General features: G+C 45.8%; 2 protein-coding genes and 1 pseudogene across 2 annotated transcripts in view; all 3 read right to left on the minus strand.

Annotated features, from left to right (window-relative positions):
* Positions 1–19,994: 19,994 nt before the first annotated feature.
* LOC135538570 (CD82 antigen-like) lies at positions 19,995–93,587 on the minus strand. Its single transcript, XM_064964461.1, has 9 exons — positions 93,494–93,587; positions 64,377–64,449; positions 60,898–60,970; positions 41,562–41,686; positions 38,101–38,175; positions 26,240–26,338; positions 24,664–24,837; positions 24,293–24,376; positions 19,995–21,962 (listed from the first exon to the last, which is right to left on the minus strand). Exons 2-9 carry the CDS (start codon positions 64,437–64,439, stop codon positions 21,885–21,887), a joined length of 771 nt encoding a protein of 256 aa, XP_064820533.1. The 5' UTR covers positions 64,440–64,449; positions 93,494–93,587; the 3' UTR covers positions 19,995–21,884.
* An 18,512-nt stretch (positions 93,588–112,099) lies between these two features.
* On the minus strand, positions 112,100–113,244 carry LOC135538569 (keratin-associated protein 10-8-like; annotated as a pseudogene).
* Positions 113,245–125,081: 11,837 nt separating this feature from the next.
* LOC135538571 (tumor protein p53-inducible protein 11-like) overlaps positions 125,082–127,500 on the minus strand; it is a 40,356-nt gene continuing 37,937 nt past the window's right edge. The window contains exon 6 of the mRNA XM_064964462.1: positions 125,082–125,239. Coding sequence (XP_064820534.1) covers positions 125,082–125,239 — 158 coding nt within the window. The remainder of the gene's footprint in view (positions 125,240–127,500) is intronic.

A 127,500-nucleotide genomic window follows, 5' to 3' on the forward strand; every position in this document is an offset into this window, starting at 1 on the left:
AGATAGGTACGTGTTCCGTGTTCAACTACATGTTCCGTGTTCCACTACGTGTTCCGTGTTCAACTACGTGTTCCGTGCTCCACTATGTGTTCAACTATGTGTTCCACTACGTGTTCCACTACGTGTTCCGTGTTCTACAACGTGTTCCCCGGTGGGCCCGGGAGAAATGTATTCAGACCATTTGACTTTTTTTTAAACATTATGTTACGTTACAGCTTAATTCTAAAATTGATAAATACATTTTAAAAATCCTCAGCAATCTGCACACAATACATAATGACAAAGCAAAAACAGTTGGTTTTTAAAACATTTTTGCAAATGTATTACACAGTTTGCTATGAAACTCGAAATTGAGCTCAGGTGCATCCTGTTTCCATTGATCATCCTTGAGAAGTTTCTACAACTTGATAGGAGTCCACCTGTGGTAAATTTAATTGATTGGACATGATTTGGAAAGGCACACACCTGTCTATCTAAGGTCCCACAGTTGACAGTACATGTCAGAGCAAAAACCAAGCCATGAGGTCGAAGGAATTGTCCGTAGAGCACAGAGACAGGATTGTGTCGAGGCACAGATCTGGGGAAGAGTACCAAAACATTTCTGTAGCATTTAAGGTCCCCAAGAACACAGTGGCCTCCATCATTCTTAAATGGAAGAAGTTTAGAACCACCAAAACTCTTTCTAGAGCTGGCCGCCCTGACAAACTGAGCAATCGGGGAGAAGGGCCTTGGTCAGGGAGGTGATCAAGAAACCGATGGTCACTATGACAGAGCTCCAGAGTTCCTCTGTGGAGATAGGAGAAACTTCCAGAAGGACAACTATCTCTGCAGCGCTCCACCAATCAGGCCTTTATGGTAGAGTGGTCAGACAGAAGCCACTCCTCAGTAAAAGGCACATGACAGCCCGCTTGGAGTTTGCCAAAAGGCACCTAAAGACTCTGACCATGAGAAACAAGATTCTTTGGTCTGATGAAACCAAGATTGAACTTGCTGTCATGTCTGGAGGAAGCCTGGCACCATCCCTACGGTGAAGCATGGTGGTGGCAGCCTCAGGCTGTGGGGATGTTTTTCAGTGGCAGCGACTGGGAGACTAGTTAGGTTCGAGAGAAAGATGAACGGAGCAAAGTACAGAGAGATCCTTGATGAAAACCTGCTCCAGAGCGCTCAGGACCACACACTGGGATGAAGGTTCACCTTCCAACAGGACAACAACCCTAAGCACACAGCCTACACAATGCAGGAGTGGCTTCGGGACAAGTCTCTGAATGTCCTTGACTGACCCAGCCAGAGCCCGGACTTGAACCCGATCGAGCATCTCTGGAGAGACCTGAAAATAGCTGTGCAGCGATGCTACACATCCAACCTGACAGAGCTTGAGAAGATCTACAGAGAGGAATGGGAGAAACTCCCCAAATACAGGTGTGCCAAGCTTGTAGCATCATACCGCAGAAAACTCAAGGCTAAAAATCGCTGCTAAAAACCTGTTTTGTCACTGTGGGGTATTTTGTGTAGATTGATGAGGGGAATAAACTATTGAAACCATTTCAGAATAAGGCTGTAACGTGACAGAAATCACTTTTAATGTGGAAAAAGTCAAGGGGTCTGAATACTTTCCAAATGCACTGTATAGGGAAACGCCCGAGACGAGGGGTGCGTGCCCATATAGTGGATAGGCTGTCTCTGTCAATTAACTCACATACTGCTCCCCTGTCAGTAGTGACAGCCCTGCCATTTCTCCCTCCACACACACACCAATACATACCACATACCCAACCCGCAGCTGTGTGATGGATCAGCCCTGACAGCCCGGCCCACCGGAGGAGGAAGTGGGGGCAAGAAGAAGTCTGTGAGAGGGAAGGAAGGTGGACACCGGAGGAGGAAGTGGGGGCAAGAAGAAGTCTGTGAGAGGGAAGGAAGGTGGCCCACCGGAGGAGGAAGTGGAGGCAAGAAGAAGTCTGTGAGAGGGAAGGAAGGTGGCCCACCGGAGGAGGAAGTAGAGGCAAGAAGAAGTCTGTGAGAGGGAAGGAAGGTGGCCCACCGGAGGAGGAAGTGGAGGCAAGAAGAAGTCTGTGAGAGGGAAGGAAGGTGGCCCACCGGAGGAGGAAGTGGAGGCAAGAAGAAGTCTGTGAGAGGGAAGGAAGGTGGCCCACCGGAGGAGGAAGTGGATGCAAGAAGAAGTCTGTGAGAGGGAAGGAAGGTGGCCCACCGGAGGAGGAAGTGGAGGCAAGAAGAAGTCTGTGAGAGGGAAGGAAGGTGGCCCACCGGAGGAGGAAGTGGAGGCAAGAAGAAGTCTGTGAGAGGGAAGGAAGGTGGCCCACCGGAGGAGGAAGTGGAGGCAAGAAGAAGTCTGTGAGAGGGAAGGAAGGTGGCCCACCGGAGGAGGAAGTAGAGGCAAGAAGAAGTCTGTGAGAGGGAAGGAAGGTGGCCCACCAGAGGAGGAAGTGGGGGCAAGAAGAAGTCTGTGAGAGGGAAGGAAGGTGGCCCACCGGAGGAGGAAGTGGAGGCAAGAAGAAGTCTGTGAGAGGGAAGGAAGGTGGCCCACCGGAGGAGGAAGTGGATGCAAGAAGAAGTCTGTGAGAGGGAAGGAAGGTGGTCCACCGGAGGAGGAAGTGGAGGCAAGAAGAAGTCTGTGAGAGGGAAGGAAGGTGGCCCACCGGAGGAGGAAGTGGAGGCAAGAAGAAGTCTGTGAGAGGGAAGGAAGGTGGTCCACCGGAGGAGGAAGTGGAGGCAAGAAGAAGTCTGTGAGAGGGAAGGAAGGTGGCCCACCGGAGGAGGAAGTGGAGGCAAGAAGAAGTCTGTGAGAGGGAAGGAAGGTGGCCCACCGGAGGAGGAAGTGGAGGCAAGAAGAAGTCTGTGAGAGGGAAGGAAGGTGGCCCACCGGAGGAGGAAGTGGAGGCAAGAAGAAGTCTGTGAGAGGGAGGAAGGTGGCCCACCGAGGGTTGGACAAGAACAGGGAGGAGAGGATGTGAGGAGATTCACTTACACTGATGCAGGTGGTGGTGGTGGTACAGGGTTACTAGATGGTGGTGGTACAGGGTTACTAGATGGTGGTGGTACAGGGTTACTAGATGGTGGTGGTGGTACAGGGTTACTAGATGGTGGTGGTACAGGGTTACTAGATGGTGGTGGTACAGGGTTACTAGATGATGGTGGTGGTACAGGGTTACTAGATGGTGGTGGTGGTGGTACAGGGTTACTAGATGGTGGTGGTACAGGGTTACTAGATGGTGGTGGTGGTGGTACAGGGTTACTAGATGATGGTGGTGGTACAGGGTTACTAGATGGTGGTGGTGGTACAGGGTTACTAGATGGTGGTGGTACAGGGTTACTAGATGGTGGTGGTACAGGGTTACTAGATGGTGGTGGTGGTACAGGGTTACTAGATGGTGGTGGTGGTACAGGGTTACTAGATGGTGGTGGTGGTGGTACAGGGTTACTAGATGGTGGTGGTACAGGGTTACTAGATGGTGGTGGTGGTGGTACAGGGTTACTAGATGGTGGTGGTGGTGGTACAGGGTTACTAGATGGTGGTGGTGGTGGTACAGGGTTACTAGGTGGTAGTGGTACAGGGTTACTAGATGATGGTGGTGGTACAGGGTTACTAGATGGTGGTGGTGGTACAGGGTTACTAGATGGTGGTGGTACAGGGTTACTAGATGATGGTGGTGGTACAGGGTTACTAGATGGTGGTGGTGGTGGTACAGGGTTACTAGATGGTGGTGGTACAGGGTTAATAGATGGTGGTGATGGTGGTACAGGGTTACTAGATGGTGGTGGTACAGGGTTACTAGATGGTGGTGGTACAGGGTTACTAGATGGTGGTGGTGGTACAGGGTTACTAGATGGTGGTGGTGGTGGTACAGGGTTACTAGATGGTGGTGGTGGTGGTACAGGGTTACTAGATGGTGGTGGTGGTACAGGGTTACTAGATGGTGGTGGTGGTGGTACAGGGTTACTAGATGATGGTGGTACAGGGTTACTAGATGGTGGTGGTGGTACAGGGTTACTAGATGATGGTGGTACAGGGTTACTAGATGGTGGTGGTGGTACAGGGTTACTAGATGGTGGTGGTGGTACAGGGTTACTAGATGGTGGTGGTGGTGGTACAGGGTTACTAGATGGTGGTGGTGGTGGTACAGGGTTACTAGATGGTAGTGGTTACTAGATGATGGTGGTGGTACAGGGTTACTAGATGGTGGTGGTGGTACAGGGTTACTAGATGGTGGTGGTACAGGGTTACTAGATGATGGTGGTGGTACAGGGTTACTAGATGGTGGTGGTGGTGGTACAGGGTTACTAGATGGTGGTGGTACAGGGTTACTAGATGGTGGTGGTACAGGGTTACTAGATGGTGTTGGTGGTGGTACAGGGTTACTAGATGGTGGTGGTCAGGGTTACTAGATGGTGGTGGTGGTACAGGGTTACTAGATGGTGGTGGTGGTACAGGGTTACTAGATGGTGGTGGTACAGGGTTACTAGATGGTGGTGGTGGTGGTACAGGGTTACTAGATGGTGGTGGTGGTACAGGGTTACTAGATGGTGGTGGTGGTACAGGGTTACTAGATGGTGGTGGTACAGGGTTACTAGATGGTGGTGGTGGTGGTACAGGGTTACTAGATGGTGGTGGTGGTACAGGGTTACTAGATGGTGGTGGTGGTGGTACAGGGTTACTAGATGGTGCTTGTACAGGGTTACTAGATGGTGCTGGTACAGGGTTACTAGATGGTGGTGGTGGTACAGGGTTACTAGATGGTGGTGGTGGTGGTACAGGGTTACTAGATGGTGGTGGTGGTACAGGGTTACTAGATGGTGGTGGTGGTACAGGGTTACTAGATGGTGGTGGTGGTGGTGGTACAGGGTTACTAGATGGTGGTGGTACAGGGTTACTAGATGGTGGTGGTACAGGGTTACTAGATGGTGGTGGTGGTACAGGGTTACTAGATGGTGGTGGTGGTGGTACAGGGTTACTAGATGGTGCTTGTACAGGGTTACTAGATGGTGCTGGTACAGGGTTACTAGATGGTGGTGGTGGTACAGGGTTACTAGATGGTGGTGGTGGTACAGGGTTACTATATATTTTATTTGTTCAGTGTTGTATTAAATTCTGTGCAGACATCCACCAACCACCTCTCTCTCTTCTCTGCACGCGCACACACCACTACTATAGACCACAACTTTAGACCACTACCCTAGACCACAACTATAGACCACTACCCTAGACCACAACTATAGACCACTACCATAGACCACAACTATAGACCACTACCATAGACCACTACCATAGACCACTACCATAGACCACTACTATAGACCACAACTCTAGACCACTACTATAGACCACTACCCTGGACCGCTACCCTAGACCACTACTATAGACCACTACTATAGACCACTACTATAGACCACTACTATAGACATTTACATTTACATTTAAGTCATTTAGCAGACGAAGACCACTCCTTTAGACCACTCCTTTGGACCACTACTATAGACCACTACTATAGACCACTACTCTAGACCACAACTCTAGACCACTACTATAGACCACTACTATAGACCACAACTCTAGACCACTACTATAGACCACTACTATAGACCACTACTATAGACCACTACCATAGACCACTACCATAGACCACTACTATAGACCACTACTATAGACCACTACTATAGACCACTACCCTGGACCACTACCGTAGACCACTACCTTAGACCACTACTATAGACCACTACTATAGACCACTACTATAGACCACTCCTTTGGACCACTACTTTGGACCACTAATATAGACCACTACTATAGACCACTACCATAGACCACTACCATAGACCACTACCCTAGACCACTACTTTAGACCACTACTATAGACCACTACTATAGACCACTACTATAGACCACTCCCCTAGACCATTACCTTAGACCACTACTATAGACCACTACTATAGACCACTACTATAGACCACTACCCTAGACCACTACCCTAGACCACTAGCCTAGACCACTAGCCTAGACCACTACCCTAGACCACTACCCTAGACCACTACCCTAGACCACTACTATAGACCACTACCCTAGACCACTACCCTAGACCACTACCCTAGACCACTAGCCTAGACCACTACCATAGACCACTACTATAGACCACTACCCTAGACCACTACTTTGGACCACTACTATAGACCACTACTATAGACCCCTACTATAGACCCCTACTATAGACCCCTACTATAGAACACTACTATAGACCACTACTATAGACCACTACCCTAGACCACTACTTTAGACCACTACTTTGGACCACTAATATAGACCACTAATATAGACCACTACTTTAGACCACTACTATAGACCACTACTATAGACCACTACTATAGACCACTACTATAGACCGCTACCATAGACCGCTACTATAGACCACTACTTTAGACCACTACTATAGACCACTACTTTAGACCACTACCATAGACCACTACTATAGACCACTACTATAGACCACTACCCTAGGCCACTACCATAGCCCACTACTATAGACCACTACTATAGACCACTACTATAGACCACTACTTTAGACCACTACCCTAGGCCACTACCATAGACCACTACTATAGACCACTACTTTAGACCACTACTTTAGACCACTACTTTAGACCACTACTTTAGACCACTACTTTAGACCACTACTATAGGCCACTACCATAGACCACTACTATAGACCACTACTATAGACCACTACTATAGACCACTACCCTAGGCCACTACCCTAGGCCACTACTATAGACCACTACTATAGACCACTACTTTAGACCACTACCCTAGGCCACTACTATAGACCACTACTATAGACCACTACTATAGACCACTACTTTAGACCACTACTTTAGACCACTACTATAGACCACTACTATAGACCACTACTATAGACCACTACTATAGACCACTACTATAGACCACTACTATAGACCACTACTATAGACCACTACCCTAGACCACTACTTTGGACCACTACTATAGACCACTACTATAGACCCCTACTATAGACCCCTACTATAGACCCCTACTATAGAACACTACTATAGACCACTACTATAGACCACTACCCTAGACCACTACTTTAGACCACTACTTTGGACCACTAATATAGACCACTAATATAGACCACTACTTTAGACCACTACTATAGACCACTACTATAGACCACTACTATAGACCACTACTATAGACCGCTACCATAGACCGCTACTATAGACCACTACTTTAGACCACTACTATAGACCACTACTTTAGACCACTACCATAGACCACTACTATAGACCACTACTATAGACCACTACCCTAGGCCACTACCATAGCCCACTACTATAGACCACTACTATAGACCACTACTATAGACCACTACTTTAGACCACTACCCTAGGCCACTACCATAGACCACTACTATAGACCACTACTTTAGACCACTACTTTAGACCACTACTTTAGACCACTACTATAGGCCACTACCATAGACCACTACTATAGACCACTACTATAGGCCACTACCCTAGGCCACTACCCTAGGCCACTACTATAGACCACTACTATAGACCACTACTATAGACCACTACTTTAGACCACTACCCTAGGCCACTACTATAGACCACTACTATAGACCACTACTATAGACCACTACTTTAGACCACTACTTTAGACCACTACTATAGACCACTACTATAGACCACTACTATAGACCACTACTATAGACCACTACTATAGACCACTACTTTAGACCACTACTATAGACCACTACTTTAGACCACTACTTTAGACCACTACTATGGACCACTACTATAGACCACTACTATAGACCACTACTATAGACCACTATTATAGGCCACTACTATAGACCACTCCTTTAGACCACTCCTTTGGACCACTCCTTTGGACCACTACTATAGACCACTACTATAGACCACTATTATAGGCCACTACTATAGATCACTACTTTAGACCACTACTTTAGACCACTACTATAGATCACTACTTTAGACCACTACTTTAGACCACTACTATAGACCACTACTATAGATCACTACTTTAGACCACTACTTTAGACCACTACTATAGACCACTACTATAGACCACTCCTTTGGACCACTACTATAGACCACTACTATAGACCACTACTATAGACCACTACTATAGACCACTACTATAGACCACTACTTTAGACCACTCCTTTGGACCACTACTTTGGACCACTACTATAGACCACTACTATAGACCACTATTATAGGCCACTACTATAGACCACTACTTTAGACCACTCCTTTGGACCACTCCTTTGGACCACTACTATAGACCACTATTATAGGCCACTACTATAGACCACTACTATAGACCACTATTATAGACCACTACTATAGACCACTATTATAGACCACTACTATAGATCACTACTTTAGACCACTACTATAGACCACTACTATAGACCACTCCTTTGGACCACTACTTTGGACCACTACTATAGACCACTACTATAGACCACTATTATAGGCCACTACTATAGACCACTACTTTAGACCACTCCTTTGGACCACTCCTTTGGACCACTACTATAGACCACTACTATAGACCACTATTATAGGCCACTACTATAGACCACTACTATAGACCACTACTATAGACCACTACTATAGACCACTATTATAGACCACTACTATAGATCACTACTTTAGACCACTACTTTAGACCACTACTATAGACCACTACTATAGACCACTCCTTTGGACCACTACTATAGACCACTACTATAGACCACTACTATAGACCACTACTATAGACCACTACTATAGACCACTACTATAGACCACTACTTTAGACCACTCCTTTGGACCACTACTATAGACCACTACTATAGACCACTACTATAGACCACTATTATAGACCACTACTATAGACCACTACTATAGACCACTACTTTAGACCACTACTTTAGACCACTACTATAGACCACTACTTTAGACCACTACTATAGACCACTACTATAGACCACTACTTTGGACCACTACTATAGACCACTACTATAGACCACTACTATAGACCACTATTATAGACCACTACTATAGACCACTACTTTAGACCACTACTATAGACCACTACTTTAGACCACTCCTTTGGACCACTCCTTTGGACCACTACTTTGGACCTCCTAGATTCAGCCCTTGGGGAGGAAGTGAATAATTGACCTTGACTCGGGATGGAGTTGTGAGTTCTCTCCAGACTGAAGACAGTGAGCGAAGGGGCAGATGTTGAGCTTTGAGACTCAACACTAAAGGGTTAGAAGGAGGAAAATTAGACAGGGAACAAGATTTATGTTGAGTTGGAGATATGTATGTAGGATAGGATTCAGCTGGAGAGGGTGAGGAGAGGAAGTGGACATGCCTTAGAACCAGGGTGGATGTATGAGTCAGGGTCTTCAAGACTCTTCTCTCAAAAGTAGTCTACGTCAGTGTCATTGAGTTGGCTGACTTGGTGCTGGAGTCTCCTATAGACATGCAGCAACAGTACAGGGTCTAGATCCCCCCTCCATAAGACAACAGACTGTTGATTTCCAATCAGGATGTGATTAATGGAGATGTTGACTAGGATTTGACCCCAGCTCCCTCCTCCACCCCACTGTCCTCTTTGTGAATGAATACACCCCCATCAGGCCCTGTCCTGTTAATAGTACTACAGGACTTCCTGTCTGTGTCCTCATTACCCCTCATAGTGAGGTGAAATTACATTACTCTGAGTGTGCGTGCGTGCGTGCGTGCGTGCGTGTGTGCGCGTGTATATATGTGTGTGTGTCTGAACATGCAAGATACAGAGCTCATCTTTCATAGAGATACTATCCCCCCTCTACACACACACACACACACACACACACACACACACCTGTTTCCTGTCTGCTGTTGTTCCTCACACAGAGAACTGCCATGATCCCATGTATGACAAACATGTCTCAGTCACACACCAGTACTCAACCAATCTACTCTGTTGTCTCAGACACACACCACTACTCAACCAATCTACTCTGTTGTCTCAGTCACACACCAGTACTCAAACAATCTACTCTGTTGTCTCAGTCACACACCACTACTCAACCAATCTACTCTGTTGTCTCAGACACACACCAGTACTCAACCAATCTACTCTGTTGCCTCAGTCACACACCACTACTGTGTTCTCTGTGTGTATGTAGCTGTAACATGTGTTCTCTGTGTGTGTATGTAGCTGTAGCATGTGTTCTCTGTGTGTGTGTAACATGTGTTCTGTGTGTGTGTGTGTGTAACATGTGTTCTCTGTGTGTGTGTGTAACATGTGTTCTCTGTGTGTGTGTATGATTCTACGTCTTGCATCAGTTACCTGATGTGGAATAGAGTTCCATGTGGTCATGGCTCTATGTAGTACTGTGGAATAGAGTTCCATGTAGTCATGGCTCTATGTAGTACTGTGGAATAGAGTTCCATGTAGTCATGGCTCTATGTAGTACTGTGGAATAGAGTTCCATGTAGTCATGGCTCTATGTAGGACTGTGGAATAGAGTTCCATGTAGTCATGGCTCTATGTAGTACTGTGGAATAGAGTTCCATGTAGTCATGGCTCTATGTAGTACTGTGGAATAGAGTTCCATGTAGTCATGGCTCTATGTAGTACTGTGGAATAGAGTTCCATGTAGTCATGGCTCTATGTAGTACTGTGGAATAGAGTTCCATGTAGTCATGGCTCTATGTAGTACTGTGGAATAGAGTTCCATGTAGTCATGGCTCTATGTAGTACTGTGGAATAGAGTTCCATGTAGTCATGGCTCTATGTAGTACTGTGGAATAGAGTTCCATGTAGTCATGGCTCTATGTAGTACTGTGGAATAGAGTTCCATGTAGTCATGGCTCTATGTAGGACTGTGGAATAGAGTTCCATGTAGTCATGGCTCTATGTAGTACTGTGGAATAGAGTTCCATGTAGTCATGGCTCTATGTCGTACTGTGGAATAGAGTTCCATGTAGTCATGGCTCTATGTGGTACTGTGGAATAGAGTTCCATGTAGTCATGGCTCTATGTAGTACTGTGGAATAGAGTTCCATGTAGTCATGGCTCTATGTAGTACTGTGGAATAGAGTTCCATGTAGTCATGGCTCTATGTAGTACTGTGGAATAGAGTTCCATGTAGTCATGGCTCTATGTAGTACTGTGGAATAGAGTTCCATGTAGTCATGGCTCTATGTAGTACTGTGGAATAGAGTTCCATGTAGTCATGGCTCTATGTAGTACTGTGGAATAGAGTTCCATGTAGTCATGGCTCTATGTAGTACTGTGGAATAGAGTTCCATGTAGTCATGGCTCTATGTAGGACTGTGGAATAGAGTTCCATGTAGTCATGGCTCTATGTAGTACTGTGGAATAGAGTTCCATGTAGTCATGGCTCTATGTCGTACTGTGGAATAGAGTTCCATGTAGTCATGGCTCTATGTGGTACTGTGGAATAGAGTTCCATGTATTCATGGCTCTATGTAGTACTGTGGAATAGAGTTCCATGTGGTCATGGCTCTATGTAGTACTGTGGAATAGAGTTCCATGTAGTCATGGCTCTATGTAGTACTGTGGAATAGAGTTCCATGTAGTCATGGCTCTATGTAGTACTGTGGAATAGAGTTCCATGTGGTCATGGCTCTATGTAGTACTGTGGAATAGAGTTCCATGTAGTCATGGCTCTATGTAGTACTGTGGAATAGAGTTCCATGTAGTCATGGCTCTATGTAGTACTGTGGAATAGAGTTCCATGTAGTCATGGCTCTATGTAGTACTGTGGAATAGAGTTCCATGTAGTCATGGCTCTATGTAGTACTGTGGAATAGAGTTCCATGTGGTCATGGCTCTATGTAGTACTGTGGAATAGAGTTCCATGTGGTCATGGCTCTATGTAGTACTGTGGAATAGAGTTCCATGTGGTCATGGCTCTATGTAGTACTGTGGAATAGAGTTCCATGTAGTCATGGCTCTATGTAGTACTGTGGAATAGAGTTCCATGTGGTCATGGCTCTATGTAGTACTGTGAAATAGAGTTCCATGTGGTCATGGCTCTATGTAGTACTGTGGAATAGAGTTCCATGTGGTCATGGCTCTATGTAGGACTGTGGAATAGAGTTCCATGTGGTCATGGCTCTATGTAGTACTGTGCACCTCCCAGAGTCTGTTCTGGATCTGGGGACTGAAGAAGAGACACCCCCATTTGGGATGTCTCATGGGGTATGCAATGGGTGGCCCAGCTTTGTGTTCAGCTGTTTGAATGGACAGACTCACGTCGATGCCTCTCACAAAGACAAGTAGTCAATGCAGTGAATCTCTCAGCTACTTTGAGCCAGGAGAGATTGACATGCATGTTATTGATGTGAGCTCTCTGAGTACATCTAAGGGCCCAGCTGTGCTGCTCTTTTCTGGGCCAACTGGAATTCGCCCTTGTTCTATTTTGCAACACTCGACCATCTGACTGGACAGGAGTCCAGGTGGGATGAAACTAGAGAACTGTAGGACTTGTTTAGTTGATAGTGATGTCAAGAAAGTCGAGCAGCACTTTATTACAGACAGACCTCTTCCCCATCTTAGCTTGGGCCTCCCGAGTGGCGCAGCGGTCTAAGGCACTGCATCTCAGTGCTTAGTGGCTTCACTACAGACCCTGGTTTGATTCCAGGCTGTATCACAACCGGACGTGATTGAGAGTCCCATAGGGAGGCGCACAATTGGCCCAGCGTCGTCCAGTTTAGGGTTTGGCCCGGGGGTAGGCTGTCATTGTAAATAAGAATGTGTTCTTAACTGACTCGCCTAGTTAAATAAAGGTTAAATAATAACATTTTTTAATTATAATAATCTATGAGCCAGAATTACCTCAATTAGCCACGAAATCCCTAGTTTGAAAGTGATTGTTTTTCTAGAAGCTGTGCTGCACCATTTTCCTACATTTTTCTCCCACGTTGGCCAGCCGCCAAGCAATTAGAGTTCAACCAATGAGCTTCATCCCCTCGCCGTATGAGTGACAGCGAGTAATAAGCATACGATGCACCCCGCAGCAGAGCGAGAGACAGAGCAATGACGCGGGGCACAAATCTGAACACATTTTGCGACCTAGTACGCCATTTTCGGGGACCACCTTTTGGCTCGTGAGCCACTACTTTCACCATCTTTAAAAAAAAAAATTACAAGTATACAAATGTACCAGAGAATCTCTTCTATAACCTCAATGTCAACTTGTTGTACCATCGCGTTGCTGTTTTCATCTGTATAGATCATGTATTTAGGATGTTTTCAGTGTTTTTTGATTGAGAAAAAAACATTACAAAAAAGTGAACTGAATCACTCTGACAGCACCAACACATACAGTATACCATACACAAGACACATACTGGTATATACTACTAGTGGAATGAACTGATTGACAGCACCAACACATACAGTATACCATACACAAGACACATACTGGTATATACTACTAGTGGAATGAACTGATTGACAGCACCAACACATACAGTATACCATACACAAGACACATACTGGTATATACTACTAGTGGAATGAACTGATTGACAGCACCAACACATACAGTATACCATACAAGACACATACTGGTATATACTACTAGTGGAATGAACTGATGGACAGCCCCAACACATACAGTATACCATACAAGACATATACTGGTATATACTACTAGTGGAATGAACTGATGGACAGCCCCAACACATACAGTATACCATACAAGACATATACTGGTATATACTACTAGTGGAATGAACTGATGGACAGCCCCAAAACATACAGTATACCATACAAGACACATACTGGTATATACTACTAGTGGAATGAACTGATGGACAGCCCCAACACATACAGTATACCATGCAATACATATACTGGTATATACTACTAGTGGAATGAACTGATGGACAGCACCAACACATACAGTATACCATACAAGACACATACTGTTATATACTACTAGTGGAATGAACTGATGGACAGCCCCAAAACATACAGTATACCATACAAGACACATACTGGTATATACTACTAGTGGAATGAACTGATGGACAGCCCCAAAACATACAGTATACCATACAAGACACATACTGGTATATACTACTAGTGGAATGAACTGATGGACAGCCCCAACACATACAGTATACCATACAAGACATATACTGGTATATACTACTAGTGGAATGAACTGATGGACAGCCCCAACACATACAGTATACCATGCAATACATATACTGTTATATACTACTAGTGGAATGAACTGATGGACAGCCCCAACACATACAGTATACCATACAAGACACATACTGGTATATACTACTAGTGGAATGAACTGATTGACAGCACCAACACATACAGTATACCATACAAGACACATACTGGTATATACTACTAGTGGAATGAACTGATGGACAGCCCCAAAACATACAGTATACCATACAAGACACATACTGTTATATACTACTAGTGGAATGAACTGATGGACAGCCCCAACACATACAGTATACCATACAAGACATATACTGCTATATACTACTAGTGGAATGAACTGACTCAAGGGGCAACGTCCTCCAACTGATCATCATCAAGGGGCAACGTCCTCCAACTGACCATCATCAAGGGGCAACGTCCTCCAACTGACCATCATCAAGGGGCAACGTCCTCCAACTGACCATCGTCAAGGGGCAACGTCCTCCAACTGACCATCATCAAGGGGCAACGTTCTCCAACTTACCATCATCAAGGGACAATGTCCTCCAACTGACTATCGTCAAGGGACAACGTCCTCCAAAGACCATAGATCATCGTCAAGGGACAACGTCCTCCAACAGACCATCATCAAGGGGTAATGTGCTCCAACAGATCATCAAGGGACAACGTCCTCCAAAGACCATAGATCATCGTCAAGGGACAACGTCCTCCAACAGACCATAGATCATCGTCAAGGGGCAACGTCCTCAAACTGACCATCATCAAGGGGCAACGTGCTCCAACAGACCATCATCAAGGGACAACGTCCTCCAAAGACCATAGATCATCGTCAAGGGACAACGTCCTCCAACAGACCATCATCAAGGGGTAATGTGCTCCAACAGATCATCAAGGGACAACGTCCTCCAAAGACCATAGATCATCGTCAAGGGACAACGTCCTCCAACAGACCATAGATCATCGTCAAGGGGCAACGTCCTCCAACTGACCATCATCAAGGGGCAACGTCCTCCAACAGACCATAGATCATGGAGGAATGCTGGAATGAAGACTCTCAGCCAGTTTGTGATCAGAGTCCTATAGCTCCCCCTACTGGATGAACGCTTTAACAGCTGGGAAAGAGACCATCACCATGAGCTGGCACAACGTCTACACAATGTCTACAGGGGTTTTGGGCCAGTAACTGAGAGGTTGCTGGTTTGTTCTGAGCAATGCAGTAAGCCAACTGTTCCCCCCGGGCTCTGATGACGTAGACATTGATTAAGGCAGCCCCCCCCCCCCCCCCCACACACACACCTCTCTGATTCAGACGGGTTGGGTTAAATGAGGAAGACACATTTAAGTTGAAGGCATTGAACTGAAATGAAGTCTTCCACTTTTAACCCGACCCCCTTCTGTTGGCCAGCAAATGGGAGGGTTTTCAGAGGTTAAATGAAATGTATTCGGTATGCACAAGCGAACCCACACACCTGCAAAGCCCATGACACCTGCCTAAAGTTACTGTAAGTCTGAATGGGGAAAGGGGAATACCTAACCTGGGGGGGTTGGAGACCCCCAGTCTGCCTGTGAAGTGTCTCCAGGAGGGCATGTTGAGACAACCTGTAGAAACTCCTGTCCTCCTCATCTGGACCCTTTCCAACATGGACACTCCTTCTGGACTCTCTCTGATTGGTGTTCAGCATCTTTCCAACATGGACACTCCTTCTGGACTCTCTCTGACTGGTGTTCAGCAGCTTTCCAACATGGACACTCCTTCTGGACTCTCTCTGACTGGTGTTCAGCAGCTTTCCAACATGGACACTCCTTCTGGACTCTCTCTGACTGGTGTTCAGCATCTTTCCAACATGGACACTCCTTCTGGACTCTCTCTGACTGGTGTTCAGCATCTTTCCAACATGGACACTCCTTCTGGACTCTCTCTGATTGGTGTTCAGCATCTTTCCAACATGGACACTCCTTCTGGACTCTCTCTGACTGGTGTTCAGCATCTTTCCAACATGGACACTCCTTCTGGACTCTCTCTGACTGGTGTTCAGCATCTTTCCAACATGGACACTCCTTCTGGACTCTCTCTGACTGGTGTTCAGCATCTTTCCAACATGGACACTCCTTCTTCTGGACTCTGACTGGTGTTCAGCATCTTTCCAACATGGACACTTCTTCTGGACTCTGACTGGTGTTCAGCATCTTTCCAACATGGACACTTCTTCTGGACTCTGACTGGTGTTCAGCATCTTTCCAACATGGACACTTCTTCTGGACTCTGACTGGTGTTCAGCATCTTTCCAACATGGACACTTCTTCTGGACTCTGACTGGTGTTCAGCATCTTTCCAACATGGACACTTCTTCTGGACTCTCTCTGACTGGTGTTCAGCATCTTTCCAACATGGACACTTCTTCTGGACTCTCTCTGACTGGTGTTCAGCATCTTTCCAACATGGACACTTCTTCTGGACTCTCTCTGACTGGTGTTCAGCATCTTTCCAACATGGACACTTCTTCTGGACTCTCTCTGACTGGTGTTCAGCATCTTTCCAACATGGACACTCCTTCTGGACTCTCTAACTGGTGTTCAGCATCTTTCCAACATGGACACTCCTTCTGGACTCTCTCTGACTGGTGTTCAGCATCTTTCCAACATGGACACTTCTTCTGGTCTCTCCTTGACTGGTGTTCAGCATCTTTCCAACATGGACACTCCTTCTGGACTCTCTCTGATTGGTGTTCAGCATCTTTCCAACATGGACACTTCTTCTGGACTCACTCTGCCTGGTGTTCAGCATCTTTCCAACATGGACACTCCTTCTTCTGGACTCTGACTGGTGTTCAGCATCTTTCCAACATGGACACTTCTTCTGGACTCTGACTGGTGTTCAGCATCTTTCCAACATGGACACTTCTTCTGGACTCTGACTGGTGTTCAGCATCTTTCCAACATGGACACTTCTTCTGGACTCTGACTGGTGTTCAGCATCTTTCCAACATGGACACTTCTTCTGGACTCTGACTGGTGTTCAGCATCTTTCCAACATGGACACTTCTTCTGGACTCTGACTGGTGTTCAGCATCTTTCCAACATGGACACTTTTTCTGGACTCTCTCTGACTGGTGTTCAGCATCTTTCCAACATGGACACTTCTTCTGGACTCTCTCTGACTGGTGTTCAGCATCTTTCCAACATGGACACTTCTTCTGGACTCTGACTGGTGTTCAGCATCTTTCCAACATGGACACTTCTTCTGGACTCTCTCTGACTGGTGTTCAGCATCTTTCCAACATGGACACTTCTTCTGGACTCTCTCTGACTGGTGTTCAGCATCTTTCCAACGTGGACACTTCTTCTGGACTCTCTCTGACTGGTGTTCAGCATCTTTCCAACATGGACACTCCTTCTGGACTCTCTCTGACTGGTGTTCAGCATCTTTCCAACATGGACACTCCTTCTGGACTCTCTCTGACTGGTGTTCAGCATCTTTCCAACATAGACACTCCTTCTTCTGGACTCTGACTGGTGTTCAGCATCTTTCCAACATGGACACTTCTTCTGGACTCTCTCTGACTGGTGTTCAGCATCTTTCCAACATGGACACTCCTTCTTCTGGACTCTCTGACTGGTGTTCAGCATCTTTCCAACATGGACACTCCTTCTTCTGGACTCTCTGACTGGTGTTCAGCATCTTTCCAACATGGACACTCCTTCTTCTGGACTCTCTAACTGGTGTTCAGCATCTTTCCAACATGGACACTTCTTCTGGACTCTCTCTGACTGGTGTTCAGCATCTTTCCAACATGGACACTCCTTCTTCTGGACTCTCTGACTGGTGTTCAGCATCTTTCCAACATGGACACTCCTTCTGGACTCTCTCTGACTGGTGTTCAGCATCTTTCCAACATGGACACTCCTTCTGGACTCTCTCTGACTGGTGTTCAGCATCTTTCCAACATGGACACTCCTTCTGGACTCTCTCTGACTGGTGTTCAGCATCTTTCCAACATGGACACTTCTTCTGGACTCTCTCTGACTGGTGTTCAGCATCTTTCCAACATGGACACTCCTTCTTCTGGACTCTCTGACTGGTGTTCAGCATCTTTCCAACATGGACACTCCTTCTGGACTCTCTCTGACTGGTGTTCAGCATCTTTCCAACATGGACACTCCTTCTGGACTCTCTCTGACTGGTGTTCAGCATCTTTCCAACATGGACACTCCTTCTGGACTCTCTCTGACTGGTGTTCAGCATCTTTCCAACATGGACACTCCTTCTGGACTCTCTCTGACTGGTGTTCAGCATCTTTCCAACATGGACACTTCTTCTGGACTCTGACTGGTGTTCAGCATCTTTCCAACATGGACACTTCTTCTGGACTCTCTCTGACTGGTGTTCAGCATCTTTCCAACATGGACACTCCTTCTGGACTCTAACTGGTGTTCAGCATCTTTCCAACATGGACACTCCTTCTGGACTCTCTCTGACTGGTGTTCAGCATCTTTCCAACATGGACACTTCTTCTGGTCTCTCCTTGACTGGTGTTCAGCATCTTTCCAACATGGACACTCCTTCTGGACTCTCTCTGATTGGTGTTCAGCATCTTTCCAACATGGACACTTCTTCTGGACTCACTCTGCCTGGTGTTCAGCATCTTTCCAACATGGACACTCCTTCTTCTGGACTCTGACTGGTGTTCAGCATCTTTCCAACATGGACACTTCTTCTGGACTCTGACTGGTGTTCAGCATCTTTCCAACATGGACACTTCTTCTGGACTCTGACTGGTGTTCAGCATCTTTCCAACATGGACACTTCTTCTGGACTCTGACTGGTGTTCAGCATCTTTCCAACATGGACACTTCTTCTGGACTCTGACTGGTGTTCAGCATCTTTCCAACATGGACACTTCTTCTGGACTCTCTCTGACTGGTGTTCAGCATCTTTCCAACATGGACACTTCTTCTGGACTCTCTCTGACTGGTGTTCAGCATCTTTCCAACATGGACACTTCTTCTGGACTCTCTCTGACTGGTGTTCAGCATCTTTCCAACATGGACACTCCTTCTGGACTCTCTCTGACTGGTGTTCAGCATCTTTCCAACATGGACACTCCTTCTGGACTCTCTCTGACTGGTGTTCAGCATCTTTCCAACATGGACACTTCTTCTGGACTCTCTCTGACTGGTGTTCAGCATCTTTCCAACATGGACACTTCTTCTGGACTCTCTCTGACTGGTGTTCAGCATCTTTCCAACGTGGACACTTCTTCTGGACTCTCTCTGACTGGTGTTCTGCATCTTTCCAACATGGACACTCCTTCTGGACTCTGACTGGTGTTCAGCATCTTTCCAACATGGACACTCCTTCTGGACTCTCTCTGACTGGTGTTCAGCATCTTTCCAACATGGACACTCCTTCTGGACTCTCTGACTGGTGTTCAGCATCTTTCCAACATGGACACTCCTTCTGGACTCTCTGACTGGTGTTCAGCGCATCTTTAACCATTAAAACACTGGGGACTTGTCTCCTCTTCATGTTTGCTGTGTGTGTGTGGTGATAACATGTGAATTGTATCCCTGTCTCTTACTGGTTCTCTCTAACTGGATAGTTGTACCTATATCTGAACCGCCACTTCTTTTGTCGACCACCACATGGTATATGCTCTTTTTTCAGGGGGAATAGCGTGCTACATGTTTCTCAGATTTGATTCTCTGGAGAAAATCGACAGACACACATAAGTCAGTCTTATTCAATGTTTATTGAGCAAATCAAAACAGAGTCAATGGGGTGAGTATATGTCGACTGATCAAGCTAGTAGACAGAAGTTCATCAAGTTGTAAATTAATAGTCCTACCGGGAAAAAAAATGACTCCAAGGTCAAAGGTTATCAAATCAGACAACAAAACAAAAGAAAAGCCTAAATATAAAACCAAAACCGTAATTCAATGTTAAAAAATATACATGAATTTAATTCGGAATGATTTACTGTACATAAAGATTTCTGGTCCAAAATGGGTCTTTTCTCAAGAACAAAAACGGACGTTTTTTCCCTCTTAAAAAAAACAAAACAAAAAAACAGAACCCAGCTTCTGTTATTTAAATTTGCTCTTCACACACAGTAAAAAGTCACCTAACATTTTTTTTGTTGTTGATCAGGGTTTAAAACAAAATGGTTCATTTCTTAACGAAACACGTATGTTTGTCTTCTGAAGGAAAATGTAATATTTACGTGAAAGCCGTCGTCAAAAAATAAAGATGAAATAAAGATGAAAAGCTTCAGAGAAACTCACAACCACAATCAACATAACATTCATAACAAAGTATTCTGTTTGTCATCAAAAGACAATTGTAAACTGAGACTTTCTTTGCCACTATGGGAGGGGGATAATTAAGAGCCCCTTTAAAAGCAATCATTCACTAGATTCAGCAGAGGGATGATTTGTTTCTTGAGCGGATGGTCAAGGAGCCGGAACACAAATCATTTGTAGACTGAATATTGACCTCAAGAAGACCAAATAGATATAATATTTAACTTAAACTTAATCATTTCAAGGCTTGCTTAGATTTGTATACAGTCACATATATATCCCTCTGTTACGTGTGGGAATACTATAGAACAGATTTACATATATATATCTAGCTCAGAAAACGTAGGGCAGCAAATAATATCCCCTGTGGTCCACCAGTTGGGGAAGCCCCACCCTATGGGCCAAGCCCCCCCCCTACTTTAAAGTAGCAGAATCTTGGTCCTCTTTAGTATCTCATTATTCCTATTACTTTAAACAAAATTATCAAGAAAAATATCAAAACTGCACAAAAAAATGAAATACATGAAAAAGAAAACATGCAATGAAAAGAAGAAACATCTTCACAAAAAAAATGCAGATTCAGAGGCTCACGAAATACCAAACTAAATTATATACAAGGTACTATAACAAACAAAAATGCATAACTCCTCAAAACACTGAAGAACAGAAAATAAAAACAAACATTGTTTATTTTCCAGGAGTCCAATAACCCGAACTCTTCATCTTCTAGTCAGGTCAACTCAGTAACAACCGTTAACCGAACTTGAGATCTGTGAACGCAACTCACATTTTTCACAAATCTCCTAATTTAAATTCTCCAATTGAAAATCTCAAATTTTTACATTTTCAATTCATGAAAGTTACCCATGCATATCTGAAGTTAGGATTGGACCCTATGAGAGCTGACAAACAAAGCCGATCATGATTGATTCCTGATGATAAAATGGATCTTTCCCCAGAAGTCAAGGATGTGGTAGACTCCATCTGCCGAGGGAAGGAGACGACCCTCCATCTCTTTCTACATCCTCGTCTTCTCTGTCCTCTCTTCACGCTTCCTGTCCTCACTTTCCCCACAGCTCTCTTTCCTGTTGTCTCTGTGGCCCGGTCTGCTCTAGTCTTCCTCTCTAATCCACAACTACAGTCTCTAAAGTGCTCCGATGGAAACTGGACTGGGAGAAAAGTGCCCCCCCCCCCAGAAAACCCCCCCAAAAAACAAAAAATGAAATCAAATAAACATCTGCACCGAACGCGTTTCTCCAAATAAAGGGAGGGAGAGACAACGTGTGTGTGTGTGTGTCATAGCGTCCCCCCGTCATCATCTTCAGTACTTTGGCACTTTGGTGTAATCCTCAGTGTGTACACTCTTACACAGCCCTATGGATAGGATCATACCCAGGAGCTGTGGAAAGCAGAGGTCAGAGGTTAGAGGTCAGGTTAACAGTATCACTACATCTAAAGCCTCTCAGGAGGGTTCTCTCAATAGCTGTGATCAATGTACGCTCCTGTAGCAGGAAGTGTCTACATACATTGAAAAACAAGAGCTGCTGTCTTGGAAGTCACGTGGATTAGGTCAGAGGTCAGAAGCTGTTTCTGACAGGCATTTATTCCTCTTAATGATAAACATCTGTCTGGCTGAGAGACCTGCCTGAAAGATTCTATAGAATGTATATGTTGTCCTGGTCCTATAGAATGTATATATTGTTCTGGTCCTATAGAATGTATATGTTGTTCTGGTCCTATAGAATGTATATATTGTCCTGGTCCTATAGAATGTATATATTGTCCTGGTCCTATAGAATGTATATATTGTCCTGGTCCTATAGAATGTATATGTTGTCCTGGTCCAGTAGAATGTACATGTTGTCCTGGTCCAGTAGAATGTACATGTTGTCCTGGTCCAGTAGAATGTACATGTTGTCCTGGTCCAGTAGAATGTACATGTTGTCCTGGTCCAGTAGAATGTACATGTTGTTCTGGTCCTGTAGAATGTTGTTCTGGTCCTGTAGAATGTTGTTCTGGTCCTGTAGAATGTTGTTCTGGTCCTGTAGAATGTTGTTCTGGTCCTGTAGAATGTTGTTCTGGTCCTGTAGAATGTTGTTCTGGTCCTGCTGTCTCTGCCTGGCCGGTTCCCCTCTTTCCACTGAGATTCTCTGCCTCTAACCCTATTACAGGGGCTGAGTCACTGGCTTACTGGGGCTCTCTCATGCCGTCCCTGGAGGGGGTGCGTCACCTGAGTGGGTTGATTCACTGATGTGGTCATCCTGTCTGGGTTGGCACCCCCCCTTGGGTTGTGCCATGGCGGAGATCTTTGCGGGCTATACTCAGCCCTAGGACCATGTCCCAGGACGACCTGACATGATGACTCCTTGCTGTCCCCCTGGCCGTGCTGCTGCTCCAGTTTCAACTGTTCTGCCTTATTATTATTCGACCATGCTGGTCATTTATGAACATTTGAACATCTTGGCCATGTTCTGTTATAATCTCTACCCGGCACAGCCAGAAGAGGACTGGCCACCCCACATAACCTAGGAAGAAACCTAGAGAGGAACCAGGCTTTGGCCTTTCTAGGGAGTTTTTCCTAACCAAAGTGCTTCTACACCTGCATTGCTTGCTGTTTGGGGTTTTAGGCTGGGTTTCTGTACAGCACTGAGATATCAGCTGATGTACGAAGGGCTATATAAATAAATTTGATTTGATTTGATCTGTAGAATGTTGCTCTGGTCCTGAAGAATGTTGTTCCGGTCCTGTAGAATGTATATGTTGTTCCGGTCCTGTAGAATGTACATGTTGTTCCGGTCCTGTAGAATGTACATGTTGTTCTGGTCCTGTAGAATGTTGTTCTGGTCCTGTAGAATGTACATGTTGTTCTGGTCCAGTAGAATGTACATGTTGTTCTGGTCCAGTAGAATGTACATGTTGTTCTGGTCCAGTAGAATGTACATGTTGTTCTGGTCCTGTAGAATGTTGTTCTGGTCCTGTAGAATGTACATGTTGTTCTGGTCCAGTAGAATGTACATGTTGTTCTGGTCCAGTAGAATGTACATGTTGTTCTGGTCCAGTAGAATGTACATGTTGTTCTGGTCCAGTAGAATGTACATGTTGTTCTGGTCCAGTAGAATGTACATGTTGTTCTGGTCCTATAGAATGTTGTTCTGGTCCTATAGAATGTTGTTCTGGTCCTATAGAATGTTGTTCTGGTCCTATAGAATGTTGTTCTGGTCCAGAAGAATGTATATGTTGTTCTGGTCCAGTAGAATGTATATGTTGTTCTGGTCCAGTAGAATGTATATGTTGTTCTGGTCCAGTAGAATGTATATGTTGTTCTGGTCCTATAGAATGTTGTTCTGGTCCTATAGAATGTTGTTCTGGTCCTATAGAATGTATATGTTGTTCTGGTCCTGTAGAATGTATATGTTGTTCTGGTCCTATAGAATTTATATGTTATTCTGGTCCTATAGAATGTTGTTCTGGTCCTATAGAATGTATATGTTGTTCTGGTCCTATAGAATGTATATGTTGTTCTGGTCCTATAGAATTTATGTTATTCTGGTCCTATAGAATGTATATGTTATTCTGGTCCTATAGAATGTTGTTCTGGTCCTATAGAATGTTGTTCTGGTCCTATAGAATGTATTAGTTGTTCTGGTTCTATAGAATGTATATGTTGTTCTGGTCCTATAGAATGTATTAGTTGTTCTGGTCCTATAGAATGTATATGTTGTTCTTTACCTCGATGACAGCCACTCCCAGGCAGACCCCCAGGATCACTCCAACGTTGGCAAACAGCCAGCTCTCTACACTGGAGTTACAGCCCTGAGGGAGGGAGGGAGGGAGGGAGGGAGGGAGGGAGGGAGGGAGGGAGGGAGGGAGGGAGGGAGGGAGGGAGGCAGAGATGTATATGAAACACAGTCCAATATATTAACAGATGAGGGTGGTGTTGAGTGATGTTCATGTTGTAAGTAATTCAGTGACGGAGTCCAACACTGTGGCCATATATCAAAGGAACAGACTGATACACGTATAGCACAATGACAAGCCTCTAATGTGGGAGTGTTCTCTCAATCAAACAACCAATCAACTAATATATGAAGAGTTCTTACCCTGTCGTAGACGGGCCAATCAAGTGACTGTGCCTCACAGAAACCACTGTCGGAGGAGTTACCCTCAACCAGAGACACGTTCTGACAGGAACACGGGAACAACAGCTGGGAACTGTTCACTAGGACAGCATTACCATGCCAGTCCATACGACCACTCCATCCACAACACTCCATCTGGAGAGAGAGGGGGGGTGGAGGGAAGGAGAGAGGGGGGGATGGACAGAGGGAAGGAAAGAGAGGGGGATGGACGGAGGGAAGGAAAGAGAGGGGGATGGACGGAGGGAAGGAGAGAGGGGGATGGACAGAGGGAAGGAGAGAGAGGGGGATGGACGGAGGGAAGGAGAGAGGGGGATGGACAGAGGGAAGGAGAGAGAGGGGGGATGGACAGAGGGAAGGAGAGAGAGAGGGGGATGGACAGAGGGAAGGAAAGAGAGGGGGATGGACGGAGGGAAGGAGAGAGGGGGATGGACAGAGGGAAGGAGAGAGAGGGGGGGATGGACAGAGGGAAGGAGAGAGAGGGGGGGATGGACAGAGGGAAGGAGAGAGAGGGGGGATGGACAGAGGGAAGGAGAGAGAGGGGATGGACGGAGCGAAGGAGAGAGAAGGGGGATGAGAGAGAGAGGGGGAGGGAGAGGTAGAGAGAGAGAGGGGGAGGGAGAGGTAGAGAGAAAGTGGGGGAGGGAGAGGTAGAGAGAAAGTGGGGGAGAGGAGAGTCATTAAAGGTAGACAATAATAGAGAGGAAACATGTCCAGAGAGAGAATGAGAGGGGAAACCCAAGAAGTCCAGTCATTTTCAGATAGATCAACGCTGACTAGCAACCCTATACTGTAAGTATTGTTTTACAATGAACTTAGGACAATGTTGAAGCTTCTGAAGGCGTTTACAAGGAGCTGAGAGGTGGAGTTCTCTCCACTTCCTTTGTTTGAAATCACTTTTCCAGACGGACGGAGCTTTAAGAGAGTAAAGGCAAGTCTAATGTCTGTACAGAGAGCCTCACACCAGCCTCACACCAGCCTCACACCCTAGACTCCTTACATCAGAAGGTTTGTTTCACTTCACTAACTGACAATTCTTTGCAATTGAATGGTTAAGATTCATTGTATTTTAATACATTTTACACCACTTGCCACATTACCGTAAAAACTACAGGTCCTGTTAAACCTCTTTTGGTCGACTGGTGTGGTGACTTTACCGTAAAAACTACAGGTCCTGCTAAACCTCTTTTGGTCGACTGGTGTGGTGACTTTACCGTAAAAACTACAGGTCCTGCTAAACCTCTTTTGGTCGACTGGTGTGGTGACTTTACCGTAAAAACTACAGGTCCTGCTAAACCTCTTCTGGTCGACTGGTGTGGTGACTTTACCGTAAAAACTACAGGTCCTGCTAAACCTCTTTTGGTCGACTGGTGTGGTGACTTTACCGTAAAAACTACAGGTCCTTTTAAACCTCATTTGGTCGACTGGTGACTTCTGAACTGGTCGGATTTGACCTCCGTTGCAAGTCAAAATAACACCCCCCTCCTCGTAGTTCAAAATGGTTAGAGGTAAGGGAAGATGATCTGTGCTCTACTCTCACCGTCCTCTGTATATAATCCCAGGCCTGCTCGGTGGTGCTGTTCTTGCCAGGGTAGTTGCTCAGGATCTGGGTCACGATGTTGGACATCTCCTTATTTAGCTGAGACAGAGATACAGAGACGGACACAGAGACATAAAGACAGAGACAGAGACAGACAGAGAGAGAGACAGAGTGAGAGAGACACAGACAGACGAGAGAGAGAAGGGGGGGAAACCAGTCAGTAAACCAGTCATTCAATGAGTCAAATCAGACAGCCAGTGTTGGTTTCTAAACTACTCTAAAAGTTTCTAGACACAACCACAAAACCTGGAGAGAAAATACAATGCCCAGAACTAGAGATACAAATCAGTTGAATAAATCTGAGTAAATTCCTGTAGACCAACATCCCTGATCATTGAAAACTAGCATTGTTTTGTAATGTGTTTATCTTACGGCTCCCACTCATCTCTGACCCCTCCCACTCATCTCTGACCCCTCCCACTCATCTCTGACCCCTCCCACTCATCTCCGACCCCTCCCACTCATCTCCGACCCCTCCCACTCATCTCCGACCCCTCCCACTCATCTCCGACCCCTCCCACTCATCTCCGACCCCTCCCACTCATCTCCGACCCCTCCCACTCATCTCCGACCCCTCCCCGTTCCTTCTCTGTTGAATTAGGGCAAATAGAGTTTCTCTCCCAAATGGCACCCTATTCCCTTTATAGTGCACTACTTTTAACAAGGGTGTAAAGGGCTCCAGTCAAAAGTAGTGCACTATATAGGGAATAGGGCTCTGGTCTAAAGTAGTACCACTATATAGGGAATAGGGCTCTGGTCTATAGTAGTACCACTATATAGGGAATAGGGCTCTGGTCTAAAGTAGTACCACTATATAGGGAATAGGGCTCTGGTCTATAGTAGTACCACTATATAGGGAATAGGGCTCTGGTCTACAGTAGTACCACTATATAGGGAATAGGGCTCTGGTCTATAGTAGTATCATTATATAGGGAATAGGGCTCTGGTCTATAGTAGTACCACTATATAGGGAATAGGGCTCTGGTCTATAGTAGTACCACTATATAGGGAATAGGGCTCTGGTCTATAGTAGTAGCATTATACAGGGAATAGGGCTCTGGTCAATAGTAGTACCACTATATAGGGAATAGGGCTCTGGTCTATAGTAGTAGCATTATACAGGGAATAGGGCTCTGGTCAATAGTAGTACCACTATATAGGGAATAGGGCTCTGGTCTATAGTAGTACCACTATATAGGGAATAGGGCTCTGGTCTAAAGTAGTACCACTATATAGGGAATAGGGCTCTGGTCTATAGTAGTACCACTATATAGGGAATAGGGCTCTGGTCTATAGTAGTACACTATATAGGGAATAGGGCTCTGGTCTATAGTAGTACCACTATACAGGGAACAGGGCTCTGGTCTATAGTAGTACCACTATATAGGGAATAGGGCTCTGGTCAATAGTAGTACCACTATATAGGGAATAGGGCTCTGGTCAATAGTAGTACCACTATATAGGGAATAGGGCTCTGGTCAATAGTAGTACCACTATATAGGGAATAGGGCTCTGGTCTATAGTAGTACACTATATAGGGAATAGGGCTCTGGTCTATAGTAGTACCACTATACAGGGAACAGGGCTCTGGTCTATAGTAGTACCACTATATAGGGAATAGGGCTCTGGTCAATAGTAGTACCACTATATAGGGAATAGGGCTCTGGTCTATAGTAGTACCACTATATAGGGAATAGGGCTCTGGTCTATAGTAGTAGCATTATACAGGGAATAGGGCTCTGGTCAATAGTAGTACCACTATATAGGGAATAGGGCTCTGGTCTATAGTAGTAGCATTATACAGGGAATAGGGCTCTGGTCTATAGTAGTACACTATATAGGGAATAGGGCTCTGGTCAATAGTAGTACCACTATATAGGGAATAGGGCTCTGGTCTATAGTAGTACACTATATAGGGAATAGGGCTCTGGTCAATAGTAGTACCACTATATAGGGAATAGGGCTCTGGTCAATAGTAGTACCAATATATAGGGAATAGGGCTCTGGTCTATAGTAGTACACTATATAGGGAATAGGGCTCTGGTCTATAGTAGTACCACTATACAGGGAACAGGGCTCTGGTCTATAGTAGTACCACTATATAGGGAATAGGGCTCTGGTCTATAGTAGTACCACTATATAGGGAATAGGGTTCTGGTCTATAGTAGTACCACTATATAGGGAATAGGGCTCTGGTCTAAAGTAGTACCACTATATAGGGAATAGGGCTCTGGTCTATAGTAGTACCATTATATAGGGAATAGGGCTCTGGTCTATAGTAGTACCACTATATAGGGAATAGGGCTCTGGTCTATAGTAGTACCACTATATAGGGAATAGGGCTCTGGTCTATAGTAGTAGCATTATACAGGGAATAGGGCTCTGGTCAATAGTAGTACCACTATATAGGGAATAGGGCTCTGGTCTATAGTAGTAGCATTATACAGGGAATAGGGCTCTGGTCAATAGTAGTACCACTATATAGGGAATAGGACTCTGGTCTATAGTAGTACCACTATATAGGGAATAGGGTTCTGGTCTATAGTAGTACCACTATATAGGGAATAGGGCTCTGGTCTATAGTAGTACCACTATATAGGGAATAGGGCTCTGGTCAATAGTAGTACCACTATATAGGGAATAGGGCTCTGGTCTATAGTAGTGCCACTGTATAGGGAAAAGGGCTCCATTTGGGTCAGAGTTTTTTTCTGCCCTAAAAGCTTTCAGGTGGGTGTCGTTTAAGAGCAGAACGACAGGAAGTTCGATGGTTGTTTTGTTTTGAACCTGTATTGAACCAGGAAGTCTCATTGAGGTCAGAAGGGAGACCTGGCATGTCTTCCTATGGTGAGACATGTGCTCTCTCAATGAGCCTTTACAATATTCCTCGCTTCGCATCTCCTCACTTCCTATATCCTCACCTCCTTCTCAACCGTAGGCCCGGCGACAGGCCCAGGGCCCGGCCCGGCGACAGGCCCAGGGCCCGGCCCGGCGACAGGCCCAGGGCCCGGCCCGGGCGACAGGCCCAGGGCCCGGCCCGGCGACAGGCCCAGGGCCCGGCCCGGCGACAGGCCCAGGGCCCGGCCCGGCGACAGGCCCAGGGCCCGGCCCGGCGACAGGCCCAGGCGACAGGCCCAGGCGACAGGCCCAGCGACAGGCCCAGCGACAGGCCCAGCGACAGGCCCAGCGACAGGCCCAGCGACAGGCCCAGCGACAGGCCCAGCGACAGGCCCAGCAAAAGGCCCAGCAAAAGGCCCAGCAAAAGGCCCAGCAAAAGGCCCAGCAAAAGGCCCAGCGTGGTTAGCTACATGATTTGGAACATGTCTGTTGTGTTGAAATGCTTAGTTATAGGGAACAGAGTATTACTGAGAAATCAGATCTTGTTTAAAGTGTTGAAGCAGCAACATGTCCAGTCTTGTCCATCTGGCAGAATATTACTGAGAAATCAGATCTTGTTTAAAGTGTTGAAGCAGCAACATGTCCAGTCTTGTCCATCTGGCAGAATATTACTGAGAAATCAGATCTTGTTTAAAGTGTTGAAGCAGCAACATGTCCAGTCTTGTCCATCTGGCAGAATATTACTGAGAAATCAGATCTTGTTTAAAGTGTTGAAGCAGCAACATGTCCAGTCTTGTCCATCTGGCAGAGAGGCTGCAGCCGCCGGCTGATGCTGTAAAATCCCTGAAGTTGGAGACGCTGAGAGCTCAGAGGTCAAATATACTGTTAAGATTTTCTACTGCCAAGTTTACACCTTCGCTATTACGCTGTACGCTCTTGTTGGCTGGCCCTCGGTTCATACTTGTCGCCAAACCCACTGGCTCCAGGTCATCTACAAGTCTTTGCTAGGTAAAAGACCCTGCCTTATCTCAGCTCACTGGTCACCATAGCAGCACCCACACGTAGCACGCACTCCAGCAGGTATATTTCACTGGTCATCCCCAAAGCCAATTCCTCCTTTGGTCGCCTTTCCTTCCAGTTCTCTGCTTCCAATGACTGGAACAAACTACAAAAATCACTGAAGCTGGAGACGCACATCTCCCTCACTAACTTTAAGCCTCGGCTGTCTGAGCAGCTCACAGATCACTGTACCTGTACACAGCCCATCTGTAAACAGCCCATCCAATCTACCTCATCCCCATACTGTTATTATATATATTTATTTTTGCTCCTTTGCACCCCAGTATCTCTACTTGAACATTCATCTTCTGCACATCTATCACTCCAGTGTTTAATTGCTATATTGTAATTATTTCACCACTATGGCCTATTTATTGCCTCACCTCCCTAATCTTACCTCATTTGCACACACTGTATATAGACATTTCTACTGTATTATTGACTGTATGTTTGTTTATTTCATGTGCAACTCTGTGTTGTTGTTTGTGTCGCAGTAGGTTGCTTTATATTGGCCAGGTCGCAGTTGTAAATGAGAACTTGTTCTCACCTGGCCTACCTGGTTAAATAAAGGGGACCTGGCCTACCTGGTTAAATAAATGGGACCTGGTCTACCTGGTTAAATAAAGGGGACCTGGCCTACCTGGTTAAATAAAGGCAATCTGGTCTACCTGGTTAAATAAAGGCGACCTGGTCTACCTGGTTAAATAAAGGCGACCTGGTCTACCTGGTTAAATAAAGGGGACCTGGCCTACCTGGTTAAATAAAGGGGACCTGGCCTACCTGGTTAAATAAATGGGACCTGGTCTACCTGGTTAAATAAAGGGGACCTGGCCTACCTGGTTAAATAAATGGGACCTGGTCTACCTGGTTAAATAAAGGGGACCTGGCCTACCTGGTTAAATAAAGGCGACCTGGCCTACCTGGTTAAATAAAGGCAATCTGGTCTACCTGGTTAAATAAAGGCGACCTGGTCTACCTGGTTAAATAAAGGTGATCTGGTCTACCTGGTTAAATAAAGGTGATCTGGTCTACCTGGTTAAATAAAGGCGATCTGGTCTACCTGGTTAAATAAAGGTGATCTGGTCTACCTGGTTAAATAAAGGTGATCTGGTCTACCTGGTTAAATAAAGGTGATCTGGCCTACCTGGTTAAATAAAGGTGATCTGGTCTACCTGGTTAAATAAAGGTGATCTGGTCTACCTGGTTAAATAAAGGTGATCTGGCCTACCTGGTTAAATAAAGGTGATCTGGCCTACCTGGTTAAATAAAGGTGATCTGGCCTACCTGGTTAAATAAAGGTGATCTGGTCTACCTGGTTAAATAAAGGTGATCTGGTCTACCTGGTTAAATAAAGGTGAAATAAAAAACAAAATGAATGTTAAATGTTAGATCCAGACTTGGTTCTATTTCAGATCCAAAAAGCAGGAAACTTCAGGCATAATATCTATGGCTGTCCCAAACAGCACCCTCTTCCCTATATAGTGCACTAATTCAGAGATAATATCTAAGGCTGTCCCAAACAGCACCCTCTTCCCTAAGTAGTGCAGTACTTCAGGGATAATATATATGGCTGTCCCAAACAGCACCCTCTTCCCTAAGTAGTGCAGTACTTCAGGGATAATATATATGGCTGTCCCAAACAGCACCCTCTTCCCTAAGTAGTGCAGTACTTCAGGGATAATATATATGGCTGTCCCAAACAGCACCCTCTTCCCTAAGTAGTGCAGTACTTCAGGGATAATATCTATGGCTGTCCCAAACAGCACCCTCTTCCCTAAGTAGTGCAGTACTTCAGGGATAATATCTATGGCTGTCCCAAACAGCACCCTCTTCCCTAAGTAGTGCAGTACTTCAGGGATAATATATATGGCTGTCCCAAACAGCACCCTCTTCCCTAAGTAGTGCAGTACTTCAGGGATAATATATATGGCTGTCCCAAACAGCACCCTCTTCCCTAAGTAGTGCAGTACTTCAGGGATAATATATATGGCTGTCCCAAACAGCACCCTCTTCCCTAAGTAGTGCAGTACTTCAGGGATAATATATATGGCTTTCCCAAACAGCACCCTCTTCCCTAAGTAGTGCAGTACTTCAGGGATAATATATATGGCTTTCCCAAACAGCACCCTCTTCCCTAAGTAGTGCAGTACTTCAGGGATAATATATATGGCTGTCCCAAACAGCACCCTCTTCCCTAAGTAGTGCAGTACTTCAGGGATAATATATATGGCTGTCCCAAACAGCACCCTCTTCCCTAAGTAGTGCAGTACTTCAGGGATAATATATATGGCTTTCCCAAACAGCACCCTCTTCCCTAAGTAGTGCAGTACTTCAGGGATAATATCTATGGCTGTCCCAAACAGCACCCTCTTCCCTAAGTAGTGCAGTACTTCAGGGATAATATATATGGCTGTCCCAAACAGCACCCTCTTCCCTAAGTAGTGCAGTACTTCAGGGATAATATCTATGGCTGTCCCAAACAGCACCCTCTTCCCTAAGTAGTGCAGTACTTCAGGGATAATATATATGGCTTTCCCAAACAGCACCCTCTTCCCTAAGTAGTGCAGTACTTCAGGGATAATATCTATGGCTGTCCCAAACAGCACCCTCTTCCCTAAGTAGTGCAGTACTTCAGGGATAATATCTATGGCTGTCCCAAACAGCACCCTCTTCCCTAAGTAGTGCAGTACTTCAGGGATAATATCTATGGCTGTCCCAAACAGCACCCTCTTCCCTAAGTAGTGCAGTACTTCAGGGATAATATATATGGCTGTCCCAAACAGCACCCTCTTCCCTAAGTAGTGCAGTACTTCAGGGATAATATCTATGGCTGTCCCAAACAGCACCCTCTTCCCTAAGTAGTGCAGTACTTCAGGGATAATATATATGGCTTTCCCAAACAGCACCCTCTTCCCTAAGTAGTGCAGTACTTCAGGGATAATATATATGGCTGTCCCAAACAGCACCCTCTTCCCTAAGTAGTGCAGTACTTCAGGGATAATATCTATGGCTGTCCCAAACAGCACCCTCTTCCCTAAGTAGTGCAGTACTTCAGGGATAATATCTATGGCTGTCCCAAACAGCACCCTCTTCCCTAAGTAGTGCAGTACTTCAGGGATAATATCTATGGCTGTCCCAAACAGCACCCTCTTCCCTAAGTAGTGCAGTACTTCAGGGATAATATATATGGCTGTCCCAAACAGCACCCTCTTCCCTAAGTAGTGCAGTACTTCAGGGATAATATCTATGGCTGTCCCAAACAGCACCCTCTTCCCTAAGTAGTGCAGTACTTCAGGGATAATATCTATGGCTGTCCCAAACAGCACCCTCTTCCCTAAGTAGTGCAGTACTTCAGGGATAATATATATGGCTTTCCCAAACAGCACCCTCTTCCCTAAGTAGTGCAGTACTTCAGGGATAATATATATGGCTTTCCCAAACAGCACCCTCTTCCCTAAGTAGTGCAGTACTTCAGGGATAATATATATGGCTGTCCCAAACAGCACCCTCTTCCCTAAGTAGTGCAGTACTTCAGGGATAATATATATGGCTGTCCCAAACAGCACCCTCTTCCCTAAGTAGTGCAGTACTTCAGGGATAATATCTATGGCTGTCCCAAACAGCACCCTCTTCCCTAAGTAGTGCAGTACTTCAGGGATAATATCTATGGCTTTCCCAAACAGCACCCTCTTCCCTAAGTAGTGCAGTACTTCAGGGATAATATCTATGGCTGTCCCAAACAGCACCCTCTTCCCTAAGTAGTGCAGTACTTCAGGGATAATATCTATGGCTGTCCCAAACAGCACCCTCTTCCCTAAGTAGTGCAGTACTTCAGGGATAATATATATGGCTTTCCCAAACAGCACCCTCTTCCCTAAGTAGTGCAGTACTTCAGGGATAATATATATGGCTTTCCCAAACAGCACCCTCTTCCCTAAGTAGTGCAGTACTTCAGGGATAATATATATGGCTGTCCCAAACAGCACCCTCTTCCCTAAGTAGTGCAGTACTTCAGGGATAATATATATGGCTGTCCCAAACAGCACCCTCTTCCCTAAGTAGTGCAGTACTTCAGGGATAATATCTATGGCTGTCCCAAACAGCACCCTCTTCCCTAAGTAGTGCAGTACTTCAGGGATAATATATATGGCTGTCCCAAACAGCACCCTCTTCCCTAAGTAGTGCAGTACTTCAGGGATAATATATATGGCTGTCCCAAACAGCACCCTCTTCCCTAAGTAGTGCAGTACTTCAGGGATAATATATATGGCTGTCCCAAACAGCACCCTCTTCCCTAAGTAGTGCAGTACTTCAGGGATAATATCTATGGCTGTCCCAAACAGCACCCTCTTCCCTAAGTAGTGCAGTACTTCAGGGATAATATATATGGCTGTCCCAAACAGCACCCTCTTCCCTAAGTAGTGCAGTACTTCAGGGATAATATCTATGGCTGTCCCAAACAGCACCCTCTTCCCTAAGTAGTGCAGTACTTCAGGGATAATATCTATGGCTTTCCCAAACAGCACCCTCTTCCCTAAGTAGTGCAGTACTTCAGGGATAATATCTATGGCAAACAGCACCCTCTTCCCTAAGTAGTGCAGTACTTCAGGGATAATATATATGGCTGTCCCAAACAGCACCCTCTTCCCTATATAGTGCACTACTTCAGGGATAATATCTATGGCTGTCCCAAACAGCACCCTCTTCCCTATATAGTGCACTACTTCAGGGATAATATCTATGGCTGTCCCAAACAGCACCCTCTTCCCTAAGTAGTGCAGTACTTCAGGGATAATATATATGGCTGTCCAAAACAGCACCCTCTTCCCTAAGTAGTGCAGTACTTCAGGGATAATATATATGGCTGTCCCAAACAGCACCCTCTTCCCTATATAGTGCACTACTTCAGAGATAATATCTATGGCTGACCCAAACAGCACCCTCTTCCCTAAGTAGTGCACTAATTCAGGGATACATAAGAGATAATATCTATGGCTGTCCCAAATGCCATCCTCCTCCCTAAGTAGTGCACTATAGAGGGAAGTGGGTGCCGTTTGGGACTCAAACAATATTTGTGTCTGAGAGGTGGATTTCAGCTGTACGGTGTTTCCTAGTCAGATATTTCCCTTCAAGTCCACTGGGAGAGACAGGCAGTGTGTGTGTGTGTGTGTGTGTGTGTGTGTGTGTGTGTGTGTGTGTGTGTGTACCAAGCCAAACTATCCTATCCAGCCAGGATGGGTTCCGTTCCATTACAAGTCTATATCTTCTGTTACAATCTGCTAGGTCATTCCAAACCAGCTAGAAAGTTATAGAAGGTGTGTGTGTGTGTGTGCATGTTTCTCCAAGTATCCACATCTGTGTTCAAACATCTCTCCAGCTGGTGTGTGTGTGTTCCTACGAGCAGCAGTCACCCTCTCTCTGACCCCTCTCCTCACCGACACACACCTCTCTCTCTGACCCCTCTGCTTACTTCCTCTCACTGACAGACACACACCTGGCCAGGCTTTCCTCTGGTCCTCCTGGGGCCTCTGGGGCCAAGGCCTCCTTAAACACTAGTGCCTCGTTCCATATGTGTTATTTCATTTTGATGTCTTACCTATTATTCTACATGTATATGTTGTTCTGGTCCAGTAGAATGTATATGTTGTTCTGGTCCAGTAGAATGTATATGTTGTTCTGGTCCAGTAGAATGTATATGTTGTTCTGGTCCTATATAATGTTGTTCTGGTCCAGTAGAATGTATATGTTGTTCTGGTCCTATAGAATGTTGTTCTGGTCCCATAGAATGTTGTTCTGGTCCAGTAGAAAGTATATGTTATTCTGGTCCTATAGAATGTATATGTTATTCTGGTCCAGTAGAATGTATATGTTGTTCTGGTCCTATAGAATGTTGTTCTGGTCCAGTAGAATGCATGTTATTCTGGTCCTATAGAATGTATATGTTGTTCTGGTCCAGTAGAATGTTGTTCTGGTCCAGTAGAATGCATGTTATTCTGGTCCTATAGAATGTATATGTTGTTCTGGTCCAGTAGAATGTTGTTCTGGTCCAGTAGAATGCATGTTATTCTGGTCCTATAGAATGTATATGTTGTTCTGGTCCAGTAGAATGTATATGTTATTCTGGTCCTATAGAATGCATATGTTATTCTGGCCCTATAGAATGTATGTGTTATTCTGGTCTGGTCATATAGAATGCATGTGTTATTCTGGTCCTATAGAATGCATATGTTATTCTGGTCCTATAGAATGCATATGTTATTCTGGTCCTATAGAATGTACATGTTATTCTGGTCCTGTAGAATGTACATGTTATTCTGGTCCTGTAGAATGTACATGTTATTCTGGTCCTATAGAATGCATATGCTATTCTGGTCCTATAGAATGCATATGTTATTCTGGTCCTATAGAATGCATATGCTATTCTGGTCCTATAGAATGCATATGTTATTCTGGTCCAGTAGAATGCATATGTTATTCTGGTCCTATAGAATGTACATGTTATTCTGGTCCTATAGAATGTACATGTTATTCTGGCCCTATAGAATGTGTATGTTATTCTGGTCCTATAGAATGTACATGTTATTCTGGTCCTATAGAATGTACATGTTATTCTGGCCCTATAGAATGTGTATGTTATTCTGGCCCTATAGAATGTGTATGTTATTCTGGCCCTATAGAATGTGTATGTTATTCTGGTCCAGTAGAATGTATGTTATTCTGGTCCAGTAGAATGTATATGTTATTCTGGTCCTATATAATGTATAAATTATTCTGGTCCTATAGAATGTATATGTTATTCTGGTCCTATAGAATGTATATATTATTCTGGTCCTATAGAATGTACATGTTATTCTGGTCCTGGTCCTATAGAATGTATATGTTGTTCTGGTCCTATAGAATGTATATGTTGTTCTGGTCCTATAGAATGTACATGTTGTTCTGGTCCTATAGAATGTACATGTTATTCTGGTCCTATAGAATGTACATGTTATTCTGGCCCTATAGAATGTGTATGTTATTCTGGCCCTATAGAATGTGTATGTTATTCTGGCCCTATAGAATGTGTATGTTATTCTGGTCCAGTAGAATGTGTATGTTATTCTGGTCCAGTAGAATGTATATGTTATTCTGGTCCAGTAGAATGTATGTTATTCTGGTCCAGTAGAATGTATGTTATTCTGGTCCAGTAGAATGTATATGTTATTCTGGTCCTATATAATGTATAAATTATTCTGGTCCTATAGAATGTATATGTTATTCTGGTCCTATAGAATGTATATATTATTCTTGTCCTATAGAATGTACATGTTATTCTGGTCCTATAGAATGTATATATTATTCTGGTCCTATAGAATGTATATGTTATTCTGGTCCTATAGAATGTATATGTTTTTCTGGTCCTATAGAATGTATATGTTGTTCTGGTCCTATAGAATGTATATGTTGTTCTGGTCCTATAGAATGTATATGTTGTTCTGGTCCAGTATAATGCATTAACACAGCTTTTGGTAGCGTGTTCTGACTGTAAGTAATAAGGTGTAATCAGTCTCAGAACAAGGTGTTGTCTCAAGGGTGAAGGGTGAGTCACTTTCTACAGAACAGGTTGTGTTCAGGCGGGTTCAACATTCTGGAATGTTCAGGTACACAGACACACCGTGTAGTGTTTAAGAGCAGTGGCAGTGAAGAGCTTTGGGCCAGTAACCAAAATATTGCTGGTTCGAATCCCCGAGCTGACCAGTTGAAAAATCTGTCGATGTGCCCTTGAGCAAGGCACTTATCCACTGTGACTTACAGGAGCAGTTAGGGTTAAGTGTGTTTGCTAAATTACAAAATGACATACTTTTCTGACATCTCTCTTTCCTGAACTCGACCAACAACAGGTGTAAACAGGAAGTGACATCACTCACCAGGTCCTTCTGGAAGTAGATGAGTACACCGGCTGCCACCTGACCAATCAGAATCAGCAGCAGGCAGGTGAAGTACTGGGGAGGAAGAGAGGATCATGGGATATATGAGATGACATCACCCTGGCAACAGTCCATCATAACAATACATAAACACATCCACCCAATCGCCAGACATCATCCCCTGCAGCATCGTTCAGATATCAACACCACTTTGCCTTCAAATAGAAATGCATTATGTATTCAACTATGGATGTAAATAATGGACCAGGATGTGAACTTCCACATCATCTCCTAGACGCTGCTACAATATCCAACAGGAACGGCCACGGGGCTTTGTGTTGCTACAATATCCAACAGGAACAGCCACTACTGGAACAGCCACGGGGCTTTGTGTTGCTACAATATCCAACAGGAACAGCCACGGGGCTTTGTGTTGCTACAATATCCAACAGGAACAGCCACGGGGCTTTGTGTTGCTACAATATCCAACAGGAACAGCCACGGGGCTTTGTGTTGCTACAATATCCAACAGGAACAGCCACGGGGCTTTGTGTTGCTACAATATCCAACAGGAACAGCTACGGGGCTTTGTGTTGCTACAATATCCAACAGGAACAGCCACGGGGCTTTGTGTTGCTACAATATCCAACAGGAACAGCCACGGGGCTTTGTGTTGCTACAATATCCAACAGGAACAGCCACGGGGCTTTGTGTTGCTACAATATCCAACAGGAACAGCCACGGGGCTTTCTGTTGCTACAATATCCAACAGGAACAGCCACGGGGCTTTGTGTTGCTACAATATCCAACTGGAACAGCCACGGGGCTTTCTGTTGCTACAATATCCAACAGGAACAGCCACGGGGCTTTCTGTTGCTACAATATCCAACAGGAACAGCCACGGGGCTTTCTGTTGCTACAATATCCAACAGGAACAGCCACGGGGCTTTCTGTTGCTACAATATCCAACTGGAACAGCCACGGGGCATTGTGTTGCTACAATATCCAACAGGAACAGCCACGGGGCTTTGTGTGTCAACAATATCCAACTGGAACAGCCACGGGGCTTTCTGTTGCTACAATATCCAACAGGAACAGCCACGGGGCTTTGTGTTGCTACAATATCCAACAGGAACAGCCACGGGGCTTTCTGTTGCTACAATATCCAACAGGAACAGCCACGGGGCTTTCTGTTACTACAATATCCAACAGGAACAGCCACGGGGCTTTGTGTTGCTACAATATCCAACAGGAACGGCCACGGGGCTTTGTGTTGCTACAATATCCAACAGGAACAGCCACGGGGCTTTGTGTTGCTACAATATCCAACAGGAACAGCCACGGGGCTTTCTGTTGCTACAATATCCAACAGGAACAGCCACGGGGCTTTCTGTTGCTACAATATCCAACTGGAACAGCCACGGGGCATTGTGTTGCTACAATATCCAACAGGAACAGCCACGGGGCTTTGTGTGTCAACAATATCCAACTGGAACAGCCACGGGGCTTTCTGTTACTACAATATCCAACAGGAACAGCCACGGGGCTTTGTGTGTCAACAATATCCATCTGGAACAGCCACTACTGGAACAGCCACGGGGCTTTGTGTTGCTACAATATCCAACTGGAACAGCCACGGGGCTTTGTGTGTCAACAATATCCATCTGGAACAGCCACTACTGGAACAGCCACGGGGCTTTGTGTTGCTACAATATCCAACTGGAACAGCCACGGGGCTTTGTGTGTCAACAATATCCATCTGGAACAGCCACTACTGGAACAGCCACGGGGCTTTGTGTTGCTACAATATCCAACAGGAACAGCCACAGGGCTTTGTGTTGCTACAATATCCTACTGGAACAGCCACTACTGGAACAGCCACTACTGGAACAGCCACTACAGGAACAGCCACTACAGGAACAGCCACTACTGGAACAGCCACTACTGGAACAGCCACTACTGGAACAGCCACTACTGGAACAGCCACTACTGGAACAGCCACTACTGGAACAGCCACGGGGCTTTGTGTTGCTGCAATATCCAACAGGAACAGCCACTACAGGAACAGCCACTACTGGAACACCCACTACTGGAACAGCCACTACAGGAACAGCCACTACAGGAACAGCCACTACAGGAACAGCCACTACTGGAACAGCCACTACAGGAACAGCCACTACTGGAACAGCCACTACTGGAACAGCCACGGGGCTTTGTGAGCGACTCCTCCCTGTACAGTAGTTTGTAATGCATTCACACTAGCATACACTGAGTGGACAAAACATTAGGAACACCTTCCTTCTATTGAGTTGCGGCCACTTTTTGTCCTCATAACAGACTCAATTCATCGGGGCGTGATTTCTACAAGGTGTTGAAAGCCTTCCACAGGGTCTCTACAAGGTGTTGAAAGCCTTCCACAGGGACTCTACAAGGTGTTGAAAGCCTTCCACAGGGACTCTACAAGGTGTCGAAAGCCTTCCACAGGGATGCTGGTTCATGTTGACTCCAGTGCTTCCCACAGTTGTGTCAAGTTGGCTGGATGTCCTTTAGGTGGTGGACCGTTCTTAATACACACAGGAAACTGTTGAGAGTGAAAAACCCAGCATCGTTGCAGTTCTTGACACAAACCAGTGTTCCTGACACCTACTACCGTACACCGTTCAAAGGCACCTCAATATTTTGTCTTGTCCTTTCACCCTCTGAATGGCCCACATACACAATCCATGTCTCAAGGTTTAAAAATCCTTCTTTAACCCGTCTCCTCCCCTTCATCTACACTGATAGAAGTGGATTTAACAAGAGACATCAATAAGGGATCATAGACTGACCAGGTGAAAGCTATGTCAATGGAAAGAGCAGGTGTTCCTAATGTTTTGTCCACTCAGTGTAGATGTTGGAGATGTGAGTGCCTGTGTGTATGTCTGTGAGTGCCTGTGTGTATGTCTGTATGTCTGTGAGTGCCTGTGTGTATGTCTGTGAGTGCCTGTGTGTATGTCTGTGAGTGCCTGTGTGTATGTCTGTGAGTGCCTGTGTGTATGTCTGTGAGTGCCTGTGTGTATGTCTGTGAGTGCCTGTGTGTATGTCTGTGAGTGCCTGTGTGTATGTCTGTGAGTGCCTGTGTGTATGTCTGTGAGTGCCTGTGTGTATGTCTGTGAGTGCCTGTGTGTATGTCTGTGAGTGCCTGTGTGTATGTCTGTGAGTGCCTGGGTATGTCTGTGAGTGCCTGGGTATGTCTGTGAGTGCCTGGGTATGTCTGTGAGTGCCTGGGTATGTCTGTGAGTGCCTGGGTATGTCTGTGAGTGCCTGGGTATGTCTGTGAGTGCCTGGGTATGTCTGTGAGTGCCTGGGTATGTCTGTGAGTGCCTGTGTGTATGTCTGTGAGTGCCTGTGTGTATGTCTGTGTGTGCCTGTGTGTATGTCTGTGTGTGCCTGTGTGTATGTCTGTGTGTGTGTGCACTCACCAGGCCCAGCAGACAGCGGATCTCGTAGATAGCCCCCAGGCAACCCAGGAAGCCCATCAACATGGAGAGACCACCGACACCTATCAGGATGTAGGAAGCTATCTTCAGCACTGTGGAGGACTCTTCTGTAGAGAGAAACAAAGCAACACTCGCAGGTTAGCACATTAGCATCGCTATGGTAAAAACCTTACATAGGCTAGCATTTTAGCATACCTACAGTACACCATGGGGGACTCCTCTGAAGAGGTGGGAACAAGCAGACTCGTTAGCATATCTGCTGTTAACACATATAGGTTAGCAGTTTAGCAATCGACTACTGTGCAGGCTTGTATTTAAGCAGTCTGATGTAGGCGATACACAGGCTAGTATTTTAGCATCGCTATGGTAAAACGACTTGATTAGTGTAGTGTCAACATCGCAGCCACTGCCAGCTAGCCTACTCCAGCAGTACTGTATCATTTCAATCATTTTAGTCAATAAGATTCTTGCTACGTAAGCTTAACTTTCTGAACATTCGAGACGTGTAGTCCACTTGTCATTCCAATCTCCTTTGCATTAGCGTAGCCTCTTCTGTAGCCTGTCAACTATGTGTCTATCTATCCCTGTTCTCTCTGGAACAGCCACCTCTCTGCACAGACCATACAAACGCTCCACACCGCGTGGCCGCGGCCACCCTAATCTGGTGGTCCCAGCGCGCACGACCCACGTGGAGTTCCAGGTCTCCGGTAGCCTCTGGAACTGACGATCTGCAGCCAACAAGGCAGAGTTCATCTCAGCCTATGCCTCCCTCCAGTCCCTCGACTTCTTGGCACTGACGGAAACATGGATCACCACAGATAACACTGCTACTCCTACTGCTCTCTCTTCGTCCGCCCACGTGTTCTCGCACACCCCGAGAGCTTCTGGTCAGCGGGGTGGTGGCACCGGGATCCTCATCTCTCCCAAGTGGTCATTCTCTCTTTCTCCCCTTACCCATCTGTCTATCGCCTCCTTTGAATTCCATGCTGTCACAGTTACCAGCCCTTTCAAGCTTAACATCCTTATCATTTATCGCCCTCCAGGTTCCCTCGGAGAGTTCATCAATGAGCTTGATGCCTTGATAAGCTCCTTTCCTGAGGACGGCTCACCTCTCACAGTCCTGGGCGACTTTAACCTCCCCACGTCTACCTTTGACTCATTCCTCTCTGCCTCCTTCTTTCCACTCCTCTACTCTTTTGACCTCACCCTCTCACCTTCCCCCCCTACTCACAAGGCAGGCAATACGCTCGACCTCATCTTTACTAGATGCTGTTCTTCCACTAACCTCATTGCAACTCACATCCAAATCTCCGACCACTACCTTGTATCCTTTTCCCTCTCGCTCTCATCCAACACTTCCCATACTGCCCCTACTCGGATGGTATCGCGCCGTCCCAACCTTCGCTCTCTCTCCCCGCTACTCTCTCCTCTTCCATCCTATCATCTCTTCCCTCTGCTCATACCTTCTCCAACCTATCTCCTGATTCTGCCTCCTCAACCCTCCTCTCTTCCCTTTCTGCATCCTTTGACTCTCTATGTCCCCTATCCTCCAGGCCGGCTCGGTCCTCCCCTCCCGCTCCGTGGCTCGACGACTCATTGCGAGCTCACAGAACAGAGCTCCGGGCAGCCGAGCGGAAATGGAGGAAAACTCGCCTCCCTGCGGACCTGGCATCCTTTCACTCCCTCCTCTCTACATTTTCCTCCTCTGTCTCTGCTGCTAAAGCCACTTTCTACCACTCTAAATTCCAAGCATCTGCCTCTAACCCTAGGAAGCTCTTTGCCACCTTCTCCTCCCTCCTGAATCCTCCTCCCTCCTGAATCCTCCTCCCCCTCCCCCCCCTCCTCCCTCTCTGCAGATGACTTCGTCAACCATTTTGAAAAGAAGGTCGACGACATCCGATCCTCGTTTGCTAAGTCAAACGACACCGCTGGTTCTGCTCACACTGCCCTACCCTGTGCTCTGACCTCTTTCTCCCTCTCTCTCCAGATGAAATCTCGCTTCTTGTGACGGCCGGCCGCCCAACAACCTGCCCGCTTGACCCTATCCCCTCCTCTCTTCTCCAGACCATTTCCGGAGACCTTCTCCCTTACCTCACCTCGCTCATCAACTCATCCCTGACCGCTGGCTACGTCCCTTCCGTCTTCAAGAGAGCGAGAGTTGCACCCCTTCTGAAAAAACCTACACTCGATCCCTCCGATGTCAACAACTACAGACCAGTATCCCTTCTCTCTTTTCTCTCCAAAACTCTTGAACGTGCCGTCCTTGGCTAGCTCTCCCGCTATCTCTCTCAGAATGACCTTCTTGATCCAAATCAGTCAGGTTTCAAGACTAGTCATTCAACTGAGACTGCTCTTCTCTGTATCACGGAGGCGCTCCGCACTGCTAAAGCTAACTCTCTCTCCTCTGCTCTCATCCTTCTAGACCTATCGGCTGCCTTCGATACTGTGAACCATCAGATCCTCCTCTCCACCCTCTCCGAGTTGGGCATCTCCCGGCGCGGCCCACGCTTGGATTGCGTCCTACCTGACAGGTCGCTCCTACCAGGTGGCGTGGCGAGAATCTGTCTCCTCACCACGCGCTCTCACCACTGGTGTCCCCCAGGGCTCTGTTCTAGGCCCTCTCCTATTCTCGCTATACACCAAGTCACTTGGCTCTGTCATAACCTTACATGGTCTCTCCTATCATTGCTATGTAGACGACACACAATTAATCTTCTCCTTTCCCCCTTCTGATGACCAGGTGGCGAATCGCATCTCTGCATGTCTGGCAGACATATCAGTGTGGATGACGAATCACCACCTCAAGCTGAACCTCGGCAAGACGGAGCTGCTCTTCCTCCCGGGGAAGGACTGCCCGTTCCATGATCTCGCCATCACGGTTGACAACTCCATTGTGTCCTCCTCCCAGAGCGCTAAGAACCTTGGCGTGATCCTGGACAACACCCTGTCGTTCTCAACCAACATCATGGCGGTGGCCCGTTCCTGTAGGTTCATGCTCTACAACATCCGCAGAGTACGACCCTGCCTCACACAGGAAGCGGCGCAGGTCCTAATCCAGGCACTTGTCATCTCCCGTCTGGATTACTGCAACTCGCTGTTGGCTGGGCTCCCTGCCTGTGCCATTAAACCCCTACAACTCATCCAGAACGCCGCAGCCCGTTTGGTGTTCAACCTTCCCAAGTTCTCTCACGTCACCCCGCTCCTCCGCTCTCTCCACTGGCTTCCAGTTGAAGCTCGCATCCGCTACAAGACCATGGTGCTTGCCTACGGAGCTGTGAGGGGAACGGCACCGCAGTACCTCCAGGCTCTGATCAGGCCCTACACCCAAACAAGGGCACTGCGTTCATCCACCTCTGGCCTGCTCGCCTCCCTACCACTGAGGAAGTACAGTTCCCGCTCAGCCCAGTCAAAACTGTTCGCTGCTCTGGCCCCCCAATGGTGGAACAAACTCCCTCACGACGCCAGGACAGCAGAGTCAATCACCACCTTCCGGAGACACCTGAAACCCCACCTCTTCAAGGAATACCTAGGATAGGATCAGTAATCCTTCTCCCCCCTTAAATGATTTAGATGCACTATTGTAAGTGGCTGTTCCACTGGATGTCAGAAGGTGAATTCACCAATTTGTAAGTCGCTCTGGATAAGAGCGTCTGCTAAATGACTTAAATGTAAATGTAAATGTAAAAACCATATATAGGCTAGCATGTTAGCGCACCTACTACACAGTGACAGGCATTTTAGCCCATTCATCCCTTAGCAGACACCACGTTCTGCCTCACGTCCGACAGGTAGACAGACAGACAGTAGAATATAACAGACATCTTCCTATAAGGCCACTAAATTCCCACAAAACCAAAAGGAGACCTGAACTCAAACCAGCATATCTGTTCATGGAAACAGTTCTGGGAATTCTGGCTTCTATAAAAAATAAAAGTCAACTGGAGCCAGAGAGAGATTAGGTCTGCATTTCAAATGGCACCCTTTTCCCGATATAGTGCACTACTTTTGACCAAAAAGTCAAAAAAAAAAAAATGTTAAATATTGTGCACTATATAGGGAACAGTGTGCAATTTGGGACATAGATTTTGTCTGGCAACAGGAGGAATGATATATGTTACTCCGAGGACACTGTTCTCAGTGTGTGTGTGTGTATGTGTGTGTGTGTGTGTCACTGCCAAACATTCTGAGGCTTTCAAAGGAAAGAGAGAAGCATGTTTCTGTGGACCACTCCGGAGGTCTGGAACCAGACGTGTGCCGTCACGGAGCCCCAAACTTTCTGCAAAGCCCAGAAAACCCACCACTGAGACACAGAGAGAACGGACAGTTCAACCTCATCTCAAGTATTTCGTTGAAGAGGACGTCGTCCTTGGAGACAGAGACGAGCTCCTGAGATCCCCAGAGGTTTTCACTATAACGGCAGAAACATCTGGCCCTCCATGCAAATCAAAGTGTTTTTTTGTCAGCGCAGTGTCAGTGTACAGTACAGTGCAGTGTCAGTGTACAGTACAGCGCAGTGTCAGCATAGTGTCAGTGTAGAGTACAGTGTAGTGTCAGTGCAGTAGAGTGAAATGCTTCCTTGCAAGAAATGCTTACACAAGATGTGAAACCAAATGTATACAGGTCATGGAGACGAAGCGAACTCAGTACACAGAAAAAACAGTATCCTATTTAAAACCGTGATGAAATGGCTGTGGTTGGGTCACGCTATACTCTAGCGTGTGACCAATGTGGAATACAGGAAGTTCAATAATGCCATGCTGGCGGAGTTCTTCTTCTTCTTCTAAGCGGTATGACTGTGGCAATATTACTGAAGGAATATGTCAACCTCTGGATGGGAACCCTCATTCCCAGCCAAAGCAGTTTAACCAGACATGTCTCTGATTATTAGAGACAGACCCTGCAGCACTTCACAGATCCCTCTTCTCATTACCGTTACTCTCACGTTGGAACGGCTAGAGAACAGATCCCTCTCCTCTAACGTTGGAACGGCTAGAGAACAGATCCCTCTACTCTAACGTTGGAACGGCTAGAGAACAGATCCCTCTCCTCATTACCGTTACTCTCACGTTGGAACGGCTAGAGAACAGATCCCTCTCCTCTCACGCTGGAACGGCTAGAGAACAGATCCCTCTCCTCTCACGTTGGAACGGCTCGAGAACAGATCCCTCTCCTCTCATGTTGGAACGGCTAGAGAACAGATCCCTCTCCTCTAACGTTGGAACGACTAGAGAACAGATCCCTCTCCTCTCACGCTGGAACGGCTAGAGAACAGATCCCTCTCCTCTCACGTTGGAACGGCTAGAGAACAGATCCCTCTCCTCTCATGTTGGAACGGCTAGAGAACAGATCCCTCTCCTCTCACGTTGGAACGGCTAGAGAACAGATCCCTCTCCTCTCACGTTGGAACGGCTAGAGAACAGATCCCTCTCCTCTCACGTTGGAACGGCTAGAGAACAGATCCCTCTCCTCTCACGTTGGAACGGCTAGAGAACAGATCCCTCTACTCTAACGTTGGAACGGCTAGAGAACAGATCCCTCTACTCTAACGTTGGAACGGCTAGAGAACAGATCCCTCTCCTCTAACGTTGGAACGGCTAGAGAACAGATCCCTCTACTCTAACGTTGGAACGGCTAGAGAACAGATCCCTCTCCTCATTACAGTTACTCTCACGTTGGAACGGCTAGAGAACAGATCCCTCTCCTCTAACGTTGGAACGGCTGGAGAACAGATCCCTCTACTCTAACGTTGGAACGGCTAGAGAACAGATCCCTCTCCTCATTACAGTTACTCTCACGTTGGAACGGCTAGAGAACAGATCCCTCTCCTCTAACGTTGGAACGGCTAGAGAACAGATCCCTCTCCTCTAACGTTGGAACGGCTAGAGAACAGATCCCTCTCCTCTAACGTTGGAACGGCTAGAGAACAGATCCCTCTCCTCTAACGTTGGAACGGCTGGAGAACAGATCCCTCTCCTCTAACGTTGGAACGGCTAGAGAACAGATCCCTCTCCTCATTACAGTTACTCTCACATTGGAACGGCTAGAGAACAGATCCCTCTCCTCATTACAGTTACTCTCACGTTGGAACGGCTGGAGAACAGATCCCTCTACTCTAACGTTGGAACGGCTAGAGAACAGATCCCTCTCCTCATTACAGTTACTCTCACGTTGGAACGGCTGGAGAACAGATCCCTCTCCTCTAACGTTGGAACGGCTAGAGAACAGATCCCTCTCCTCTAACGTTGGAACGGCTAGAGAACAGATCCCTCTCCTCTAACGTTGGAACGGCTAGAGAACAGATCCCTCTACTCTAACGTTGGAACGGCTAGAGAACAGATCCCTCTCCTCTAACGTTGGAACGGCTAGAGAACAGATCCCTCTACTCTAACGTTGGAACGGCTAGAGAAAAGATCCCTCTCCTCATTCCCGTTACTCTAACGTTGGAACGACTAGAGAACAGATCCCTCTCCTCTAACGTTGGAACGGCTAGAGAACAGATCCCTCTACTCTAACGTTGGAACGGCTAGAGAAAAGATCCCTCTCCTCATTCCCGTTACTCTAACGTTGGAACGACTAGAGAACAGATCCCTCTCCTCTCACGTTGGAACGGCTAGAGAACAGATCCATCTCCTCTTAACGTTGGAACGGCTAGAGAACAGATCCCTCTCCTCTTAACGTTGGAACGGCTAGAGAACAGATCCCTCTCCTCTAACGTTGGAACGGCTAGAGAACAGATCCCTCTCCTCTAACGTTGGAACGGCTAGAGAACAGATCCCTCTCCTCTAACGTTGGAACGGCTAGAGAACAGATCCCTCTCCTCTAACGTTGGAACGGCTAGAGAACAGATCCCTCTCCTCTAACGTTGGAACGGCTAGAGAACAGATCCCTCTCCTCTAACGTTGGAACGGCTAGAGAACAGATCCCTCTCCTCTAACGTTGGAACGGCTAGAGAACAGATCCCTCTCCTCTAACGTTGGAACGGCTAGAGAACAGATCCCTCTCCTCTAACGTTGGAACGGCTAGAGAACAGATCCCTCTCCTCTAACGTTGGAACGGCTAGAGAACAGATCCCTCTCCTCTAACGTTGGAACGGCTAGAGAACAGATCCCTCTCCTCTAACGTTGGAACGGCTAGAGAACAGATCCCTCTCCTCTAACGTTGGAACGGCTAGAGAACAGATCCCTCTCCTCTAACGTTGGAACGGCTAGAGAACAGATCCCTCTCCTCTAACGTTGGAACGGCTAGAGAACAGATCCCTCTCCTCTAACGTTGGAACGGCTAGAGAACAGATCCCTCTCCTCTAACGTTGGAACGGCTAGAGAACAGATCCCTCTCCTCTAACGTTGGAACGGCTAGAGAACAGATCCCTCTCCTCTAACGTTGGAACGGCTAGAGAACAGATCCCTCTCCTCTCACGTTGGAACGGCTAGAGAACAGATCCCTCTCCTCTAACGTTGGAACGGCTAGAGAACAGATCCCTCTACTCTAACGTTGGAACGGCTAAAGAACAGATCCCTCTACTCTAACGTTGGAACGGTTAGAGAACAGATCCCTCTCCTCATTCCCGTTACTCTAATGTTGGAACGGCTAGAGAACAGATCCCTCTCCTCTAATGTTGGAACGGCTAGAGAACAGATCCCTCTCCTCATTCCCGTTACTCTAATGTTGGAACGGCTAGAGAACAGATCCCTCTCCTCTAATGTTGGAACGGCTAAAGAACAGATCCCTCTCCTCTAACGTTGGAACGGCTAGAGAACAGATCCCTCTCCTCATTCCCGTTACTCTAATGTTGGAATGGCTAGAGAACAGATCCCTCTCCTCTAATGTTGGAACGGCTAAAGAACAGATCCCTCTCCTCTCACGTTGGAACGGCTGGAGAACAGATCCCTCTCCTCGCTAGAGAACAGATCCCTCTCCTCATTACAGTTACTCTCACGTTGGAACGGCTAGAGAACAGATCCCTCTCCTCTCACGTTGGAACGGCTAGAGAACAGATCCCTCTCCTCTCACGTTGGAACGGCTAGAGAACAGATCCCTCTCCTCTAACGTTGGAACGGCTAGAGAACAGATCTCTCTCCTCTAACGTTGGAACGGCTAGAGAACAGATCCCACTCCTCTAACGTTGGAACGGCTAGAGAACAGATCCCTCTCCTCTCATGTTGGAACGGCTAGAGAACAGATCCCTCTCCTCTCACGTTGGAACGGCTAGAGAACAGATCCCTCTCCTCTCACGTTGGAACGGCTAGAGAACAGATCCCTCTCCTCTAACGTTGGAACGGCTAGAGAACAGATCCCTCTCCTCTAACGTTGGAACGGCTAGAGAACAGATCTCTCTCCTCTAACGTTGGAACGGCTAGAGAACAGATCCCACTCCTCTAACGTTGGAACGGCTAGAGAACAGATCCCTCTCCTCTCATGTTGGAACGGCTAGAGAACAGATCCCTCTCCTCTAATGTTGGAACGGCTAGAGAACAGATCCCTCTCCTCATACAGTTACTCTCACGTTGGAACGGCTAGAGAACAGATCCCTCTTCTCTAACGTTGGAACGGCTAGAGAACAGATCCCTCTCCTCTAACGTTGGAACGGCTAGAGAACAGATCCCTCTCCTCTAACGTTGGAACGGCTAGAGAACAGATCCCTCTCCTCATTACAGTTACTCTCACGTTGGAACGGCTAGAGAACAGATCCCTCTCCTCTAACGTTGGAACGGCTAGAGAACAGATCCCTCTCCTCTCACGTTGGAACGGCTAGAGAACAGATCCCTCTCCTCTAACGTTGGAACGGCTAGAGAACAGATCCCTCTCCTCTAACGTTGGAACGGCTAGAGAACAGATCCCTCTCCTCTCACGTTGGAACGGCTAGAGAACAGATCCCTCTCCTCTAACGTTGGAACGGCTAGAGAACAGATCCCTCTCCTCTAACGTTGGAACGGCTGGAGAACAGATCCCTCTACTCTCACGTTGGAACGGCTGGAGAACAGATCCCTCTACTCTAACGTTGGAACGGCTAGAGAACAGATCCCTCTCCTCTAACGTTGGAACGGCTAGAGAACAGATCCCTCTCCTCTAACGTTGGAACGGCTAGAGAACAGATCCCTCTCCTCTCACGTTGGAACGGCTAGAGAACAGATCCCTCTCCTCTAACGTTGGAACGGCTAGAGAACAGATCCCTCTCCTCTAACGTTGGAACGGCTAGAGAACAGATCCCTCTCCTCTAACGTTGGAACGGCTAGAGAACAGATCCCTCTACTCTCACGTTGGAACGGCTGGAGAACAGATCCCTCTACTCTAACGTTGGAACGGCTAGAGAACAGATCCCACTCCTCTAACGTTGGAACGGCTAGAGAACAGATCCCACTCCTCTAACGTTGGAACGGCTAGAGAACAGATCCCTCTCCTCTCATGTTGGAACGGCTAGAGAACAGATCCCTCTCCTCTAATGTTGGAACGGCTAGAGAACAGATCCCTCTCCTCTAACGTTGGAACGGCTAGAGAACAGATCCCTCTCCTCTAACGTTGGAACGGCTAGAGAACAGATCTCTCTCCTCTAACGTTGGAACGGCTAGAGAACAGATCCCACTCCTCTAACGTTGGAACGGCTAGAGAACAGATCCCTCTCCTCTAACGTTGGAACGGCTAGAGAACAGATCCCTCTCCTCTAACGTTGGAACGGCTAGAGAACAGATCCCTCTCCTCTAACGTTGGAACGGCTAGAGAACAGATCCCACTCCTCTAACGTTGGAACGGCTAGAGAACAGATCCCTCTCCTCTCATGTTGGAACGGCTAGAGAACAGATCCCTCTCCTCTAACGTTGGAACGGCTAGAGAACAGATCCCTCTCCTCTAACGTTGGAACGGCTGGAGAACAGATCCCTCTACTCTAACGTTGGAACGGCTAGAGAACAGATCCCTCTCCTCTAACGTTGGAACGGCTAGAGAACAGATCCCTCTCCTCATTACAGTTACTCTCACGTTGGAACGGCTAGAGAACAGATCCCTCTCCTCTCACGTTGGAACGGCTAGAGAACAGATCCCTCTCCTCTCACGTTGGAACGGCTAGAGAACAGATCCCTCTCCTCTAACGTTGGAACGGCTAGAGAACAGATCTCTCTCCTCTAACGTTGGAACGGCTAGAGAACAGATCCCACTCCTCTAACGTTGGAACGGCTAGAGAACAGATCCCTCTCCTCTCATGTTGGAACGGCTAGAGAACAGATCCCTCTCCTCTCATGTTGGAACGGCTAGAGAACAGATCCCTCTCCTCTCACGTTGGAACGGCTAGAGAACAGATCCCTCTCCTCTCACGTTGGAACGGCTAGAGAACAGATCCCTCTCCTCTCACGTTGGAACGGCTAGAGAACAGATCCCTCTCCTCTAACGTTGGAACGGCTAGAGAACAGATCCCTCTCCTCTAACGTTGGAACGGCTAGAGAACAGATCTCTCTCCTCTAACGTTGGAACGGCTAGAGAACAGATCCCACTCCTCTAACGTTGGAACGGCTAGAGAACAGATCCCTCTCCTCTCATGTTGGAACGGCTAGAGAACAGATCCCTCTCCTCTAATGTTGGAACGGCTAGAGAACAGATCCCTCTCCTCATACAGTTACTCTCACGTTGGAACGGCTAGAGAACAGATCCCTCTTCTCTAACGTTGGAACGGCTAGAGAACAGATCCCTCTCCTCTAACGTTGGAACGGCTAGAGAACAGATCCCTCTCCTCTAACGTTGGAACGGCTAGAGAACAGATCCCTCTCCTCATTACAGTTACTCTCACGTTGGAACGGCTAGAGAACAGATCCCTCTCCTCTAACGTTGGAACGGCTAGAGAACAGATCCCTCTCCTCTCACGTTGGAACGGCTAGAGAACAGATCCCTCTCCTCTAACGTTGGAACGGCTAGAGAACAGATCCCTCTCCTCTAACGTTGGAACGGCTAGAGAACAGATCCCTCTCCTCTCACGTTGGAACGGCTAGAGAACAGATCCCTCTCCTCTAACGTTGGAACGGCTAGAGAACAGATCCCTCTCCTCTAACGTTGGAACGGCTGGAGAACAGATCCCTCTACTCTCACGTTGGAACGGCTGGAGAACAGATCCCTCTACTCTAACGTTGGAACGGCTAGAGAACAGATCCCTCTCCTCTAACGTTGGAACGGCTAGAGAACAGATCCCTCTCCTCTAACGTTGGAACGGCTAGAGAACAGATCCCTCTCCTCTCACGTTGGAACGGCTAGAGAACAGATCCCTCTCCTCTAACGTTGGAACGGCTAGAGAACAGATCCCTCTCCTCTAACGTTGGAACGGCTAGAGAACAGATCCCTCTCCTCTAACGTTGGAACGGCTAGAGAACAGATCCCTCTACTCTCACGTTGGAACGGCTGGAGAACAGATCCCTCTACTCTAACGTTGGAACGGCTAGAGAACAGATCCCACTCCTCTAACGTTGGAACGGCTAGAGAACAGATCCCACTCCTCTAACGTTGGAACGGCTAGAGAACAGATCCCTCTCCTCTCATGTTGGAACGGCTAGAGAACAGATCCCTCTCCTCTAACGTTGGAACGGCTAGAGAACAGATCCCTCTCCTCTAACGTTGGAACGGCTAGAGAACAGATCTCTCTCCTCTAACGTTGGAACGGCTAGAGAACAGATCCCTCTCCTCTAACGTTGGAACGGCTAGAGAACAGATCCCTCTCCTCTAACGTTGGAACGGCTAGAGAACAGATCCCTCTCCTCTAACGTTGGAACGGCTAGAGAACAGATCCCTCTCCTCTAACGTTGGAACGGCTAGAGAACAGATCCCACTCCTCTAACGTTGGAACGGCTAGAGAACAGATCCCTCTCCTCTCATGTTGGAACGGCTAGAGAACAGATCCCTCTCCTCTAACGTTGGAACGGCTAGAGAACAGATCCCTCTCCTCTAACGTTGGAACGGCTGGAGAACAGATCCCTCTACTCTAACGTTGGAACGGCTAGAGAACAGATCCCTCTCCTCTAACGTTGGAACGGCTAGAGAACAGATCCCTCTCCTCATTACAGTTACTCTCACGTTGGAACGGCTAGAGAACAGATCCCTCTCCTCTAACGTTGGAACGGCTAGAGAACAGATCCCTCTCCTCGCTAGAGAACAGATCCCTCTCCTCGCTAGAGAACAGATCCCTCTCCTCGCTAGAGAACAGATCCCTCTCCTCGCTAGAGAACAGATCCCTCTCCTCTAACGTTGGGGGGAGTGAACGGTGGTGGGATACCAATTAGTATCGCGATATCGACGGAGGGGGGGGATCAGTGGCCTAGCATCCTGTTCGCCCCGTCCCCCGCATCCTGTTCGCCCCGTCCCCCGCATCCTGTTCGCCCCGTCCCCCGCATCCTGTTCGCCCCGTCCCCCGCATCCTGTCCGCCCCGTCCCCCGCATCCTGTTCGCCCCGTCCCCCGCTCGCCCCGTCCCCCGCATCCTGTTCGCCCCATCCCCGCATCCTGTTCGCCCCGTCCCCCGCATCCTGTTCGCCCCGTCCCCGCATCCTGTTCGCCCCGTCCCCCGCATCCTGTCCGCCCCGTCCCCCGCATCCTGTCCGCCCCGTCCCCCGCATCCTGTCCGCCCCGTCCCCCGCATCCTGTCCCTGTTTTATAAAAACCTGTCACTGACATTCGTCCTTCTAGTCAATACAACTCATTGAATTTAACTTCACACTGTATAATAGGATGCTGCATGGATTGGTTGATTGGCTCATATTTGCAAAGGCCGAGCTGTGATTGGTCTGTATGTCATTGTGTCAGTCAGGGGACAACACTGCATTGAACCTATATAGCCTATATGAATCCTATACAGTTTAGTCTCCCATTAGGCCTATATGAATCCTATATAGTTTAGTCTCCCATTAGGCCTATATGAATCCTATACAGTTTAGTCTGCCATTAGGCCTATATGAATCCAATATAGTTTAGTCTGCCATTAGGCCTATACGAATCCTATATAGTCTCCCATTAGGCCTATATGAATCCTATATAGTTTATTCTCCCATTAGGCCTATATGAATCCTATATAGTTTAGTCTCCCATTAGGCCTATATGAATCCTATATAGTTTAGTCTCCCATTAGGCCTACATGAATCCTATATAGTATAGTCTCCCATTAGGCCTATATGAATCCTATATAGTTTAGTCTCCCATTAGGCCTATATGAATCCTACCTTGGAATCACATCTCACAAGTAGCAAACCCTTTTCCTTTCTTCCTGGACCAAATCAGATGTGCCTAAACCTAGTGTGAAGTTACCAGGTTGTTAGCTAGCTAGGTAACATGAAGTTGTTTGTTATCGAACCAATAATTAGCAACCCGGGATTAGTTTAAAAACGGCCCCCGACGTGGTTTTGTGAAATTTTATCAAATGCGCACGAATCCCAGTAGAAATCAATAAAAAAGGTTACTTCTGGTAATATGAGTCATATAGGAAAAAAAGAGTAGAGGGCCTAGAGAGTTGCCCTGCGGTACACCAAACTTTAAAATGTTTGACATTAGAGAAGCTTCCACTAAAAGAAACCCCCTAGGTTCTATTAGATAGATTGCTCTGAATCCACGGTATGGCAGAGGTTGAAAAGTCATTACACATATTTTTCAACAACAGGTTATGGTCAATAATATGAAAAGCTGCACTGAAATCTAACAATACAGCTCCCACAATCTTCTAATGACCCATTTCTTTCAACCAATCATCAGTCATGTGTGTCAGTGCAGTACGTGTTGAGTGCCCTTCTCTATAAGCATGCTGAAAGTCTGTTGTTCATTTGTTTACAGAGAAATAGCATTGTACTTGATCAAACACCATTTTTTCCCCAACAGTTTGCTAAGAGCTGGTAGCAAGCTGATAGGTCTGCTGTTAGAACCAGTAAAGGTGGCTTTACCACTCTTGGGTAGTGGAATGACTTTGGCTTCCCTCCAGGCCTGAGGACAAAGACTTTCCTCTTAGGCTCAGGTTAAAAATATGACAGATAGGAGTGGCTATAGAGTCAGCTACCATCCTCAGTAGGAGTGGCTATAGAGTCAGCTACCATCCTCAGTAGGAGTGGCTATAGAGTCAGCTACCATCCTCAGTAGGAGTGGCTATAGAGTCAGCTACCATCCTCAGTAGGAGTGGCTATAGAGTCAGCTACCATCCTCAGTAGGAGTGGCTATAGAGTCAGCTACCATCCTCAGTAGGAGTGGCTATAGAGTCAGCTACCATCCTCAGTAGGAGTGGCTATAGAGTCAGCTACCATCCTCAGTAGGAGTGGCTATAGAGTCAGCTACCATCCTCAGTAGGAGTGGCTATAGAGTCAGCTACCATCCTCAGTAGGAGTGGCTTTAGAGTCAGCTACCATCCTCAGTAGGAGTGGCTATAGAGTCAGCTACCATCCTCAGTAGGAGTGTCTATAGAGTCAGCTACCATCCTCAGTAGGAGTGTCTATAGAGTCAGCTACCATCCTCAGTAGGAGTGGCTATAGAGTCAGCTACCATCCTCAGTAGTAGGGGCTATAGAGTCAGCTACCATCCTCAGTAAGAGTGGCTATAGAGTCAGCTACCATCCTCAGTAGGAGTGGCTATAGAGTCAGCTACCATCCTCAGTAGGAGTGGCTATAGAGTCAGCTACCATCCTCAGTAAGAGTGGCTATAGAGTCAGTAGGAGGGGCTATAGAGTCAGTAGGAGGGGCTATAGAGTCAGCTACCATCCTCAGTAGGAGTGGCTATAGAGTCAGTAGGAGGGGCTATAGAGTCAGCTACCATCCTCAGTAGGAGGGGCTATAGAGTCAGTAGGAGGGGCTATAGAGTCAGCTACCATCCTCAGTAGGAGTGGCTATAGAGTCAGTAGGAGTGGCTATAGAGTCAGTAGGAGGGGCTATAGAGTCAGCTACCATCCTCAGTAGGAGTGGCTATAGAGTCAGCTACCATCCTCAGTAGGAGTGGGTATAGAGTCAGCTACCATCCTCAGTAGGAGTGGGTATAGAGTCAGCTACCATCCTCAGTAGTAGGGGCTATAGAGTCAGCTACCATCCTCAGTAAGAGTGGCTATAGAGTCAGCTACCATCCTCAGTAGGAGTGGCTATAGAGTCAGCTACCATCCTCAGTAGGAGTGTCTATAGAGTCAGCTACCATCCTCAGTAGGAGTGTCTATAGAGTCAGCTACCATCCTCGGTAGGAGTGGCTATAGAGTCAGCTACCATCCTCAGTAGGAGTGGCTATAGAGTCAGATACCATCCTCAGTAGGAGTGGCTATAGAGTCAGCTACCATCCTCAGTAGGAGTGGCTATAGAGTCAGCTTCCATCCTCAGTAGGAGTGGCTATAGAGTCAGCTTCCATCCTCAGTAGGAGTGGCTATAGAGTCAGCTACCATCCTCAGTAGGAGTGGCTATAGAGTCAGCTACCATCCTCAGTAGGAGTGGCTATAGAGTCAGCTACCATCCTCAGTAGGAGTGGCTATAGAGTCAGCCACCATCCTCAGTAGGAGTGGCTATAGAGTCAGCTACCATCCTCAGTAGGAGGGGCTATAGAGTCAGCTACCATCCTCAGTAGGAGTGGCTATAGAGTCAGCTACCATCCTCAGTAGGAGTGGCTATAGAGTCAGCTACCATCCTCAGTAGGAGTGGCTATAGAGTCAGCTACCATCCTCAGTAGGAGTGGCTATAGAGTCAGCTACCATCCTCAGTAGGAGTGACTATAGAGTCAGCTACCATCCTCAGTAGGAGTGGTTATAGAGTCAGCTACCATCCTCAGTAGGAGTGGCTATAGAGTCAGCTACCATCCTCAGTAGGAGTGGCTATAGAGTCAGTTACCATCCTCAGTAGGAGTGGCTATAGAGTCAGTTACCATCCTCAGTAGGAGTGGCTATAGAGTCAGCTACCATCCTCAGTAGGAGTGGCTATAGAGTCAGTTACCATCCTCAGTAAGAGTGGCTATAGAGTCAGTTACCATCCTCAGTAGGAGTGGCTATAGAGTCAGCTACCATCCTCAGTAAGAGTGGCTATAGAGTCAGTTACCATCCTCAGTAGGAGTGGCTATAGAGTCAGCTACCATCCTCAGTAGGAGTGGCTATAGAGTCAGCTACCATCCTCAGTAGGAGTGGCTATAGAGTCAGCTACCATCCTCAGTAGGAGTGGCTATAGAGTCAGCTACCATCCTCAGTAGCTTTCCATCTAAGTTGTCAATGCCAGGAGGTTTGTCATTATTGTTCGTTAACAACTATTGTTCCACCTCTGCCACACTAACTTGACAGAATTCCAACTTGAAATGCTTTTCTTTCATTATGTGTTTTTTTAATGCATGAATACAATTTGCTCACTGTTCGTTGTTGGCATTTCCTGCCTAAGTTTCCTGTTGGCATTTCCTGCCTAACGCTAACACACTTTGCCAATGAAGTAATCAATAAAATAAATTGGCAACATCAAATGGTTTTGTGATGAATAAAGCCATCTGATTGGATGAAATATGGGGCTAAATTCTACCCATAATTCCATTTAAAGTACTCCCATTATTCTTTATATCATTGATCTTGGCCTCATAATAAAGTTCCTTCTTCTTTTAGTTGAGTTTGAGTCACAATTTCTCAATTTGTCAGTGAACTTGTAAAGTCAACGCAGACTGGTCTGTGCTCTTGGTTATAACAGATGATACATTGTATCAACATAAAGTCAACTCAGACTGGTCTGTGCTCTTGGTTATAACAGATGATACATTGTATCAACATAAAGTCAACGCAGACTGGTCTGTGCTCTTGGTTATAACAGATGATACATTGTATCAACATAAAGTCAACTCAGACTGGTCTGTGCTCCTGGTTATAACAGATGAAATGATACATTGTATCAACATAAAGTCAACTCAGACTGGTCTGTGCTCCTGGTTATAACAGATGATACATTGTATCAACATAAAGTCAACTCAGACTGGTCTGTGCTCTTGGTTATAACAGATGAAATGATACATTGTATCAACATAAAGTCAACTCAGACTGGTCTGTGCTCCTGGTTATAACAGATGAAATGATACATTGTATCAACATAAAGTCAACTCAGACTGGTCTGTGCTCTTGGTTATAACAGATGATACATTGTATCAACATAAAGTCAACTCAGACTGGTCTGTGCTCTTGGTTATAACAGATGATACATTGTATCAACATAAAGTCAACTCAGACTGGTCTGTGCTCCTGGTTATAACAGATGAAATGATACATTGTATCAACATAAAGTCAACTCAGACTGGTCTGTGCTCCTGGTTATAACAGATGAAATGATACATTGTATCAACATAAAGTCAACTCAGACTGGCCCTGTGCTCTTGGTTATAACAGATGAAATGATACATTGTATCAACATAAAGTCAACTCAGACTGGTCTGTGCTCTTGGTTATAACAGATGATACATTGTATCAACATAAAGTCAACGCAGACTGGTCTGTGCTCTTGGTTATAACAGATGATACATTGTATCAACATAAAATCAACTCAGACTGGTCTGTGCTCTTGGTTATAACAGATGAAATGATACATTGTATCAACATAAAGTCAACTCAGACTGGTCTGTGCTCTTGGTTATAACAGATGAAATGATACATTGTATCAACATAAAGTCAACTCAGACTGGCCTGTGCTCCTGGTTATAACAGATGAAATGATACATTGTATCAACATAAAGTCAACTCAGACTGGTCTGTGCTCTTGGTTATAACAGATGAAATGATACATTGTATCAACATAAAGTCAACTCAGACTGGTCTGTGCTCTTGGTTATAACAGATGAAATGATACATTGTATCAACAATGGAGCAGTGCAGGCAGAGTAAACAATGTAACAGAAGTAACAGAAGACTCATCAGGGTCTGCATCCCGCTCGCCATCACGGCTGCATTATAATATAAAACAGAGAGGAATAGATGGGCATCAACTATTGCTATCATTATCATTCCTCTGGTGAAATGACTGCCACATTACTGTCATTCCTCTGGTGAAATGACTGCCACATTGTCATTCCTCTGGTGAAATGACTGCCACATTGTCATTCCTCTGGTGAAATGACTGCCACATTGTCATTCCTCTGGTGAAATGACTGCCACATTGTCATTCCTCTGGTGAAATGACTGCCACATTGTCATTCCTCTGGTGAAATGACTGCCACATTGTCATTCCTCTGGTGAAATGACTGCCACATTGTCATTCCTCTGGTGAAATGACTGCCACATTACTGTCATTCCTCTGGTGAAATGACTGCCACATTACTGTCATTCCTCTGGTGAAATGACTGCCACATTACTGTCATTCCTCTGGTGAAATGACTGCCACATTACTGTCATTCCTCTGGTGAAATGACTGCCACATTACTGTCATTCCTCTGGTGAAATGACTGCCACATTACTGTCATTCCTCTGGTGAAATGACTGCCACATTACTGTCATTCCTCTGGTGAAATGACTGCCACATTACTGTCATTCCTCTGGTGAAATGACTGCCACATTACTGTCATTCCTCTGGTGAAATGACTGCCACATTACTGTCATTCCTCTGGTGAAATGACTGCCACATTACTGTCATTCCTCTGGTGAAATGACTGCCACATTACTGTCATTCCTCTGGTGAAATGACTGCCACATTACTGTCATTCCTCTGGTGAAATGACTGCCACATTACTGTCCTTCCTCTGGTGAAATGACTGCCACATTACTGTCCTTCCTCTGGTGAAATGACTGCCACGTTACTGTCCTTCCTCTGGTGAAATGACTGCCACGTTACTGTCCTTCCTCTGGTGAAATGACTGCCACGTTACTGTCCTTCCTCTGGTGAAATGACTGCCACGTTACTGTCCTTCCTCTGGTGAAATGACTGCCACGTTACTGTCCTTCCTCTGGTGAAATGACTGCCACGTTACTGTCCTTCCTCTGGTGAAATGACTGCCACGTTACTGTCCTTCCTCTGGTGAAATGACTGCCACGTTACTGTCCTTCCTCTGGTGAAATGACTGCCACGTTACTGTCCTTCCTCTGGTGAAATGACTGCCACGTTACTGTCCTTCCTCTGGTGAAATGACTGCCACGTTACTGTCCTTCCTCTGGTGAAATGACTGCCACATTACTGTCCTTCCTCTGGTGAAATGACTGCCACATTACTGTCCTTCCTCTGGTGAAATGACTGCCACATTACTGTCCTTCCTCTGGTGAAATGACTGCCACATTACTGTCTTTCCTCTGGTGAAATGACTGCCACATTACTGTCTTTCCTCTGGTGAAATGACTGCCACATTACTGTCTTTCCTCTGGTGAAATGACTGTCACATTAGTATGTATAGTTTGATAAACTTACGCAGGATGACCATGAAGCTCTCATTGTCCAGAAGGACCCACAGTCCGAACCCCATGATGAGGGCGCCAAACAGCTGCAGATGGGGAGAGAGAGAGACGGAGGGAGAGAAAGAGACAGAGAGAGTAGTGATGTTTCTCTACATCAGTCCTGTTCCATTCTAGTTTCTCTACATCAGTCCTGTTAGTAGTGATGTTTCTCTACATCAGTTCTGTTAGTAGTGATGTTTCTCTACATCAGTCCTGTTCCATTCTAGTTTCTCTACATCAGTCCTGTTAGTAGTGATGTTTCTCTACATCAGTCCTGTTAGTAGTGATGTTTCTCTACATCAGTCCTGTTCCATTCTAGTTTCTCTACTTCAGTCCTGTTAGTAGTGATGTTTCTCTACATCAGTCCTGTTCCATTCTAGTTTCTCTACATCAGTCCTGTTAGTAGTGATGTTTCTCTACATCAGTCCTGTTCCATTCTAGTTTCTCTACATCAGTCCTGTTAGTAGTGATGTTTCTCTACATCAGTCCTGTTCCATTCTAGTTTCTCTACATCAGTCCTGTTCCATTCTAGTTTCTCTACATCAGTCCTGTTAGTAGTGAGATCACACCATACATTCACAGTGTAACTTAAAAGCCTTAAGCTCTGGATCAGACTTTTAATTGACCCTGTTCAGAGATGGGAATGATGCATGATAGAGAGAGAGGGGGGTTGTGGGAGCCTTGGATTGAGCGGATGAGTATCTCCGTGGTAACCAGGCCACAATCACTTAATCTGCTCTCTAATGAAGAAACCAGGGAGAGAGGGATGGAGGGAGGGGGCGAGAGAGAGAGGGGGCATGAGAGAGAGAGAGAGGGGGCATGAGAGAGAGAGGGGGGCATGAGAGAGAGAGTGGGCATGAGAGAGAGAGCATGAGAGAGAGAGCATGAGAGAGGGAGAGGGCATGAGAGAGAGAGAGAGGGGCATGAGAGAGAGAGAGGGAGAGGGCATGAGAGAGAGAGAGAGAGGGGGCATGAGAGAGAGAGAGGGAGAGGGCATGAGAGAGAGAGAGAGAGGGGCAGAGAGAGAGAGAGAGAGGGGGCATGAGAGAGAGAGAGAGAGGGGGGCATGAGAGAGAGAGAGAGAGAGAGAGAGAGAGCGAGAGGGGGCATGAGAGAGAGAGAGAGGGGCATGAGAGAGAGAGAGAGAGAGAGAGAGAGAGAGAGAGAGAGAGAGGGGGCATGAGAGAGAGAGAGAGAGAGAGAGAGAGAGAGGGGGCATGAGAGAGAGAGAGAGAGAGAGAGAGAGAGAGGGGGGCATGAGAGAGAGAGAGAGAGAGAGAGAGAGGGGCATGAGAGAGAGAGAGAGAGAGAGAGAGAGAGGGGGCAGAGAGAGAGAGAGAGAGAGAGAGGGGCATGAGAGAGAGAGAGAGAGAGAGGGGGCATGAGAGAGAGAGAGAGAGAGAGAGAGAGAGGGGGCATGAGAGAGAGAGAGAGAGAGAGAGAGAGGGGGCATGAGAGAGAGAGAGAGAGAGAGAGGGGGCATGAGAGAGAGAGAGAGAGAGAGAGAGAGAGAGAGGGGGGCATGAGAGAGAGAGAGAGAGAGAGAGAGAGAGAGAAAGGGAGAGAGAGAGAAAGGGCATGAGAGAGAGAGAGAGAGAAAGGGCATGAGAGAGAGAGAGAGAGAGAAGGGCATGAGAGAGAGAGAGAGAAAGGGCATGAGAGAGAGAGAGAGAAAGGGCATGAGAGAGAGAGAGAGAGAGGGCATGAGAGAGAGGGGGCATGAGAGAGAGGGGGCATGAGAGAGAGAGAGAGAGAGAGAGAGGGGGCATGAGAGAGAGAGAGAGAGAGAGAGAGAGAGAGAGAAAGGGCATGAGAGAGAGAGAGAGAGAAAGGGCAGGAGAGAGAGAGAGAGAGAGAGAGAAAGGGCATGAGAGAGAGAGAGAGAGAAAGGGCATGAGAGAGAGAGAGAGAAAGGGCATGAGAGAGAGAGAAAGGGCATGAGAGAAAGGGCATGAGAGGGCAGAGAGAGAGAAAGGGCATGAGAGAGAAAAGGGCATGAGAGAGAGAGAAAAAGGGCATGAGAGAGAGAGAAAAAGGGCATGAGAGAGAAAAAGGGCATGAGAGAGAGAGAGAGAGAGAAAGGGCATGAGAGAGAGAAAAAGGGCATGAGAGAGAGAGAAAAAGGGCATGAGAGAGAGAGAGAGAGAGAGGGGCATGAGAGAGAGAGAGAGAGAGAGAGAGAGGGGCATGAGAGAGAGAGAGAGAGAGAGAGAGAGGGGGCATGAGAGAGAGAGAGAGAGAGAGAGAGAGAGAGAGGGGCATGAGAGAGAGAGAGAGAGAGAGAGAGAGAGAGAGAAAGGGCATGAGAGAGAGAGAGAGAGAGAGAAAGGGCATGAGAGCGAGAGAGAGAAAGGGCATGAGAGAGAGAGAAAGGGCATGAGAGAGAGAGAGAGAAAGGGCATGAGAGAGAGAGAGAAAGGGCATGAGAGAGAGAGAGAGAGAAAAGGGCATGAGAGAGAGAGAGAAAGGGCATGAGAGAGAGAGAGAAAAGGGCATGAGAGAGAGAGAGAAGAAAGGCATGAGAGAGAGAGAGAAAGGGCATGAGAGAGAGAGAGAGAAAGGGCATGAGAGAGAGAGAGAGAAAGGGCATGAGAGAGAGAGAGAGAAAGGGCATGAGAGAGAGAGAGAGAGAAAGGGCATGAGAGAGAGAGAGAGAGAGAAGGGCATGAGAGAGAGAGAGAGAGAAAGGGCATGAGAGAGAGAGAGAAAGGGCATGAGAGAGAGAGAGAGAGAGAAAGGGCATGAGAGAGAGAGAGAAAGGGCATGAGAGAGAGAGAGAGAGAGAAAGGGCATGAGAGAGAGAGAAAGGGCATGAGAGAGAGAGAAAGGGCATGAGAGAGAGAGAGAGAGAAAGGGCATGAGAGAGAGAGAGAGAGAGAAAGGGCATGAGAGAGAGAGAGAGAGAAAGGGCATGAGAGAGAGAGAGAGAGAGAGAAAGAGAGAGAGAGAAGGGCAGAGAGCAGAGAGAGAGAGAGAGAGAAAGGGCATGAGAGAGAGAGAGAGAGAGAAAGGGCATGAGAGAGAGAGAGAGAGAGGGCAAGGGCATGAGAGAGAGAGAGAGAGAGAGAGAGAAAGGGCATGAGAGAGAGAGAGAGAGAGAAAGGGCATGAGAGAGAGAGAGAGAGAAAGGGCATGAGAGAGAGAGAGAGAGAGAAAGGGCATGAGAGAGAGAGAGAGAAAGGGCATGAGAGCTAAAGGGCGCGCGAGAGTGAATGATGTCAGAGAATGAGAGAGTGAAACAAGAAGACAAAGGATGACAGAGAGTAGTTGGTGTGTGTTGATGAGTTCACATTCCCTCCCACCGACTCGACCTCAACCCGGTCCAGCAGGGCAATAGAGCCGTGGCGGTCAGACGGTTGTTATGTCATGCACGGTTTTCATCCACTCAGAGGAGAGGCTGAGGTCCTGCACTGTATTGGCATGTCATCTGTGTCTGGGAAATAAGATACTTACGAAGAAGAGGACATTGAACAGGAACAGGAAGTACTTGGTTGCCTTCATGCAGCCTTTCCCCATTGTGATCGCTCTGTGAACAACAACAGAATACAAAATATTTAGTCAAACTTTATTTGAAGAGTACGTAAAGCATTAATATAATACGACCATGAAGATAAAAATCACAGGTCAGGTCAGACATCCCTGTGGTCTACTGAAGAGTTTAACACGATGCCATCAAAGTACAGAGGGGACATGATCCACATAAGTGTGTGTGTGTCTGGATTTGCTGGTGTGAGAGGCCTACAGTATACGTGGTGACAGACGCCTGGAACCCCCTGACCTGCTGGCTAAGCTGCTGAGATGATAGAGACCTGGATCTCTAGGAGACAGATGCCTGGAACCCCCTGACCTGCTGGCTAAGCTGCTGAGATGATAGAGACCAGGATCTCTAGGAGACAGATGCCTGGAACCCCCTGACCTGCTGGCTAAGCTGCTGAGATGATAGAGACCAGGATCTCTAGGAGACAGATGCCTGGAACCCCCTGACCTGCTGGCTAAGCTGCTGAGATGATAGAGACCTGGATCTCTAGGAGACAGATGCCTGGAACCCCCTGACCTGCTGGCTAAGCTGCTGAGATGATAGAGACCTGGATCTCTAGGAGACAGATGCCTGGAACCCCCTGACCTGCTGGCTAAGCTGCTGAGATGATAGGTACCTGGATCTCTAGGAGGCAGATGCCTGGAACCCCCTGACCTGTTGGCTAAGCTGCTGAGATGATAGAGACCTGGATCTCTAGGAGACAGATGCCTGGAACCCCCTGACCTGCTGGCTAAGCTGCTGAGATGATAGAGACCTGGATCTCTAGGAGACAGATGCCTGGAACCCCCTGACCTGTTGGCTAAGCTGCTGAGATGATAGAGACCTGGATCTCTAGGAGACAGATGCCTGGAACCCCCTGACCTGTTGGCTAAGCTGCTGAGATGATAGGTACCTGGATCTCTAGGAGGCAGATGCCTGGAACCCCCTGACCTGTTGGCTAAGCTGCTGAGACGATAGAGGGTGTAACAGAGCGAGAGACGATAGAGGGTGTAACAGAGCGAGAGACGATAGAGGGTGTAACAGAGCGAGAGACGATAGAGGGTGTAACAGAGCGAGAGACAATAGAGGGTGTAACAGAGCGAGAGACAATAGAGGGTGTAACAGAGCGAGAGACGATAGAGGGTGTAACAGAGAGAGAGAGATGATAGAGGGTTAACAGCATGGGTTAGCCATAGTCCACCTCACATTGACAGCTGGAGAGTATTATAGACCAGGAAGTTAAGATAATGTCGGTCATTACAACGACCCGGTGTCAGGGAGAGAGAATCTACATCCCGGTTCTCCACACTTCTCAAAAAAAAAAGTGCACTTGGACACTCCCTCCAGCCAATTCTTACACCAATCGAATACTTTCAAATCCATGACAGGGAGTGTGCGAGTGCCCGCTTGGGGAAAAGAGCGGGAAATAAATGGGGGACGCAGACCAAAGAGGTGATACGGCGGCTAACTAGACCGAACTAACACCGGTCCAACACGGGGCCGAACTAACACCGGTCAAACAGGGTGCCGGACTAACACCGGTCAAACAGGGTGCCGGACTAACACCGGTCAAACAGGGTGCCGGACTAACACCGGTCAAACAGGGTGCCGGACTAACACCGGTCAAACAGGGTGCCGAACTAACACCGGTCCAACAGGGTGCCGAACTAACACCGGTCCAACATGGGACCGAACTAACACCAATCCAACATGGGACCGAACTAACACCGGTCCAACACGGGACCGAACTAACACCGGTCCAACACGGGACCGAACTAACACCGGTCCAACACGGGACCGAACTAACACCGGTCCAACACGGGACCGAACTAACACCGGTCCAACACGGGACCGAACTAACACCGGTCCAACACGGGACCGAACTAACACCGGTCCAACATGGGACCAAACTAACACGCGACCAACATTGGACCGAACTAACACCGGTCAAACATCGGACCGAACTAACACCGGTCAAACATCGGACCGAACTAACACCGGTCCAACACGGGACCGAACTAACACCGGTCAAACATCGGACTTAAAAACGGTCCCACAGCCAGGAGGCCCGAACGTGAATATATAGTGAAACAAGGCTGTTCCATTATGTTAACTAGTCAACATAAGACCAGTTTACTGCCATGTTAACGATGTGTTCAAAGAGCCCCTTCAGCCACAAGACGGGCCAGTCGTTACAGAGGAGGTCTGTGAGTCAGACAGTTAAACCAGGCTAAACGGTCTCAACATACTGTTTAAAAACACAGGGACACATACAGTGGAAAACATGACAGGGCTGTAATATAGAAGTGGACACCAACTTGCACACCAAGGATGCATCCTAAATGCAACCATATCCCCTATATAGTGCACTACTGTTGACCAGGGCCCTATATAGTGCACTACTGTTGACCAGGGCCCTATATAGTGCACTACTGTTGACCAGGGCCCTATATAGTGCACTACTGTTGACCAGGGCCCTATATAGTGCACTACTGTTGACCAGGGCCCTATATAGTGCACTATTGTTGACCAGGGCCCTATATAGCGCACTACTGTTGACCAGGGCCCTGTATAGTGCACTACTGTTGACCAGGGCCCTGTATAGTGCACTACTGTTAACCAGGGCCCTATATAGCGCACTACTGTTGACCAGGGCCCTATATAGCGCACTACTGTTGACCAGGGCCCTATATAGCGCACTACTGTTGACCAGGGCCCTATATAGCGCACTACTGTTGACCAGGGCCCTGTATAGCGCACTACTGTTGACCAGGGCCCTGTATAGCGCACTACTGTTGACCAGGGCCCTATATAGCGCACTACCTTTAGACCAGGGCCCTATATAGTGCACTACTGTTGACCAGGGCCCTATATAGCGCACTACTGTTGACCAGGGCCCTATATAGCGCACTACTGTTGACCAGGGCCCTATATAGCGCACTACTGTTGACCAGGGCCCTATATAGCGCACTACCTTTAGACCAGGGCCCTATATAGCGCACTACCTTTAGACCAAGGCCCTATATAGCGCACTACCTTTAGACCAGGGCCCTATATAGCGCACTACTGTTGACCAGGGCCCTATATAGCGCACTACTGTTGACCAGGGCCCTATATAGCGCACTACTGTTGACCAGGGCCCTATATAGCGCACTACTGTTGACCAGGGCCCTATATAGCGCACTACTGTTGACCAGGGCCCTGTATAGCGCACTACTGTTGACCAGGGCCCTGTATAGCGCACTACTGTTGACCAGGGCCCTGTATAGCGCACTACTGTTGACCAGGGCCCTGTATAGCGCACTACTGTTGACCAGGGCCCTGTATAGCGCACTACTGTTGACCAGGGCCCTGTATAGCGCACTACTGTTGACCAGGGCCCTATATAGCGCACTACTGTTGACCAGGGCCCTATATAGCGCACTACTGTTGACCAGGGCCCTGTATAGCGCACTACTGTTGACCAGGGCCCTATATAGCGCACTACTGTTGACCAGGGCCCTATATAGCGCACTACTGTTGACCAGGGCCCTGTATAGCGCACTACTGTTGACCAGGGCCCTGTATAGCGCACTACTGTTGACCAGGGCCCTGTATAGCGCACTACTGTTGACCAGGGCCCTATATAGCGCACTACCTTTAGACCAGGGCCCTATATAGTGCACTACTGTTGACCAGGGCCCTATATAGTGCACTACTGTTGACCAGGGCCCTATATAGCGCACTACTGTTGACCAGGGCCCTATATAGCGCACTACTGTTGACCAGGGCCCTATATAGCGCACTACTGTTGACCAGGGCCCTATATAGCGCACTACCTTTAGACCAAGGCCCTATATAGCGCACTACCTTTAGACCAGGGCCCTATATAGCGCACTACTGTTGACCAGGGCCCTATATAGCACACTACTGTTGACCAGGGCCCTATATAGCGCACTACTGTTGACCAGGGCCCATAAGAGAAAGGGAGGCTATTTGTAAAACCTCCGTGAAGAATGAGGGATTCTCCAGACACTGCAACTTCACCAGCTGCAGCGTTGCCTCGATGTTAAGTTAAGGGCATTTCCATGTAAAAGGACCCATGAGCACCAACATGTGAACTTCATAGGAGCATATCAAAATTGGGTGACAAATGAAAGTGAACCCACTGGGCACAGACGTCAATTCAATGTCTATTCCATATGGGTTCAACTTATTTCGTAGAAATGATGTAAAAACAACTTTGATTCATGTGAAGCGGTCTTTTCAAAACAGCTCTTACATTAAAAAGGGCGTTATTATACACATTTTTCACATTTTCAGTGTTATTCCAACCTCATAAAAACACAGGAATATCTGTTTTTTGACTGCACTGGGCCTTTAAAAAAAGGTATTAGAAATAAAGTGGGTTCAGAAAGTATTTGCACCCTTGATAAACATGAGCAAAAACAACTGCATAAAATAAATAAAAAATACTGAGCTATATTGTATTATTTTGTACTTATACTCAAACAGTTAGGGGTCAAATAGATTCACTTCCCTTCATTTCAATAGCTCACTTTGTGAGGATCAGGGCAGAGACTTTTTCTAAAAAATGTTTTCTGAGATTGAGAACACATTGGGAGAGATGTTCGACCATTCCTCCAAACAGAATGTGTCCAGAACATTGATCTCCTTCGTCTGAGTTTACGAACTTGGTCCTTGTTCAATTCAAACCGCAGCTTTTCAAATGTGTCTCAAGGTCTGGAGACTGAGACGGCCATTGGAAAAATGTTGATTGTGTGGATTCATTTCTATGTGGATTTTAAAATGTGTTGCTTTTGGGGTTATTGTCTCGCTGGGAGATCCACTTGCGGACAACTTTTAGTCACCAGTCAGAGGCAACCAGAGTTTTTGGCAAAAATGTCCTGGTACTGGGTACAGTTCATGGTGCTGTTTACCTTAACGGCCTCAGGACCGATGGAAGTAATAAATCCCCAAAACACCAAAGATCCACCACTAGGTATTTTACAGTGGGTTCGGGGTTCATTCTCATTTCCACAACCAAACCCACCGCTTGGCCAAAGAGCTCTATTTCCATCTCATTGGACGAAAGCACCAGTTCCAAATCCCGGGCCAACACCGTTTAGTAAACTCCAGGCGTTGACATTTGTTGGATGACAAGAAAATAGTGCTCTTATATTTAGTTTTAGCAGAAATATTATTTGCCTTCTTTAAGATGAAGAAATATGACCTAGTATCTTTTGTCATTCTGTTACCAAACCCAACCTGCACCGTTCTGTAAGAGTAAATGTGTTTTTGTAAAACAAATGTTCAGTGGAAATAGTTCAAAAGTAGTCCTCCTGTATATGTTGTTCGGTTTGTTCAACGTTGCAATCAAATAAATAAATAAAAATAATAATAAATAAATAAATAAATAAATAAAAATAAATAAAAATAATAAAAATAAATAAATATAAATATATATAAATAAATATAAATAAAAATATATATATATTTTTTAAAGCTTATACTTGAAAAGTCTGAGTCTAAGCATCATTTTGTTATCGTGGAATTACCCTTCATCAATCACAGGTCTATATAAAAGTTCTAGAGACCCTGCGAAGACCAAAGACCTAAAACAGCGAGGGTCCGGGCTATTGCCCCCCGACCACAATATTGAACTCAAATTGTTACATTTTCCAAAAATTCTCTGTTAAAAACGCCACCGTTCACCGCCACCCGGCAGGTGAGCGTGAACTCACCGCGACCTCCGCTGCTTGTGGTCATTTGTCTTTGCGGTGCGTCTCTTCTCTTTGCGGGCATGTCTCATATCCAGAAAGGCACAGTGACTAAGATCAAATGAAGTCTCCAAGACTAACCTCAAAGCTGCTGTTTATGACATTATGGCAGTGATTTATCTTTGTCTGTTAAGTGCTGGAACATTATATAGAAGAGAGGCTATATAACACAGTAGAGAGGCTATATAACACAGTAGAGGGGCTATGTAACACAATAGAGGGGCTACGTAACACAGTAGAGGGGCTACGTAACACAGTAGAGGGGCTACGTAACACAGTAGAGGGGCTACGTAACACAGTAGAGAGGCTATAATACAGTAGAGGCTACATAACACAGTAGAGGGGCTACGTAACACAGTAGAGGGGCTACGTAACACAGTAGAGGGGCTACGTAACACAGTAGAGGGGCTACGTAACACAGTAGAGGGGCTACGTAACACAGTAGAGGGGCTACGTAACACAGTAGAGGGGCTACATAACACAGTAGAGGGGCTACATAACACAGTAGAGGGGATACGTAACACAGTAGAGGGGCTACGTAACACAGTAGAGGGGATACGTAACACAGTAGAGAGGCTACGTAACACAGTAGAGAGGCTATAATACAGTAGAGAGGCTACATAACACAGTAGAGAGGCTACATAACACAGTAGAGGGGCTATATAACACAGTAGAGGGGCTATATAACACAGTAGAGGGGCTATATAACACAGTAGAGGGGCTATATAACACAGTAGAGGGGCTATATAACACAGTAATAATATAGTAGAGAGGCTATATACAGTCTACTATCTAATATTAACGAGTGAGTGATTATATCCGGACGAGATCAGGCCTCCGTCTCCAAGACGAAGTGAAAGCAGAGAGAATAAAGGGTCATCTCTTTAAAAATGTTTTGTCTCCAACCTCATTGGCTAATAAAAACACACTAGATACTTTCATCGAGTTCAGTAGCATAAAGAATTTACACAACGTATCAAATCGATGTTTCTGTCTCAAATACAAAGTGCTGTCTACTAACCTGTCGCTGAGGCACGGCCTTGTGTGTGTGTCTGTGTGTGCGTCTCTGTGTGCGTCTCTGTGTGCGACAGACATCTGTCGCCATTCAAAGAGGCCGTAAACACATTGCTGCACACATCTTACAGAAGACCCATCAGTAGTTTAACACACTACCGTAGCCAACCAATCACAGACCAGGGCCCACATTCACAAAAGGTTCTCGGAGTTAGGAGTGCTGATCTAGGATCAGTTTCTGTCTTTTAGATCAGAATGAAAAACACAATACGGACACTGAACAGAGGCACAGTCCCTCCTCCTCCTCCCCTCCTAACTACTCCTAACTCCCCCTCCTCTCCCAACTCCTCCCTCCTCTTCTCCTAAACACCTCTTCTTCTCCTAAACACCTCTTCTTCTCCTAAACACCTCTTCTTCTCCTAAACACCTCTTCTTCTCCTAAACACCTCTTCTTCTCCTAAACACCTCTTCTTCTCCTAAACACCTCCTCTTCTCCTAAACACCTCCTCTTCTCCTAAACACCTCCTCTTCTCCTAAACACCTCCTCTTCTCCTAAACACCTCCTCTTCTCCTAAACACCTCCTCTTCTTCCTAAACACCTCCTCTTCTCCTAAACACCTCCTCTTCTCCTAAACACCTCCTCTTCTCCTAAACACCTCCTCTTCTCCTAAACACCTCCTCTTCTCCTAAACACCTCCTCTTCTCCTAAACACCTCCTCTTCTCCTAAACACCTCCTCTTCTCCTAAACACCTCCTCTTCTCCTAAACACCTCCTCTTCTCCTAAACACCTCCTCTTCTCCTAAACACCTCCTCTTCTCCTAAACACCTCCTCTTCTCCTAAACACCTCCTCTTCTCCTAAACACCTCCTCTTCTCCTAAACACCTCCTCTTCTCCTAAACACCTCCTCTTCTCCTAAACACCTCCTCTTCTCCTAAACACCTCCTCTTCTCCTAAACACCTCCTCTTCTCCTAAACACCTCCTCTTCTCCTAAACACCTCCTCTTCTCCTAAACACCTCCTCTTCTCCTAAACACCTCCTCTTCTCCTAAACACCTCCTCTTCTCCTAAACACCTCCTCTTCTCCTAAACACCTCCTCTTCTCCTAAACACCTCCTCTTCTCCTAAACACCTCTCTCCTTCTTCTCCTAAACACCTCCTCTTCTCCTAAACACCTCCTCTTCTCCTAAACACCTCCTCTTCTCCTAAACACCTCCTCTTCTCCTAAACACCTCCTCTTCTCCTAAACACCTCCTCTTCTCCTAAACACCTCCTCTTCTCCTAAACACCTCCTCTTCTCCTAAACACCTCCTCTTCTCCTAAACACCTCCTCTTCTCCTAAACACCTCCTCTTCTCCTAAACACCTCCTCTTCTCCTAAACACCTCCTCTTCTCCTAAACACCTCCTCTTCTCCTAAACACCTCCTCTTCTCCTAAACACCTCCTCTTCTCCTAAACACCTCCTCTTCTCCTAAACACCTCCTCTTCTCCTAAACACCTCCTCTTCTCCTAAACACCTCCTCTTCTCCTAAACACCTCCTCTTCTCCTAAACACCTCCTCTTCTCCTAAACACCTCCTCTTCTCCTAAACACCTCCTCTTCTCCTAAACACCTCCTCTTCTCCTAAACACCTCCTCTTCTCCTAAACACCTCCTCTTCTCCTAAACACCTCCTCTTCTCCTAAACACCTCCTCTTCTCCTAAACACCTCCTCTTCTCCTAAACACCTCCTCTTCTCCTAAACACCTCCTCTTCTCCTAAACACCTCCTCTTCTCCTAAACACCTCCTCTTCTCCTAAACACCTCCTCTTCTAAACACCTCCTCTTCTCCTAAACACCTCTTCTCCTAAACACCTCTTCTCCTAAACACCTCTTCTCCTAAACACCTCTTCTCCTAAACACCTCTTCTCCTAAACACCTCTTCTCCTAAACACCTCTTCTCCTAAACACCTCTTCTCCTAAACACCTCTTCTCCTAAACACCTCTTCTCCTAAACACCTCTTCTCCTAAACACCTCTTCTCCTAAACACCTCCTCTTCTCCTAAACACCTCCTCTTCTCCTAAACACCTCCTCTTCTCCTAAACACCTCCTCTTCTCCTAAACACCTCCTCTTCTCCTAAACACCTCCTCTTCTCCTAAACACCTCCTCTTCTCCTAAACACCTCCTCTTCTCCTAAACACCTCCTCTTCTCCTAAACACCTCCTCTTCTCCTAAACACCTCCCTCTCCTAAACTTCTCTTCCTAAACACCTCCTCTTCTCCTAAACACCTCCTCTTCTCCTAAACACCTCCTCTTCTCCTAAACACCTCCTCTTCTCCTAAACACCTCCTCTTCTCCTAAACACCTCCTCTTCTCCTAAACACCTCCTCTTCTCCTAAACACCTCCTCTTCTCCTAAACACCTCCTCTTCTCCTAAACACCTCCTCTTCTCCTAAACACCTCCTCTTCTCCTAAACACCTCCTCTTCTCCTAAACACCTCCTCTTCTCCTAAACACCTCCTCTTCTCCTAAACACCTCCTCTCTTTTCTTCCACCTCATCGTGTTTTTCCCCTTCTCCAAACCGTAAAGTATCCCAGGAGCCTCCAGAGCAGAGGGTTTCAGGATCATATGACAGCCTTTCCAAGTGGCACCCTATTCCCTATGTAGTGCACTACTTTTGACCAGGGCCCATAGGGAACTACAGTATTTAGGGAATAGGGTGCCTTTTGGGACGCAGGCCTTTTCTTCTGCTTTCACTTCAGGGTTTCAACAAACAAGTCAAGGCTGTCCATCTCTCTCTCTCTCTGAACTTGCTTTTTCCCCCCAGTGGTTGTTCTGCTTCTCCTCCCCTGTTTCTATCTGTACCAGGCACTACTGAGAGAACACATTGGGGTTGGCTGATACACTCTTATCTCACTATACTGAGTGTTGTATATGAGAGGGAGAGAGGGAGAGAGAGGGGGGGAGAAGGGGAGGAGAGAAAGGAGCGGGAGAGGAGCGGGAGAGGAGCGGGAGAGGAGCGGGAGAGGAGCGGGAGAGGAGCGGGGAGAGGGAGAGGAGAGGGGAGAGGGAGAGGAGAGGGGAGGAGGGAGGGGAGGGAGAGGGAGAGGGAGGGGAGGAGGGGAGGAGGAGGGGGAGGGAGAGGAGAGGAGGGAGAGGGAGAGGAGAGGGGAGAGGGAGAGGAGAGGGGAGAGGGAGAGGAGAGGGGAGAGGAGAGGGGAGAGGGAGAGGAGAGGGAGAGGGGAGGGGGAGAGGGGAGAGGGAGAGGAGCGGGGAGAGGAGCGGGGAGAGGGAGAGGAGAGGGGAGAGGGAGCGGGGAGAGGGAGAGGAGCGGGGAGAGGGAGAGGGGAGAGGGGAGTGGAGCGGGGAGAGTGAAAGCACTGGGTCAAGATCAGAGTTTGAAGTCAGAGTGAGAGCTTGCAGGTCACTTTGCTTCCACTTTCTGTCTACATGTGTTTGCATCAGAGGCGGCTGGTGCCGTTTATGACGAGGGAGGATTAAACTCTTTTCTTAAATGAGCATTACAGCATATTGGATGACTGTCATTCGTACTCCATTCACCCAGTTCAATATAACATTGATAGTGTTTAGGATACTATATGATACTCTAATTGTTCCTATACCCATCATGAGGTTGCTACAACCAGGCCTAAACCCTACACCCACCATGAGGTTGCTACAACCAGGCCTAAACCCTACACCCACCATGAGGTTGCTACAACCAGGCCTAAACACTACACCCATCATGAGGTTGCTACAACCAGGCCTAAACCCTATACCCATCATGAGGTTGCTACAACCAGGCCTAAACCCTATACCCATCATGAGGTTGCTCCAACCAGGCCTAAACCCTACACCCACCATGAGGTTGCTCCAACCAGGCCTAAACCCTAATACCCATCATGAGGTTGCTCCAACCAGGCCTAAACCCTAATACCCATCATGAGGTTGCTACAACCAGGCCTAAACCCTACACCCACCATGAGGTTGCTCCAACCAGGCCTAAACCCTACACCCACCATGAGGTTGCTCCAACCAGGCCTAAACCCTATACCCATCATGAGGTTGCTCCAACCAGGCCTAAACCCTATACCCATCATGAGGTTGCTACAACCAGGCCTAAACCCTACACCCACCATGAGGTTGCTCCAACCAGGCCTAAACCCTACACCCATCATGAGGTTGCTCCAACCAGGCCTAAACCCTACACCCATCATGAGGTTGCTCCAACCAGGCCTAAACCCTATACCCATCATGAGGTTGCTCCAACCAGGCCTAAACCCTACACCCATCATGAGGTTGCTCCAACCAGGCCTAAACCCTACACCCATCATGAGGTTGCTCCAACCAGGCCTAAACCCTACACCCATCATGAGGTTGCTCCAACCAGGCCTAAACCCTACACCCATCATGAGGTTGCTCCAACCAGGCCTAAACCCTACACCCATCATGAGGTTGCTCCAACCAGGCCTAAACCCTACACCCATCATGAGGTTGCTCCAACCAGGCCTAAACCCTACACCCATCATGAGGTTGCTCCAACCAGGCCTAAACCCTACACCCATCATGAGGTTGCTCCAACCAGGCCTAAACCCTACACCCATCATGAGGTTGCTCCAACCAGGCCTAAACCCTACACCCATCATGAGGTTGCTCCAACCAGGCCTAAACCCTACACCCATCATGAGGTTGCTCCAACCAGGCCTAAACCCTACACCCATCATGAGGTTGCTCCAACCAGGCCTAAACCCTAATACCATCATGAGGTTGCTCCAACCAGGCCTAAACCCTACACCCACCATGAGGTTGCTCCAACCAGGCCTAAACCCTACACCCATCATGAGGTTGCTCCAACCAGGCCTAAACCCTACACCCATCATGAGGTTGCTCCAACCAGGCCTAAACCCTATACCCATCATGAGGTTGCTCCAACCAGGCCTAAACCCTACACCCATCATGAGGTTGCTCCAACCAGGCCTAAACCCTACACCCATCATGAGGTTGCTCCAACCAGGCCTAAACCCTAATACCATCATGAGGTTGCTCCAACCAGGCCTAAACCCTACACCCACCATGAGGTTGCTCCAACCAGGCCTAAACCCTACACCCACCATGAGGTTGCTCCAACCAGGCCTAAACCCTACACCCATCATGAGGTTGCTCCAACCAGGCCTAAACCCTATACCCACCATGAGGTTGCTCCAACCAGGCCTAAACCCTAATACCATCATGAGGTTGCTCCAACCAGGCCTAAACCCTACACCCATCATGAGGTTGCTCCAACCAGGCCTAAACCCTAATACCATCATGAGGTTGCTCCAACCAGGCCTAAACCCTACACCCATCATGAGGTTGCTCCAACCAGGCCTAAACCCTACACCCATCATGAGGTTGCTCCAACCAGGCCTAAACCCTAATACCATCATGAGGTTGCTCCAACCAGGCCTAAACCCTACACCCATCATGAGGTTGCTACAACCAGGCCTAAACCCTACACCCATCATGAGGTTGCTCCAACCAGGCCTAAACCCTACTGATATGTATAATCAAGTCCTTGCTCGTTTTTTTTATATAATTTGCCACTGCTCAACCAACAGCCTGTTGATCCCAACAAATCGACCAGTCAACTAAATGGGGTAAAATGGGCCTCAAACTAAAAGGAAAAAGGACATTCTAGACGAGATCTACACTGTTTCTAGACCAGGGATGGGACCACTGATGGGGATGGGGGCACAAGAAAGTTAAAAACTCATCAGGCTGCTGTGGTTCGTGGGTCTGCAAACCCACATCCATTTATTATTTTGCATGATATTATTCCAAATGCCTGTAATCGCAAGAATCTACTTTTGTTGTTTTTCATGTTTCTGAGCGTTTAGGTGCTGGTTCTCATGTTGTCTTTTTGGTCTCGTCTCCTTGGCTCCTCTGTGCATCTTCCCATTTACACCAGAGATCTGGATATAAATCACGAGATGCTCATGTCTCAGCCCGGAACAATGGGAATTGTTGTCCCAAAGGCAGGCGACAAGCTTCGGTCCAAAACAAGCCCATAGAAATGCATTGGGCTGACTGTGGACAGGTTTTGGAGTAAAACCTCTTGCTTCGCCTCTTCCTCTATGATTTACACACACCACGCCCCCCCCCCGCCACTCACACCAAGCCCCTTACTATTGAAAACAAAACTAAAAAGCAGGTTAGACCATTTTAAGAAAATAATTAGTGGGTCTTGTGGTTGTGGAAGGTTTATATTCAGGTCACTTCACAAGCCCTGAATTTATTAGATTATTGCCGACTGTTTTAAATGCAGTGTATTTGACCTCATTGTGCAACGCTTATTTAGAGAAAACATTAAAATAAAATACCTAAATTTGTGGTGAATTGCGCAAAGTTAAAAATAAATCAAAACAAAAACATTGAGATATGATTTCTAGGCCATGTCATATCACCCAGCCCTACTTATACTAATTTTACCATGGAACAGAGAGAATAATTAACAGTTTTACAGCTTCACAATTCTTCACATTTCGTCACAGGGTGGAGGCAAACCTTTTGGAGTTTTTAAATATGATAACTGATGATCAATGGACTCCACCCCAGTCGGTAATTCAACCACGCTCGCTACGCGTCCCGACCAACGCTCGCTACGCGTCCCGACCAACGCTCGCTACGCGTCCCGACCAACGCTCGCTACGCGTCCCGACCAACGCTCGCTACGCGTCCAGACCAACGCTCGCTACGCGTCCAGACCAACGCTCGCTACGCGTCCAGACCAACGCTCGCTACGCGTCCAGACCAACGCTCGCTACGCGTCCAGACCAACGCTCGCTACGCGTCCAGACCAACGCTCGCTACGCGTCCAGACCAACGCTCGCTACGCGTCCAGACCAACGCTCGCTACGCGTCCAGACCAACGCTCGCTACGCGTCCAGACCAACGCTCACTACACGTCTAGACTAATGCTCACTACACGTTTAGATAGATGGCCGCTAGACTAATTTACCCCCCCCCCCCCAAAAAAAAAAACACAAAATGGCTGACTGCTGATGCAAGACCAATTATCTGAAACGTCACCTTGTGTATTCTATTATTCTAACTTGTCAACGGTAAGTTGAGACCCCGACTGAGTTCACCTCCGCGGGCCTACAGTTGCCCATCACTGATTCAGACACAGTGTGTTTAAGGGAATAAGAATCTGCTTTTGTTTACAGTGTGTGTCAAGACACGATACTTCCATTACTGCTGTGCCACTGGTCTCTTCTTCAAAATGTTAGTCTCCCCCCTGGTAACATAGTAACTAAAACTAGGAGGAAGAAAGGACATTCTATGAGATACTGTATCTGGAGCGCCTACAGAGAGATAATGGAACAATGTGCTTCTGTTTGTGTGTTAAAAAGGGGAAATGTACAAAGATAAGATAACAACAAATGCCAGAAGTTCTGTCTGCAGGGTGACATTAGCGTTCATTCTGACACAAACACGATCCCAACTTAGACACAGACTCCTTTCACACCCCTGAGCTGGTTAGAGACGTGCAGGACAAGACAATTTAGTCTAGGGGTTTCTGGGAAATACATGCCCTCTCTGGATTGGCTGTATCCAGTCGAAGTCAGACGTTTACATACACTTGGTCTGGAGTCACTCGGTCTGGAGTCACTCGGTCATGTACCACTGTACATGTTTGGCCTACTTGTTAGATGTGTGTATACAGTGGGGCAAAAAAGTATTTAGTCAGCCACTAATTGTGCAAGGTCTCCCACTTAAAAAGATGAGGCTTGTAATTTTCATCATAGTATTTTCAAATACTTATTTCCCACCATAATTTGCAAATAAATTCATAAAAAAATCCTACAATGTGATTTTCTGGATTTTTTTTCTTCTCATTTTGTCTGTCATAGTTGAAGTGTACCTATGATGAAAATTACAGGCCTCATCTTAAGTGGGAGAACTTGCACAGTTGGTGGCTGACCAAATACTTTTTTGCCCCACTGTATAGTCGAAGTCGGAAGTTTACATACACTTAGGTTGGAGTCACTGTCTGGAGTCACTCTGTCATGTACCACTGTACATGTTTGGCCTACTTGTTAGATGTGTGTGTATACAGTTGAAGTACATACACCTTAGCCAAATACATTTTAAACCCAGTTTTTCACAATTCCTGACATTTAATCCTAGTAAATATTCCCTGTCTCAGATCGGTTAGGATCACCAATTTATTTTAAGAATGTGAAATGTCAGAATAATAGTAGAGAGAATGAATTACTTCAGCATTTATTTATTTTATCACATTCCCCGTGGGTCAGAAGTTTACATATACTAATTGAGTGTTTGGTAGCATTGCTTTAAATTGTTTTACTTGGGTCAAACGTTTCGGGTGGCCTTCCACAAGTTTCCCACAATAAGTTGGGTGAATTTTGACCCATGCCTCCTGACAGAGCTGGTGTAACGGAGTTGGGTTTGAAACCCCCTTGCTCGCACACGCTTTTTCAGTTCTGCCCACATATTTTCTATGGGATTGAGGTCAGGGCGTTGTGATGGCCACTCATTTGCGACCAAGCTTTAACTTCCTGACTGATGTCTTGAGATGTTGCTTCAATATATCCACATAATTTTCCTCCCTTATGATGCCATCTATTTTGTGAAGTGCACCAGTCCCTCCTGCAGCAAAGAACCCCCACAACATGATGCTGCCACCCCCGTGCTTCACGGTTGGGATGGTGTTCTTCGGCTTGCAAGAATCCCCCTTTTTCCTCCAAATATAACGATGGTCATTATGGCCAAACAGTTCTATTTTTTGTTTCAGCAGACCAGAGGACATTTCTCCAAAAAGCGGTTTTGAAGCAGTGGCTTCTTCCTTGCTGAGTGGCCTTTCAGGTTATGTCGATATAGGACTCCTTTTACTGTGGATATAGATACTTTTGTACCGGTTTCTTCCAGCATCTTCACAAGGTCCTTTGCTGTTGTTCTGGGATTGATTTTGCACCAAAGTAATTTCATCTCTAGGAGACAGAACACGTCTCCTTCCTGAGCGGTAGGACGGCTGAGTGGTCCCATGGTGTTTATAGTTGCGCACTATCGTTTGTACAGATGAACGTGGTACCTTCAGGCGTTTGAAAATTGCTCCCAAGGATGAACCAGACTTGTGGAGGTCTACAATTTTTTTGATTTTCCCATGATGTCAAGCAAAGAGGCACTGAGTTTGAAGGTAGGTCTTGAAATACATCCACAGGTACACCTCCAATTGACTCAAATGATGTCAATTAGCCTATCAGAAGCTTCTAAAGCCATGACATAATTTTCTGGAATTTTCCAAGCTGTTTAAAGGCACAGTCAACTTGACCCACTGGAATTGTGATACAGCGAATTATAAGTGAAATAATCTGTCTAATGGAAACATTACTTGTGTCATGCACAAAGTAGATGTCCTAACCGACTTGCCAAAACTATAGTTTGTTAACAAGAAATGTGGAGTGGATGAAAAACGAGTTAAATGTGTAAATGTATGAAATCTTCTGACTTCAACTGTATATAATATTGTGTTTATTAGTAGCCAACAAGAAAGCCAAACGTTTATAAATGTTGTGTTTATTAGTAGCAAATAGGTAAAACAAATATGTTTAAATGACAAATCAGTGCTGTAGGGTTGACACCCTTCCAGTATCTTGATACAAGAAAGAAAGTGAGGAAACAAACATGTTAATTTCAGGAAAAACACTCCTAATGTTGGAAGAAAAACAGCCTCGTGTTTCTTCCAGAGTCACAATATTTTATATAAAGTCGTTTTTAAAAAGAAGGAAAAAAAGGACCTAAGTGTTTAATCAGCTTTATGTTTTATTTTTTATTGGCCAAAGAAAGTCTGGTCCGGTAGCACAGTCACACTCTGGTCCGGTCCGGTAGTACAGTCACACTCCGGTCCGGTAGTACAGTCACACTCTGGTCTGGTCCGGTAGTACAGTCACACTCTGGTCCGGTAGTACAGTCACACTCTGGTCCGGTAGTACAGTCACACTCTCCTCTGGTCCGGTAGCACAGTCAGACTCTCCTCTGGTCTGGTCCGGTAGTACAGCCACACTCTGGTCCGGTGGTACAGTCACACTCTGGTCCGGTGGTACAGTCACACTCTGGTCCGGTGGTACAGTCACACTCTGGTCCGGTGGTACAGTCACACTCTGGTCCGGTGGTACAGTCACACTCTGGTCTGGTCCGGTAGTACAGTCACACTCTGGTCCGGTAGTACAGTCACACTCTGGTCCGGTAGTACAGTCACACTCTGGTCCGGTAGTACAGTCACACTCTGGTCCGGTAGTACAGTCACACAGGGATTGTGACAACCCTTCTTCTCATGTGTCGAGTCAAAGAGGCTGAGTGTGGATGTGTTTAACACCAGTCTCATTAGTCACTCTCATCCTACAGGCTGTCATCACACATCATCCTAATGGCTTGATAATGAAGCTGGAATACAGGCTTCCCCTGTTCGAGGACAAATCACACACACCGTTTTAATGGAGCGCTCGTCCACTTGAACAAGCCTGTTCCCCAAGCAGGGCAAGGTTAAGTTTCATCAGCGTTCAGCTGGTCTAGCAAGTCTCTGGCTACGACTACACACATGCAAAACCCACACAACACGTCGCTTAACACCTGCCCTCCTTAACAAAACCCGTGCACTCACTGGCCCGCCCCTCTTCTAAATCTCTCTCACACACACACACACACCATAGCCAACATCCTCCAGCAACCATCCTCGAGACAGAGAGACAGACAGAGAGACAGACAGGACAGGGCCCCGCGTTGAGTTGGCCACCAAAACAAAGGCAGCTTTCAGCCACTCTGATCCCTGAACAAAAGGAGAAACACGGAGAGGAGGAGAGAGGACCACTCCCCTCCAGCCGTACATTCAAACTGCGTCCCAGATAACACCCTATACAGCGCGCTACTTTGGATCTGAGTCCCTAGTGGCACCCTAACCATCGGGCTCTGTTCAAAAGTAGTGCACTACATAGGCAATATAGCGTCAGTTGGGACACAGGCCTCTTCACTACAACAGCAGACCGATATGAAAGATGTCCCTTTCTCACCAGAACAATGGTTAGTTATGACCAAGTGATCGGAGGCTGTTTTTAAAAGGGGTTTAACTATCCCTGCCTGGTTGAGGTAACTGGGCTGGGAGGACCAGAGAAAGGAGGGGAGTGTAGGGTGAGCATCAGAAAGGGGGTGAGAGGGGGGGGGGGGTTAGAGGTGTCAACAGTGAGGGGTGCTGCCTGGACTTGTCTGCAACGTGAGCCCCAACAGTCATGAGCTGAGTCCCAAGTGGCACCCTGGCCATAGGGCTCTGGTTAAAAGTAGTGTAATATATAATAGGACCCGGACCATAGGGCTCTGGTTAAAAGTAGTGTAATACATAATGGCACCCTGGCCATAGGGCTCTGGTTAAAAGTAGTGTAATACATAATGGCACCCTGGCCATAGGGCTCTGGTTAAAAGTAGTGTAATATATAATGGCACCCTGGCCATAGGGCTCTGGTTAAAAGTAGTGTAATACATAATGGCACCCTGGCCATAGGGCTCTGGTTAAAAGTAGTGTAATATATAATAGCACCCTGGCCATAGGGCTCTAGTGTTAAAAGTAGTGTAATATATAATGGCACCCTGGCCATAGGGCTCTGGTTAAAAGTAGTGTAATATATAATGGCACCCTGGCCATAGGGCTCTGGTTAAAAGTAGTGTAATATATAATGGCACCCTGGCCATAGGGCTCTGGTTAAAAGTAGTGTAATACATAATGGCACCCTGGCCATAGGGCTCTGGTTAAAAGTAGTGTAATATATAATAGCACCCTGACCATAGGGCTCTGGTTAAAAGTAGTGTAATATATAATGGCACCCTGGCCATAGGGCTCTGGTTAAAAGTAGTGTAATATATAATGGCACCCTGGCCATAGGGCTCTGGTTAAAAGTAGTGTAATATATAATGGCACCCTGGCCATAGGGCTCTGGTTAAAAGTAGTGTAATATATAATGGCACCCTGGCCATAGGGCTCTGGTTAAAAGTAGTGTAATATATAATGGCACCCTGACCATAGGGCTCTGGTTAAAAGTAGTGTAATATATAATGGCACCCTGACCATAGGGCTCTGGTTAAAAGTAGTGTAATATATAATGGCACCCTGGCCATAGGGCTCTGGTTAAAAGTAGTGTAATATATAATGGCACCTTGGCCATAGGGCTCTGGTTAAAAGTAGTGTAATATATAATGGCACCCTGGCCATAGGGCTCTGGTTAAAAGTAGTGTAATATATAATAGCACCCTGACCATAGGGCTCTGGTTAAAAGTAGTGCACTACATAGGGAATATAGCGTCAGTTGGGACACAGACCTCTTCACTACAACAGCAGACCGATATGAAATGGGGGGGGGGGGGGTGTTTGTCTGACTGAGGGAGGCTCCTGCTGAGAAAGAAGTCTCACGCTTGGCCCCCCCCCTAAACCCCAACACCCCCCTCCCACCTTCTCACATCGTCACCCCCCCAACTACCAGAAACATGTAAACAGAGGAGAAACACATGGTTCAGACTAGAGAGTCTAGTAGTTACAGGGGTGCAATGTTCTCTACTGTGGCTGCAAGGATTTAGGGACTATTTAGAGTTTCGGGGTCAACGTTTGAGGGCTCATCGGTTGAATTTGAGGAGTTAATCTGATTCAATGATGTCCTTTTGAATAAAGAAGCAACCTGTTGGGTGGAACCACTACAGACATCGTCCCATTGGTAGAGCAGCCGGGGATGGTTGTCCCGCCCCCACTGGTAGAGCAGCCGGTGATTGGTGGGCCCGCCCCCACTGGTAGAGCAGCCGGTGATTGGTGGGCTTGATTCATTAACAGTTCATGCAGTCTACCACTAACAAGCCCAGAAAGCAAGTAACCTCGGTCCCAGACAGGGAACCTAGAATACATGAACAACATCTCAGCAGATTTGACAGGTTCTATGAACAAAGTCTGACACACGACCTACAGCGTCAGTGTGACACACACACATGGAATGCAGGCAAACTGCAATCACGTTCATAACAAACTGTTTGAAATGATTTACTGCGTGAGAGTCTAAAACGACACTTAAACTGTCTGTACTGGGAGCTTTTCCATCAGAAAGGGCCCATGAGCACCCAGAAGCATTATACACAGAGGGCACGACCCCCACCCTAAGATTTGTCCTCCATTCAGCTTCAGCTGAAGCCAACTTCATAAAATTGCTATCAATCAAGTTAGAGTAGTTATCTTGTCCAACTATCTTAGCTGACAAGCTTGGTAGACTTCAGAGAAAAAGCAAGCGATAACTAAAATGTAGTGAATAACTCACATTCCTTTCGGTCTTTTATCCAGATTTGAGCAGAGGTGCACAGAAGCACATTTATCTTCTTTAATATAAATAACCACCAGTCAGGAGGATATAGATGAGCTCAAGAGGTGTGCTTAGATATGCAGAAAAATAGACATTCAAATCCATAAATTATGCATTTCTGTTTATTACAGATCAGGGACCAATTATGTCATTTTGTTTCCTTAGTTCCTGTTAATGGAGGTAGATCCACTTCACGTACTGGAGTTCAACAACCCCAAAACAATATAGAGATCTTTTCAAACTCAGGGCGCCAGGTCATAGCTGACAGACAGTTCTGTCTTCAGACATCTTTCAATCTTAATTCAGAGCAGATATTTAAAAACAGGGTGTTTGAGAAAACATTTGAATCTTAATTCAGAGCAGATATTTAAAAACAGCGTGTTTGAGAAAACATTTGAATCTTAATTCAGAGCAGATATTTAAAAACAGCGTGTTTGAGAAAACATTTGAATCTTAATTCAGAGCAGATATTTAAAAACAGCGTGTTTGGGGAACGTGATCATGAAACCCAGAGGGAGATTTTACTGTAATTCTGTTACCAAAGTCTACATCTACACAGTTCTTCCACTAAGTTAGTTTTTGCTACATTTACCAGCGACACTTGTTCAACGTAGTCCTCGTGCAGAGACTTGATTTGATAAACTTTCAAATAAAGTTTGTGTTTGGCATATATTTTAATAAAGTAAAAAAATTAAAAAATAAAAACTGAGTCAAAGTGTAATTTGTTAGCGTGGAATTGCCCACTACAACGATCCCATTCAACACACAATTCACAATCAACTTAATTTCTATTTATTCTGGGTATGTGAACAGATCTTAATTTTTTTATTTTACCTTTATTTAACTAGGCAAGTCAGTTAAGAACAAATTCTTATTTTCAATGACGGCCGAGGAACAGTGGGTTAACTGCCTGTTCAGGGCAAGAACGACAGGGTTGGGCCAGTAACATCTATGTTGGTCACATCTTTCCTTCCATCTCTAAAACACAGAGGGGAAAACTCCACAAAGTCCAGCGAGGTGATCAGATCAACAACTCTGAAGTAAAAGTGAAAGAGAGTCTCTCACAGCCAGTCATCTCTGGCATCAATGAGGGAGGCATGTCCACACTGGGGGGGCAAGGCATGTCCACACTGGGGGGGCAAGGCATGTCCACACTGGGGGGGCAAGGCATGTCCACACTGGGGGGGACAAGGCATGTCCACACTGGGGGGGGCAAGGCACGTCCACACTGGGGGGGGCAAGGCACGTCCACACTGGGGGGGGCAAGGCACGTCCACACTGGGGGGGGGCAAGGCACGTCCACACTCCACACTGGGGGGGGCAAGGCACGTCCACACTGGGGGGGGGCAAGGCACGGCACGTCCACACTGGGGGGGGTCCACACTGGGGGGGGTCCACACTGGGGGGCAGCATGTCCACACTGGGGGGGGCGCAAGGCACGTCCACACTGGGGGGCAAGGCATGTCCACACTGGGGGGGCAAGGCATGTCCACACTGGGGGGGGGCAAGGCATGTCCACACTGGGGGGGGGGCAAGGCATGTCCACACTGGGAGACTGGCCAACTGATGTAATCGGTGAACTCACCACCCACCCACTAATGTGATACCATTAGGGTGCCCACGAATCACACACACACAGCTAGCTCTGCCCACCAATCACACACACAGCTAGTTCTACCCACCAGTCACCCACACAGCTAGCTCTACCCACCAGTCACACACACAGCTAGCTCTGCCCACCAGTCGCACACACAGCTAGCTCTACCCACCAGTCTCACACAGCTAGCTCTACCCACCAGTCTCACACACACAGCTAGCTCTACCCACCAGTCTCACACAGCTAGCTCTACCCACCAGTCTCACACAGCTAGCTCTACCCACCAGTCTCACACAGCTAGCTCTACCCACCAGTCTCACACAGCTAGCTCTACCCACCAGTCTCACACAGCTAGCTCTACCCACCAGTCTCACACACACACACACACACAGCTAGCTCTACCCACCAGTCACACACACACACACACAGCTAGCTCTGCCACAGCGTTACATACAACAACTGTAATAAAACAAACATACACTATTGAGTTTAACCAACATCACATTTAAAATAACCCATGTCTACATTGTCCCACTGCATTTAAACAAACACAGAGAGCTCTGCCCACCAGGACATATGAAACAAGACAGAGCTCTGTTATAGAGAGGAGGACATGAAACAAGACAGAGTCTGTTATACCAGAGGACACGTGAAACAAGACAGAGAGTCTGTTATAGAGAGGAGGACACATGAAACAAGACAGAGAGTCTGTTATAGAGAGGAGGACACGTGAAACAAGACAGAGTCTGTTATACAAGGAGGACACATGAAACAAGACAGAGAGTCTGTTATAGAGAGGAGGACATATGAAACAAGACAGAGTCTGTTATAGAGAGGAGGACATATGAAACAAGACAGAGAGTCTGTTATAGAGAGGAGGACATATGAAACAAGACAGAGAGTCTGTTATAGAGAGGAGGACACACGAAACAAGACAGAGAGTCTGTTATAGAGAGGAGGACATATGAAACAAGACAGAGTCTGTTATAGAGAGGAGGACACATGAAACAAGACAGACAGAGTCTGTTATAGAGAGGAGGACACATGAAACAAGACAGAGTCTGTTATAGAGAGGAGGACATATGAAACAAGACAGACAGAGTGTTATAGAGAGGAGGACATATGAAACAAGACAGACAGAGTCTGTTATAGAGAGGAGGACATATGAAACAAGACAGAGTCTGTTATAGAGAGGAGGACATATGAAACAAGACAGAGTCTGTTATAGAGAGGAGGACATATGAAACAAGACAGAGAGTATGTTATAGAGAGGAGGACATATGAAACAAGACAGAGTCTGTTATAGAGAGGAGGACATATGAAACAAGACAGAGAGTCTGTTATAGAGAGGAGGACATATGAAACAAGACAGAGAGTCTGTTATAGAGAGGAGGACATATGAAACAAGACAGAGTCTGTTATAGAGAGGAGGACATGTGAAACAAGACAGAGAGTCTGTTATAGAGAGGAGGACATATGAAACAAGACAGTCTGTTATAGAGAGGAGGACACATGAAACAAGACAGAGAGTCTGTTATAGAGAGGAGGACATATGAAACAAGACAGAGAGTCTGTTATAGAGAGGAGGACATATGAAACAAGACAGAGTCTGTTATAGAGAGGAGGACAGTATGAAACAAGACAGACAGAGTCTGTTATAGAGAGGAGGACATATGAAACAAGACAGAGTCTGTTATAGAGAGGAGGACATATTAAGTCCCAAAACAAACAGAGTCTGTTATAGAGAGGGAGGACACACTATGAAACAAGACAGACAGAGTGTTCCAGAGAGGAGGACGGTTTTGAAACAAGACAGAGTCTGATATAAGAGGAGGACATGAAACAAGACAGACAGAGTGTTATAGAGAGGACACAGAAACAAGAAAGAGCAGAGGTTATGAACACAAGCCACTGCTTCCCCTGACCTGTTATAAGAGGAGGACATATGAAACAAGACAGAGAATGATATAAGGAGGACACATGAAACAAGACAGGAGTCTGTTATAGAGAGGAGGACATATGAAACAAGACAGACTAGTAGTGTTAGTAGGGAGGACATATGAAACAAGACAGAGAGTCTGTTATAGAGAGGAGGACATATGAAACAAGACAGAGAGTGTTATAGAGAGGAGGACATATGAAACAAGACAAACAGTCTGTTATAGAGAGGAGGACATATGAAACAAGACAAGAGAGTCTGTTATAGAGAAGAGGACATATGAAACAAGACAGAGTCATGTACACTATAGAAAGTGTGGAGGACATATGAAACAGAGTCTATATAGAGAGGAGGACATATGAAACAAGACAGTTATAGAGAGGAGGACATATGAAACAAGAAGAGTATGTTATGTTGAGGAGGTTACATACAGTGCTAACTAAGACGTGTGGAGAGTCTGTTCTGTGTGTGTTAGAACACTACTGTAAACGTGTGGACAGTAGTTGATGCTGATCCTAATACAGTCTACCCGTCTGCTTCCCGTGTGATCTGCTATCTAAGTGTAAGTCCCAAATGGCAAACTACTGTATATAGCACACTACGAGGCCTGGTCAACTGTAGATCTTCTACACTATGAACGTGTGGAAGCAGTCCTAAAGGTCTCCCGTGTCGGGGGTGCTTCCACTATGGGACCTGTGGACAGTGGGCGGGAAGTTCCCATGCAGGGTGACTACACTATAGAACGTGTGGACACAGGCCTGGTTCCACTGACCTGTACTAACAGGTAGAGAATAGGAGTGTCATACGGGAGGGTATCCACGGATCGGGGGGACACACAAAGCTCTCCAGCAGGGAGACGGTTTTGAACACACAGCCTCTGCTTCCCCTGACCTGCTACTAATAGGTAGTACTAGTAGTGTACTACGTGGAGGGTATAGGATGCCATAAGGGACACAGTCAAAGCTCTCCAGCAGTGGAGACGGGAGGGTTTTGAACACACAGCCGTGTGGAGGTCTGCGGGAGGGTTCCCCTGACCTGCTACACTATAGACGTGTGGAGGTCAGTGGGCGGGAGGGTTCCCTGACCTGCTACTAATAGGTAGTACTAGTAGTGTACTACGTAGGGTATAGGATGCCATAAGGGACACACAAAGCTCTCCAGCAGTGGGAGACGGTTTTGAACACACAGCCTCTGCTTCCCTGACCTGCTACTAATAGGTAGTACTAGTAGTGTACTACCGTGTGGGGTATAGGATGCCATAAGGGACACAGTCAAAGCTCTCCAGCGGGAGGGAGACGGGGGTTTTGAACACTACACTCAGTGGGCGGGAGGGTTCCACGTGTCGGGGTATCTACACTATAGACCGTGTGGAGGCAGTAAGGGCGGGAGGGTTCCACGTGTCGGGGGTATCACACTCTAGACCTTGGAGGTCAGTCACTGGTTCGTGATAGAAACACGTTCCTATAGACCTGTGTTCGGGGGGCCCGTGTGTTCAAAACAGGACCGCTGATCAGGATCGGGAGGGTCCCTCTCTCTCTCTGTCCATGTAATATGGGCGGGATCCATTACGGGGGTATAAGACAAAACAGTGTGGAGATCGGGAGGGTTCCACTGTGGGATAATATAGACCGTGTGGAGGTCAGTGGGCGGGAGGGTTCCACGTGTCGGGGTAACACTATAGCCGTGTGGAGGTCAGTGGGCGGGAGGGTTCCACGTGTCGGGGGGTCTTCTACACTATAGACCGTGTGGAGGTCAGTGGGCGGGAGGGTTCCACGTGTCGGGGGATCTACACTATAGACCGTGTGGAGGTCAGTGGGCGGGAGGGTTCCACGTGTCGGGGGTATCTACACTATAGACCGTGTGGAGGTCAGTGGGCGGGAGGGTTCCACGTGTCGGGGGATATCTACACTATAGACCGTGTGGAGGTCAGTGGGCGGGAGGGTTCCACGTGTCGGGGTATCTACACTATAGACCGTGTGGAGGTCAGTGGGCGGGAGGGTTCCACGTGTCGGGGGTATCTACACTATAGACCGTGTGGAGGTCAGTGGGCGGGAGGGTTCCACGTGTCGGGGTATTTCTACACTATAGAACGTGTGGAGGTCAGTGGGTGGGAGGGTTCCACGTGTCGGGGGTATCTACACTATAGAACGTGTGGAGGTCAGTGGGTGGGAGGGTTCCACGTGTCGGGGGTATCTACACTATAGACCGTGTGGAGGTCAGTGGGTGGGAGGGTTCCACCACTGTTCAGCCCTCCGTTTTAGTGTGAACGTTTAGACACAATAGCAAATACAACAGGAAAGAACGGAACTCATACCAATGTGGTAGACCATTCTGGACCAGCTAATGGAACTCACACCAACGTGGTAGACCATTCTGGACCAGCTAATGGAACTCATACCAACGTAGTAGACCATTCTGGACCAGCTAATGGAACTCATACCAACGTGGTAGACCATTCTGGACCAGCTAATGAACTCATACCAACGTGGTAGACCATTCTGGACCAGCTAATGGAACTCACACCAACGTGGTAGACCATTCTGGACCAGCTAATGGAACTCATACCAACGTGGTAGACCATTCTGGACCAGCTAATGGAACTCACACCAACGTGGTAGACCATTCTGGACCAGCTAATGGAAGAAGAATGGAACTCATACCAACGTGGTAGACCATTCTGGACCAGCTAATGGAAGAAGAATGGAACTCATACCAACGTGGTAGACCATTCTGGACCAGCTAATGGAAGAAGAATGGAACTCATACCAACGTGGTAGACCATTCTGGACCAGCTAATGGAACTCATACCAACGTGGTAGACCATTCTGGACCAGCTCATGGAAGAAGAATGGAACTCATACCAACGTGGTAGACCATTCTGGACCTAATGGAAGAAGAATGGAACTCATACCAACGTGGTAGACCATTCTGGACCAGCTAATGGAACTCATACCAACGTGGTAGACCATTCTGGACCAGCTAATGGAAGAAGAATGGAACTCACACCAACGTGGTAGACCATTCTGGACCAGCTAATGGAAGAAGAATGGAACTCACACCAACGTGGTAGACCATTCTGGACCAGCTAATGGAAGAAGAATGGAACTCATACCAACGTGGTAGACCATTCTGGACCAGCTAATGGAAGAAGAATGGAACTCACACCAACGTGGTAGACCATTCTGGACCAGCTAATGGAAGAAGAATGGAACTCATACCAACGTGGTAGACCATTCTGGACCAGCTAATGGAAGAAGAATGGAACTCATACCAACGTGGTAGACCATTCTGGACCAGCTAATGGAACTCATACCAACGTGGTAGACCATTCTGGACCAGCTCATGGAAGAAGAATGGAACTCATACCAACGTGGTAGACCATTCTGGACCAGCTAATGGAAGAAGAATGGAACTCATCGTGGTAGACCATTCTGGACCAGCTAATGGAAGAAGAATAGAACTCATACCAACGTGGTAGACCATTCTGGACCAGCTAATGGAAGAAGAATGGAACTCACACCAACGTGGTAGACCATTCTGGACCAGCTAATGGAAGAAGAATGGAACTCATACCAACGTGGTAGACCATTCTGGACCAGCTAATGGAACTCATACCAACGTGGTAGACCATTCTGGACCAGCTCATGGAAGAAGAATGGAACTCACACCAACGTGGTAGACCATTCTAGACCAGCTAATGGAAGAAGAATGGAACTCACACCAACGTGGTAGACCATTCTGGACCAGCTAATGGAAGAAGAATGGAACTCATACCAACGTGGTAGACCATTCTGGACCAGCTAATGGAAGAAGAATGGAACTCACACCAACGTGGTAGACCATTCTGGACCAGCTAATGGAAGAAGAATGGAACTCATACCAACGTGGTAGACCATTCTGGACCAGCTAATGGAAGAAGAATGGAACTCATACCAACGTGGTAGACCATTCTGGACCAGCTAATGGAAGAAGAATGGAACTCACACCAACGTGGTAGACCATTCTAGACCAGCTAATGGAAGAAGAATGGAACTCATACCAACGTGGTAGACCATTCTGGACCAGCTAATGGAAGAAGAATGGAACTCATACCAACGTGGTAGACCATTCTGGACCAGCTAATGGAAGAAGAATGGAACTCATACCAACGTGGTAGACCATTCTGGACCAGCTCATGGAAGAAGAATGGAACTCATACCAACGTGGTAGACCATTCTGGACCAGCTCATGGAAGAAGAATGGAACTCATACCAACGTGGTAGACCATTCTGGACCAGCTAATGGAAGAAGAATGGAACTCATACCAACGTGGTAGACCATTCTGGACCAGCTCATGGAAGAAGAATGGAACTCATACCAACGTGGACCATTCTAGACCATTCTGGACCAGACCAGCTAATGGAAGAAGAATGGAACTCATACCAACGTGGTAGACCATTCTGGACCAGCTAATGGAAGAAGAATGGAACTCATACCAACGTGGTAGACCATTCTGGACCAGCTAATGGAAGAAGGAACTCATACCAACGTGGTAGACCATTCTGGACCAGCTAATGGAAGAAGAATAGAACAGATGCGTTATTTGTTTCTTCATGACAATAAGATAAACCCTCAGTCTGTCAGACAGAAAAGGGCATGTTTCAGACTTCCATATTCAATTTCACTACTTTTTCAAAACACCTCTCATATAATATATATATTAGATAGATTTGTGTCTAACTCCTTTTGTATATACTACTCAGATTTGTATGTAACGTTTATGGTAGTAATTTATTTAACTTTGTCTCCTCGGTAAGAAAAGCACCACTTATTTTTAAAATTAGGAATCCAATGTGCCATTTGTTTATTTCTGTGTTTACGTGACTAATGCTACTACTTTTTGGAAAATGTGTTATACAAGAAACGTTGCAATGTTGAACAACAAAGTGTGTATATTTTTATCATGATGCATCAACGATGATTCAGTATATAACTTCACTACAAATGTATCCACATCATCAGGAGAACAGAAGTTATGGTGAGAAAGTTTCAATGCCTGGGATCCGACTGGTCTCAATTACAGACGTTAGTGCTCGAGTCCTGGTGTTCAACAGTTCCACACGCGCCACATCAGCAGTAACTGATGAAAACACAATACCATTTCTTTTACCTTTCCAACGTTTATATACCCCCGAATTCTGTTTAAATTCATCATTCTACATACACTCCCATTCCACTTTTTTTCTCTTCCAAAGGGCTCATCAAAATGTCAAGCGTGTCACCCCCAAAAACAATTGCGCTTCTCTCCAAGGAAAAACGTAGGCTAACCATTTGCAAAAAAAACTACAAATCATATTGTGTAATACCAATGCGCAAAGTGTGCCTGGTATAATTACTTACGGTTTGGCGTAAAGCTTGTAGGGGGGAATAAAAGTTGTTGCAACGGAGTGTTCGGTCTCCTTGTCCTGTTGTGTGAGAGCGAGCTGTCTGTCTGTTGGACTTTGGACTGGTAATAACAAAGCCAAGAGTGAACAACACGACGCGGAGCGGAGCGCGGACGGGACCGAGAAGAGTGGAGATCCGAGCTCTAGTGCCGGGCGTTACGTAACCAGCTGTTAACTTTTAGAAGGGCTCAGCGTCAGCAACAAGCATGTTAGTGTAACGGCTCGGAACAAAGCGAGGGAATCCTCTGCAGTCTCCCACCATTTTAGCGAGCCTGCGCGCAATGCCCTTCTTTAACCCCTAAATCCCCGTGACGCTCGAGCGTAATTATCATGTCTGTGTAGAACAAACATCAGATGCATTGATTGGCTGACAGACTGAAATTATATTTCTTTCATATACCATTGCACTTGACATTGAGGTATAAATCAACGCGGAGGATGTAGTAAAGACAGGTTTGACTTTATAGACGGGTTTTATTTCAGCTTGAAAGTAGGTTGATGCTGTCGGTAGGGGCTATACTGTAATGAAACCATTAAGCTGTGGCCCCAAAGCTGCAGCTACTAATAGCAACAATACCCCGTGGCGCAGAGTCTATTCCGACCGTCTCATTGGACAGATAAAGGCAGAGCCCCCATGATCGGCAGGCAGCCTAGTGGTTAGAGCGTTGGACTAGTGAAAGGTTGCAAGGTCGAATCCCCTGAGCTGACAAGGTAAAAATATGTAGTTCTGCCCCTGAACAAGGCAGTTAACCCACTGTTCCTAGGCCGTCGTTGAAAATAAGTATTTGTTCTGAACTGACTTGCCAAGTAAAATAAAAAATCCACATATATGGTATCATCTCATTGGACAGATAAAGGCCGAACCCCCATGATGATCACACATATGGTATCATCTCATTGGACAGATAAAGACAGAACCCCCATGATGATCCACACATATGGCATCATCTCATTGGACAGATAAAGACAGAACCCCCATGATGATCCACACATATGGTATCATCTCATTGGACAGATAAAGACAGAACCCCCATGATGATCCACACATATGGCATCATCTCATTGGACAGATAAAGACAGAACCCCCATGATGATCCACACATATGGTATCATCTCATTGGACAGATAAAGACAGAACCCCCATGATGATCCACACATATGGCATCATCTCATTGGACAGATAAAGGCCGAACCCCCATGATGATCCACACATACGGCATCATCTCATTGGACAGATAAAGACAGAACCCCCATGATGATCCACACATACGGCATCATCTCATTGGACAGATAAAGGCAGAACCCCCATGATGATCCACACATATGGTATCATCTCATTGGACAGATAAAGACAGAACCCCCATGATGATCCACACATATGGCATCATCTCATTGGACAGATAAAGACAGAACCCCCATGATGATCCACACATATGGTATCATCTCATTGGACAGATAAAGACAGAACCCCCATGATGATCCACACATATGGTATCATCTCATTGCTGAAGGTTAAAGACAGAACCCCCATGATGATTAACCTAGCCTGGTACTTAATGTTCATTACACTCCTTAAAGAACAGAACCCCCATGATGATCCTGGGTACACATACGGCATTACATCTCCTTGGAGAACCATTAGCACATTACCCCTAGCCTGATGATCTTAACATTCATTCATCTCATTGAGAACCATTAGCACATTAACCCTAGCCTGATGATCCACACATATGGTTCATCTCATTACAGATAAAGACAGAACCATGATGATCCACATTAACCCTCATCTCATTGGACAGATAAGTTCATTACACTCCTTAGAGAACCATTAGCACATTAACCCTATCCTGGGTACTTAACGTTCATTACAGTCCTTAGAGAACCATTGCATTAACCCTAGCCTGGGTACTTAATGTTCATTACACTCCTTAGAGAACCATTAGCACATTAACCCTAGCCTGGGTACTTAACGTTCATTACACTCCTTAGAGAACCATTAGCACATTAACCCTAGCCTGGGTACTTAAAGTTCATTACACTCCTTAGAGAACCATTAGCACATTAACCCTAGCCTGGGTACTTAACGTTCATTACACTCTTTAGAGAACCATTAGCACATTAACCCTAGCCTGGGTACTTAACGTTCATTACACTCCTTAGAGAACCATTAGCACATTAACCCTAGCCTGGGTACTTAAGTCATTACACTCCTTAGAGAACCATTTCACATTAACCCTAGCCTGGGTACTTAACAAACTATCATTACCTCCTTAGAGAACCATTAGCACATTAACCCTAGCCTGGGTACTTAACGTTCATTACACTCCTTAGAGAACCATTAGCACATTACCCCCTAGCCTCCACTTGACTCTTACACTCCTTAGAGAACCATTAGCACATTAACCCTAGCCTGTACTTAACGTTCATTACACTCCTTAGAGAACCATTAGCACATTAACCCTAGCCTGGGTACTGAAGTGGAGCTGGTGGTCCACATTGACTCAAATTACCCCTTGTTGTCCACATCACCACATTGACTCTCATGGTCCCCCTGTATAGAGCCTCCACATTGACTCTGTACCGGTACCCCCTTGTATATAGCCTCCACATTGACTCTGTACTGGTACCCCCTGTAAATAGCCTCCACATTGACTCTGTACTGGTAACCCTGTATATATCCTCCACATTGACTCTGTACTGGTAACCCCTGTATAGAGCCTCCACATTGACTCTGTACTGGTAACCCCTGTATAGAGCCTCCACATTGACTCTGTACTGGTAACCCCTGTATATAGCCTCCACATTGACTCTGTACTGGTAACCCCTGTATAGAGCCTCCACATTGACTCTGTACTGGTACCACCTATATATAGCCTCCACATTGACTCTGTACCGGTAACCCCTGTATAGAGCCTCCACATTGACTCTGTACTGGTACCACCTGTATATAGCCTCCACATTGACTCTGTACCGTAACACCCTGTATATAGCCTCCACATTGACTCTGTACCGTAACACCCTGTATATAGCCTCCACATTGACTCTGTACTAGTACCCCCTGTATATAGCCTCCACATTGACTCTGTACCAGTACCCCCTGTATAGAGCCTCTCCACATTGACTCTGTACCGTAATACCCTGTATATAGCCTCCACATTGACTCTGTACCGGTAACCCCTGTATATAGCCTCCACATTGACTCTGTACTGGTACCACCTATATATAGCCTCCACATTGACTCTGTACCGGTAACCCCTGTATATAGCCTCCACATTGACTCTGTACCGTAACACCCTGTATATAGCCTCCACATTGACTCTGTACCGGTAACCCCTGTATATAGCCTCCACATTGACTCTGTACCGGTACCCCCTGTATATGGAAATAGAAGGATTCTATTGGTCATCATCATGATCATTGTAATTGTATGGGCTGGCTAACCCTGCACCGTGCGCTAGGCAGTGACACATAGTAGCACTTAGTGACAACAGAGAGAAGCTACACAGGAGAGGCCACTGTAGTCAGGCTTACATGCTACCATGCACCAGGCCAGGCGGCTAGCTGACACCATCCACTGTTGATTGACCAGCCTGGGTAGAGTAGTGAGGTCAGGCTTACATGCTACCATGCACCAGGCCAGGCGGCTAGCTGACACCATCCACTGTTGATTGACCAGCCTGGGTAGAGTAGTGAGGTCAGGCTACATGACCATGCACCAGGCCAGGCGGCTAGCTGACACCATCCACTGTTGATTGACCAGCCTGGGTAGAGTAGTGAGGTCAGGCTCAGACCAGGGCCAGGCCAGGCGGCTAGCCAACACCCTCTACTATTGATTGACCTGCCTGGGGGGGGGTAGAGTAGTGATGTCAGGCAGGGCATTAAATAACACAATACAGTCGTCCATTCACCTCCAACGGCACAGATGGTACATACAGTATGGCGCTATACTTGTGGTTCAATGGGCTGCTGTGTTCTATCACGGTAATGTAGGATTGTATGAAATGGTCCAGGACAGGGCTCTCTGGTCCCTACAATGGAGAACTGTGTCTGTTACATAGGCTACTGTCTGTCTGTCTGCCTGTCTGTCTGTCTGTCTGTCTGCCAGTCAATACACGCTACTGAACAGGCCTCAGGTTCCTCTAAAGCAAGTTGTTCATCGGCTGTGTGTCTTACCATCCTGTCAGAGAGCCTAACAGCCACGAGGGTATTTGTAATGAGTCCCTCATCTCATCAGTGTCCTATTCTTCTGGTTCAATGGGCTCTCTGTGTTCTTCTCGCTAATGTCTCGATCCTCTTCTCGAAATCTCGCTCCTCTTCTCCCTCTCTCGCTCCTCTTCTCCCTCTCTCGCTCCTCTTCTGGAGAACTGTGTCTGTTACATAGGCTACTGTCTGTCTGTCTGTCTGCCTGTCTGTCTGCCAGTCAATTCACACTACTGAACAGGCCTCAGGTTCCTCTCTCTCAGAGTTGTTCTCGGCTGTCGTGTCTTACCACTCCTGTCAGAGAGCCTAACAGCCACGCTCCTATTTGTAATGAGTCCCTCATCTCATCTCGTCCTCTTCTCTCTCTCTCACTCCTCTTCTCTCTCACTCTCTTCTCTCTCTCTCTCTCTCTCTCTCCTCTTCTTCTCTCTCGCTCCTCTTCTCTCTCTCTCGCTCGCTCCTCTTCTCTCTCTCTCGCTCCTCTTCTCTCTCTCTCGCTCCTCTTCTCCCTCTCTCGCTCCTCTCCTCTCTCTCCCTCCTCCCTGTCTCGCTCTTCTCTTCTCCCTCTCTCTCTCGGCTCCTCTTCTCTCCCTCTCCTCGCTCTCCCTCTTCTCCCTCTCTCGCTCCTCTCTCTCTCCTCTCTCTTCTCCTCTTCTCCCTCTCTCGCTCCTCTTCTCCCTCTCTCGCTCCTCTTCTCCCTGTCTTGCTCCTCTTCTTCAAGTGCCACTGACCTAAGACGACGTCATACCAGAGCTCAGGGGTCTGTATCCACAAAGAATCTCAGAGTAGGAGTGTTGATCTAGGATCTGTTCATATAAATGATATTCATTATAATCTAAAAGGCAAAACTGATCTTAGATCAGCACTCTTTACTCAGAGACGCTTTGTGGATACTGGTGTCCCCCGGGTTCTGTACATTCAGGTACTTCTAAAGTAGTCTTGTTTCCCCATGAGCCACGTGTCTGAAGACAACACTAGGAGAGGAGAGGAGAGGAGGAGGAGGAGAGGATAGGAGAGGAGAGGAGGGAGAGGAGAGGAGAGGAGGAGGGAGAGGAGGAGAAGGAGGGAGAGGAGAGTAGTGGAGAGGAGAGGAGGATTAAGAGGAGAGGAGAAGAGAGGAGAGGAGGAGAGGAGAGGAGAGGAGAGGAGAGGAGAGGAGGAAGGAGAGGAGAAGAGAGGAGAACTTAGACGCCTGGTATGAGAGATACAGTGCCTTGCGAAAGTATTCGGCCCCCTTGAACTTTGCGACCTTTTGCCACATTTCAGGCTTCAAACATAAAGATAAAACTGTATTTTTTTGTGACGAATCAACAACAAGTGGGACACAATCATGAAGTGGAACGACATTTATTGGATATTTCAAACTTTTTTAACAAATCAAAAACTGAAAAATTGGGCATGCAAAATTATTCAGCCCCTTTATTTTCAGTGCAGCAAACTCTCTCCAGAAGTTCAGTGAGGATCTCTGAATGATCCAATGTTGACCTAAATGACTAATGATGATGATAAATACAATCCACCTGTGTGTAATCAAGTCTCCGTATAAATGCACCTGCACTGTGATAGTCTCAGAGGTCCGTTAAAAGCGCAGAGATCATCATGAAGAACCAGGAACACACCAGGCAGGTCCGAGATACTGTTGTGAAGAAGTTTAAAGCCGGATTTGGATACAAAAGATTTCCCAAGCTTTAAACATCCCAAGGAGCACTGTGCAAGCGATAATATTGAAATGGAAGGAGTATCAGACCACTGCAAATCTACCAAGACCTGGCCGTCCCTCTAAACTTTCAGCTCATACAAGGAGAAGACTGATCAGAGATGCAGCCAAAAGGCCCATGATCACTCTGGATGAACTGCAGAGATCTACAGCTGAGGTGGGAGACTCTGTCCATAGGACAACAATCAGTCGTATATTGCACAAATCTGGCCTTTATGGAAGAGTGGCAAGAAGAAAGCTATTTCTTAAAGATATCCATAAAAAGTGTTGTTTAAAGTTTGCCACAAGCCACCTGGGAGACACACCAAACATGTGGAAGAAGGTGCTCTGGTCAGATGAAACCAAAATTGAACTTTTTGGCAACAATGCAAAACGTTATGTTTGGCGTAAAAGCAACACAGCTCATCATGCTGAACACACCATACCCACTGTCAAATATGGTGGTGGCAGCATCATGGTTTGGGCCTGCTTTTCTTCAGCAGGGACAGGGAAGATGGTTAAAATTGATGGGAAGATGGATGGAGCCAAATACAGGACCATTCTGGAAGAAAACCTGATGGAGTCTGCAAAAGACCTGAGACTGGGACGGAGATTTGTCTTCCAACAAGACAATGATCCAAAACATAAAGCAAAATCTACAATGGAATGGTTCAAAAATAAACATATCCAGGTGTTAGAATGGCCAAGTCAAAGTCCAGACCTGAATCCAATCGAGAATCTGTGGAAAGAACTGAAAACTGCTGTTCACAAATGCTCTCCATCCAACCTCACTGAGCTCGAGCTGTTTTGCAAGGAGGAATGGGAAAAAATTTCAGTCTCTCGATGTGCAAAACTGATAGAGACATACCCCAAGCGACTTACAGCTGTAATCGCAGCAAAAGGTGGCGCTACAAAGTATTAACCTAAGGGGGCTGAATAATTTTGCACGCCCAATTTTTCAGTTTTTGATTTGTTAAAAAGTTTGAAATATCCAATAAATGTCGTTCCACTTCATGATTGTGTCCCACTTGTTGTTGATTCTTCACAAAAAAATACAGTTTTATATCTTTATGTTTGAAGCCTGAAATGTGGCAAAAGGTCGCAAAGTTCAAGGGGGCCGAATACTTTCGCAAGGCACTGTACTTCTAGGATAGGAGAGGAGTGGAGGAGGGAGAGGAGAACTTAGGATCCTGGTATGAGAGACTACTTCTAGGAGAGGAGAACTTAGGAGCCTGAAATGAGAGATACTTCTAGGAGAGGAGAGGAGAACTTAGAAGCCTGGTATGAGAGACTACTTGTTGAAGTCGGAAGTTTACATACACTTAGGTTGGAGTCATTAAAACAAGTGTTTCAACTACTCCACAAATTTCTTGTTAACAAACTCTAGTTTTGGCAAGTCAGTTAGGACATCTACTTTGTTCATGACACAAGTCATTTTTCCAATAAATGTTTACAGACAGATTATTTTTCTTATAATTCTCTGTATCACAATTCCAGTGGGTCAGAGGTTTACATACACTAAGTTGACTGTGCCTTTAAACAGCTTGGAAAATTACAGAAAATGATATGACTTTAGAAGCTTCTGATAGGCTAATTGACATCATTTGAGTCAATTGGACTTGTATCTGTGGATGTATTTCAAGGCCTGTCTTCAAATTCAGTGCCTCTTTGCTTGACATCATGGTGAAATATAAAGAAATCAGCCAAGACCTCAGAAATAAAATTGTAGACCTCCACAAGTCTGGTTCATTCTTGGGAGCAATTTCCAAATGCCTGAAGGTACCACGTTCATCTGTACAAACAATAGTACGCAAGTATAAACACCATGGGACCATGCAGCATTCATACCGCGCAGGAAGGAGATGCGATCTGTCTCCTAGAGATGAACATACGTTGGTGTGAAAAGTGCAAATCAATCCCAGAACAGCTGCAAAGGACCTTGTGAAGATGCTGGAGGAAACAGGTACAAAATTATTTATATCCACAGTAAAAGGAGTTCTATATCAGCATAACCTGAAAGGCAGCTCAGCGAGGAAGAAGCCACTGCTCCAAAACCGCCATAAAAAAGCCAGACTACGGTTTGCAACTGCACACGGTCACAAAGATCGTACTTTTGGAGAAACGTCCTCTGGTCTGATGAAACAAAAACAGAACTGTTTGGCCATAATGACCATTGTTATGCTTGGAGGAAAAAGGGGGAGGCTTGCGAGCTAAAGTACACCTTCCAAACGTGAAGCACGGGGGTGGCAGATTAATTTTGTGGGGGTGCTTTGCTGCAGGAAGGACAGGTCCACTTCAAAAAATAGATGGCGTCATGAGGGAGGAAAATTATGTGGATATATTGAAGCAACATCTCAAGACATCAGTCAGGAAGTTAAAGCTTGGTCGCAAATGGGTCTTCCAAATGGACAATGACCCTAAGCATACTTCCAAAGCTGTGGCAAAAGGGCTTAAGGACAACAAAGTCAAGGTATTGGAGTGGTCATCACAAAGCCCCCACCTCAATCCTATAGATAATATGTGGGCAGAACTGAAAAAGCGTGTGCGAGCAAGGAGGCCTACAAACCTGACTCCGTTACACCAGCTCTGTCAGGAGGAATGGGCCAAAATTCACCCAACTTATTGTGAGAAGCTTGTGGAAGGCCACCCGAAACGTTTGACCCAAGTTAAACAATTTAAAGGCAATGCTACCAAATACTTATTGAGTTTATGTAAACGTCTGACCCACTGGGAATGTGATGAAAGAAACACAAGCTGAAATAAATAATTCTCTCTACTATTCACAATCTTAAAATAAAGAGGTGATCCTAACTGACCTTAGACAGGGAATTTGTACTAGGATTAAATGTCAGGAATTGTGAAAAACTGAGTTTAAATGTATTTGGCTAAGGTGTATGTAAACTTCCGACTTCAACTGTAGGTGGTGTCCCAAATTGTGCCCTATTCCCTCTAGTGAATAGTTCACTACTTTTGACCAGAGCACTATGGGCCCTGGTCAACACTAGTGCACTAAATAGGGAATAGAATAGGGAATAAGGTTGCCATTTGGGATGCAGACTTAAGTCATTTTCCCCCCATAGTGACCTCTATGCCCTCTCTGTCTTACTCATAGGAACAGAGTTCTACTAACATTCTAGAATTCCATGTGTTACTCATAGAAACAGAGTTCTACTAACATTCTAGAATGCCATGTGTTACTCATAGAAACAGAGTTCTACTAACATTCTAGATTTCCATGTGTTACTCCTCCTAGTGACAGTGACCTTCAATGGCATCGTAATGGCAGAGATCGTGGTGTATTCAATCCCACTACTCCGGATTCTCCACTTGCACACTTCCTGCCATTGATTCAAAAGTATTGCATTGGTGGAAGAATTGGCTGGAGGGAGTTTCCGCCATTGTTAAATCTATGCGAGACAATGTGCAAATGAATACTTTGGGTGAAGAGAATCAGGACCTTTCTCTCCCTGCTCTCCCACTAGGGAACTTCTGTTGAGACTTAATGAACAGAAACACTACCATACTACCACACAGTCTAGTGTTGAGACTTAATGAACAGAAACACTACCATACTACCACACAGTCTAGTGTTGAGACTTAATGAACAGAAACACTACCATACTACCACACAGTCCTAGTGTTGAGACTTAATGAACAGAAACACTTTACCACACAGTCTAGTGTTGAGACTTAATGAACAGAAACACTACCATACAGTCTAGTGTTGAGACTTAATGAACAGAAACACTACCATACTACCACACAGTCTAGTGTTGAGACTTAATGAACAGAAACACTACCACACTACCACACAGTCTAGTGTTGAGACTTAATGAACAGAAACACTACCATACTACCACACAGTCTAGTGTTGAGACTTAATGAACAGAAACACTACCATACTACCACTGTGTGGCTCAGTCGGTGAGCATGGCGCTTGCAATGTTCGTGGGTTCCATTCCCGCTGGGGCCACCCATATGTAAAAGTAGTGGCCCCAGCCGACTTGTAAGTCGCTTTGGACAAAAGCGTCTGCTAAATGGGATATATTATTATTATTATTATATTAAACACTACCATACTACCACACAGTCTAGTGTTGAGACTTAATGAACAGAAACACTACCATACTACCACACAGTCTAGTGTTGAGACTTAATGAACAGAAACACTACCATACTACCACACAGTCTAGTGTTGAGACGTAATGAACAGAAACACTACCATACTACCACACAGTCTAGTGTTGAGACGTAATGAACAGAAACACTACCATACTACCACACAGTCTAGTGTTGAGACTTAATGAACAGAAACACTACCATACTACCACACAGTCTAGTGTTGAGACTTAATGAACAGAAACACTACCATACTACCACACAGTCTAGTGTTGAGACTTAATGAACAGAAACACTACCATACTACCACACAGTCTAGTGTTGACACTTAATGAACAGAAACACTACCATACTACCACACAGTCTAGTGTTGAGACTTAATGAACAGAAACACTACCATACTACCACACAGTCTAGTGTTGAGACTTAATGAACAGAAACACTACCATACTACCACACAGTCTAGTGTTGAGACTTAATGAACAGAAACACTACCATACTACCGCACAGTCTAGTGTTGAGACTTAATGAACAGAAACACTACCATACTACCACACAGTCTAGTGTTGAGACTTAATGAACAGAAACACTACCATACTACCACACAGTCTAGTGTTGAGACTTAATGAACAGAAACACTACCATACTACCACACAGTCTAGTGTTGAGACTTAATGAACAGAAACACTACCATACTACCACACAGTCTAGTGTTGAGACTTAATGAACAGAAACACTACCATACTACCACACAGTCTAGTGTTGAGACTTAATGAACAGAAACACTACCATACTACCACACAGTCTAGTGTTGAGACTTAATGAACAGAAACACTACCATACTACCACACAGTCTAGTGTTGAGACTTAATGAACAGAAACACTACCATACTACCACACAGTCTAGTGTTGAGACTTAATGAACAGAAACACTACCATACTACCACACAGTCTAGTGTTGAGGATGAACAGAAACACTACCATACTACCACACAGTCTAGTGTTGAGACTTAATGAACAGAAACACTACCATACTACCACACAGTCTAGTGTTGAGACTTAATGAACAGAAACACTACCATACTACCACACAGTCTAGTGTTGAGACTTAATGAACAGAAACACTACCATACTACCACACAGTCTAGTGTTGAGACTTAATGAACAGAAACACTACCATACTACCACACAGTCTAGTGTTGAGACTTAATGAACAGAAACACTACCATACTACCACACAGTCTAGTGTTGAGACTTAATGAACAGAAACACTACCATACTACCACACAGTCTAGTGTTGAGACTTAATGAACAGAAACACTACCATATACCACACAGTCTAGTGTTGAGACTTAATGAACAGAAACACTACCATACTACCACACAGTCTAGTGTTGAGACTTAATGAACAGAAAACTACCATACTGCCACACAGTCTAGTGTTGAGACTTAATGAACAGAAACACTACCATACTACCACACAGTCTAGTGTTGAGACTTAATGAACAGAAACACTACCATACTACCACACAGTCTAGTGTTGAGACTTAATGAACAGAAACACTACCATACTACCACACAGTCTAGTGTTGAGACTTAATGAACAGAAACACTACCATACTACCACACAGTCTAGTGTTGAGACTTAATGAACAGAAACACTACCATGCTACCACACAGTCTAGTGTTGAGACTTAATGAACAGAAACACTACCATACTACCACAGTCTAGTGTTGAGACTTAATGAACAGAAACACTACCATACTACCACACAGTCTAGTGTTGAGACTTAATGAACAGACCATACTACCACACAGTCTAGTGTTGAGACTTAATGAATAGAAACACTACCATACTACCACAGTCTAGTGTTGAGACTTAATGAACAGAAACACTACCATACTACCACACAGTCTAGTGTTGAGACTTAATGAATAGAAACACTACCATACTACCACAGTCTAGTGTTGAGACTTAATGAACAGGACTACCACACAGTCTAGTGTTGAGACTTAATGGACAGAAACACTACCATACTACCACACAGTCTAGTGTTGAGACTTAATGAACAGAAACACTACCATACTACCACACAGTCTAGTGTTGAGACTTAATGAACAGAAACACTACCATACTACCACACAGTCTAGTGTTGAGACTTAATGAACAGAAACACTACCATACTGCCACACAGTCTAGTGTTGAGACTTAATGAACAGAAACACTACCATACTACCACACAGTCTAGTGTTGACACTTAATGAACAGAAACACTACCATACTACCACACAGTCTAGTGTTGAGACTTAATGAACAGAAACGGACCATATACCACACAGTCTAGTGTTGAGACTTAATGGACAGAAACACTACCATACTACCACACAGTCTAGTGTTGACACTTAATGAACAGAAACACTACCATACTACCACACAGTCTAGTGTTGAGACTTAATGAACAGAAACACTACCATACTACCACACAGTCTAGTGTGAGACTTAATGAACAGAAACACTCCATACTACCACACAGTCTAGTGTTGAGACTTAATGAACAGAAACACTACCATACTACCACACAGTCTAGTGTTGAGACTTAATGAACAGAAACACTACCATACTACCACACAGTCTAGTTGTTAGCAGAACCAGCGGTGGTTTGTACTTGAGTGAAGACCCAAAAGCGGTTTTAACAGAAAACAGAGTTCTTTAATGAAAAACAGGAATGGCATAAATCCTCTTCCAACGTAGTCAATGGAACAAAAGAACGAGTATAATGCAGGATGCACCTGCCAGGCAGACTCCGACAGGGGGACAAGGGGGACGGGGAGGATTCAGGCATCAAAAACACAAACAAGAATCAGGAGCAGGAAAGGTGGAAAAGAGACCTAATCAGAGGGGTTAGAGGCAGATGAGCTAGTTGGAATTTAGAAGTGCTGAAGAATAGAAAGAAGGCTTTAGACCAGCAGAGAGAGACAGAGTGAAGAGAAAGGACAGGAACAGACATAACAAGACATGACACTAGTGTTGAGACTTAATGAACAGAAACACTACCATACTACCACACAGTCTAGTGTTGAGACTTAATGAACAGAAACACTACCACACAGTCTAGTGTTGAGACTTAATGAACAGAAACACTACCATACTACCACACAGTCTAGTGTTGTGACTTAATGAACAGAAACACTACCACACTACCACACAGTCTAGTGTTGAGCCATGAACAGAAACACTACCATACTACCACACAGTCTAGTGTTGAGACTTAATGAACAGAAACACTACCATACTACCACACAGTCTAGTGTTGTGATGTCTGGAATCAAAAAACATTGTCCCGGGGCCTCCCGAGTGGAGCAGCGGTCTAAGGCACTGCGCTAGAGGTGTCACTACAGACCCGAGTTCGATCCCGGGCTGTATCACAACCGGCCGGTATCGAGTGTCCCAATGGGCAGAACACAATTGGCCCAGCGTCATCTGGGATAAGGGAAGGGTTTGGCCGGGGGAGCTTTACTTGGCTTATCGCCCTCTAGCAACTCCTAGTGGTGGGCCGGGCACCTGCAGGCTGACTGCGGTTGTCAGTTGAACAGTGTTTCCTCCAACACATTGGTGCGGCTGGTTTCCAGGTGTTAAGAAGGTGATTTGGCGGGTGATGTTTCGGAGGACGTATGACTTGACCTTCGCCTCCCGAGCTCATTGGGGTGTTACAACAAGACAAGATCATAACTGGGGAGAAAAAGGGGGGAGGGGGTACAAATGTTTTTTTTAAAGGTTCCTAATTTAAGACACAATCTGAACTGGGGCAGAATGTGTGAAACAATGACCTCTGAACTGGGGCAGAATGTGTGAAACAATGACCTCTGAACTGGGGCAGAATGTGTGAAACAATGACCTCTGAACTGGGGCAGAATGTGTGAAACAATGACCTCTGAACTGGGGCAGAATGTGTGAAACAATGACCTCTGAACTGGGGCAGAATGTGTGAAACAATGACCTCTGAACTGGGGCAGAATGTGTGAAACAATGACCTCTGAACTGGGGCAGAATGTGTGAAACAATTTGAAGAACCTGATGACCTCTGGAGACAAGATAACCGACCTCTGACCTCTCATGGTTTCCATTAGTGAATGTAGGTGAAACAATGACCTTAGTTTCTGAACTGGGGCAGAATGTGTGAAACAATGACAGAGGAGGGAGTCATTACTGTATTACCCCTGGAGGGGCAGAATGTACCCCTGAAACAATGAGTCATTCTGAACTGGAGGGAGTCGGAATGTGTGAAACAATGGAGGGAGTCATTACTGAACTGGGGCATTAATGTATTACCCTGGAGGGAGTCATTACAATGAGTCATTACTGAACCCCTGGACTGGGGAGTCATTACTGTATTGCTGGAGGGAGTCATTATGACCTCTGAGGGAACTGGGGCAGAATGTGTGAAACAATGACCTCTGAACTGGGGCAGAATGTGTGGAAACAATGACCTCTGAACTGGGGCAGAATGTATTACCCCTGGAAACAATGACCTCTGAACTGGGGTCATTACAGAATGTGTGAAACAATGACCCCTGTCAACTGTATTACCCCTGGAGGGAACTGTATTGTGGAGGGAGTCATTACTGTATTACCCCTGGAAGTCAATGACCTGGAGGGAGTCATTGATTACTGGAGTCACTGACCCCTGGAGGGAGTCATACTGTATGTACCCCTGAGGGAGTCATTAATTACCCCTGGAGGGAGTCAAGATAACCCTGGAGGGAGTCATTGACTGTATTATCCCCTGTGACTGGAGGTCAACAGCATTACCCCTGGAGGGAGTCATTACTGTATTACCCCTGGAGGGACATTACTGTATTACCACTGGAGGGAGTCATTACTGTATTACCCCTCAGGAGTCACTTACCGCTGGAGGGAGTCATTACATTAGCTGGAGGAGTCATTACTGAGGCCCTGGAGGGAGTCATTACTGTATTACCCCCGGAGGGAAACACAGAAAATAAAACAGACAGACTGTATTACCCCTGGAGGGAGAATTACCCCTGGAGGGATTCATTAGTCATTACTGTATTACCCCTGGAGGGAGTCATTACTGTATTACCCCTGGAGGGAGTCATTACTGTATTACCCTGGAGGGAGTCATTACTGTATTACCCTGGAGGGAGTCATTACTGTAGGATTACCCTGGAGGGAGTCATTACTGTATTACCCTGGAGGGAGTCATTACTGTATTACCCTGGAGGGAGTCATTACTGTATTACCCTGGAGGGAGTCATTACTGTATTACCCTGGAGGGAGTCATTACTGTATTACCCCTGGAGGGAGTCATTACTGTATTACCCCTGGAGGGAGTCATTACTGTATTACCCCTGGAGGGAGTCATTACTGTATTACCCCTGGAGGGAGTCATTACTGTATTACCCCTGGAGGGAGTCATTACTGTATTACCCCTGGAGGGAGTCATTACTGTATTACCCCTGGAGGGAGTCATTACTGTATTACCCTGGAGGGAGTATTACCCCTGGAGGGAGTCATTACTGTATTACCCCTGGAGGGAGTCATTACTGTATTACCCCTGGAGGGAGTCCCCCCTGGAGGGAGTCATTACTGTATTACCCCTGGAGGGAGTCATTACTGTATTACCCCTGGAGGGAGTCATTACTGTATTACCCCTGGAGGGAGTCATTACTGTATTACCCCTGGAGGGAGACATTACTGTATTACCCCTGGAGGGAGTCATGACCATTACCCTGGAGGAGTCATTACTGTATTAAGAGAGTCATTGTGTTGACCATTATACAGAGAATAAGACCCCTGGAGAGACCTGTATTGACCATTACACAGATTACCGCTGGAGGGAGGTATTACCCTGGAGGGAGTCATTACTGAGACAGGAGGGAGTAATGACCATTACACAGAGGAGATTACTGTAGAGAGGGAGTGTATTACCCCTGGAGGGAGTCATTACTGTATTACCCCTGGAGGGAGTCATTACATTACCCTGGAGGGAGTCATTACTGTATTACCCCTGGAGGGAGTCATTACTGTATTACCCTGGAGGGAGTCATTACTGTATTACCCTGGAGAGTCATTACTGTATTACCCTGGAGGGAGTCATTACTGTATTACCCTGGAGGGAGTCATTACAGAGGGAGTCATTACTGTAGAGCTGGAGGGAGTCATTACTGTATTACTGCTGGAGGGAGTCATTACACAGAGGAGTCAGCTGTAGAGAGAGTCAGTGTGTTGACCATTACCCAGAGGAGTCAGCTGAGAGAGAGTCATTACTGTATTACCCCTGGAGGGAGTGTTGACCATTACACAGAGGGAGTCATTACTGTATTACCCCTGGAGGGAGTCAGTGTGTTGACCATTATTGCAGAGGAGAGCTGAGACCCCTGGAGGGAGTCAGTGTGTTGACCATTACACTGGAGGAGATTGCTGTATTACCCCTGGAGGAAGAGAGTGTGTTGACCATTACAGAGAGGAGAGCTGAGAGACAGTGTGTTGACCATTATACAGAGGAGAGAGAGAGAGACAGTGTGTTGACCATTATACAGAGGAGAGGTGAGAGATAGTGTGTTGACCATTATACAGAGAAGAGAGAGAGACAGTGTGTTGACCATTATACAGAGAAGAGGTGAGAGAGAGAAACAGTGTGTTGACCATTATACAGAGGAAGGAGACGGGAGAGACAGTGTGTTGACCATTATACAGAGAAGAGACAGTGTGTTGACCATTACACAGAGGAGAAGAGAGAGAGACAGTGTGTTGACCATTATACAGAGAAGAGAGAGACAGTGTGTTGACCATTACACAGAAGAGAGAGACAGTGTGTTGACCATTATACAGAGAAGAGAGAGACAGTGTGTTGACCATTACACAGAGGAGAGAGAGACAGTGTGTTGACCATTACACAGAGAAGAGGTGAGAGAGAGCGAGACAGTGTGTTGACCATTATACAGAGAAGAGAGAGAGACAGTGTGTTGACCATTATACAGAGAAGAGGTGAGAGAGAGCGAGACAGTGTGTTGACCATTATACAGAGAAGAGAGAGAGAGACAGTGTGTTGACCATTACACAGAGGAGAAGAGGTGAGAGAGAGCGAGACAGTGTGTTGACCATTGCTGAGAGAGAGAGACAGTGTGTTGACCATTATACAGAGAAGAGAGAGACAGTGTGTTGACCATTATACAGAGAGAGAGAGAGAGACTGTGTGTTGACCATTATACAGAGGTGAGAGAGAGAGAGACAGTGTGTTGACCATTATACAGAGGTGAGAGAGAGAGAGACAGTGTGTTGACCATTATACAGAGAGAGAGAGAGACAGTGTGTTGACCATTATACAGAGAAGAGGAGAGACAGTGTGTTGACCATTATACAGAGGTGAGAGAGAGAGACAGTGTGTTGACCATTATACAGAGAAGAGAGAGAGACCGTGTGTTGACCATTACACAGAGGAGAAGAGATGAGAGACCCATCCAGACATTAACTCTAAACATAACAACATCACCCTCTGGAGGCGAACTACTGCACAACAGGGCTGTTTTCAGCAGGGCACAACAATGACGTGGCTTGTTCAGAAAGAAATAGATGACGGTATATCAACACAGGAACAACAGACAATAGGAATAGCTTGGAGATAAGAACTGTGAGTCTTGAGAAGTCAGAGCATCTCTTGGGCATAACGAGACCATACAAAGAAAAACAGTTGGGGGAAAGAAAATATATTTATTTATTGTTGCTCTGTCTATACATATACAAATACAGCATATCTATATATGGCACAATGTACATTTAAAATAGACCACACGATAACACGTAATCACATTTCCTAAAGCATTGATGCCGTTCATGATGACAAATCCACCGTGGTCCCAAATGCGGCAGGGTAGCCTGTGGTTAGAGCGTTGGACTAACCGAAAGGTTGCAAGTTCGAATCCCGAGCTGACAAGGTACAAATCTGTCGTTCTGCCCCTGAACAGGCAGTTAACCCACTGTTCCTAGGCTGTCATTGAAAATAAGAATTTGTTCTTAACTGACTTGCCTGGTAAAATAAAGGTAAAATAAAAAAATAATAAATGCACTGAAAGATAGAGACGTGCCTGGATGCAGAGACAGTGAACTTCCTGTATTCGAATACGAGATATTCAAACGGCTTGGTGTTCAGAGAAGGTTCAAATCAGACGTGATACCATACCCCCCCCCCCCCCCCCCCCACAGAAAACTACATCTCTGTAGAAGTGTCAAAACAACCATTTTTATTTATTTAAAGCACGTCAGATCCAACGTGTGACACAAAGTGTCCTAAACCTTCTGTTGTTTTCTGAAGAACGCTTCTAGTATGTTCTCTCGACCTCGATGCAGAAGCAACGGCCCAGTTTCCACGACCCAAAAGCTGAAGTACGATTTTTTTTTTTGAAATGTACCTTTTTGATGGACTGCCGAACATAAAATACCTGCTGAGTGGGAGGATTAAACTGAAACATTGTCCTGATTGATTCGTTTTCCTTGTGTCACATTATCCCAGACTGAACAATTATCCTTCAGTCAGTCCAGCAAAAAAACATAAACACATGGAAGAATGTTTAAGTCCCACAAAACAAAACCAGTGTTGTGGTCCTTTAATACAACATATATTAGTACAGAACAAAACCAGTGTTATTGTCCTTTAATACAACATATATTAGTACAGAACAAAACCAGTGTTATTGTCCTTTATACAAGATATATTAGTACAGAACAAAACCAGTGTTATTGTCCTTTAATACAACATATACTAGTACAGAACAAGACCAGTGTTATTGTACTTTAATAAAACATATACTAGTACAGAAAAAACCCAGTGTTATTGTCCTTTAATACAACATATATTAGTACAGAACAAAACCAGTGTTATTGTCCTTTAATACAACATATATTACTACAGAACAAAACCAGTGTTATTGTCCTTTAATACAAAACATATATTAGTACAGAACAAAACCAGTGTTATTGTCCTTTAATACAACATATATTAGTACAGAACAAAACCAGTGTTATTGTCCTTTAATACAACATATATTAGTACAGAACAAAACCAGTGTTATTGTCCTTTAATACAACATATATTAGTACAGAACAAAACCAGTGTTATTGTCCTTTAATACAACATATATTAGTACAGAACAAAACCAGTGTTATTGTCCTTTAATACAACATATATTAGTACAGAACAAAACCAGTGTTATTGTCCTTTTATACAAGATATACTAGTACAGAACAAAACCAGTGTTATTGTCCTTTGATACAACATATATTAGTACAGAACAAAACCAGTGTTATTGTCCTTTAATAAAACATATATTAGTACAGAACAAAACCAGTGTTATTGTCCTTTAATAAAACATATATTAGTACAGAACAAAACCAGTGTTATTGTCCTTTAATAAAACATATATTAGTACAGAACAAAACCAGTGTTATTGTCCTTTAATACAACATATACTAGTACAGAACACAGTAGTCGTTCTCTGAGCCAGACCAACATGAAGGAGGACATTAGACAACAGTAGTGGTTCTCTGAGCCAGACCAACATGACCAACATGGAGGACATTAGACAACAGTATTGGTTCTCTGAGCCAGACCAACATGAAACAGGACATTAGACAACAGTAGTGGTTCTCTGACCCAGACCAACATGGAGGACATTAGACAACAGAGGACCAACATGAAACAGACATTAGACAACAGTAGTGGTTCTCTGACCCAGACCAACATGGAGGAGGACATTAGACATTTTGAGCCAGACCAACATGAAGGAGGACATTAGACAACAGTAGTTGTTCTCTGACCCAGACCAACATGGAGGAGGACATTAGACAACAGTAGTCGTTCTCTGAGCCAGACCAACATGGAGGAGGACATTAGACAACAGTAGTCGTTCTCTGAGCCAGACCAACATGGAGGAGGACATTAGACAACAGTAGTTGTTCTCTGAGCCAGACCAACATGAAGGAGGACATTAGACAACAGTAGTTGTTCTCTGAGCCAGACCAACATGAAACAGGACATTAGACAACAGTAGTCGTTCTCTGAGCCAGACCAACATGAAGGAGGACATTAGACAACAGTAGTTGTTCTCTGAGCCAGACCAACATGGAGGAGGACATTAGACAACAGTAGTTGTTCTCTGAGCCAGACCAACATGAAGGAGGACATTAGACAACAGTAGTGGTTCTCTGAGCCAGACCAACATGGAGGAGGACATTAGACAACAGTAGTCGTTCTGAGACAGACCAACATGAAACAGGACATTAGACAACAGTAGTTGTTCTCTGAGCCAGACCAACATGAAACAGGACATTAGACAACAGTAGTCGTTCTCTGACCCAGACCAACATGAAGGAGGACATTAGACAACAGCAGTTGTTCTCTGAGCCAGACCAACATGGAGGAGGACATTAGACAACAGACCAACATAGACATTCAGTAGTTGTTCTCTGACCCAGACCAGACCAGTTGTTCTCTGACCCAGACCAACATGGAGGAGGACATTAGACAACAGTAGTTGTTCTCTGAGCCAGACCAACATGGACATTAGACAACAGAGTTCTCTGACCCAGACCAACATGAAGGACATTAGACAACAGTAGTTGTTCTCTGAGCCAGACCAACATGGAGGAGGACATTAGACAACAGTAGTGGTTCTCTGAGCCAGACCAACATGAAGGAGGACATTAGACAACAGTAGTGGTTCTCTGACCCAGACCAACATGGAGGAGGACATTAGACAACAGTAGTTGTTCTCTGAGCCAGACCAACATGAAAAGGACATTAGACAACAGTAGTTGTTCTCTGACCCAGACCAACATGAAACAGGACATTAGACAACAGTAGTTGTTCTCTGAGCCAGACCAACATGGAGGAGGACATTAGACAACAGTAGTTGTTCTCTGACCCAGACCAAATGAAGGAGGACATTAGACAACAGTAGTCGTTCTGAGCCAGACCAACATGAAGGAGGACATTAGCAACAGTAGACCAACATGACCAGGAGGACATTAGACAACAGTAGTTGTTCTCTGAGCCAGACCAACATGAAGGAGGACATTAGACAACAGTAGTTGTTCTCTGAGCCAGACCAACATGAAGGAGGACATTAGACAACAGTAGTCGTTCTCTGAGCCAGACCAACATGAAACAGGACATTAGACAACAGTAGTTGTTCTCTGAGCCAGACCAACATGGAGGAGGACATTAGACAACATTCTGAGCCAGACCAACATGAAACAGGACATTGTTCTCTGAGCCAGACCAACATGAAACAGGACATTAGACAACAGTAGTCGTTCTCTGAGCCAGACCAACATGGAGGAGGACATTAGACAACAGTAGTTGTTCTCTGAGCCAGACCAACATGGAGGAGGACATTAGACAACAGTAGTTGTTCTCTGAGCCAGACCAACATGGAGGACATTAGACAACAGTAGTTGTTCTCTGACCCAGACCAACATGAAACAGGACATTAGACAACAGTAGTCGTTCTCTGACCCAGACCAACATGACCAGGACATTAGACAACAGAGTCGTTCTCTGACCCAGACCAACATGGAGGAGGACATTAGACAACAGTACATTACCCAGACCAACATGGAGGAGGACATTAGTAGTCGTTCTCTGAGCCAGACCAACATGGAGGACATTAGACAACAGTAGTCGTTCTCTGAGCCAGACCAACATGGAGGAGACATTAGACAACAGTAGTTGTTCTCTGAGCCAGACCAACATGAAGGAGGACATTAGACAACAGTAGTTGTTCTCTGAGCCAGACCAACATGAAGGAGGACATTAGACAACAGTAGTGGTTCTCTGAGCCAGACCAACATGGAGGAGGACATTAGACAACAGTAGTCGTTCTGAGCCAGACCAACATGAAACAGGACATTAGACAACAGTAGTTGTTCTCTGACCCAGACCAACATGAAACAGGACATTAGACAACAGTAGTCGTTCTCTGACCCAGACCAACATGGAGGAGGACATTAGACAACAGTAGTTGTTCTCTGAGCCAGACCAACATGAAACAGGACATTAGACAACAGTAGTTGTTCTCTGACCCAGACCAACATGAAGGAGGACATTAGACAACAGTAGTTGTTCTCTGAGCCAGACCAACATGGAGGAGGACATTAGACAACAGTAGTTGTTCTCTGAGCCAGACCAACATGAAGGAGGACATTAGACAACAGTAGTGGTTCTCTGAGCCAGACCAACATGGAGGAGGACATTAGACAACAGTAGTCGTTCTGAGCCAGACCAACATGAAACAGGACATTAGACAACAGTAGTGGTTCTCTGAGCCAGACCAACATGGAGGACATTAGACAACAGTAGTCGTTCTCTGACCCAGACCAACATGGAGGACATTAGACAACAGTAGTTGTTCTCTGAGCCAGACCAACATGAAACAGGACATTAGACAACAGTAGTTGTTCTCTGACCCAGACCAACATGAAACAGGACATTAGACAACAGTAGTCGTTCTCTGACCCAGACCAACATGAAGGAGGACATTAGACAACAGTAGTTGTTCTCTGAGCCAGACCAACATGGAGGAGGACATTAGACAACAGTAGTCGTTCTCTGAGCCAGACCAACATGAAGGAGGACATTAGACAACAGTAGTTGTTCTCTGACCCAGACCAACATGGAGGAGGACATTAGACAACAGTAGTTGTTCTCTGAGCCAGACCAACATGAAGGAGGACATTAGACAACAGTAGTTGTTCTCTGAGCCAGACCAACATGAAGGAGGACATTAGACAACAGTAGTTGTTCTCTGAGCCAGACCAACATGAAGGAGGACATTAGACAACAGTAGTGGTTCTCTGAGCCAGACCAACATGAAACAGGACATTAGACAACAGTAGTCGTTCTCTGACCCAGACCAACATGGAGGAGGACATTAGACAACAGTAGTTGTTCTCTGAGCCAGACCAACATGAAAAAGGACATTAGACAACAGTAGTCGTTCTCTGACCCAGACCAACATGAAGGAGGACATTAGACAACAGTAGTTGTTCTCTGAGCCAGACCAACATGGAGGAGGACATTAGACAACAGTAGTCGTTCTCTGAGCCAGACCAACATGACAGGACATTAGACAACAGTAGTTGTTCTCTGAGCCAGACCAACATGAAACAGGACATTAGACAACAGTAGTCGTTCTCTGACCCAGACCAACATGAAGGAGGACATTAGACAACAGTAGTTGTTCTCTGAGCCAGACCAACATGGAGGAGGACATTAGACAACAGTAGTCGTTCTCTGACCCAGACCAACATGGAGGACATTAGACAACAGTAGTTGTTCTCTGACCCAGACCAACATGGAGGACATTAGACAACAGTAGTTGTTCTCTGACCCAGACCAACATGGAGGAGGACATTAGACAACAGTAGTTGTTCTCTGAGCCAGACCAACATGAAGGAGGACATTAGACTCGTTCTCTGACCCAGACCAACATGAAGGACATTAGAGTTGTTCTCTGAGCCAGACCCAGACCAACATGAGCCAGACCAACATGAAACAGGACATTAGACAACAGTAGTTGTTCTCTGAGCCAGACCAACATGAAACAGGACATTAGACAACAGTAGTGTTCTCTGACCCAGACCAACATGAAGGAGGACATTAGACAACAGTAGTTGTTCTCTGAGCCAGACCAACATGGAGGAGGACATTAGACAACAGTAGTCGTTCTCTGACCCAGACCAACATGGAGGACATTAGACAACAGTAGTTGTTCTCTGACCCAGACCAACATGGAGGACATTAGACAACAGTAGTTGTTCTCTGACCCAGACCAACATGGAGGAGGACATTAGACAACAGTAGTTGTTCTCTGAGCCAGACCAACAACATGAAACAGTACTCGTTCTCTGACAGACCAACATGAAGGACATTAGAGTTGTTCTCTGAGCCAGACCAACATGGAGGAGGACATTAGACAACAGTAGTTGTTCTCTGACCCAGACCAACATGAAGGAGGACATTAGACAACAGTAGTTGTTCTCTGAGCCAGACCAACATGAAGGAGGACATTAGACAACAGTAGTTGTTCTCTGAGCCAGACCAACATGAAGGAGGACATTAGACAACAGTAGTCGTTCTCTGACCCAGACCAACATGAAGGACATTAGAGTTGTTCTCTGAGCCAGACCAACATGGAGGAGGACATTAGACAACAGTAGTTGTTCTCTGACCCAGACCAACATGAAGGAGGACATTAGACAACAGTAGTCGTTCTCTGAGCCAGACCAACATGAACAGACAAAGCTGTGTGTCTTAAAATATATATCATGTCCTGCCAATTATGTTCACTCTCTACACACAAGTTCAACTTTAACCCAGGGTTTTCCAAACTCGGTCCCTGGGGGTTTCGTTTTTTGCCCCGAGCACAACACAGCTGACTCAAATGATCAACGCTTGTCCCAACCCATTAAAGTATGTTCACTCTCTACACACAAGTTCTGCCCCTAACCCAGGGTTCCCCAAACAGGACAGTTCTCCATGACTCACGGGACAGTAGTACAGAAGAGACCCACAGTCTGAAAACAACACTGTTCTCTGTCTGCGGGCACATGTTCAGATACTAGCACACGTGTGTTGTAATAAGTGGCATATCGCAAAATACAATCACCTTATTATTTGGCAATCAGATATAAAAAGCTTCTTTCCTAAACAAAATTAAACCAGAGCTTTATCTATGAACACAACGGATTTAAGTGGTTGGGGCTCAATGAAACTGGGATCGAAGTGAGCATGAAAAATGGCACCCCATTATGCCCTATATAGTGGCACTACTATAGAACAGGGCCCTATTCCCTATATAGTGGTACTACTATAGACCAGAGCCCTATTCCCTATATAGTGGTACTACTATAGACCAGAGCCCTATTCCCTATATAGTGGTACTACTATAGACCAGAGCCCTATTCCCTATATAGTGGTACTACTATAGACCAGAGCCCTATTCACTACATAGTGGTACAGAGCCCTATTCCCTATATAGTGGTACTACTATAGACCAGAGCCCTATTCACTATATAGTGGTACTACTATAGACCAGAGCCCTATTCACTATATAGTGGTACTACATAGACCAAGCCCTATTCCCTATATAGTGGTACTACTATAGACCAGAGCCCTATTCACTATATAGTGGTACTACTATAGACCAGAGCCCTATTCCCTATATAGTGGTACTACTATAGACCAGAGACCTATTCACTATATAGTGGTACTACTATAGACCAGAGCCCTATTCACTATATAGTGGTACTACTATAGACCAGAGCCCTATTCCCTATATAGTGGTACTACTATAGACCAGAGCCCTATTCCCTATATAGTGGTACTACTATAGACCAGAGCCCTATTCCCTATATAGTGGTACTACTATAAAACAGAGCCCTATTCCCTATATAGTGCATACTATAGGCCAGAGCCCTATTCCCTATTAGTGGTACTACTATAAAACAGAGCCCTATTCCCTATATAGTGCACTACTATAGACCAGAGCCCTATTCACTATATAGTGGTACTACTATAGACCCGAGCCCTATTCCCTATATAGTACACTACTATAGACCAGAGCCCTATTCCCTATATAGTGGTATAGACCCGAGCCCTATTCCCTATATAGTACACTACTATAGACCAGAGCCCTATTCCCTATATAGTACACTACTGTAGACCAGAGCCCTATTGCCTATATAGTGGTACTACTATAGACCAGAGCCCTATTCCTATATAGTACACTACTATAGACCAGAGCCCTATTCCCTATATAGTGGTACTACTATAGACCAGAGCCCTATTCCCTATATAGTGGTACTACTATAGACCAGAGCCCTATTCCCTATATAGTGGTACTACAGACCAGAGCCCTATTCACTATATAGTGGTACTACTATAGAACAGAGCCCTATTCCCTATATAGTGGTACTACTATAGACCAGAGCCCTATTCACAATATAGTGGTACTACTATAGACCAGAGCCCTATTCCCTATATAGTGGTACTACTATAGACCAGAGCCCTATTCCCTATATAGTGGTACTACTATAGACCAGAGCCCTATTCCCTATATAGTGGTACTACTATAGACCAGAGCCCTATTCCCTATATAGTGGTACTACTATAGACCAGAGCCCTATTCCCTATATAGTGCACTACTATAGACCAGAGCCCTATTCACTATATAGTGGTCCTACTACTATAAAACAGAGCCCTATTCCCTATATAGTACACTACTATAGACAGAGCCCTATTCACTATATAGTGGTACTACTATAGACCAGAGCCCTATTCCTATATAGTGGTACTACTATAGACCAGAGCCATATTCCCTATATAGTGGTACTACTATAGACCAGAGCCCTATTTCCTATATAGTGGTACTACTATAGACCAGAGCCCTATTCCCTATATAGTGCACTACTATAGACCAGAGCCCTATTCCCTATATAGTGGTACTGCTATAGACCAGAGCCCTATTCCCTATATAGTGGTACTACTATAGACAGAGCCCTATTCCCTATATAGTGTACTACTATAGACCAGAGCCCTATTCCCTATATAGTGCACTACTATAGACCAGAGCCCTATTCCCTATATAGTGGTACTACTATAGACCAGAGCCCTATTCCCTATATAGTGGTACTACTATAGACCAGAGCCCTATTCCCTATATAGTGGTACTACTATAGACCAGAGCCATATTCCCTATATAGTGGAACTATAGACCAGAGCCCTATTCCCTATATAGTGGTACTACTATAGACCAGAGCCCTATTCCCTATATAGTGGTACTACTATAGACCAGAGCCCTATTCCCTATATAGTGTACTACTATAGACCAGAGCCCTATTCCCTATATAGTGGTACTACTATAGACCAGAGCCATATTCCCTATATAGTGGTATTACTATAGACCAGAGCCCTATTCCCTATATAGTGGTACTACTTTAGACCAGAGCCCTATTCCCTATATAGTGGCACTACTATAAAACAGAGCCCTATTCCCTATATAGTGGTACTACTATAGACCAGAGCCCTATTCCCTATTAGTGGTACTACTATAGACCAGAGCCCTATTCCCTATATAGTGGTACTACTATAAAACAGAGCCCTATTCCCTATATAGTGGTCCTACTATAGACCAGAGCCATATTCCCTATATAATTACTATAGACCAGAGCCCTATTCCCTATATAGTGGTATTACTATAGACCAGAGCCCTATTCCCTATATAGTGGTACTACCATAGACCAGAGCCATATTCCCTATATAGTGGTACTACTATAGACCAGAGTCCTATTCCTATATAGTGGTACTACTATAGACCAGAGCCATATTCCCTATATAGTGGTACTACTATAGACCAGAGTCCTATTCCCTATATAGTGGTACTACTATAGACCAGAGCCCTATTCCCTATATAGTGATACTACTATAGACCAGAGCCCTATTCCCTATATAGTGGTACTACTATAGACCAGAGCCATATTCCCTATATAGTGGCACTACTATAAAACAGAGCCCTATTCCCTATATAGTGGTACTACTATAGACCAGAGCCCTATTCCCTATATAGTGGTACTACTATAGACCAGAGCCTATTCCCTATATAGTGGTACTACTATAGACCAGAGCCCTATTCCCTATATAGTGGTACTACTATAGACCAGAGCCATATTCCCTATATAGTGGCACTACTATAAAACAGAGCCCTATTCCCTATATAGTGGTACTACTATAGACCAGAGTCCTATTCCCTATATAGTGGTACTACTATAGACCAGAGCCCTATTCCCTATATAGTGATACTACTATAGACCAGAGCCCTATTCCCTATATAGTGGTACTACTATAGACCAGAGCCATATTCCCTATATAGCACTACTATAAAACAGAGCCCTATTCCCTATATAGTGGTACTACTATAGACCAGAGCCCTATTCCCTATATAGTGGTACTACTATAGACCAGAGCACTATTCCCTATATAGTGGTACTACTATAGACCAGAGCCCTATTCCCTATATAGTGGTACTACTATAGACCAGAGCCATATTCCCTATATAGTGGCACTACTATAAAACAGAGCCCTATTCCCTATATAGTGGTACTACTATAGACCAGAGCCCTATTCCCTATATAGTGGTACTACTATAGACCAGAGCCATATTCCCTATATAGTGGCACTACTATAAAACAGAGCCCTATCTATATAGTGGTACTACTATAGACCAGAGCCCTATTCCCTATATAGTGGTACTACTATAGACCAGAGCACTATTCCCTATATAGTGGTACTACTATAGACCAGAGCACTATTCCCTATATAGTGGTACTACTATAGACCAGAGCCATATTCCCTATATAGTGGCACTACTATAAAACAGAGCCCTATTCCCTATATAGTGGTACTACTATAGACCAGAGCCCTATTCCCTATATAGTGGTACTACTATAGACCAGAGCACTATTCCCTATATAGTGGTACTACTATAGACCAGAGCACTATTCCCTATATAGTGGTACTACTATAGACCAGAGCCCTATTCCCTATATAGTGGTACTACTATAGACCAGAGCCCTATTCCCTATATAGTGGTACTACTATAGACCAGAGCCCTATTCCCTATATAGTGGTACTACTATAGACCAGAGCCCTATTCCCTATATAGTGGTACTACTATAGACCAGTGCCCTATTCCCTATATAGTGGTACTACTATAGACCAGAGCCCTATTCCCTATATAGTGGTACTACTATAGACCAGAGCCCTATTCTGTCAGGACCCGGTTTCGAACCTGGGTCTAGTGAGAAACAGTCACTTACTGAGCCACGAATAGTCAAAACCCAGCAGACACCTATTCCCTATGGCAAATCCAAAAGGTGGTCAAAAGAAACTACTAAACAAAACAAAAAACAGACACAGAGTCCTATTCCCTAACATACAAACACAGAGCAGTGGTTTAAATACAATTAGAGAAACGAGGCACAGGTGCCTATTAATGGGGATCAAGGGAAAAACATAAGGACAAATAGCACAATGGGACATCTATGACCAAAAGAACAAGCAAATCCTATTCCCTATATAGTGGTTCTACTATAGACCAGAGCCCTATTCCCTATATAGTGGTACTACTATAGACCAGAGCCCTATTCCCTATATAGTGTACTACTATAGACCAGAGCCCTATTCCCTATATAGTGTACTATTATAGACCAGAGCCCTATTCCCTATATAGTGCACTACTATAGTGCACTACTATAGACCAGAGCCCTATTCCCTATATAGTGTACTATTATAGAACAGAGTCCTATTGGGGTATAGTATAGGGGGCCATTATTCCCTATATAGTATACTACTTCTGAACAGAGTCCTATGTGGGGTAAGTATAGGGGGCCATTTGGGCAGCGTAAGCACCAAGCAGTCATGTTGACTGGAGTGTTGCATTTGGAGCCACAATCTAAACCATGTGACAAGGTGTTTATCTGAGCTGACCGTCAAGGGGCAATCTGCAGTTGAAACAATAACGACGTGTCCACCCCGCCTCTGTTTTGGTCAAAAGCTGAGGGATGGGGTTGGAGATTTGTAAACACTCTCAAATTCATAGACAGAGCTATGGATGCAAGGACTGACCATCCATGATATCAAATTGATAGTTCTAACACTGTTTGGGGAGAGGGGTATAATAGGAACTGTATCTATGGTTCTGGGTCTAATCAGAACTATGTGTATGGTTCTGGGTCTAATCATAACTATGTGTATGGTTCTGGGTCTAATCAGAGCTATGTGTATGGTTCTGGGTCTAATCAGAGCTGCTATATCTATGGTTCTGGGTCTAATCAGAGCTATGTGTATGGTTCTGGGTCTAATCAGAGCTATGTGTATGGTTCTGGGTCTAATCAGAGCTGCTATATCTATGGTTCTGGGTCTAATCAGAGCTATGTGTATGGTTCTGGGTCTAATCAGAGCTGCTATATCTATGGTTCTGGGTCTAATCAGAACTGCTATATCTATGGTTCTGGGTCTAATCAGAGCTATATCTATGGTTCTGGGTCTAATCAGAGCTATATCTATGGTTCTGGGTCTAATCAGAACTAGATCTATGGTTCTGGGTCTAATCTATGAGTTCTGCTAATATATCTATGGTTCTGGGTCTAATCAGAGCTATGTTTATGGTTCTGGGTCTAATCTGAGCTGCTATATCTATGGTTCTGGGTCTAATCAGAGCTATGTGTATGGCTCTGGGTCTAATCAGAACTATGTGTATGGTTCTGGGTCTAATCAGAGCTGCTATATCTATGGTTCTGGGTCTAATCAGAGCTGCTATATCTATGGTTCTGGGTCTAATCAGAGCTATGTGTATGGTTCTGGGTCTAATCAGAGCTATGTGTATGGTTCTGGGTCTAATCAGAGCTGCTATATCTATGGTTCTGGGTCTAATCAGAGCTATGTGTATGGTTCTGGGTCTAATCAGAGCTGCTATATCTATGGTTCTGGGTCTAATCAGAACTGCTATATCTATGGTTCTGGGTCTAATCAGAGCTGCTATATCTATGGTTCTGGGTCTAATCAGAGCTATATATATGGTTCTGGGTCGAATCAGAACTAGATCTATGGTTCTGGGTCTAATCTGAGCTGCTATATCTATGGTTCTGGGTCTAATCAGAGCTATGTTTATGGTTCTGGGTCTAATCTGAGCTGCTATATCTATGGTTCTGGGTCTAATCAGAGCTATGTGTATGGCTCTGGGTCTAATCAGAACTATGTGTATGGTTCTGGGTCTAATCAGAGCTGCTATATCTATGGTTCTGGGTCTAATCAGAGCTGCTATATCTATGGTTCTGGGTCTAATCAGAGCTATGTTTATGGTTCTGGGTCTAATCTGAGCTGCTATATCTATGGTTCTGGGTCTAATCAGAGCTATATCTATGGTTCTGGGTCTAATCAGAGCTATGTGTATGGCTCTGGGTCTAATCAGAACTATGTGTATGGTTCTGGGTCTAATCAGAGCTGCTATATCTATGGTTCTGGGTCTAATCAGCACTATATCTATGGTTCTGGGTCTAATCAGAGCTATGTTTATGGTTCTGGGTCTAATCTGAGCTGCTATATCTATGGTTCTGGGTCTAATCAGAGCTATATCTATGGTTCTGGGTCTAATCAGAACTATGTGTATGGTTCTGGGTCTAATCAGAGCTATGTGTATGGTTCTGGGTCTAATCAGCACTATGTGTATGGTTCTGGGTCTAATCAGAGCTATGTGTATGGTTCTGGGTCTAATCAGAGCTATGTGTATGGTTCTGGGTCTAATCAGAGCTGCTATATCTATGGTTCTGGGTCTAATCAGAGCTATGTGTATGGCTCTGGGTCTAATCAGAGCCATGTGTATGGTTCTGGGTCTAATCAGAGCTGCTATATCTATGGTTCTGGGTCTAATCAGAGCTATGTGTATGGCTCTGGGTCTAATCAGCACTATGTGTATGGTTCTGGGTCTTCTTGGTCCTGCGACCCAGGTGGTAGTAGTAGAGGAGTGTGATGATGAGGAAGAGGACTTCACTGAGGAGGAGGAGGATGGCAGAGTTTGACATCAGACCCAGCTCCACCAGGGTGATGCTGGTCACTGCAAGGAGAGAGATAGAGAGAGGACACACCTTTTACAACTAGGGTTAAGTACAGTGGGGCAAAAAAGTATTTCGTCAGCCACCAATTGTGCAAGTTCTCCCACTTAAAAAGATGAGAGGCCTGTAATTTTCATCATAGGTCCACTTCAACTATGACAGACAACATGAGGAAAAAAAAAAAATCCAGAAAATCACATTGCAGGATTTTTAATTTATTTATTTGCAAATTATGGTGGATATACAGTGCCTTGCGAAAGTATTCGGCCTCCTTGAACTTTGCGACCTTTTGCCACATTTCAGGCTTCAAACATAAAGATATAAAACTGTATTTTTTTGTGAAGAATCAACAACAAGTGGGACACAATCATGAAGTGGAATGACATTTATTGGATATTTCAAACTTTTTTAACAAATCAAAAACTGAAAAAATTGGGCGTGCAAAATTAAAGGCCTGATTGGTGGTGCTGCAGAAATAGTTGTATTATATAATTGTATAATAGTTGTATAAATAGTTGTAGAGGAACTCTGGAGCTCTGTCAGAGTGACCATCAGGTTATTTGTCACCTCCCTGACCAAGGCCCTTCACCGATTGCTCAGTTTGGCCGGGCAGCCAGCTCTCGGAAGAGTCTTGGTGCTTCCATACTTCTTCCATTTAAGAATGATGGAGGCCAGCTGTGTTCTTGTGGACCTTAAATGCTACAGAAATGTTTTGGTACCCTTCCCCAGATCTGTGCCTCGACCCAATTCTTATCTCTGAGCTCTATGGACAATTCCTTTGACCTCATGGCTTGGTTTTTGCTCTGACATGCACTGTCAACTGTGGGACCTTTCCAAATGATATCCAATCAATTGAATTTACCACAGGTGGACTCCAATCAAGTTGTAGAAACATCTCAAGGATGATCAACGGAAACAAGATGCACCTGAGCTCAATTTCGAGTCTCATAACAAAGAGTCTGAATACTTATGTAAAGAAGGTATTTCAGTTAAATTGTTATAACATTTGAATTTTTTTCTAAAAACCTGTTTACGCTTTGTCATTATGGGGTATTGTTTTTTATTTTTATTTTACCTTTATTTAACCAGGCAAGTCAGTTAAGAACAAATTCTTATTTACGATGACGGCCTGGGAACAGTGGGTTAACTGCCTGTTCAGGGGCAGAAGGACAGATTTGTATCTTGTCAGCTCGGGGATTTGAACTTGCGGTTACTAGTCCAACGCTCTAACCACTAGGCTACCCTGCCGCTCCATTGTGTTTAGATTGGTAAGGATCTTTTTAAATGGAATCCATTTTAGAATAAGGCTTTAACTAGATGGAACTTCACTCTGTTAATTCAATTCAATTCAAGGGGCTTTACTGTCATGGGAAACATATGTTAACATTGCCAAAGCAAGTGAAATAGATAAACAAAACAATCAAAAATGAACAATAAAACATTACACTCACAAAAGTTCCAAAATAATTTCAAAATGTCATATTATAATGTCTATATACAAGTGTTGGAACGATGTGCAAATAGTTAAAAGTACAAAAGGAGAAGATAAATAAACAAACATAAATAAGGGTTGTATTTACAATGGTGCTTGTTCTTCACTGGTTGACCTTTTCTCGTGGCAACACCCTTATCCTGCAGTTCCCTTCAGGGCTCATATATATCAAGCATCTCAGAGCAGGAGGACTGATCTAGAATCAGATCCCTCGTTGTCTCTGCGATCTTACTCATAACACTCTAAAAGGTTAAACTGATCCCAGATCAGCAGTCCTACTTTGATACAGTACATACGGCTCCTGGTCCATGTAATGTTATTCATTACAATCTAAAAGGTTAAACTGATCCTAGATCAGCAGTCCTACTTTGACACAGTACATACGGCTCCTGGTGCCCTCGTCCATGTAATGTTATTCATTACAATCTAAAAGGTTAAACTGATCCCAGATCAGCAGTCCTACTTTGATACAGTACATATACGGCCCCAGACTTCCCTTCAGTCGACACTGCATGACTGAACAGAGATCGATTTTCCACTGATGTGTGAACGTCTCTTATTGAAGTATTAGAGGAGACGGGAGGAGATAACGTGGACTCGCCTGGACTCTCAGTCCCTCTCTAAATACACACTACCGTTACTGATCATAGCCACTACTGTTACTGATCATAGCCACTGCTGTTACTGATCATAGCCACTACTGTTACTGATCATAGCCACTACCGTTACTGATCATAGCCACTGCTGTTACTGATCATACACACTACCGTT

The sequence above is a fragment of the Oncorhynchus masou genome, unplaced genomic scaffold, assembly GCF_036934945.1.
Source record: "Oncorhynchus masou masou isolate Uvic2021 unplaced genomic scaffold, UVic_Omas_1.1 unplaced_scaffold_984, whole genome shotgun sequence".
In the NCBI taxonomy this organism is placed as follows: domain Eukaryota; kingdom Metazoa; phylum Chordata; class Actinopteri; order Salmoniformes; family Salmonidae; genus Oncorhynchus; species Oncorhynchus masou.

Excerpts from the sequence above, each read along its gene's own strand:
- LOC135538570 (XM_064964461.1), bottom strand. The coding sequence starts at position 64,439 with ATGGGGAAAGGCTGCATGAAGGCAACCAAGTACTTCCTGTTCCTGTTC. Across the intron at positions 24,838-26,239 it reads GGGATTATATACAGAGGACG|ATGGAGTGTTGTGGATGGAG; the intron begins GTGAGAGTAGAG and ends CTCTCTCTCCAG. Across the intron at positions 21,963-24,292 it reads TGGGAGTGGCTGTCATCGAG|CTCCTGGGTATGATCCTATC; the intron begins GTAAAGAACAAC and ends TGCTTTCCACAG.